General features: G+C 40.2%; 1 protein-coding gene, 2 non-coding genes and 1 pseudogene across 3 annotated transcripts; 1 reads left to right on the forward strand and 3 right to left on the reverse strand.

Annotated features, from left to right (window-relative positions):
* The first annotated feature begins 8,235 nt into the window (after window positions 1-8,235).
* Window positions 8,236-103,123, forward strand: FREM3 (FRAS1 related extracellular matrix 3). Its single transcript, XM_058721278.1, has 8 exons — window positions 8,236-14,117; window positions 16,427-16,516; window positions 68,552-68,698; window positions 72,121-72,351; window positions 75,318-75,443; window positions 86,869-87,120; window positions 98,594-98,743; window positions 102,393-103,123. Exons 1-8 carry the CDS (start codon window positions 8,936-8,938, stop codon window positions 102,632-102,634), a joined length of 6,420 nt encoding a protein of 2,139 aa, XP_058577261.1. The 5' UTR covers window positions 8,236-8,935; the 3' UTR covers window positions 102,635-103,123.
* On the reverse strand, window positions 39,875-40,180 carry LOC131506261 (large ribosomal subunit protein eL43-like; annotated as a pseudogene).
* LOC131508260 (small nucleolar RNA SNORA15) lies at window positions 50,839-50,958 on the reverse strand. The gene has a single exon (XR_009259958.1). It is a non-coding gene; the product is annotated as a small nucleolar RNA SNORA15 (small nucleolar RNA).
* Window positions 60,303-60,408, reverse strand: LOC131508205 (U6 spliceosomal RNA). Its single transcript, XR_009259914.1, has one exon. It is a non-coding gene; the product is annotated as a U6 spliceosomal RNA (small nuclear RNA).
* Window positions 103,124-129,598: the final 26,475 nt, after the last annotated feature.

Below are 129,598 nucleotides of genomic sequence, written 5' to 3' on the forward strand. Positions count from 1 at the left end.
CCAGTGAGGACTCCGAGCACCTGCCTGGGCATTCTTTCCTAGGGACCTTCCCTAGGCAACCCCCCCACCTGGGTGCCGCTAACCTTTGGCACTCAATTTAACTCTTGCTGCAAGAAAAGGGTTTTGGGGTTTGGTTTGCACAGACAGACACAGCTCATGGTGAGTACTTCGTGGGGAATAGCACCTGAGCATATTTCTTCCTCCTCTCTGGCCGGGCTCTCCCTCTCTTAGATTTCCTCCTCCCATTCAGTTGTCTCCATATAGGCAGTGTGGGTTCTCATCACCGTCTTTTCTAGCTTAAGAAACTGATAAGGAAGCCATTTGGTTCAGTCAGTGATGCTCCGACCCTTAGGCAGGAAGTAGAAAGCCATCTGGTTCAGTTGGTGAAGCACTAACTTCTGGGGAGGAACCAACACTTGCAGAGGTACCCTAGGCTTCATTTGGTTTGTTTGCTGCTGCAGCTTTGGGTAGGTTTCCATACAACTGACCATGTTCTAATTGGAAAATGGGAAATGACAATTTGATTCCCAGATGCAGCCGTTGGGCCGTATTCTCCAAAACTGAGCAATCTTTTTTTTCTTTTAAGCATTGCTTGGCCACAATATTCAGAAAGGTGACCAAGTAATGGTTCCATGAATTATAATACTATCTTGCAATCAAACTTATTTTGTAAAAGAGAAAAACTTGTAAATTGGGCCTCTAAAATTTTGTTTGCATCTTTGCATTTGTATGTTTTCATGTATGTGGTATGTTGTGAGATAATTTTTCTACCTTCAAAGGTGTTGCTAAAATAAATTTGTAAAAGAGCCCTATTTAGTTGGTTTAAAGGCAAGTGCTTATAAGAATTTGGACATTCTAAAACTCAGAAAGATAGAAACTAACTCAAATGTATTTCAAATTCATGCAATCTTGGAAAATACTCAGTAGTAAAACTAAGGGTTGTTGGTTTAATTAAAATGGACATGTTTTTAGAATTATCAGCATTAGGGGCGCCTGGGTGGCGCAGTCGGTTAAGCGTCTGACTTCAGCCAGGTCACGATCTCGCGGTCCGTGAGTTCGAGCCCCGCGTCAGGCTCTGGGCTGATGGCTCGGAGCCTGGAGCCTGTTTCCGATTCTGTGTCTCCCTCTCTCTCTGCCCCTCCCCCCGTTCATACTCTGCCTCTCTCTGTCCCAAAAAAAAAAAAAAAAAAAAGAATTATCAGCATTAAATGTAAAACTCTTATTTCACTCATGTTTATTGAAAGTCAAATAAGTCAAATAAGTTCATAAGTTTCCATTCCATTTGTCAGGAAAAAAAAAAAAAGACCTGAGAACTTTGTCAAATGCCTTAGAAAGTTTTATGGGCAATATAAGAACAAACAGATGTAAACAATTTTAATAAATGTAATTAAGACTACTTAAAATAAGGGAAACAACTCTGTATGCAAGGAAAGCAAGACTGGTTATTTAAAGAGGGAAAACTTAGGACAAAATCTGAATGAATGTAAAAGGAACATTGCAGAAGGTTTGTGAGAAGGGAATCTTTGGAAAGGAATTTTGTGCACGGTCAGGACAAGGATTATGGAGATTAGTGTGTAAACAAGTGTGTTAGGGAGTGATCAGCACCTGGCAAGGAGAAGGGGAGGGTAAGAGCAAGGTTAGGCAGGAGTTGAGTGGTAGCACATCAACAGAAACCTTAGCTAACTCTCTGAGGAGTTCCAAATGTTGGATTGCCCTTCAGAATCCTCCTAAATTGGGACAAAAGGGTCGGACTTTTATACCCTCCTGTTGAACAGTCATTGGATGTGAGCACCTGGGGAGAAGGCATGCCCTTGGCAAGGCAGCTGTCTTCAGTCAGGGCAACCCCCCAGTGGCATCAGAGAGTTGGGGACCATCGGTGGTGTCCCTACAGCCCAGAATCCGACATTTCTGATGGGGATTCTGGTCAGCACATCCCAGCACCCACCACAGGAACTCAGATCCACACGGTTCCCTGGACTTCCTGGTCTCAACATCAACATGGGAAATAACAGGTAAGAAAAAAGGGAGAGGGGTGCCTGGGAGGCTCAGTCGGTTAAGCGTCCGACTTCGGCTTAGGTCATGATCTCGCGGTCTGTGAGTTCGAGCCCGGCGTCGGGCTCTGTGCTAACAGCTCAGAGCCTGGAGCCTGTTTCAGAGTCTGTGTCTCCCACTCTCTGACCCTCCCCCATTCATGCTCTATCTCTCTCTGTCTCAAAAATAAATAAACATTAAAAAAAAAATTAAAAAAAAAAAGGGAGAGATTGAATCATTTTTTAAAATTCATCTTCCTGGAAAGAATGAGTCTTAATATTATAAGTATACCAGTAAAAGATTAGAATTTGGTGTGTCTCTGTTAAAATGAGATTTTTCTTAGATTATTGGTCTAAATTATAAATAAAAGTTTTTTATCTTTAAACTGTCTAGAAAAATGAAGCTTCTATGTTTTGTCTTTACTAGGTATTTGATTACTTAATGCTGCATCTTCTCAATATTAAAAGTTACAACTATGTAACCCTCTGCATTTACCTTAGAATCTTATTGCCACCTTCGCTGTATAATTTTACAATGATCTCTAATTTTATTTAGGCATGTGCTTTAAAACCTTGATATTTCAGAAACACTTCCCAAAATTAAGCTTCTAAATTAAATCTTTTTGACTAATTAGGCTTGTTTGTTATGTCAAATCACATGGGAAGCATTATCAAATAAGTGATGATAAATCTCCTTAGGTTATGTTACATGGTTGAATGCTAGAACTGTTCAGAATTTGTATAAAATTCCTAAGGTGTTGATATGTCCTGGTGTAATGCCATCACTTGCAATTCTAATTATTAAAGTGTTGTGTGTCACAGAATTTTCTTGTCAATTGCATTGTAATAACAAATACAGGTCTCTGATATCTTTAAGGTCCTAAAACTAAATCTGGAACTAATGGGAAAACTACAGACAGACTCTTGTTAAAAACATTGCTGGTTCTCTAAAGTTTGCTATTCCAGATTTAAGGCTACCTATGATTTGTAGAAATTTTGTAAGATATTCCTTTGTAAACAAATATTTACATTTATCTTTGTCTCCCTACCTGATCCCTCCAGAATTCAGACACTTCTATTTTCATGGCAATGTATTTATTTGCATAAGTTTAATAAGAATCTGTTCTCCTGATGTCAGAACACAATGGAAAAAACATTGGTTATATTGCCAAGGCTTTGACTGGAATGTCCTAATTTAGGGAGATATGCATAGACTCAGCTATGACCAGACTGCTTTAAGGAATTAAGGTTGACTTCATGGAGCCAATGTAGTCTCTGAAAAATCAGCCTGATACCTTGCTTACAGGGTTCCAGCAGGCTTCCCAGGTGAGTAAAGAAGGTCACTTCCTGGCAGGTGCAAGAACCTCAGGACACTTGGGGGAACTTGAGAAGAGAGGAATTCAGCCAAACCTGTAGGAATTGCAGGTAAAATCTGATGGCAAGTATTTGGCTTGGCTTCTTAGCCTTGAGAGGCAATCAAAAGTTCAATCTGAAAATCAGATATGAAATTCAATATGAAAGTTTCCAGGAAAGCAGATGTAAAAAACAAGCAAACAAACAAAAACCTATATGGCAAATCACTGTTTTGCTGCACTTAGGGTAAATAATTAGGCCAAGTTTGTCATAACTGGACTTATTTTAGAAACAAATTAGTCCTAATTTAATTATCTTTGGAAATGGGGGTGATTTTAGAGAAATTCTATTTCAGTAACACACCTTTGTTACTAGTTAGATTCTAGTTCTGATTAACTGTCTTTTGAGTGTTTGTTGTTTTGCCTATAACTGAGCTGGGTTCTGAATTCTGGTTTCCTCAAATGTCTGGCTATGACTCTCCAAACTAATATTTCCTATTTTCTCCCATTCTATTGACACGCAATCACTGAGAAATAAAACTGTTCTTTTTACGGAAGCAAACTGAAGCTAGACAACTTGAGGTAAACTTCGAGAAAAACTGCCGTGATGCCCCATGTTTAGACTGTCTTTATGCCTGTTGCTTCATAAACCACTCAAAGATCACCAGAGACATACAGATAATTGAGCAAGTTTATTCCAGACATCCTGATCTGATGGATTTGCTATTGGAAAATCCAGAGTTTGAGATGTTTATGGACAAGAACAGTTGTATGGACCCAAAACCATTAAGAGCTGATTGCAATGGTGACCCATCAGCTATTGTCCACTGCTGAGGACACCAGAAATTAGACTGATTGCCCAAGGGAACAACTGGGCAGATCAAGCTACCAGGCTGGCGGCCTATACTAAGGTCCAAAACTCTCTATAATTATAGACTTTAGTGCTAGACATAGATTTAACTAAAGTATCAGCCCCAATATTCCTTGGAGGACAAAAAAAAAAAAAAAAGCTAAGGAATGGGGATTTAAACACCATGCTGACATTAAAGCCAGCTGGAAATATAATGAATCCTTATTTCAGAACGTCTTATGGGAGAAATAATTAACTATATTCACCCAAGCACCTATTATGGGTGAGATGCTACTCTTCAGTGGATCCAGAAGTATATTGCAGATCCCAATATTTAGAGAACTATTAAAAATGTGACAGCTGGACTAAAAAACAATCTTAAGACTGGGCCCGTCCCAGTGTTAAAAGGTATGCAATTTAGAGACACCAAACTTGGAGAAGATTGGCAGGTAGATTTCACCATGATACCAAAACAACAGGTAATTTTTTATATTTTCTATTTGTAGACAACTTTACAGACTGGGTTGAAGCTTTTCCATGCTGTTCAGAGAAGTCCTCAGAAATTGTCAAAACACTTGTAAGCAAAATCATTCCTAGGTTTGAATTGCTGCTAATAACTCAGAGCGACCGTAGAGCTGCATTTGTGGCAAACGTCATACAAGCAGTGTCCAAAGCCTTGGGAATTAACAGAAATTAAACTCCTTCCCGGAGACCCAAATAAACTGGAAAAACAGAATAAATGAACTTTAGCTAGGATATGCCAAGAAACCAACTTGGGAAAAAGCCTTGACAGGTGCCTTGCTTTGGGTTAGAGCAGCTCCTTAGAAGTAGGCTTGGTTTAAGCCCCTGAGAAATGTCATATGGAGGAGTCTACACTTTTTTCATGACTTAAGAGTTCCTGGGGCACCAGGGGTGCCTTGGTGGCTCAGTTGGTTGAGCGTCCAACTTTGGCTTAGGTCATGATCTCACGGTCGGTGGGTTTGAGCCCCACATCAGGCTCTATGCTGACAGCTCAGAGCCTGGAGCCTGCTTCGGATTCTGTGTCTCCCTCCCTCTCTACCCCTCCTCTGCTCTCTCTTTCTCTCTCTCTTTATCTCTCAAAAATAAACATTATTTTTTTTTTTTTTTAAAGTTCCTGGGGCACCTGGATGGCTTAGTCGGTTAAGCATCTGGCTCTTGACTTTGGCTCAGGTCACGATCTCATGGTTCATGAGATTGAGCCCTGTGGCCAGGGCAGAGCCTGATTGGGATTCTCTCTATCTCTTTCCCTCCCCTGCTCATGCTTTCTTTCTCAAAATAAATAAATAAACATTAAAAAAAAAAAAAAGTATGAGTCCTGTCCTGTCAGGAACTCTATCAGGTACGTTCAGTACATACATTTGCTTCCAGCAGGTTGAAGCACTCCACAGATGTGCCCTTACAGCACCCGAATCCTGGACTTAGTGTTACTGAAGCTGGAAGACCAAACACCCAGAGCACCAACTCCAACTTCCTTGTACAAAACCTTGCAAGGTGCTGTTGACCACCCATCCCTCAGTGAAACTAAAGGGAATTAAGCCATGGATTCATGACACTCAAATTAGAAGAATCCATAGGTTCCTTATATCCTGTCAGCAAGGAGAACATCAAAAAGAACCTCGGTTGGACCAGGAAGCCTCTGAAGGACTTGTAACTATTTAGGAAAGCTAGTTCAAAGAAATATATGGATAAGTACAACAAGCTACTTGGTTAAAACAAATCTCCCTGAAGGCTCTAGATAAACTATAGTACAAGAACTACTATAAAAATATAAAAATCCAGGTAATGTAAAATGTTGAGTTTCAGCATAGAGCTAAAGATTACTAAAAGAGCGCAGAAAGCTCCCATTCCTCTCATCCTGATCTTTGCCCCATTTTAGCAGGAAGTGGCTAGAATAGTCATTGTCCCAATTTCCTCAAGAATGAGAAAGGATCAAAAGACTGGTAACCTAAGGGTTAACAGGACTAATAAGCACAGCTGCAGCTTTTACCCAGACCCTTTTCATTTGCCTTTAAATCTCACAACCCTCCTCCTTCAGGGAGGTGGATTGGAGGCTTGCCCTCCTGTCTGTTCATCTCCTCCTTTGGCAGCCTCCTGAATAAAGCCTTTCCTTGCTGCATGCTCCATGTTCTAGTAATTGTCTTTGCATGTTCTAGTAATTGTCTTTGCTGTGCATCGGGCAGATGGACTTGGGTGCAGTTACAAAAAAGTTATCCTATCCTTGCACTATTTTTGTTTGTTTGCTTTGCCTGATACCTGGACTTCATAGTACATCGATTACTACTTCTTAATCTTTTATTCATTCAATCAACAAATAGCTATTATGTACCTGCTGTGTGCCAGTCCTTGGCATAAGCACTGGCTATCAGGGTCAACATTGCATCCTCCCTACTCTCACGTTGCTTCATCAAGTTATCCACAAATGCATAATTACAAACTGATTTAAAGTGGCTTGGGGAGCATAGGAAAAAGTGTTCCTGAAGAAGATGGACATGAACTGAGAGGAAGGAGGAAAGCCAGAAGGATGTGGCTAATGGACAATATGAAAAATAGCCATGAGATTTGGCCACATGGAGTTTGCCAATGACCTCAGGTAGAATTTTGTTGATGTTTCTAACATGGAAGCCAGACAGTAGTGTTCTAAGAGGGAGGGAGTGGGAGGATAAGTAATTTAGACAGCAGGAAAAACAAAAACCCAAACCCCACTTTCAAGAGCTTTGGTAAGAAAAAAAACAGAACAGAGAGAATGTTAGCTGGAGGGTTCGAGGACAAAAATAAAAACTTGGTAGTTTAGCCTTCTGTCATCTCAGCTGCCTACACCCATCTCTGCCTATGATGAAAATAGCACGTGGACCAGATAGTTGCCCAGAGTGAGTGGTGCTTGGACAGGAACCAAAATTACACTCACACAGGAACATTCATTTGGTAAAGTTTAATATATGCAAAAAAAGTTCAATGATAGAAAAACCATCCTTTGTACAAGGCAGTAGCTGTATGAACTATAATTCCTCTTGCATTTACAATGGAATTTTACCTGTTTCAATTCAAATTTTTTTTTTTTTTTAAATTTCTGGGCACACTAGACTAGCATAATTAGGCTAAACATTTTGTTTTAAATTTACTATCTCTTAATATTCTGTTATGTGAACAAATCTATACTAATGGGGTATACTAGCATTCTACCTTAGTGGATTATGTAGACCCCTGGCATTTCACTGGCTGATTAAAATATTTAGAAAATTAACTCTTTCAAGGCAACAGCAGATTATTTCTACTCTGGGAGTCAGTGCTGCTGCTGCTGCTGAAATGAATCCAACCGACATCTGCAACACAGTAAAACAAAATCTGAGGATAACATTCTACATGTTTAAATTCCCCTTGAAGTCATTTTTACCACTACAGTTTTGGATGCCTCTATTTTCATGGACATCAACAAGTCTCACATTTACATTAATTGCATAAGAAAGCGCATTGCCATTTTATTTACGGGAAAAGATCAGTCTTCCCTGTGCTAAAAGGACACCTCTAATATTTTTTTAAAAACAAGGATGGGAAGCTAAGTAACTAACACTACACCCACGGAAGGCAGGCATCCTTAACTAAAAGCCAGGAAGAAAGAGCCTGATGGCATTCCAAGTGTTAAATAGATTAATTCACAGAAATCGATCCAAGGGCCTGGGGTATTCTGCTGTTTCTCTTGACATTCTCACCTCTGGCTACTATATATTTTTCTACAAAGAAAGTACTTAGGAAACAGCATGTCTAATAAACTCAGAGGGAGTCACTGTTGATCAGATTCGGAAACCACATTCTAAAAAAAAAAAGGAAGGCAGCCAACCTGCGCCCCCCGTTGTGGTATGTGAGACCCACTGACTAGAAACCAATTTTAAAAGCTATTCGAGTTCGCCTGCCTGGATGCGCATCTTTTTCCTCAAGAAGTGAGCAGAAGAAAAATGCCAGGGTTATTTTGGAAGCACCGAATTACAAGATCTGGAATAAGCAGCTTCATCAGACAGGCAGCTAGAAAATCCTGTTTGCAAAACAGCTCCCACTAGCTTCTTTAATGTCCGAAGTGAGACTCAATTTCGGCTAGAAAATGCACGCCTGTCAGCGGTAAGGAAGAGGTATGGTGGCGCTCCCCGCCCCCCCCCCCATCAGAAACACGGTTGCCTGGGTGAACGGACCGCGGGAGCGCTGTGTGTTCCACGCGCAGAACTGACCCGGTACAGTCGCTGTTACTCTCCCAGTCCTAAAGGACAATCTCTTTGAGGCGTCCGGGGAGAACATCCCGACCAGCTGGTTTGAAGCAGGCAGCCGGGGCTGCGCGGTGGCCGACTACCCCTCCGGGCACGAAGGTCAGTAAGGTAGCCAGGTTAAAGGCACAAAGGAGAGGAGGGGCGAACTCCGGCACCCTCGCCTTAGGTGTCGGGGCGTTGGGACAAATCCAGCGGTCCCGGGAACTAGCCGAGGAGAGACTTGGGACTCAAGCAGGGCAGAAGGTGGGCAGAGCCCCTTCTCCCCGCAGCTTTTACCTGCCACATCCGAAGCACGGCCACCGGCTCTTGCTGAGTCCGCGCCTCGGCTCCCGACTGGACAGCAGCCACTCCTTCCCCAGCCTGCACCTGCAGCTGAGCCGGCCCTCTTCGGACTGGGCAGTCTCCGAGACATTCCAGCGCCCAGGTCCCATGGCTGGGACTTCTCGGCGCCCCGCTGGGACGCCCCGGCAGCTTGTCGCGGCGCTCGCCTACGTGCTCCTGAGCTGCCCCGTGCTACATGGACAGGTGCCCTCGCCTGGGACTGAAGCCCACCCTGCGCTTTACTGGCCCACCTGGGGCGCACCGGGCCTCAGTAGCCCCGACGGCCCTAGCGTCCTGATCGCCAACCCCGGACTCCGGGTTCCTGTGGGCCGCTCGCTTTGGCTCGACCCGCTCCGGGACCTGGTGATTCGAGTGCAGCCGGGGGACTGGTGCGAGGTGACGGTGCTGGAAGCCCTGCCGCTGAGCCACGGCGCGCTCTCCCCCGGCCGCTTCCCCTGCGCCTTCGGACCCCGCCAGGTGCAGTACACCCACTTCGGCTCCCGAAGCCCCGGGCGCGCTCGGGTGCGGCTGCAGCTGCGCTACGACGCCCCGACTTATACGCTAGCACTGCCCTTCACGCTGGCTGTGGACGTGGTGTTTCCCCAGCCGGAGCTAGTGATGCGCAACAGGCCTTTGGCGGTGGAGAAGCTGCGGGGCTGGAGCCACGCCATCGACAAGAGAGTACTGGACTTTGCGTCCCTGGTGTCCGCAGGCTCTGCCCCCAGCAGGTGCCGGCTCACCCTTCTTCCTCCCCAGGGCGGCCCACTGCCCAAGTATGGGCGTTTGGTGGACGCCATGGGGGCCCCTCTCCCCAGGGGCAAGGGCGTAGACTGTGAGGCTTTTGTCAGAGCTGGGGTGCGCTACCAGCATACCGCCACCACCCTGTCGCCCAGTCGGGACTATGTGCCCTTTATGGCGGAGCTGCTAAGGCCAGAAGACAGAGGCGCGGGGTCAGCCGAGGTGCTGCTCCGTGAGCATTTCCAGCTGCTGGTGAACATCCGCGACGGAGTAGAGAACACCGCACCTCGGCCCAGTTTTGTGGCCCTGATGATGATGGAGGTCAATCAATTCTTGCTGACAGCCCTGACCCCTGACGCACTGGCTGCGGAAGACACGGAGTCTGACCCTGATGACCTGGTTTTCAACATTCTCAATGCCCCCACAACCACACGAGGGCACGAGGGGTACGTGGTCAGCACTGACGACCCCCTGGGCCTTCCAGTCTCCTTCTTCACCCAGCGGGAGCTTCGGGAACTGAAAATTGCCTATCAGCCCCCTACAAAGAAATTGGATTCAGAGCAGCTCTTCCAGTTGGAGCTGGAGGTGGTGGACGGAGATGGTGCCACCTCAGACCCCTTTGCCTTCATGGTGATAATGAAGCCCGCGAACACTCTGGCCCCAGTGGCTAGCTATAACCGGGGACTGCTGCTATTTGAAGGTCAGTCCAAGCCCCTGTCCAGCACCCACAGCCTTCAGATCAGTGATAACGATAACCTGGAAGAAGTGACAGTAACTGCAGTTAGGGGCTTAAGACATGGGCAGCTGATGGTTCTTGGGGCACCCGCTGGGTGCAAGCATTTCACACCGGTGGACCTGGCAGCAGGGCGAGTGGTTTACCAGCATGATGGCAGCAACACCTACAGTGACAACATCATCTTCCGGATGGAGGATGGACACCACCAGGTGGAATTCCTCTTCCCCGTCACCATCATACCTGTCGATGATGAACCACCAAAGGTCAAGGCCAACACCGGGCTCTCTGTTACAGAAGGACATGTGGTCCAGATTTCCCCCTTTGTCCTGAGTGCTACTGATATTGACTCTGAGGACTCAACCATCCACTTTGTGCTGGAGGACCAGCCTCTGGAATGGAAAAAGGAAGAGGGAGGGCGGTATCTAGCCCCTGGTTCCTCCTACTCCAGTCAGTACCAGGGGGAGATGCTGCTGCGGCAGACTGAACCACCTCTGTCCCCTGAAGATGAGGACTGGTCTTATGTGGAAAGAGAAGGACTTTATGAGAAGGTGGTGACTGAATGGCTTCAGCAAGACATAATGGGAGGGAAACTCTTCTACCGCTATCTCGGACCCCATAGCCCTCAACCTGTAGTGGCCCGGCTGACTTTCCGTGTACAGGATGACCATGAGCCACCCAATCTATCCAACCAACACTTCTTCACTGTCAGGGTCCAACCAGTGGATCTAAAGAGTCCGGAACTATTTCCAGGAACTACTCTAGAAATGACTGTGCAACAATACCAACTCACTCACTTCCAGAAGAAATTCCTCCAATATACTGATGAGGACTCAGATGACCAGAACCTGTGGTACACCCTGCTGACACCCCCAACTGACACAGATGACAACCACCAAGTCCTGGCTGGAGAAATTGTCCTCACTGATTCGCCAGACATGCCCATCATGCGCTTCACCCAGGCCCAGGTAAATCTGCACCAAGTTGCCTATCAGCCCCCACAGAAGATGCTGGGTGTCACACGACGGGTTGTGCAGTTCACCTACCGAGTGGAGGATGCTGCAGGCAATAGTGTGCCTGGCACATTCACGTTACTCCTAAAGCCTGTGGACAATCAGCCTCCCAAAGTCACCAACAGAGGCTTTACTGTCTTAGAGGGAGAAAGTTTTATCCTCAGCAGGAATGAACTGGGTGTCATAGATCGTGACACAGATGTTGACCAGATTGTCTTCATATTAGTCTGGGGTCCCCAACATGGACACTTGTACTACTTAAACAAACATATGACCCCAGGAGAGCTTTTCACGCAAGCTGATGTAATTAATGGGAGTGTCTCTTACCAGCACAGCAGAGACCAGACTACCAATGACACCTTCCATCTGGAGGTAAGTGACGGGGTTCACCACATACCCATCACCATCCAGATTTCTGTGCATCCCACTACAGCTGACAAAACTCCCAGGATCTCTATTACAGGTGGTCCGTTATTAGATGTTTCCATTGATGTACTAGAGAACAGAGCCGCTGAGATCACCATGGGCATCATACATGGCAAAAAGAAGGGCACAGATGACTTGATGTTGTCTTTCATTTTGGAAGATAGCCCAAAATTGGGTACTATTCTCGTGCATGGTTTACCTGCAGAACGATTCACCCAAGAGGACCTCATCAGTGGGGCAGTAGTCTATGTCCACACTGGGGGTGAAGTTGGTTTCCAGAAACAACATGATGCCTTCAGCCTCACCCTCTCCAAGGGTTCTTATCAGTGGTTGGTGGGGAACAGCATAGTGGAAAGAGTGCAGGTGCAAGTGGTTGTGCTGCCTGTGGACAATGTGGCACCCAAAGTCTCAGTGGCAGAGTCTTATATTGTTGATGAAGGTGGGAAGAGTCCCTTGACCTTACAACATCTCAGTATTGAAGACGTGGACACACCCCAAGATGAAATCCTATGCACAGTGACTAGTCAGCCAGCCTCTGGCTACCTGGAAAACATTGCACCAGCTCCTGGCTCAAAAGAATCACGGGCTGGTAGCCCCATCAGTGCTTTCTCCATCAGTGATGTCCAAGTGAGGCATATCAATTATGTACAGAGTATTCACAAGGGGGTAGAGCCACAAAAAGATCAATTCACCTTTTATTGTTCTGATGGCATCAACTTCTCCCCAAATGTTGTCTTCCCCATAATCATTTTACCCGCCAATGACGAGCAGCCTGAACTTTTTGCTGGTGAGTTTGTGGTATTAGAGGGGATGAGCCTGGTCATAGACACCCCACTGCTCAATGGAGCAGATGCTGACTTGCCACAGAATGAGCTTCGCTTTCAGCTCACAGCCCTCCCTCGGCATGGACGAATCGTACAGCAGCTGGCCACAGGCAGCCAGCCCATCCACAGTTTTACCTTACAGGAGATCCAGGAGGCCTCCACCATTGTGTATGAGCATGATGACTCCGAGACCACAGAGGACAGTTTTGAGGTCTGGCTGAGTGACGGCAAGCACGTTACCCACAGGAAGGTACCCATTGTGGTGATCCTAGTGGATGATGAAACCCCTCAGCTGACCATTAATGATGGGCTGGAAGTAGAGACCAGACACACTAAGGTCATTACAAATTGGGTCCTCAAAGCCACAGATCTTGACTCCGATGAGAAGAGCCTCAGTTTTGTCCTCCGTTCAGGGCCTCAACAAGGGCTTCTACAGCGACTGAGAAAACCCAGAGGGGAGGTGAGGAACAACCTCACCCTTGGGATGAACTTTACCCAGGATGAGATTAACAGAGGCCTCATCTGTTACACTCACACAGGCCAAGAAGGAGTTCTTGACATTGTCAAATTTGATGTGACTGATGGGATTAACCCTTTGATAGACCGCTCCTTCTATGTCACTGTTGGCAGTTTAGACAGAGTCTCACCTGAGGTGGTTAGCAAAGGGATTACCCTGACAGAAGGTGGCAGAGTGACCCTTACCACCAATCTGCTTACCACCAGCGACATCAACAGCCCTAATGAACAGCTTCACTTCAGAGTCACACGGGCTCCTAGCCTGGGGCACTTGGAGAGCTCTGACCACTCTGGGAAGCCCATTGCCTCTTTCACTCAGCTACAGTTGGCTAGCAACAAAATATGCTATGTCCACACTTCAAATGATGAGATAAAGATGGACAGCTTTGAGTTTCAAGTGACTGATGGACACAACCCTGTGTTCCGAACCTTCAGGATCTACATCATAGATGTGGATGATAAGAAACCTATCTTGACCATCCACAAACTAATGCTGCAAGAAGGGGAAAACAAACAGATCACTCCCTTTGAGTTAACAGCGGAAGATAAGGATACTCCAGATGATCTTCTCCTCTTTACTATCACCCAGCTCCCCATCCATGGCAGGATTTTGTATAATGCCCACCATCCTGTGACCACCTTCACCAAGCGAGACCTGAATGACAACCTGATTAGCTACTGGCATGACGGCAGTGAGGCGACTGAAGACTGTTTCTCTTTGACTGTGACAGATGGCACTCATGCTGACTTCTATGTCTTCCCAGACACTGTCCTAGAGACACACAAACCTCAGGTAATGAGGATCCACATAAGTTCCCTAGATAACAGACTCCCCCAGATTGCCATTAACAGAGGTGCATCGGCCTTGAAGCGCCTTCACACTGGACACATGAGCTTCTTGATTACCAGCAGGTCTCTGAGGACAGAGGATCAGAACAGTGTCCATGGGCTCCTGAAGTATAAAGTGACCAGAGGACCAGAGCATGGCTTCATTATCAACACTGGCCTTGGGAACAAGAGTACACGAGTGTTTACACAAGGTTAGTAAACAATGTCCCCGATGCCTCTGTCCCTCTCCTTGAGCAGATTAGATCTCCCAGTTCTGTTTAAAATTGTCCCAAGCTCTGCATTTGCAGAAAAATTCTGATTCTGATGAAATACAATGGAATGCAAGATTATTCAGATAACAAAAAAAGGCAAGTAGTCTTTCTTCAGCTATTTCCTCAGGATGCCCATTTAACAGGAACCCTTAGACAGCTAGTAAGGCTTTTAGTTATGCCTTAAAATTACAGAATGCAGGTGGACAGCCTCTGAAAAATATCATCATAAGATATGATTACATTAATTTTGAAAATATCCATTGAATTTCAAATTTTAAGTAAAGAAGCATACTTAGGAATTGTTTTCATAGTTCATTAGTAAGTTTAGTTTTCTGAAGATTTTATTTTATATTTAGATTTTAGAGACAAATATTACACTGCACATTTTATTGTGTTCAAATAATTTTCAAGTAATTTCTGCATCTAAAAAAAAAAAAGGCATAGAACTAAATTTTCCTAAATGCGGAAGGATATGTTTGAAGGATTTTTTCTTTCTAAATATATTTGTTGTTACTACTAATGGTGAACTTGAGGCAGGTTCCTCTGTTTTCCCAGGCAATGTGACACCTGGTCGCTTTGGTAGCCCTTTACATTGTCTTAACACTTTATCGTGCAGCTCTGTGTGCATGAGATGTGAAGAGATTAAAGGAATTTTCTACATACGATACATTTAAACCTAAATGCAGTCTTAGAGTAAAACTTAGGAAGGCTGTTTAAAAAATAATTTAATTATCAGAGTACCTGGGTGGCTCAGCCAAGCATCTGATTCTTGATATGGGCTCAGGTTGTGATCTCACAGCCGTGGGATTGAGCCCTGTGTTGGGCTCGTGCTGAGGGTGAAGCCTGCTTGGGATTTTTCCTCTCTGTCCCTTAACTGCTCATTTTCTCCCTCTCTCTCTTTCTCTCCCTCTCCCTCTGTCCTTCCCTTCCTCTCAAATAAATAAAACTTTAAAATGAAAATAAAAAATAGTTTAGTTACATTTTCAGAATTGTCTCTAATGCCAATGAAATCATATATGGTTTTACAAGAGAGAGAAGAGACATAGAGAATCCCAAGCAGGCTCTGCACTACCAAAACGGAGCCTGATTAGGGGGCTCGAACTCAGGAACTGTGAGATCATGACCTGAGCCAAAACCAAGAGTCAGTCGCTTAACCGAGTGAGCCGCCCAGGCACCCCATAAGAATTATCTTTATAGGGGCGCCTGGGTGGCTCAGTCGGTTAAGCGGCCGACTTCGGCTCAGGTCATGATCTCGCGGTCCGTGAGTTCAAGCCCGGCGTCGGGCTCTGTGCTGACAGCTCAGAGCCTGGAGCCTGTTTCAGATTCTGTGTCTCCCTCTCTCTGACCCTCCCCCGTTCATGCTTTGTCTCTCTCTGTCTCAAAAATAAAAACGTTAAAAAAAAAAAAATTAAAAAAAAAAAAAAAGAATTATCTTTATAAATAAATACCCCCAAAATGCAAATTGTCTTTAAAATACTAATAATTACCAATACAAAACACAATAATAGACCCAAGGGACAAATTCTTAAAAATCCAAGAGAATAGGTAATAATAAAAAGTCATGATTTGATTCTCATTTTCTTTTTCCTTAGAATGCAGCCATTGTTCTTGTTTAAATTCATTTTGACAAATAGTTAATGAATAACTGCCATCAGACCAAGCTCCATGCTTTTGCAGAAGACCTAAAACCACATGGACTCACCTCTCCATAGAGGGCCCAGATGTTGTGAAACATGCACATCTAGAATGTCCTTTTTGGGGGGTATTATCCTAAAGTTCATACACATAGCCCAGTAACAAAATTTTAAACTAAGTTCTATTTTTGCTGGTATAACATTAAGAACAATTTAGATTCATGTTCACTTAATCGTTTTTAAAAAGTTAGATTTGTGTTCATTTCATCATTTTAAAATTTCTTCATTGTAGTATTTTCACGCCTTAAAATATTGACTTTTTTTTAAGTTTACTTATTCATTTTTGAGAGAGGGAGACAGACAGACAGACAGAGAGAAAGCAAGCAGGGGAGGAACAGAGTGAGAGAGAGAGAATCCCAGGCAGACGGTGCTCTGCCAGTGCAGAGCCCATCACAGGGCTGGATCTCACAAACCGTGAAGTCATGACCTGAGCCCGAAATCAAGACTTGTTCACTTAACCAACTGAGCCACTCAGGCGCCCCAAAATGTTGACGTTCTTAACATCCTCATTTTCTGTTGTGCCATTACGATGAGTGAAACTTGCTCTTTCATCAGCTGACGTTGATGAGAGCAGGATCTGCTACGTGTTGAATGAAGGCAGCAACGCCACAAAGGACCTCTTCTACTTCTCTGTTGAAGACAATGGTAAGTCAGTATTGAAACCTCAAAAGGGAGTCTTGGTTATTGAAAAGCAATGTGAAATTGAAAAAAACTAAATCATTTGCATAGTAATCACAATCAGTATATGTCCTAATACAAACAAATGAATTCTTTTTGCTTTTTTTGTGATCCCATGTCAAATGGTTCTTGACAAATGTTTTTTGGAAGGCAAAGCAATGAGGAATTTCAATAATGAGATATGAAGTATTTTACCTGACCTAGATTACGTGTGACATCCCATAAGCAGGTAAACCTTTTCTTCAGGAGATTCTGAGAATCTGACTGGTGACTTCTGTCATTCTGGAACACATTAGAAAATCCACCCTGGGGCGCCTGGGTGGCGCAGTCGGTTAAGCGTCCGACTTCAGCCAGGTCACGATCTCGCGGTCCAGTGAGTTCGAGCCCCGCGTCAGGCTCTGGGCTGATGGCTCGGAGCCTGGAGCCTGTTTCCGATTCTGTGTCTTCCTCTCTCTCTCTGCCCCTCCCCCGTTCATGCTCTGTCTCTCTCTGTCCCAAAAATAAAAAACGTTGAAAAAAAAAAAAAAAAAGAAAATCCACCCTTAGATTTTGTTAGGATTTTCAGCTCCAGAACTGAATCTTAGTGGCTCCTTCTCAGAATTGTAATCTTCCTGGATGCAGTGAAAAATATATTGACTGGCACAGAGGAAAACTTGCTTAAAAAATCGCCTGTGTGCTGCACCTATATTGGTTTACTCTGTCTTCAAAGTAGCGCAATGGGAAGCAACTAGCTAACAACAGGCACTCTCTTTACACAGCTAGGAATATGCTGACTATGTTGTCAGTGAAAAATTATTTTGCAGTATAACAAGATAATTGCAAAAATTATGTCCGTGTGCTGCTTGCCACTCAATAACTTCTCTCAGTATAAATCATTACTCATTCCCAGTAAGTAACATGCATTTTCTTCCTCAGTCTTGTGTAACCATTCAAGACTGTTTGGAAAGCAGACCTACATGAAGGCCATGTGGTATACTGAGCTTGAATCCCAACGGACCCCATGTGACCTTGAAGAAGTTACCTTGTCCTCTCTGTGGTTCATTTCACTCATCTGTAAAATGGCAGTCTTCATACAACTTCCAGAGGGCTGCCAAGAGGATTAAGTGAGATAATATGTGTAAGCCTTTGGCACAAAGTAGATGCTCATTAATAATGAGTTACCTTCTCCACTTCTAATGAGACGAACTATAGTGGAAACCACTAGCCCCTCCTCTCAATCTTCTCACTTAAAGTTTAAATGTTTATTTAATTTGGAGGGAGAGAGACAGAGCATGTGTATGAACAAATGGGGGGAGGCCAGAGAGGAGGAGGACAGAGGATCCAAAGCAGGCTCTGCCCTGACAGCAGGAAGCCCGATATGGGGCTGGAACTCACAAACTGTGAGATCATAACCTGAGCAGAAGACAGATGCTCAATCAACTGAGCCACCGAGGAACCCTTCGCATGAAGTTTAAAAACAGAGCTTTCCTTCATTCCCCAGGTTCCCAAGGATGAAAGTCCCTAAAAAGATGAAGATGAATTTAAGTCTTCTAAACTGATGCGCTAATGTAAAGCGCATTTGAGACCCAAATGATTTATAGTGACTATTCTTCTGATTTTGAGTGGGATGATATTCTAAAAAGATATATATCTGACTTGGACACTATGCTTTCTGGGCAACATCAGAAACAGAGTCAGTCTGTGTTGATAAATGTGAATTTTATATTGCAACCATTTTTAATATGTACTTTCTATGGGCCAGACAATGCTTATATACATTATGACTTTGGGTTTTTACTATAAAATAAGAGGTAAATGTTACGATGCCCATTTGAAAATGAAGGCACCAAGGTTGACTAACTGGACTCATGCCATACAGGTAATAAGAAGGTGAACTAGAATCAAACTCCGGTGTTGCAGGTTTCAAAGCCAAGGTTCTTAACCACTATTGCTATACCACCTCTGTTCAGGAAGATAAAATCATGAACAGAAGTCAGAGAATAAGGCAAAGATAGCACTTCTTCACCTAACAAAGGAGCCCCTAGCAAATTAAAGTGATAAGAATAATCAAGACTCTAAAACATTTGCAGATACATTTACTCATAGTTGGATCTTAAAACACATATGTATGTCCATATGCTGATTAAATATTTATGCATTTATTTGGGGCACCTGGGTGGTTCAGTCGAATAAGTGTCCAACTCCTGATTTCAGTGCAGGTCACGATCTCACAGTTCATGAGATTGAGCCCCGCATAGGGCTCTGTGTGCTGAGAACGACACAGAGCCTGCTTGAGATTCTTTCTCTCTTCTTTCTGCCCCTCCTCCTCCCCTACTCCTTACCTCTTTTGCACATGCTTTCTTTCTCTCTCCCTCTCAAAATGAATAAGTGACCTTTTAAAAAATATTTATGCATTTATTTGTTCCCTGGATTTTTTTTTATTGTGTTCTGAGTGCCATACACAGAGCTGAGATCCATGTTGCCATTTTTAGAATTCTTGGAATCGTTTACAATCGCTAAAGGACCCACTTAAACATTTTTGTACCAGGTATTTTTAAATTGTATAAATTTATTTCTCTACACTAGCCAGCTTCATCTTTTCTTTAAAAATATCCCAATTTTTAAACTATTTCCCAAATAGAATGGGATAGCATATAGCTTGACAGTGTATAGCACTTCCAGTTATTTAAGCTTTTGGAATTGGACACACTTCTAGGGATACATTTTCTTACCAATGGGCTGAAATAGAATTTGTTGTTGTTGTTGGTGGTGGTGGTGGTACCGACTTTGGAGGCATTAAAAGAAGACTGTGCCCTACCTCTAGGACCGTGCATTAGGCAAATCCTCAGGTGAGCTCAGGATCTTAAAGGTGAAAGCATTGTCAGTATGACTCTAGAGCTGCAATTTATTAAAACCCCAAAGCTTGACAGCAGGAAGGCTTTCAGTTCATAGGCTCTGAAACCAGGCTTCCTGCACTCAAACCCCAGTCCCACCGTTTAGTGGTTGTGTATCTTTGAGGAACTGTGCTTTCATTTGCTCATCTGTGAATTGGAGACAATCATAGTGTGTATCTCATAGGATTATTATGAGGATTTTATTGGTTTCCTATTGCTGCTATAGTGAATTACCACAAATTTAGTGGCTTAGAACAACACAGACTTGCAAGTCTGTCCGTCAGAAGTCCAAAATGGCTCTTACTGTGCTAAAATCAAGGTTTAGACAAGACTGCCTTTCTTTATGAACACCCTAGGGGAGAACCCATGTCCTTGCCTTTCCAGCTTTAGAAAATGTCCCATTCCATATTAAAAGCCATAAGTGTCCAAGTCCTTCTCATGTTGCTTTACTAAGGCACCAACTCTCCTCCCTCCCTCTTTCACTACAAGAACGCTTGTGACTACATGGGGCTTACCTGGATAATCCAGGATACTCTCCCCATCGCAGAATCTTTAATCACATCTGCAGAGTCCCTCTTGCCCTGTAATAAAACATACGTATGAGTTCTGGGAATTAAGAAGCGGACGTCTTTACAGGGTCATCATTCTAAGTACTACAAGTACTAAAGAAACAACCCACACAAGGCATTGAAGAGTGCCTGGCACAAAGCAAACACACAGTAGATGTTATTACCTTTAGAACTTTTAGCCGAGATACCAAATTTTTATTTCCCTTCTTTTAGATAAAAAGAAGTTTAACAATTTATTCCTGAAACTCTATGGGTAAATCAGTTAATTACTTAAAAAGGTCAACTTTAAACTATTATGGTGAGTTATCTTATTGGGGTATTGCCTGGAACTCTTGGTTTCTCATCCTTTTCTCTGCCCACTCATAAACTGATTCCGTATTTGTTAGAAGTCTGCTAAGGAGACAAAGGAAGAAGAGGAAGTAACTCAAATCCACTGTACAGGTTTTGCCCATGCTTGCTCAGCCTCTGCACAAAGGAATAGCTTGCCTATCCGCATCCTGTTTCCTGTATCAATTGTGCCTTTTTCTTTTTGTTCTGCTGTAGTTAAATGAAGTCGCACATGCCACAAACGTAATAGGATACGTTTCTTCTTTCCTCTCAAATAGTTATGAGCATACCTATACTTGTATACAGAGCTGAACTGGGAATTCACATGGAAATTTTTGTCAATGTACCTGGTTTGTATGTTGCATCAGTTGCTGCCTCATCAATTTTCAGTAACCAAGACTAAGGCCATTGCTGTTTAAGATCTCAGTCTTTTTTATAACATTGGTGGTAAACTTCATTATGTTCAAGGTTCTCATGAAACTCACTGGTGAAATAGAGAATACATTTTAGATTTATAAAGCTCTGAACTGTACCAGTTAAGCATACTGTCAAGTGCATTTGTATTCCTCCTTAAGTCATTATACTTATAGATTTGTCTTGAAATGTTGCACATCTCTACTATACGTAACACTGAACAGATCTGTTCCACTTACCATATAATAATATTAACTTAATATATATAGCACTTAACATTTCTCCAAAGTGTTTTACAGATGTTATTTCAATTGATCCTTACTATAACCTGTAAGATATAAGTTATCATCTCAAATTTTACAATGAAGAATGGATTTGAAGGATTAAAATGATGCAACCAAAGGAACCATCAGAAACATCAAGTCCATTCTTTCTAATTAGCCACACTGAATGATTATATGGGTGTGAGACAATTTTTAGTTTGGCGATGTACTGTAGATATGTCCTTAAGACCAGAAACAAATTGCTTTATTTTCTCTTAAATTATTCAGCGTCTAAAACCAGTTTGATTAACACTATGCATTTTGATATTTGCATTTGACCTGACACTTGCCTCATGGTCTGTATGAATACCAGTTTTCTGTTTAGGTGAACTGTCTTCTTCAAGTTATGAAAATAAAGTAGTGAACAATGATTTTTTTAGGACCAGTGATAGAACTAACCATAAGTCCAGTGAGTCTGCCCCTGTTTTTAAGGTAATATCATGCTTGTTTATTTAGAACTTTAAACTCCCTAGAACACATCTGTGAATTCAAGAGCAAGACAGAAAATGTCTCTGAGTAGTCCAATCAAAATCCATGGCCCAGTATTTTCACACTTGACTCAAAGAAGCCCTTTCCTGGAGTCTAATTACTCTTATTTCCCAAACAATTCTAATTTCATTTTAAATAAAAACAGTAATAAGAAGAGAGTGGAGGGTAAAAAGCAAAGAGTTACAGAATGCAGAAGGGATAGATAAGAATGAGCAGCTACAGAATTCAAATTCAGGAGAAACGAAGAGACAATATAGAGAAGAGACAAAATGTTCCATGTATTTCTATGACTATAATATGGCAGAAGCATAACTGCAGTAAAACTATAAAATATTTTGCCAGCCTTCAGGATGATGTCATAATAAACCTGTATTTAATATGGAAAGAGGTTCATAATGTACTCTTAAATAAAGAAAATCAAGTAGAAAACAGTATGTAAAGTTGTAAAGGATGATTACATTTTCACGTATACATCCGTATGTATATGCATAACAAAAAGTCTAAAGTATATGGAGCAAGATGTTAAAAATGGCTTGTAATGGCAGTGATGGATTTTAAGTTGTTTTTATTTCTTTTGACTTTTCTTTACATTTTCTTGTGTAAATGCCTTACAGTGGCCACTATTGTCAGGGGGGAAAAAAAGCAATTTCCATTTAAGAAAAAAGAACACTTGATACATCACAACCAACTTCGTTCAATAATATTGATTTAAATGGCTAACCGTGTTACTCTGGCTTATAAATAATTCAAAAATGTCTCCCTTAATAATGTAATGGATTCAAAAATCCAAACAAAGGAGAATCAGGGTGGATTCTTTTCAGGCGGGAAGGAATCAACAGTTTACACTTGTCACTGACTCTTTCCTTCATGAATCCTACCTGCTTATATCTTTTATTCCTTCCTACCGTGACCAGAAATGAACTGTTAGCTCTTGGACAAGCCATAATAAGCAAGGCAGGTCCAAAGGCCATAGAGCAGACGGCTAGAGGGACAGGAAAGGCTCACCACCAGTGTCCCATGTTTAGTACCAATCTGTGGAAGAATTAGTTCAGAGCCACAAAGTGTAGGAAATAGCTAGAGGGTTGGATGTGATGATACTGTGCTAAGCAAAACTTTGTCATCCCCTTTCCTTTGTGAAATATGCTAGGTAACCTTCCCTTTGTGTCACTTGTGATTTGATTTGATTTTTTCACTTTTATACCGAAGCCATTGATTCTTTATAGAAAGAGAGAAGAGGTACTTCTGTTTAGATCACCTTACACGCTGTCTAGACAGTCAACTCAGCCATATTTCCTCTCAGTTTGGAGGCCACACCCGTAGCTTAACTGTCCTGCAGTGATATTTTGCTACAAATTAATTCTTTTAGAAATGGCAACATCTTTCCACAACACTCAGTATGGAGTCATTTTTAGGAAGAGCATTCAGTGAATGGGAGAATGGTAAGGAACAATATTGAAAACTAGCTTAATGGCACCCTATTCAAGCCTTGTTTTTAGCATTGCTAATTATACTTCCTGCTGACAGCTTTAAGTCTTCAATTCTGCGTAAAAATACCTGACTGTATGGGTATTTTTAACATAGTCTAAAATGTTTAAACGGCCAATAATTCCTCCACCAGATAACTTGCTGTAAACATTTTTTTAAAAAATAAATGCATGTACATGGTTAAAGAATAATAAACTGTACCTTGATACCTGATCCCTTTCCCCAAAGGAGGAATTGTTCTTTCTGTTTTCTTACAAAAAGAAAATTAATCACATAGCAGAAAATATATGTATATCCTTTTTAATTTACACAAAGGAGATTATTTATTTTTTATGCTTGGCTCTGAGCCTTGCCTTTCTGTGTTTAATGTATGTCTATATTATATCCAGACATATATTGAACTAGTAAAAACAGATCAACCTTATCTGCTTTATTTGTTTTAGACAGCTATGTAATATTTTACTTTTGACTGTATTGTAGCCTAATTAACTGGTTATGTAACCCAAAGTATTTTTTGCTCTCTCATTTTCAGTGCTACTATGAACTTACTCTTGACCTACATTTGTGAATGCATACGTTTTCTTAGCAATGAAAGATGCTGATTTATTTAACCTGGATATTTGCATGTCTAAAACATGTCTAAAACATTCTAGCTTTTCCCTAAATTCATAGTTGCTTCAGACATGCAAAACTTTTCCTCACAACAGTACCAAGACAGACATGTAGTTCAGACAGAAAATGTGAAAGCAGTTTATTCCAAAATTAACTATTAATCCTTAGAAGTTAAAAAGTGTCAGCAGGGGCGCCTGGGTGGCTCAGTCGGTTGAGCGTCCAACTTCAGGTCAGGTCTTGATCTTGCGGTCTGTGAGTTTGAGCCCCACGTCGGGCTCTGGGCTGACAGCTCAGAGCCTGGAGCCTGTTTCCGATTCTGTGTCTCTCTCTGCCCCTTCCCCGCACATGCTCTGTCTCTCTCTCTGTCAAAAATAAATAAACATTAAAAAAATAATTTTTTTTAATTGTCAGCAAAGAAAAAAAAAAAGGAAAGCCTTTGCTTCTGGGAAGTGCTCCCAGAAATCCCTGAAGTTTTATACCCAGTCAGTTATTGCTTCCCTGGCTCTGCTAGGGCTGACTTTGGAGGAGTATCTACTTTTGGTATTTTTAAGGTCTGTCATGGCTGAACTTGCAAAGATTGAGTCTCCAATTTGGAATGAAGTCTGAAGTCTGCAGGTGCAGTGAACTGCCCAGGATGGACCGCTCTTCTGAGTAGAGGTCAAAACAAATTTTGCTAATCTCTAGCTCACTGGTCAGTGGGGTCATGAGGACCACTAAGCAGTGACAACGAGAGAGACAGGGCAACCTCATCCATTTACATGTCACACGCAGAGTGGAGTCTAAGTCACAGCATTTTATAAAATATTGTGTGTCAGTGCCGGGTGCTGGGCTACTACACCTTATTCATAGTGTGGGAATACTTTTAAACCTCATAATTCTAGATAATTCCCACATCCTATTTTGTGTGACACCAACTAGCCCATGCTTGATAAACATAGCAACTTTTTTAAATATACTTAATAATAACAAATAGAATTCTTTACTTGGTTTCCACATAGAAAATTAAGTGGGGATTTGAGATAAAAGTTCTTCAGATGTTGAGGTGAAAGTGAGATGATTTTCAGATGATTTTCTCAGTTCTCCATTTTATTCTGCTAGTGCTAATGTTTTCAGCCATATTGTTTTAAACTAAAAATAATATGTGTACAAACAAAATATATTCAAATAGTCCAAAAGAGCACACACACATACCTCTTGCTGTAATTATGTCTTCCATTAATTTTGAAGTCCTAGAGGTCTGGGAGATAGCAGATAACTTAAATTTTACTTACTTATTGTCTGCTTTTTAATCTTTATGTAAAAAGGGAGTTGTTTAGGATTGTAGTTTGGGCTGTGTGTACCAAGTAAAGAAGAAGAGGAGATAGCCTGGCTGATTAAATTGATGTGTTCAATCGAATCATATAATCCTGACCATAATCTGTGTTAGAATTGAAATGACTTCCTGACAATACCCAGCATATGATAGGTGCTCCAATCATATTGGTTGAGCAAAAATATAAATAAAAACTCATGAAAAAGCTACCAAATCTCAAATTCATTTTATGATTTGTAGAGACTGTATGCTTAGTCATAGTTGTGATTTAAAAAATAATATCGATCATAATTATGGATAATTTGGAAAGAGATTTTTGAAATTAAAAAATAAATGTATTTTAGAGTTTATGATCGACAGCAAATAATCTCAAAGAAAAATTGCTTTGGTCACTTTATCTTTGAGCATGAAAGCATTTTGTTCATCGTTTTCTCCCCATAAAATAAAACACAGGCTTATTTTTTTACCGTAATCTACTTTTTTAAGCCATGCAATTCCATGTATAAAAGTTGAAAGCCAGGCTGAGCATGCAGTAACCTAGGAAAACTCTGGTATGGGAAAATAATCACTCTTCACAAGGATGATTAATGAAAGGAGAAAACATTTTTGAAAGCTAAGAAATCTTATGAATGATGCTCTTTTAGCATTCTCTACTAGTAAGTCAATACCTACTATATTCAGGGAGTGTCTCCTTTAGATCACATTATTATGCATCGCTTGCTTTTCATTTTCCAGTTGCTAAATATCCTCATTACCACATACATCAATTTAAGAAACATTTTATTGCTTGAAAAGAGAGTTTATTGCTTAAAAAAAGGCAAAGCTGTTTTTGTCTTGTGTTATGTAAACAGGCTCTTAAATAATCACTTCAGGGATGAATTTAAAATAAAACTTGACAGGGGTGCCTGGGTGGCTCAGTTGGTTAAGTGTCCAGCTCTTGATTTCAGCTCAGGTCTTGATCTCCAGGGTCATGAGTTCAAGCCCTACATTAGGCTCTGTGCTGACAGCAAGGAGCCTCCTTGGGCTTCTCTCTCCCTCTCTCTCCGCCCCTGCCCCACTCATGTACATGAGCTCTCTCTCTCTCTGTCTCTCTTTCTCTCTCAAAATGAATAAATAAACATTAAAAAGTAAAATAAAATAAAACTTGACAACTTCAGCATTAAATTCCATGGACATAACACATGTGCCTACTAAATAGATAATTATAAATAAACAAATACACATATGTGTATATACACATATGTATATTAGTTTATGAGGTATATATGGACACATAGAGCTCTCTAAACTGAGAAAAACATTTGACTTACTTGGAATGGCTAGTTAACATGTATCCATCTAAGTGGTTTGGTTTCAAATTCAGGTTCAACATTTATTGAACTTCTATCTTGTCCCGGGTATTGTGCTCGACATTTAAATACCTCTCATTTAATATCCACAGTATCATCATGAGATAGGTATTATCCCCCCATTTTATAGGAAAAAAGCTAACTCTTGGTGACACTGGGTAAAATGACTATTAGTATTAATGTTATTAGCACTTGAACATGTGGAAGGATAAGACAATCACAAAATCCTAGTTCTTATGAAATTAAGTCAGTATTAATATTATCCTTAAATGTATCAATCTGCTCTTTGTTCAGAAATTACATGTTGCTCTGGAATGCAGAAGACATTTAATTTAAAGCAGAAATTGTAGGCAAATACTTGGAAGCTGATGTTTATATACTGCACATGCATAAAGGCAAGTCCTTCAGAGAGAGGAAGACGAGAAGCACAAATGAGCCAATGATGCCATTGCCACTTTTACAAATCAGAAGTCACTGTTTCAGCTTAGGTCAGATGACTCATCTGCAGTTTTGAATGACTGGAGTCACTGAAGACAATATTTTTAATAGAAAAATTATCTACAGATTGCATTCTGACTGAGCTTCAAATAAGTTGGGCTGCTGGGCATTTTGCTCATCGTTCGCTATCAGGCCACAGACACACTGGCTTGGCTCCATGTACGATAATGATTCAGACTTTTCTAAAGTAATTTGCAAAAAGTGGGAATGAATATGCATATATCCATCTGTGCCCTTTCAGCCTAAATATATGAGAAGCTGTCAGAGAAACAAAACCTATGTAAGAGGCGCAGAATGAATATCAAACCCTGGCCTCATTAGCAGGAGACCATGTAGTTAAGTATGCTAAACATCCCTCGTGTTAACCTGGTCAGGTTTCCAGAGGCTGTGTCCTAGCGGTAGCACAAAGCCAGGAAGTCAGTAGCAATGTGATGTCAGCCTCTTGAAATCTCAAGCTAACGTTAGGGTATGGGGTTAACTGATAAAATGATCAAGGATCACAGTGTTTTGTTCATTAGGTGTGTTATTAGAAATAGAGCCTGGGGGCACCTGGGTGGCTCAGTCTATTGGGCTTCCGACTTCGGCTCAGGTCATGATCTTGCGGTTTGTGGGTTCGAGCCCTGCGTTGGGCTCTGTGCCGACAGCTCAGAGCCTGGAGCCTGCCTTGCTTTAGATTCTGTGTCTCCCTCTCTCTCTGCCCCTCCCCTGCTTATGCTCTCTCTCTCTCTCTCAAAGGTAAATAAACATTAAAAAAAAAGAAAATAGAAATAGAGTGTGGAAGTAGAATGTTTGGCGTTTGCTACTCTTTTGTGACAAGAGTTTAAGAAATTGAACGTGGAAATGTACCCTTCTGCAGATATAAGCAGAGAGAGCCTTGGAGCTTCCAAATCATCGTTAAGTGACGCCTTCAGTATTCCGCTTTTTGGCTTTTACTTTCTTCTTCTTTCTACCTCTCCTTTCACCTTCTGTCCTCACTTTCCTTCTCGTTAGCTTTTAATTGCTTCTGCACAACTCAGAGAATTAGTTCTGGAGGCTCGTCATATTCCTCTTCTTCTCTGGTTCTTGGTTTTTTTCCAGCCCTGCAATATACCTCACCTATGACTTTATTCACATTTCTTAATCCTACTTATGCATTCTTTTCCATTCTCTAAGATAGTGTTCAGAAAACAGAACATACTTTGGTGTATGTATTAAAACGTGTTTGACAAAGTGTTTGACAAAAATAAAATACTATCATTAAAGCAATCCCTCCATCTTATAATAGGCAACTTTCTTAATACCTGACCTTAGTTACATCGAACAAATGTGCTGAGGAAGGTATGCAAGTTGTTATTTTGGAAGTAAAAATTCTCTGAAACAGAATGAGGTGTGATGATGTTCATGCAAAAAGAGCGAAGAACATTAGAAACATCCACTAGAAAATAAAATCCTGCTGAAGGGAGAGAAATGGAATCCCTTTGAGCTCAGCCATGTAAAAGGTTTCCGTCACACGAAGAGCTTCAAGAGGCTAGACATCCCGTCTTTAATCATCAAGGCGGGCACTAAGCCATGCTCAGAACAGGCCCTTTGGTAAAGTTGGCCGTGTTACAGCTGGAAGCATCTTCGCTCTGGAGAGCCAACTGAGTTTCTCAGCTGAAATGATTCTGATAGCCTGAAAATGGCTGTGGTCTCTGCTTCCTGTGATGAAAGAAAAATGGAATATGCATCAATTGGCACAGCATTGGGAGAAAAGAAAATGGGTTTCTTGAGACAGTGACTTTCTGGTTTTTTTGTTTTGTTTTGTTTTTTGTTTTTTAACGTTTATTTATTTTTGAGACAGAGAGAGACAGAGCATGAACGGGGGAGGGGCAGAGAGAGAGGGAGACACAGAATCGGAAACAGGCTCCAGGCTCTGAGCCATCAGCCCAGAGCCTGACGCGGGGCTCGAACTCACGGACCGCGAGATCGTGACCTGGCTGAAGTCGGACGCTCAACCGACTGAGCCACCCAGGCGCCCCAACTTTCTGGTCTTTTTAAGTGACTACACAGAGCTGCTGGAGTTAAATGATTATTTGGGGGAAGACCTGTAATGGATTTCCCATTTCCTTGTTTAAAAAGGCAGTTTGATCTTACATGCTCTGTTAAATTAATAAATGCTGCCTAGCTTCAGAGTCTCAGTGGCCAAAATTGTGTGCGTAGATGAATTAAAGACATTAAAGGCAAATCCAGTTTTTCTCCTGCGTAGTTTATTTTCAGTAAAATAAATCTGTAGATCTTAACCCAAGAGATCTGTAGATACAATTCAGACGGTCAAGGAACTTGAATGAAAAAAAGTGAAAAGAGTATCTTTATAGTTACTAACCTCCACCTAAAATACAGCTTTCCCCCCAATTATACAGGTAGGTAACAAATGATAATACCACCAGCAAAACTTATGGCTTTGTAACCAACCAATAGGAATAACAGATATTTTAATATCAAATTATGGGAATTGTAGAGATGTCAAAGTATCCTTTATATTCATCACTACTTTGAAATTTTGGTGATAATTACTATTGGAAATTTTTTTAATCGTCTTATGAGATAATTCACGTACCATAATAATTCATATTCATCCATTTAAAGTGTACAGTTCAGTGGGTTTGGGTATACTACATTATTAATTTTTTTTTAATTGTAGTCATATGTGTAGCATAAAATTTGCTGTTTTAGCCAGTTTACACATATAATTCAGTGGCACTAATTGCATTCACAGTGTCATACAACCATCACCACTATTTTCAAAATTTTGTATATACCCCGAACAGAAATGCTCCAAGCATTACACAGTAATTCCCCAACCCCCCTCCCCCAACCCTTGTAATTTCTAATCCACTTTCTGTCTCTATAAATTAGTCTTTCTGTATATTTCACATAAGTGGAATCATACAATATTTGTCCTTTTGTGTCTAGCTTATTTCACTGAACATGATGTCTTAAAGGTTCATTCATGTATCAGTATCAGATGTACCAGTACTTCATTTTTTTAAAAAAATGTTTATCTGAGAGAGAGAGAGAGAGAGAGGCGGGGAGGGGCAAAAAGAGAGAGAGAAACAGAGGATCTGAAGTGGGCTCTGTGCTGATAGCAGACAGCCCGATGCAGGGCTTGAACTCACAAACCGTGAGATGGTGACCTGAACTGAAATCAAGAGTCAGATGCCTAACCAACTGAGCCACCCAAGCGTCCCTCAGTACTTCATTTTTATCGCTGAATAATATTCCATTGTGTGCATATACTACATTTTGCTTATCCATTCACCTGTTGACAGATACTTGGGTCATATCCACCTTTTGGCTGTTGTGAATAATGCCATAATGGACACTAGCATAGGAGGGTCTATTCTAGTCCCTGCTTTTCATTCTTTTGGGTATATATATATATATCTAAGAATGGAATTGATAGGTCTCATGGGCTAATTCTATGCTTAGCTTTTTTGGTAACCACCCAACTGTTTTCCATAGCAGCTTCAGAACAAATGTTTACTATTCTGATAACTGTGTTTTAATATAATTGAGTTTTACATAATTATAACCATTTTCTTGTGTACATTCAGAAACATTGTCTGAGGAACGGTCCCCAGGCTGTCAAAGGGCTTCCATAACACGCACACAATATGTCAGGAACCTCTGCACACTGGCTTCTCTTTTGTTAAGCAAACTGATTTAAATCTGTGAAATCCTGGCAAGTGTTTGATGTCTAGAACTAAAATTGTCCATCATTATAAAAATAGTGATTTTGCATTACCTTGGAAATTCAGTTCAGCTGAGCTAGACTAAAGACTGAACTTTAAAAATGCTTTCAGAATCAAATTTTCTTGGTTGATAACATAATAGGCATCTTTACTAACAAACATGTTAAGAAAACATAATATGCACTTCAATGGGTAAGTACAAGTTTTGGCTTTCAGTATTCTAGAGCATAAGGGCTGGTTGGATGAATATACTTTGAAAAGCCAGATCGTTCCTGAAATGTGGCTGATTTATCAATCAGTTACAGTGGAGTTCCAAAAAGAGAGAATAAAAAATATGAATGCTTCAACAATTTGCATCCCTCCCATAGAACTATAGTCGATTTCAAACATCATGAAATGCATTCATTCACAGTCTTGTGCAACCATCATCGCTATATATTTTCAAAACTCTTGTCACTTCAAACAGAAGCCACATAACCACTAAACAGTATCTGTTATCATCAATGTGTCATTTATGTAGAGGTTCACTTAACCTCTGTGTTTTTCAATGAGAAATATACTGTAGCCACTTACTCAGTCCAAGTGTTTAAGATTTGGAATATGATTGTCATCAACTATGAAAAGAAATACATAGGAAGAACTTGCCTCAAATTTCAGAAATGGCATAGTTCTGTTCTGACTTAAGTATCTCTTATTTAATTAACAAATATTTATTGGGTACCTGCTATATGCCAGGCTCATGATATATAACAGGAAAAAAGGCATAGTTCCAGCTGTGAAGCAACTTACAGTCTCATGGGGGATAAGTTAAAAGTCAGGGTAAATGCTATATTGAGAGTCAGTTTAGATTGTTATGAGAGCAAATGTGAAAGGCATCTTATCCAGAACTGAAACGAGGCTTCCCAAGAGGTAGCCAGGTGAGGGAAAAGGGAAAAGAAGAGTGGAAAGGCAAAACAGAAGAAAGAGCAGAGGAAATTTGGGGACTGCCGTGAGCTCACTCTAACTGCATGGGTCAGAGAACAGAGGCTGTGGCAAGAGCTGAAGCAGTGAGCAGGCTCCAGACCAGGAAAGATGTTCTCAATGTGTCAGTGGACTTTATCCTGAAAGTGAAGAAGAAACAGTAAAGTTCAGATAGAACGGTGATGTGATTACCGGGAGCTATGTGCACATAACTTTGCATTATAGAGACTAGATCACAGGCAGAGGCAAAAGTAGAAAGGGGGAGATTGCAGTAAGATAAGTGAGAAATAATGTTGATATAAGCTTAAGTGGTAGCAATGAGTGTGGAGAGAAGTGGATAGATTTTTTTTTTAATTTGTAGGAGCTAGAATTGACAGTTCTTGAATTTGAGGGAGCAGAGAGAGGAACTCAAGAGTGATGCCTAGTGTCTTCTTTCTAACATTATTATTGTCTCCCTAATATACTGTGTTCTCCCAAAGTTTTAAATGCAAGTGAACAGCCATTTGCCAGTGACTGATGGTCTGTGTCCTACTGGAACAACAGAAGAGAACAGAAAAATATAACCAGCTCGAAAAATACAAGCCTGATATTGCCTTTTGTACAAGGCATAGAGACTTGAAGTGGCATTGGTAACTGAGACTCATGCTAAGACTGATGTTTTGATCAAACCTCTTGACTGGGCAAGAGGATAATCAAAAAGGGGGACTGTTGAAATAAATTCCTAGGCCCAAGATGGAACTGTTTCTGCCTAGGGTGTCACATCAGGGAACTAAACTTAGATAACTTTCGTGTCCCTGTAAAAGCTCCACTTGACCAGAACTGCAGTATACCCAGTCATCCAATCTCCAAATGCCAAGCCAACTCTGGGCCTTCTCACCCCAATCAAGGGTGACTGGGTGACCCCAGCCAATCAGATTTCTCTATTTGTTTCTTCCTTGGTCTTTATTCTTTATCCTATAAAATCTTCTTGCCTTCCACCCATTTTGCAGTTCTCCAAAAGGAAACTGTTCACTTCATAAAGTGTTAAATGAAATTTGTTTATGTCACCTAAAACAAAACAAAACAAAACAAAACAAAACAAAACAAAGTGACGCCCAGGTTTTTAACGTGGGAACCTGGGGGACATGTTGGCAAGGAATAAGGAGTTCTGCTTGGAAAATGTTGAGTGTCAAGTTCTCATTCCAGAGCCAGTACTTACCAGCCCTATGGCTTTGGGCAAATCTTAGGACTTTTTGAACCTCTGTCTAAAATGGAGATGCTGATTTCTCTCCGGTTCACAGGATGTGATGAGGCTCTAATAACTTATGCTTGTGAAAGCCCTTTAGAAACTATATAACTGAAGAGTACTGTGATTGAGATGTGAGTACTTCAGTAACTGACTAAAACCTTATTCAGTGTCATCATTGCTATCCTGAATTACAATTTAGAGATAGGCTTAGTGGGAAAATATAAGCCAGGGAATCAGGAGACCTGAATGTCTGCTAGCTCCACAATGGAGGACTGGTCCTCCTCTGAAACATAAAGTTGCCGAACTCATCATCTCCAAGGGCCCTTCTGGCCCTAAAATTATAAGAATGTTGTTAACTGTTGTTTTGAAATCTATTGGATATCCAGCATGATCTTAGTAGGTCTAAGGGGATTATTCTTGTGGACAGCAGTTCAAGAATTTTCAGTCACCATTAGCCTACTTTATGGAGGAAAGAAGGCTCAGGCTTTCTGAGAAACTATTATTACATAAATAAGTACATATGTGATTAATGTTACTTGATCAATGTGAATGTGTTGCAGAAACAGTATAATTGAATATGACTAAGGGATGGTAAAATGTGATTCATTTGGTGCAATGAAGAGTCAAGAAGGGTATGAAGTAATTCTAGTATCTCCTATTGGATTTCATTTTATGGATTGAATATATGAAGTTTGATTTTCCCTTGTGCCTTTAATTGCAAACAGCAGAAAATCTGTAAAGTCCTAAACAATTCCCTGCTAGATTATTTTATGCTCTGCATTGCTGAACATAAGCAACCACTCCTGGGGCTTCCCCTGCCCCTTAGTTTTGTTTTGTTTTGTTGCAAAATCTATTTATTTACATGAAATTTAAGTACATAAAAATACATGAAATGTAAATATAATATCTTAATACCTTTATTGAGATATAATTCGTGTATCATACAATTCACCCATTTAAAGTACACAGTTTAATGGTGGGGCAGCTGGATGGCTCATTCGTTAAGCGTCTGACTCTTGATTTCAGCTCAGGTCATGATCCTGTGGTTGGTTTGTGGGTTTGAGCCCCAGGTCGGGCTCTGTGCTGACAGTGCAGAGCCTGCTAGGGATTTTCTGTCTCCCACTCTCTCTGCCCTCCCCCATTCTCTCTCTCTCTCTCTCTCACTCTCAAAATAAATAAAATGAACTTAAAAAAATAAAGTACACAATTCAAAGGTATTAATACATTCCCAGGATTGTGCAACCATCACCACAATCTAGTTTGCTAACATTTCGTTCCCCCAGAAAGAAACCTGTACCTGTTGGCAGTCACTCTAGTCATTTTCCCCTAGCCTGTCATTTTCCCCTAGCCTGCCCTAGGCCTTGCCAACCCCTAACTTCCTGTCTCTATAGATTTGCCTACCGTGCACTTTTCATATAAATGGAATCATGGAATGTGTGGCCTGTTGTCTGGTTTCTCTCACTTAGCATAGTGTTTTCAAAGTTCATTCACAGTGTAGCATATAGAAATACATCATTCCTTTTATGGATGAATAATATTCTATTGTGTGGATATACCATTTTTTATTTATCTTTCGTCAGCTGATGGGCATCCGGCTTGTTTCCACTTTTTGGATATTATAAATAATGTTGCTAGGAGCAGCCACAAGTCAGTGTTTGTGGGGATGTATGTTTTCATTTCTCTTGGGTGTATACCTAGGATTGGAAGCCTTCCCCTAAGTTTTAATAACCCAGAGCTTAATATATGTTCTCACTGATGCCATGGGGAACCCTTTATTACAGTTGGAAGACTAATAATGAATGTCAACTAATAGAAAATCGATTGAATTTCTTTTGAAAACACATTTTAGGGCTAGGCATTTTTTAAGTGTGCACAAGTCAGTTGTTTGCAAGTTTATCATCACAACGGGGTGAGAAATCTGTAGTGCAGTAAGTACGTTTCAGAGAGGCTCAGTAACCTAAGATTGTAGTCTGTTTTCTTTAGAGACTTCATGACTTCAATAATGCTTACTGCAAGTAATACCAGTCATTAATACAGGGTTTGTGTCCATGGGGGGAGGAGGGCAGTGAGAAGACTCAGTAAATTTGGCACAAATCCCTTGAGCAGAGTTTTACTTTCCTATTAACACAAGCTTTTCTATTATGAAGCTTCACGGGGAATTTTTAAGACATCTCTAAGACTTCACGGCTGATAGCCTATAGCTATATGCCCCAGGTCCCTGGTTCTTGCCCCTCCTCAGGACAAATTCACTTTTATATGTCCTTAGGATTATTTTGGTGTGAGGTTTAAGAAGCACTGATGGATGGAATTTTTTTTTTTTTCACATGGCTGTGATATGACTTGAAAATAATTTAACTGGTATTTCCTGAGTGGAGTGCCATGGAACTAGTTGTTAAAAGATGTTGCATTAAAAGAAAAAATAAAATCCTGTGTTTAAGTAAGTTTGAGAAGTAATGAGAGTAACAAATTTATAGTTCCTTTAATTTAAAACTTCTCAGGGGCGCCTGGGTGGCGCAGTCGGTTAAGCGTCCGACTTCAGCCAGGTCACGATCTCGCGGTCCGTGAGTTCGAGCCCCGCGTCAGGCTCTGGGCTGATGGCTCGGAGCCTGGAGCCTGTTTCCGATTCTGTGGCTCCCTCTCTCTCTGCCCCTCCCCCGTTCATGCTCTGTCTCTCTCTGTCCCAAAAATAAATAAATAAAAAAAAATAAATAAAAAAAAAAAAAATAAAACTTCTCAGAGGCCAGAGAGTTCTCTTATCTCTGCTCAAAATGAAAGATCTAGAACTACCTGCCACAACCTTCAAAATTATACCTGTAAAGCATTTCACAGAAGTTAAACCTTTGCCTTTTATTTTAAAAGTTGAGTTGACCAAAACAATTACAGTAATTAGAAATCATCCCAAATGTTAATTTTAGAGCACTGAGGAGATATTCATGAAAAAGTACTCTCTAGATGTAAAACACTCCAATTTTATGAACCACTGAATACAGTTTTGTCTGCCTGCAATGCTTCTCTTCTCTTGTTTTCTCATGTGTGACAGTGTTGGGATTGGTAATGCCATTTCCTTAACTGTTTCACCTGGCCTGTTTTCTGATAAAATGGCTTCATGCTGGCAGACACATTTTCCATGATTAATTAAGCATGAAAGGGTGATTTTTTTCTACACAATTTCACCTTTCAAGCTTTAAATTGATTTTCCTTTGCAGCTCCAATTTTTCTCTCCTGTGAACTCACTTGTTAGGAAAAAGAGCCCTAAATAGGAACCTGCTGGTGTATGGTGTAACGGATATTTGGAAGGGGTCTCTGACAGAGGTTTCTGCAGAGTCTTTTGGTCCTAGTGTCGCAGGATTTTTTTACCACAACACCCGGAAATCGTTGTCTTACCTCTTTGAAGAATGAAGAGGTGGACACAAAATGAGCAGCAGGCAAAAGTCTATTAGAGTAGAAGATCAGAGAGGAAGAATAGTATGAAAGCGCTCTTTACAGAGAGGGAACATTCAAAAGTGAATGCCTCAGGACTATAGGCAAGCGTCCTTGTTTTATAAGGTTCTGGTCAGCCGTCCCTCCCCCTCATTCCTTCTCAGGTTCTACCCTCATTGGCTTGATAGCTCTAGGTGCTGCGTTGTTCATTCCTGCTTGGCTCATTTCTATGGTATGAGGGATGGTCTATGGCCTTACGTTCCTTGTGGGTGACACGTTTTTATGGTCTACTACTTATTTTTGGTTAGGTCTTTTGTCAAATTCCTGAGGGAAATTTGCGGGGGAGTAGGTGGTGTCTATCACATTCTTAAGAGAAATCTTACGCATGAGACGGTTTGCTGTTGTCAGACACTCCCAGCATTGTTCCAAAAGATGTGTTTTTCCCACCCAGGGACCTCAGGTCCTATGCTTTCCCTGTCTGCCTATTTTATCCTATCTTTTCCTATCGTACTAGCTACAGCCTGTGCCATCAGAACTCAGTTCCCTGCTTGGACCACCTGACATAGAAATAATAGGAACAGCTCTCCTATGTCTATTCGTACCAGCCATTTCCTCTGCGCTTCTCCAATTCTTTCACTTACGTATCTCTTTAACTCTGACCTGTGTCATTACTAAGCCGAGCATACTCTGCACAGCTCACTGCAAAGTAGTATAGCATAATGCAGTTTGGAAATCCTGTTTCAAGAGTTGTTGTATGACAAGTTCAGGAAAGTTGAGTCTTCTCTTCCTTCAGGCAGTTGTTCCAAATGCCAAGGAAAACGGGGTCACTCCAGATTAGTGGATGTCATTGCTTTACTCATAGTTGCTCTGGAAGAAGCTGGTTATAAATCATATGGCAAAACATATAAGCTGCATTTAATGGAAAACAAGTACAGCTAGAAGATTGGAAATAATTGCATTCACTCCAATTTATCTCTTCTTTTTATTCTTACCAACAATCATGTTATTGCTTATTCATTTCACTCAAAGTTACTAATGTTAATTTGTAAACAAAAGATTCTTTAATGTGTTGTTCTAAGTCTGAATTTAAATCAGTATCTGTCTTGCTAGCACATACTAGAAAGATTCTCTGCCGGCCTTGAAGAAGAAAACAGCCATGTTGCAAACTACATGTTGAAAGATCCACATGGCAGTCATGGGGTATTGGAGTGTTGGTGGGGTTCATGGGGTTAAGAGCTGACAACCAAGAAAGAATTCTTGAAGATGTCTTTGGTGCAAAAAGGTGATTTTATTAAAGCATGGAGACAGGACCAGTGGGCAGAAAGAGCTGCACTGGGGTTGTGAAGAGTGGCTCCTTGTATACTATGGGACTGTGGGAGGTAAAGTCAAAAGGGAAGTTTCCAAAGTGATTTTCATGTGCTAAAGATTCACAGATTACTGGAGGCCTAGCTATTGTCAAGCTAAGGTTGTTTTTCCTCTAGCAAAGCATTAACACTAGGACGTTAGGGAATTCCTGGACTTTAGACTATTGATGGGATGTCTTTTTTCTTGTAAACTGGTGGTGACTCTTATTAATTTAACCTTTTTTTTGTCTCTTCCTGTTTTGGGGTAGCCAGGAGTATCCAAGGAACATCATACATATACCACCTGGGGGAGGGGTGGTGGTGTGCTAATTTGTACTTTGCCCTCAGCCTGCCTTATGGTCCCTCATCAGCAGGAAACTTCAAGGGACCTCTAGAAGCTGAGGGCAGCATCCAGCCAATAGCCAGTGAGAAACTGGGACTGTTAGTCACACAACAGGAAAATGAATTCTGTCAATAATCTGAATGAGCTTGGAAGCAGATCCTTCCTACTCAAGGCTTTGGATAAGGATGCAGTCCAGCTAACACTGTGGTTGCTGTCTTATGACCCTGAGCCAGGGACTCAGCTAAGCCATGTCTGTATTCCTGGTCCATTGAAGCTGTAGGATGATGTGTGTATGCTTTATTCAGCTTCTAAGTTTGTGGCAATTTTTACATGACAGTAAAAATTACTAATACTAATTAGTATACTAATTAGCATACTAATACAGGAACCACTCTCTAATAATTATGTCAGAGCCACTTGTGTTTCAGTTTTACTATGTCTTATAATGTATGCCCAGAATATAAAAGAATAGAGGTAACCTTCAGATTTGCTGGATGCTAGGATCAATTATGCAGCTTTTTTCTCCAAGCTCTTCATGTCATTAAGAACAAGCAGGCAGGTATGATATTGTGATTTGTACTAAGAATACATAGGAGTGAGGCACCTGGGTGGCTCAGTCAGTTAAGTGTCCAACCTCTGCTCAGGTCATGATCTGATGGTTCATGGGTTCGAGCCCTGTGTTGGGCTCTGTGCTAGAGCCTGGAGTCTGCTTCATATTCTTTGTCTCCTTCCCTCTCTCTCTGCCCCTCCCCCACTTGTGTGCATGTGCTCTCTCTCTCAAAAATAAATAAATAAACTTAAAAAAAAAAGGAATACATGGGACGACTGGGTGACTCAGTCAGTAAAGTGTCTGACTCTTGAATTTGGCTCAGGTCTAATCTCATGGTTCATGAGATGAAGCCCCATGCTGGGCTTTGTGCTGACAGCACAGAGCCTGCTCAGGAGTCTCTCTTTCCTCTCTCTCTCTGCCTCTCTTTCTCTCTCTTTCAAAATAAATAAACATTACACTAAGGAATCTACTTCTGAAATCATTGTTGTACTATATGCTAACTAATTTGGATGTAAATTTTAAAAAATAAAAAAGGAAATAAGATAAATAAATAAATAAATAAATAAATAAATAAACGTTTAAGAAAAAAAGGTATATATTTGATCTTCTCCCCATTTTGGAACCAAGCTTCTAACCCCCCTTGAATTCCTGTAAAGAGAATAGTCAAGGCATCATTTGTTATGTTAATGAGGCGACTCTAGAAAGCACCTAAGGATAGGGGCTGATTAACTGAGGAGCCAACCTTGTGTTTAGAGGGTTAGAAATTTCAGTTCCACCCTTTCAACCCCCCACAACCTGTAGGGAGGGAAAAGGGGCTGAATCAATCATCAGTGACCAAAAACCGAATCAATCATGTCTATGTGATAAAGCCTCCATAAAAACCCAAAGGGCCTATTAATTAGGGGAGCTTCCAGGCTGGTGAACATGTAGAGGTACTGGGAGAGTGGCACCCTCAGAGAAGGCAAGGAAGCTCTGCATCCCCTACCCTGGCTGTTTCTGAGTCATACCCTTTTATAATAAGCCGGCAATCTAGTAAGTAAAATGTTTCTCTGAGTTCTGTGAGCCACTCTAGCAAATTAGTTGAACCCAAGAGGGAGTCATTGGAACCTCCCATCTATAGCCAGTTGGTCAGAAGCACAGATGACAATCTAGACTTGCAATTGTCATCTAAAGTGAGGGCAGTCTTGTGAGACAGGGCCCTTACCCTGTGGGATCTGATGCTCTCTTGGGGTAGATAGTGTCAGAAATGACTTGAATTGTAGGATACCCAGCTGGTGTCAGAGAATTGCCTGGTAGTATTGGAAAAATTACACATTGGAATTGGTGTCAGCATCATAGCAAACATGCATGGTCTTTACCTCAATCCATCCAACTCACAACACCCAAAGGGACTGAATGTGATGTCTTTCTTTTTTCTTTCCTTTCTTTTCCTTTTCTTTCTTTTCTTCCTTCTTACTTTCTTTCCTTCTTTTTTTTTCTTTTTTTTTGTCTGTTACATAAACTAACTCATTTATTATAGACTAGCAATGTTTCAAATGGTGGAGCTCCTCCTGGCCTTTCAAGTCCTTCAGTCTTCTGATGGCAGATGTTACTGTGATGGCAGAAGTAGTGATGTAGGTCTGGGTACTACCTGCTGCTGTTTTCATGCAGGAATCACAGTGCCAGATCCCCACAGCTTGTCTTTTCATCTTGGTTTAGTCTAAGAAGGAGCAAGTGTACTTGGCTTGCTGACTAATTTCAATTTTCTTCACCATTTTCCTGAGGGAGGCACCATAATGAGTTCCATGTTTACTGATGATTCCAACCTTCTTGGTGCATTTAGCCATGTCATCACAAACTAGGTCTGAGTCCAGAAACTGAACGGGATTTATTTCTACATTCCATTACTTTTGCCAGCTCTGTTTTCTATTGTTTGTTATGGCTTTTAAAACTCTTTATGTATTATTCTTCTTCTAAAGGCAGGAAAAAGTCCATTTGAATGAATAGTTTAGTTCTTTTTAAAATCACGTCTTTAGAGCACACCAGGAAAACCAAATAAACAAGGAGGAAACTGGCACTTTGCACTGGTTTAATATGAAGCACAAAATGGTGAGATGCTATACGCAGTTGGGGACTAATGCAAAAATACAAAAGATAGAAAAAATTTTAAACTGTTAGTCATTCAGAGACTAAAATAAATGTAGTGCTAACAACTGGTCCATTGAAATGAAAATATAATAATATTGACTTAAAATCCACAATTCCATTAAGTGCTTAACTGATTCTCTTGCCCTGTAGGTCTGTCCCTTCCTCTACTCCTTTATCTTCTTAGAGGTATAGAAAGAAATAGACTTGATTTTAGAGTGTTCTTTCTTTCTTTCTCACAGGTCAAATGACTTTCTGATGTCTTTATTGGGTTCTCACAATTCTAATTAATATAGAACCCGGGTCTTTCTAAGGTCCAATGAAGTCGTTAATAAAATAAATAGATATATAACATTTAGTTGGCCACTTTACTAATCGGTACCCACTGAAATGAAAGCAGTTACTCTTTGTTACTAAATGAATTCTAGGGCTCTCCAGATCCCAGCATCCTGTGCTGTGCCTCTGAATGTGCACATCCCTATTATGGGCACCAGGGTGCTTACCAAGAGCAACTCTGAGCCATCTTATCTGAAGTATTTGGTTTTTGAGAATTGGGATGTTGATCTTTTGTAATGTGTTTTCACCCATCCTATGAGCTCCTATTGAATTCACAGGAAATCAAAAGATTCTATCTCACTTGGTTTATGTACAGCAAGCCAAATGCTTGAAGAAATTTAGTGGATGATAGAAAAACTGTCTAATGATGAACATTAACTCTTTGTTTCCAGAGTCTGTAACAATTAGAGGAAAACTAGCAACATTTTAAACAGGGGGGTGGGAGTGGGACATGTTTTAAAAACCATTTAAGAATTCTGTTGTTTTTTGTTTAACACTGTGGAGTTATATTGCTATCTGTGCTTCTGGAAACACACACACACACACACACACACACACACACACACACAAACTAGATAGGGTTATCTCCTATTTAAATAGTGAGTAATATAGAGAATATGAATGTTTTTAAAAGAAATACCGAGACCACTGCAGTGGTCAAATAAGGGAGCACTGAGTTTACTGACTTGCCAGGCAAGGAAATACACATCAGTGAGGAAATTCAGGGTGGTTCACTAAAGAGGAGAAGTCAGGAACCCATGTATCCCAGAAAGGGGAAGTTCACTGTGTTTGTGGTAATTAAGGACCAAAGCTTACATACAAGAGAGGGTGAAATGACTCCGTAGTACTGATATAACTGCTTAAAACAAGTCACATTTTTCATTGGTCACAGAAGACTCTTCATTTGGGTCTGGTGAGGATCTAACATACCAATCATTGTTTATCTTTAGCTGGTGGGTGCTTTAAATTCATAGCAGTTTCAGCTAAGGCTGTTTAGAACCAACTGTGGGAGATACAACATCCATTTTTGATATCTCCTAGGCAAGAGCTGACGCAGGTACAAAGTTCATTTATAGTCCCTCCTATTGATTTTCATCTATCTAGACAAAACACAGTGATTACAGAAGGATAGGCAAATTATCAGATTTTCAGGTCTACACCACAATTTTGATGAGGGGGGCTAATTTTATAAAATATCACTGTCTTTATCAGAGTCCCTTCAGACTCCTTTTGTTACAGAATCATCAGATGGTTGGAATAGTGATGGTGCAATGTTTATGATTTTGTTAACAATTGACATGACAAGAGCAATACTTAGGAACAAGGAGAGAAAGAGCATGACTAATGTATATAGAATACCCCCCAACTAGCTTCCTGTTTTACCAAGCCCAAGCCATGAAAGTAGATGTCATAGATTGGTTTGTTCAATTTCAACAACCGGCTTTCTTCTCAGTTTTATGCAAGTCCCATGAACTGGTCCTAGAACTTACACCAAGAAGCAACAAAAGATGCTAACCAGTGTGAAAACAGAATCTTGATTTGCCATTAAACAAACTGGGGCAATTCTGTTATCTATACTATCAAAGCAGGTACATGGAGGCTCATGTATTAACAATCATGTATTAACAATGTATTACCTATATAGTTTCATATGCAATGACAAATAGGTGAGAGAAAGATTTGTATACAGCTTTCAATTTTTATTTTTATTTTGAGAGAGAGAATGAGCATGTATGAGCAAGAGAGGGACAAGGGGGGGCGGAGAGAGAGAGAGAGAGAGAGAGAGAGAGAGAGAATCTTAACTAGGTTCAAAACCCAACATGGAGCCCATTGTGGAGCTCAATCTCAACACCATGAGACCCATTACTGAACCCATACCTTAAACCACTTATAAAAGTTAACTCAAAATGGATCACAGGGGTTTAGTCAGTTAAGCAGTCAAGTGTGCATCTCTTGATTTGGGCTCTGGTCATGATCTCACAGTCGTGAAATGGAACCCCATGACTGGCTCCACACTGACAGTGCAGAGCCTGCTTGGGATTCTCTCTCTCCCTCCCTCTGCCCCTTCCCTGCTTTTGTGCATACATGTGTGTGCACTCTCTCTTTCTCTCTCAAGATAAATAAATAAAGTTAAAAAAAATGGATTATAGACTTAAATGTAATCCCTGAAACCATGAAACTCTGGAAGAAAACATAGGGACAAAGTTCTTAACATGAGTACTGGTAATGATTTTTCAGATATGACATCTAAAGCGCAAGCCACAAAATCAAAAGAAACTACCAAGAAAGTGAAAAAGATAACCTATGAAATGGGGGGTGGGGATTTGCAAACCATAGATTTGGTAAGGAGTTAATATCCAAAATATATAAAGAACTCATACAACTCAATAGCAAGCAAGGAAGAAGGAAAGAAAGATAGAAAGAAAGAGTGGGCAAAGGATCTGTATGGACATTTTTCCAAAGAAGATATATGAAAGGTCAGCAGGCACATGAAAAGATGCTCAACATCACTAGTCATTAGGGAAATGCAAATCAAAACCACAGTGACATTACCTCATGCCCGTTAGAATGTCCATCATCAAAAACACCAGAGATAACAAATGCTGGCGTGGATGTGGCCAAAGGGAACTCTTGTGCACTACTGGTGGGATGTCAGTCACTAAGGAAAACAGTATGGAGGTTCCTCAAAACTCCTAAAAATAACATATGATACAGCAATTCCACTTCTGGAAATATTCAAAGGAAACAAAAACATTAACAAAAAGATCTGTGCATCCCCACATTGACAGCACCATTATTTACAATAGCCAAGACATGGAGACAACCTTAGTGTCCATCAATGGACAAGTGAATACAGAAGTTGTGGTATATATACACAATGTAATATTATTTAGCCATAAAACAGGGAAATCCTACCATTTGCAAGAACATGGATGGACCTTGAAGGCATTTTGCTAACTGAAATAAGCCAGACAGAGGAAGACAAATACTGTACAATCTCACTTAAATGTGGAATCTAAAAAAAGAAAAAAAGAGATTAGACTTACCAGAGGTGGATTGTTGGGAAAGGGAGAATTGGAAGAAGGTGGTCAAAAAGTACTAGCTTCTAGTTACAAGATAAATAAGCACTAGGGATGTAATGTACATGATGACCACAGTTAACACTGTTGTACAATATACAGGAAAGTTCCCATGAGAATAGATCGATCCTAACAGTTCTCATCACAAGAATTTTTTTTCCTTTTTTCTTTTCTTCTTTATTTACTTTTTATTGTACCTATATAAGAAAGTAGACATTAGCTGAACCTATTGTAATCATTTCATAATCTATATAAATCAAACCATCATGGTGCATACCTTAAACTTTTCTCAAACTGGGCAGGAAGGGGGAAGTATGGGAAGTATGGATAAAGAATAGAAAAAAAGTATGTTCAGTGGGTATTTATTGATGCCTCAAGGTAACAAGAATTTAAATCTTGTGAAGGGTCTTGTTAACACTCCCAGTCAACATTTCTCTTTCCCTGGGTTGGCATTAATTTAACTTCCACAAAGGAAAAATAAACCAAGAGTCTGTATACCCATGTGTGGTATCAGGAGGAATCCAGAGATTTTCCAAAGGCTACAGTGCGATCAGAGGTTGCCTGATGAACAGGATGAGCAGAGGAAGAGCATCACATCCAGCAGGGGATATGGAACATGAGTATAACTAAAGAAAACTTAGTTACAATGAGGAGTTGCTCTGAAGCTCAGATATAGCTAATATTTTCACACTGGTGAGGCAGAATCTACAACTGCAATCAAATGCATTTAGAACGTTCAGGGAAATGTAACAGTCATAGAAACTTGTTCTGATACATTTTTTTTCCATCAATGGCATTCTCTTGTTTTACTATCCTAATTAAAATGTGAAATTAACTCTATTTTGTAAAACTAAGATTTGTAAGCCACAGAATTTAGGTTTTAAAAAAAAAATCATAATCCTTAGCTCCAGAAAATATATCAGGATATATCCTAACACTTTTTTTTTTAATATATGAAATTTACTGTCAAATTGGTTTCCATACAACACCCAGTGCTCATCCCAAAAGGTGCCCTCCTCAATACCCATCACCCACCCTGCCCTCCCTCCCACCCCCCATCAACCCTCAGTTTGTTCTCAGTTTTTAACAGTCTCTTATGCTTTGGCTCTCTCCCACTCTAACCTCTTTTTTTTTTTTTTCCTTCCCCTCCCCCATGGGTTTCTGTTACGTTTCTCAGGATCCACATAAGAGTGAAACCATATGGTATCTGTCTTTCTCTGTATGGCTTATTTCACTTAGCATCACACTCTCCAGTTCCATCCACGTTGCTACAAAAGGCCATATTTCATTTTTTCTCATTGCCACGTAGTATTCCATTGTGTATATAAACCACAATTTCTTTATCCATTCATCAGTTGATGGACATTTAGGCTCTTTCCATAATTTGGCTATTGTTGAGAGTGCTGCTATAAACATTGGGGTACAAGTGCCCTTATGCATCAGTACTCTTGTATCCCTTGGGTAAATTCCTAGCAGTGCTATTGCTGGGTCATAGGGTAGGTCTATTTTTAATTTTCTGAGGAACCTCCACACTGCTTTCCAGAGCGGTTGCACCAATTTGCATTGCCACCAACAGTGCAAGAGGGTTCCCGTTTCTCCACATCCTCTCCAGCATCTATAGTCTCCTGATTTCTTCATTTTGGCCACTCTGACTGGCGTGAGGTGGTATCTGAGTGTGGTTTTGATTTGTATTTCCCTGATAAGGAGCGACGTTGAACATCTTTTCATGTGCCTGTTGGCCATCCGGATGTCTTCTTTAGAGAAGTGTCTATTCATGTTTTCTGCCCATTTCTTCACTGGGTTATTTGTTTTTCGGGTGTGGAGTTTGATGAGCTCTTTATAGATTTTGGATACTAGCCCTTTGTCCGATGTGTCATTTGCAAATATCTTTTCCCATTCCGTTGGTTGCCTTTTAGTTTTGTTGGTTGTTTCCTTTGCTGTGCAGAAGCTTTTTATCTTCATAAGGTCCCAGTAATATCCTAACACTTTAAGTAATGAGTGCAAATGCATCCCTTCTACAACTCAAGTTTTTCCCCAGAGGATTTTTGAATGGATATTAGGTATATTTTATATGAAAACACTTTTAAACCTTTGTGTTATATCTCTAAACTTCCTAGCATTTCCAAGCAGATGTACAGGTTTGGTCAGTTTTATAAACATAGATTTTTCTTTTCCATCTAATATTGTCTTTTTTGAAGGATCTGAGTTTAAAGCTTCATAAAAGCTCTTTGGGCAAATTAGGTAGATCAAAATCGTTCGTCTCTGTCACTGGGGAAAGGGAAAAATTATTCCCAGAGAATTCATGTTGCAATAGCTGTGTGCTAAATGCATCTGACTGAATTAAAACAAGTAAACAAAACAGGAAGACAGGGTCCAAACATCTAAATATGATTAAAAGGACATGTTGGGAGATGCTTGCATCTAGAGTGGTTTCAGAAAAGCTTAATGTATCAGAGGAAAAAAGGGGAAGGGGGCAGGTATTATGGTGACTGTATTAGTCACTGTTCTCCAGAAACACAGAACAGTAGGAGTAGAAGAGGTATAGGAAGTGTGTGTATGAGAGAGACAGACAGAAACAGAGTATTGGTTCACACAGTTGTAGAGCTGGCAAATTTGAAATCTGCAGGGTAGGCCAGCAAGTGGGCAACTGAGGCAGGTTTTTATGTTGCAGTCTGAGTTAGAATTGCTTCTTCTTGGGGAAACCTGTCATTGCTCTTAAGACCTTCAGCTGATTGGATGAAAGCCACACCCACATTCCGTTTTACTTAAATTCAACTGATTGTAAACATTGATCACAGCGAAAGAATACCTTCACAGCAATGTCTAGACTAGTGTTTGTCAAAAATACTGGGCATCATCTTTTTTGTTGACACGTAAAATTAACTTACATCACAGTAACAGTTTTGCCAAAAACTTTATTTATTGATTGATTGATTTACTTACTTACTTACTTACTTATTTATTTCAATAAGTATTCAATGGGGCACCTGGGTGGCTCAGTGAATTAAGAGTCTGACTTCGGCTCAGGTCATGATCTCACAGTTGGTGAGTTTAAGCCCACATCGGGCTCTGTGCTGACAGCCCAAAGCCTGGAGCTTGCTTCAGATTCTGTCTCCTTCTCTCTCTGTCCCTCCCCTGCTTGTGTTCTCTCTCTCTCAAAAATAAATAAATAAACATTTTAAAAATAAACAAATAAATTCAAGTTAATTAGCTTACTATTGGCTTCAGTATACTATTGGCTTCAGGAGTAGAACCTACTGAATCATCACTTATATATGACACCCAGTACTCATCCCAACAAATGCCCTCCTCAATCCTCATCACCCATTAGCCCATCCCCCCACCTAACCCCCCCATCCCCCCCATCTTTTTAGATGCTGCTTATGGAACCTCCAGCAACCTCAGTTTATTTTCTATCTTTAAGAGTCTTTTATGGTTTGCCTCCCTCTCTGTTTTTATCTTATTTTTCCTTCCCTTCCCCTATGTTCATCTGTTTTCTTTCTTAAATTCCAGGTATGAGTGAAATCATATGACATTTGTCTTTCTCTGACTGCCATATTTCATTTAGCATAATACACTCTAGTTGCATCCACATTGTTGCAAATATCAAGATTTCATTCTTTTTGATGGCTGAATAATATTCCATTGTGTGTGTGTGTGTGTGTATAAAACCATAGATAGATATAGATATAGATAGATATAGATATAGATATAGATATAGATATAGATATAGATATAGACAGATATACCACATCTTCTTTATCCATTCATCAGTCAATGGACATTTGGGCTCTTTCCATACTTTGGCTATTGTTGATAGTGCTGCTATAAACAGTAAGGTACATGTTGGGTTGCTCTCCTCTTGAAGCAGACTACAGATCCGCCTTCAGCACCACTGGAATCTCGTGCACGTGCTGCATGAGAAAAGCAGCCACATGTGTCTTAAGAAGTGTTTCTCCTCTGTTCCCTAGTGATACTTATTCCCAGTCTGTTGTGTCAGCCAGTATTAATATATAGAAAGAAATCCAGAATCTGGAAAATTATGGAAATAATTTTGGAAAGGATAATCTTGATAGAAATAGCATATTTTGATCCTTGATTCATGACTTCTGCCTGGGCCTGCCTAGGAAAACCAAAAGTCCATGTAGTCTAATATAACTGTGGAAAATCATGCTGGGCAAAGGACCTTGGCTTAAGGGGCCATCATATTTTTGTTCTATAGTTGGTGCCATAAAATTCATATGCTCTGAGTTGGAAAATATTTCCTTTCCTTATAAACCCCAAGGAACACTTTTTAAAAGAAATTATATGCCTTAAAGATTGAGTTTTCATCTTATTATTTTAAAAAGAGTGAAATTGTAAAAACTATTATCAGTATCATTATTATGCCCACTTAGAATCATAGACCTGAAGACCGAAAATGACCTCAGAGGTTGTACCCATTTTTATGTTTCAGCATGTTCGGTGAAAGACATGGGGGTAAAGCATTACCTTGAAATTGTTTTGTAAACTTCAAGGGAGCTACTAGATTGGATTCCCTTTGGTATAGTCCAGGCAAAGAATAAACTGAGAAGCCTCTTTTTAGATGCTGCTTATGGAATCACCATTCCTTACGTTTTAAATTTTTTAAATATAGTGTATACAAATACTAACTAGTCTTCTAGAAGCTGGAAAGAGTTCATGTAAACACAAAGATGAAGTGGAAATCCAGGAGAGGCAGATATACAGGAAAGGCAGGATGAAGGAAACAGAGAAAGGCTTTGACAAAGCAAACACACACACACATCTGCGTGTGTTAAACCTCACCCACATTTCTTTTCACAGTTGAGTATCTCCTGACCATTATATATAATAGGAGCCAATGTCAAATTATGCAACAGCATAATTCAGAAAGCATATAATCCAAAGTCTTCAAAACAAATTTTGTCTTCATAAAGTATATCTCAAGTGATTGTTACACTGAATTTCCCTTACCATTACTACAGCAATGGGTTTAGTCTGTCACTGACCTATTAGCTATGACCTATTCTGCCATTTTTTATTCTGTGAATCTATAGCCTCATTCAACATGATGTGTAACAGAGCCACTTCCATTTTCCATAAGGGTCTATAAGATTTATGTATTTGGCATTTGATTGCTTTAGTGGAACCTACTGGGACCATTTATAGCTTGTGCTATAAAAAAAAAAAGGCACTTTTATTTCTAGAAAATAAATACTTTACCCAAGAGTTTGTAAGTTGAGTGGAAGCTTTTCATTTATCTAGCAATTGTTGATTTGTGGTCTGGCAGAGAGGAATTGCTGACAAATTGAATGCTTCCCCTGGGAAAAAAAAAAGCTCAGCGTATATTCTTTGCCTGATAAGTACTTGCCAAGAATTAGGCTAATGACATCTGTTGGCTCTCTGGCTTGCCCATTTTTGTAAGGCCTGGACTAACAATGGAGATGACACAGAGCTAGGCTGCGGTTTACTTTACCTTCCAACCTTTCCTCCCTAATTATTGTCTTGTCAGACCTTAAGAAGAACTCTACCAGATGTCATTCCCCATTCATTTAGAGCTTAGTTAGATGGTTCCAAGGTTTGGCCAAACCCACTTACAAGGATATATGAATATACTTGGCTCTACATTCTGGGCTGTGATGAATAGAACGTTATTTTTATGTCTCTGCAGAGCTTCCTTTTGACCCTTTTTTCACTGACTCCTCCTTTCCCAACACTTCCAAATCAAATTGCTCTTGAAACACTCCTCTATCTCCTTTGGGCTGACTGCAGGCATAAGCCGAGATGGGGATGTGACATTTGTCTCTTTCTTTGTAGGAGAATAAGTGATTCTGGTTTTCAAACCCACTATTTCAGAGCTGCTTTTAGCTGACACTAGAGTAGCCACCCTGGGGGATGTGTCCTGTGTTGAACACCTATAAAAAACTGTAGGGACTTGGTTTGGTTAGAATCACATCTTCCTAAGGTATAGAGTGTATTATGGCTTTTCAGGAAATATTACTTTCATTACATATACATAACAATTTTTATTATACTATCTCATTTCTTTTTTTTTTTCTGTTGGGTTGTGGGGAAGGAGAGAAATGCTAAGCTACAAAGCAAATAAAACTGTGGAATCATTCTTAAGAAAATGAAAACACGTATATAAAAGCCATCCATTTCTTGAGAATTCAGTATAACCACCACAATGTTAGTATTGCACTTGAAAGCAATGTAAGCAACATGTCAAAGAGCAAAGTGGCCCAATTTAACTAGTACTTGGAAGTCCTTGCAAGCTCCTAGCATTAGTTCATTTATTTCTGTCCACTTTTTAAAAAAAGTGCTATTAAAAAAAAGCTTAGCATACCATCACAGCTATTTTATTTATTTTTTATGTTTATTTATTTATTTATTTATGTTTATGTTTTCATTAATTCATAAAACATTTATTTATTTAAATATAATTTATTGTCAAGTTAGCTAACATACAGTGTATACAGTGTGCTCTTGGCTTCAGGAGTAGATTCCCATGATACATCACTTACATGCAACACCCAGTGCTCATCCCAACAATTGTTCTTCTCAATGTCCATTACCCATTTTCCCCTCCTCCCCACCTTCCCCCCCATCAGCCCTCAGTTTGTTCTCTGTATTTAAGAGTCTCTTATGGTTTACTTCCCTCTCTGTTTGAAACTATTTTTTTTATCCTTCCCTTCCCCCATGGTCTTCTGTTAAGTTTCTCAGATTCCACATATGAGTGAAAACATGGTATCTGTCTTTCTCTGACTTCACTCAGCATAATACCCTCCAGTTCCATCCATGTTATTACAAATGGCAAGATTTCATTCTTTCCCATTGCCCAGTAGTATTCCATTGTGTGTGTGTGTGTGTGTGTGTGTGTATATGTATATGTATATGTATATGTATATGTATATGTATATGTATATATGTATATGTATAGGTATATATCGCATCTTCTTTATCCATTATCAGTTATTACAGACATTTCAAAGAGAAGACGTTACTTTTGCATGGTGTCTGGCTGCATCAATTACTGAGATAAAAAACAAAGTATTCAGCCATGCCTTATACTATCTCATTTCTAATGCCAATCAAGCACAAACCTATATGTCCAGTGTTATGTGATCAATTTCTAGAACATGAGCAGAACACTGGACTATGGCGGGGGTGGGGGGAGTTAAATAATATATACTATGGAAATGTAAAAGAATATTTTTTTAATTTTTTAATGTTTTATTATTTATTTTTGAGAGTAAGTGAAACAGAACACGAGCAGGGTGGGGCAGAAAGAGAGAGAAACACAGAATCTAAAGCAGGATCCAGGCTCTAAGCTGTCAGCACAGAGCCCGTTGAAGGGCTCAAACTCACAGACCACAAGATCATGACCTGAGCCAAAATCGGATGCTCAACCGATAAGCCACCCAAGTGCCTCTGTGAAAGAGTATTTTTTTTTTTAAAGATGTCTCTAGAACTAGAGACCCTAGAACCCTCAAGTTTAAAGATCAGTTCACAGCCTGTGCACACAGTATTTTGCAGAAGTAGTTCTAAGCTAAGAAGATAACAACCTGGATTGCAGGTTCTGACTCTCTTTCTAACTAGAATAAAACCACGGGTCCATGCTATGATATCACTACATTTTTTAAAAACCATTATCTACATTTTTATGAAGCAAGGTAATATATTTACAAACTGCACCTAGGTCAAATTATTGGCAGTGCTCATTCTATTCTTTAAATCTATGTTTAGGTCAGTTTTTCTCCAGGAGGCAGTCAGTCATTCAACAAGTATTTATTGAGCCCTGTAATTTCTAGGATCTTTGCCAAGGGCTAGGAACTCCATAATGAAAATAAGCTACTGATATGGAAAGAGAACCAGACGTAGAGACAATTCACTCAAGTACTAGCAAGGAGATATGTTCATGAGTGACAGAGATGAGCCATCACCCAGGGAAGTTTTTCCAAGGAGCAATGTTCAAACTGGGCCTTGAAGGATGACTAAGAATTTTTAGCTTCACTGTTAGCTTCACAAACTGCACATAACTTAGAATAAGCCAACTCATAGGCTCCAAAGGCAGCAAGAGAGGTAGGAGATGACGGGACGTGGGGAGCCATGGTAGAAAGAATCCAGACCATGGAGGGCTTTGCATACTTTTAGATTTATTGACTAGCTATGTGACCTTGAGTGAGGCACAATTACTGAACTATATATAGGCACTTCACTTATCAAATGTCATGTATGCCCGTCCCTGTATTCAAGGTGGTGGTAAGCATTGGATTTTCACATGAGATCTCAGATATGAAAGGACTCAGTTGTAATATACCAGTGGGGTTAAGATCACACCTCTGGATGTGCCAATGCACCTCTGTACCCAGATAGTTGGTGTGCCTTCCCAAGAACTCATCCTCCTCACATGTGGATAAACCTCCTGAGAGCTTAAAGTTTGCATTTGATTTATCAAGTTGCACCAACTTATGCTGAGTAATACTATTTTTCCAAACTGGGACATAATAAGTTAATATGTTTTCTTTATTGCTGTGACCATGCCACCTACCAAGGGGGACAGAAAGAATTAGGGAATGATAAACCTGGAAGGAACTCAGAAAGGTTTTATTTTTTTTTCAATATATGAAATTTATTGCCAAATTGGTTTCCATACAACACCCAGTGCTCATCCCAAAAGGTGCCCTCCTCAATACCCATCACCCACCCTCCCCTCCCTCCCACCCCCCATCAACCCTCAGTTTATTCTCAGTTTTTAAGAGTCTCTTATGCTTTGGCTCTCTCCCACTCTAACCTCTTTTTTTTTTTTTTTCCTTCCCCTCCTCCATGGGTTTCTGTTAAGTTTCTCAGGATCCACATAAGAGTGAAAACATATGGTATCTGTCTTTCTCTGTATGGCTTATTTCACTTAGCATAACACTCTCCAGTTCCATCCACGTTGCTACAAAGGGCCATATTTCGTTCTTTCTCATTGCCATGTAGTACTCCATTGTGTATATAAACCACAATTTCTTTATCCATTCATCAGTTGATGGACATTTAGGCTCTTTCCATAATTTGGCTATTGTTGAGAGTGCTGCTATAAACATTGGGGTACAAGTGCCCCTATGCATCAGTACTCCCGTATCCCTTGGGTAAATTCCTAGCAGTGCTATTGCTGGGTCATAGGGTAGGTCTATTTTTAATTTTCTGAGGAACCTCCACACTGCTTTCCAGAGCGGCTGCACCAATTTGCATTGCCACCAACAGTGCAAGAGGGTTCCCGTTTCTCCACATCCTCTCCAGCATCTATAGTCTCCTGATTTGTTCATTTTGGCCACTCTGACTGGCGTGAGGTGATATCTAAGTGTGGTTTTGATTTGTATTTCCCTGATAAGGAGCAACGTTGAGCATCTTTTCATGTGCCTGTTGGCCATCCGGATGTCTTCTTTAGAGAAGTGTCTATTCATGTTTTCTGCCCATTTCTTCACTGGGTTATTTGTTTTTCGGGTGTGGAGTTTGATGAGCTCTTTATAGATTTTGGATACTAGCCCTTTGTCCGATATGTCATTTGCAAATATCTTTTCCCATTCCGTTGGTTGCCTTTTAGTTTTGTTGGTTGTTTCCTTTGCTGTGCAGAAGCTTTTTATCTTCATAAAGTCCCAGTAATTCATTTTTGCTTTTAATTCCCTTGCCTTTGGGGATGTGTTGAGTAAGGGATTGCTATGGCTGAGGTCAGAGAGGTCTTTTCCTGCTTTCTCCTCTAGGGTTTTTGATGGTTTCCTGTCTCACATTCAGGTCCTTTATCCATTTTGAGTTTATTTTTGTGAATGGTGTGAGAAAGTGGTCTAGTTTCAACCTTCTGCATGTTGCTGTCCAGTTCTCCCAGCACCATTTGTTAAAGAGACTGTCTTTTTTCCATTGGATGTTCTTTCCTGCTTTGTCAAAGATGAGTTGGCCATATGCTTGTGGGTCTAGTTCTGGAGTTTCTAGTCTATTCCATTGGTCTATGTGTCTGTTTTTGTGCCAATACCTTGCTGTCTTGATGATTACAGCTTTGTCGTAGAGGCTAAAGTCTGGGATTGTGATACCTCCTGCTTTGGTCTTCTTCTTCTTCAAAATTACTTTGGTTATTCGGGGCCTTTTGTGGTTCCATATGAATTTTAGGATTGCTTGTTCTAGCTTCGAGAAGAATGCTGGTGCAATTTTGATTGGGATTGCATTGAATGTGTAGATAGCTTTGGGTAGTATTGACATTTTGACAATATTTATTCTTCCAATCCATGAGCAGGGAATGTCTTTCCATTTCTTTATATCTTCTTCAATTACCTTCATAAGCTTTCTGTAGTTTTCAGCATACAGATCTTTTACATCTTTGGTTAGATTTATTCCTAGGTATTTTATGCTTCTTGGTGCAATTGTGAATGGGATCAGTTTCTTTATTTGTCTTTCTGTTGCTTCATTGTTAGTGTATAAGAATGCAACTGATTTCTGTACATTGATTTTGTATCCTGCAACTTTGCTGAATTCATGGATCAGTTCTAGCAGACTTTTGGTGGAGTCTATCAGATTTTCCATGTATAGTATCATGTCATCTGCAAAAAGTGAAAGCTTGACTTCATCTTTGCCAATTTTGATGCCTTTGATTTCCTTTTGTTGTCTGATTGCCGATGCTAGAACTTCCAACACTATGTTAAACAACAGCGGTGAGAGTGGGCATCCCTGTCATGTTCCTGATCTCAGGGAAAAAGCTCTCAGTTTTTCCCCATTGAGGATGATGTTAGCTGTGGGCTTTTCATAAATGGCTTTTATGATGTTTAAGTATGTTCCTTCTATCCTGACTTTCTCCAGGGTTTTTATTAAGAAAGGTGCTGAATTTTGTCAAAAGCCTTTTCTGCATCGATTGACAGGATCATATGGTTCTTATCTTTTCTTTTATTAATGTGATGTATCACGTTAATTGATTTGTGAATGTTGAACCAACCCTGCATCCCAGGAATGAATCCCACTTGATCATAGTGAATAATTCTTTTTATATGCTGTTGAATTCGATTTGCTAGTATCTTATTGAGAATTTTTGCATCCATATTCATCAGGAATATTGGCCTGTAGTTCTCTTTTTTTACTGGGTCTCTGTCTGCTTTAGGAATCAAAGTAATACTGGCTTCATAGAATGAGTCTGGAAGTTTTCCTTCCCTTTCTATTTTTTGGAATAGCTTCAGAAGAATAGGTATTATCTCTGCTTTAAACGTCTGGTAGAACTCCCCTGGGAAGCCATCTGGTCCTGGACTCTTATTTGTTGGGAGATTTTTGATAACCGATTCAATTTCTTCGCTGGTTATGGGTCTATTCAAGCCTTCTATTTCCTCCTGATTGATTGAGTTTTGGAAGAGTGTGGGTGTTTAGGAATTTGTCCATTTCTTCCAGGTTGTCCAATTTGTTGGCATATAATTTTTCATAGTATTCCCTGATAATTGTTTGTATCTCTGAGGGATTGGTTGTAATAATTCCATTTTCATTCATGATTTTATCTATTTGGGTCATCTCCCTTTTCTTTTTGAGAAGCCTGGCTAGAGGTTTGTCAATTTTGTTTATTTTTCAAAAAACCAACTCTTGGTTTCGTTAATCTGCTCCACAGTTTTTTTAGATTCTATATTGTTTATTTCTGCTCTGATCTTTATGATTTCTCTTCTTCTGCTGGGTTTAGGCTGCCTTTGCTGTTCTACTTCTATTTCCTTTAGGTGTGCTGTTAGATTTTGTATTTGGGATTTTTCTTGTTTCTTGAGATAGGCCTGGATTGCAATGTATTTTCCTCTCAGGACTGCCTTCTCTGCATCCCAAAGCGTTTGGATGGTTGTATTTTCATTTTCATTTGTTTCCATGTATTTTTTAATTTCTTCTCTAATTGCCTGGTTGACCCACTCATTCTTTAGTAGGGTGTTCTTTAACCTCCATGCTTTTGGAGGTTTTCCAGACTTTTTCCTGTGGTTGATTTCAAGCTTCATGGCATTGTGGTCTGAAAGTATGCATGGTATGATTTCAATTCTTGTATACTGATGAAGGGCTGTTTTATGACCCAGTATATGATCTATCTTGGAGAATGTTCCATGTGCACTCGAGAAGAAAGTATATTGTGTTGCTTTGGGATGCAGAGTTCTAAATATATCTGTCAAGTCCATCTGATCCAATGTATCATTCAGGGCCCTTGTTTCTTTATTGACTGTGTGTCTAGATGATCTATCCATTTCTGTAAGTGGAGTGTTAAAGTCCCCTGCAATGACCACATTCTTATCAATAAGGTTGCTTATGTTTATGAGTAATTGTTTTACATATTTGGGGGCTCCGGTATTCGGCGCATAGACATTTATAACTGTTAGCTCTTCCTGATGGATAGACCCTGTAATTATTATATAATGCCCTTCTTCATCTCTTGTTACAGCCTTTAATTTAAAGTCTAGTTTGTCTGATATGAGTATGGCTACTCCAGCTTTCTTTTGGCTTCCAGTAGCATGATAAATAGTTCTCCATCCCCTCACTCTCAATCTAAAGGTGTCCTCAGGTCTAAAATGAGTCTCTTGTAGACAGCAAATAGATGGGTCTTGTTTTTTTATCCATTCTGATACCCTATGTCTTTTTGTTGGCGCATTTAGTCCATTTACATTCAGTGTTATTATAGAAAGATACGGGTTTAGAGTCATTGTGATGTCTGTATGTTTTATGCTTGTAGCAATGTCTCTGGTACTTTGTCTCACAGGATCCCCCTTAGGATCTCTTGTAGGGCTGGTTTAGTGGTGACGAATTCTTTCAGTTTTTGTTTGGGAAGACCTTTATCTCTCCTTCTATTCTAAATGACAGACTTGCTGGATAAAGGATTCTCGGCTGCATATTTTTTCTGTTTAGCACACTGAAGATCTCCTGCCATTCCTTTCTGGCCTGCCAAGTTTCAAAAGAGAGATCAGTCACGAGTCTTATAGGTCTCCCTTTATAAGTTAGGGCACATTTATCCCTTGCTGCTTTCAGAATTTTCTCTTTATCCTTGTATTTTGTCAGTTTCACTATGATATGTCGTGCAGAAGATCGATTCAAGTTACGTCTGAAGGGAGATCTCTGTGCCTCTTGGATTTCAATGCCTTTTTCCTTCCCCAGTTCAGGGAAGTTCTCAGCTATAATTTCTTCAAGTACCCCTTCAGCACCTTTCCCCCTCTCTTCCTCCTCTGGGATACCAATTATGCGTATATTATTTCTTTTTAGTGTATCACTTAGTTCTCTAATTTTCCCCTCATACTCCTGGATTTTTTTATCTCTCTTTTTCTCAGCTTCCTCTTTTTCCATAATTTTATCTTCTAGTTCACCTATTCTCTCTTCTGCCTCTTCAATCCGAGCCGTGGACGTTTCTGTTTTATTTTGCATCTCGTTTAAAGCGGTTTTCAGCTCCTCCTGACTGTTCCTTAGTCCCTTGATCTCTGTAGCAAGAGATTCTCTGCTGTCCTCTATACTGTTTTCAAGCCCAGTGATTAATTTTATGACTATTATTCTAAATTCACTTTCTGTTATATCATTTAAATCCTTTTTGATCAGTTCATTAGCTGTTGTTATTTCCTGGAGATTCTTCTGAGGGGAATTCTTCCGTTTGGTCATTTTGGATAGTCCCTGGAGTGGTGCGGACCTGCAGGGCACTTCCCCTGTGCTGTGGTGTATAACTGGAGTTGGTGGGCGGGGCCGCAGTCAGACCTGATGTCTGCCCCCAGCCCACCGCTGGGGCTACAGTCAGACTGGTGTGTGCCTTCTCTTCCCCTCTCCTAGGGGCGGGATTCACTGTGGAGTGGCGTGGCCCGTCTGGGCTACTGCACACTGCCAGGCTTGTGGTGCTGGGGATCTGGCGTATTCGCTGGGGCGGGTAGGCAAGGTGCACGGGGGCAGGAGGGGCAGGCTTAGCTCGCTTCTCCTTAGATGATCCACTTCAGGAGGGGCCCTGTGGCAGTGGAAGGGAGTCAGACCCACTGCCGGAGGTTTGGCTCTGCAGAAGCACAGCGTTGGTTGTTTGGGCAGAGCAAGCAAGTTCCCTGGCAGGAACCGGTTTCCTTTGGGATTTTGGCTGGGGGATGGGTGAGGGAGATGGCGCTGGCGAGTGCCTTTGTTCCCCGCCAAACTGAGCTCTGTCGTCCCGTCCCGGGGCTCAGCAACTCTCCCTCCTGTTGTCCTCCAGCCTTCCCGCTCTTCGAGCAGAGCTGTTAACTTATAACCTCCCAGATGCTAAGTCCCGCTTGCTGTCAGAACACACTCTGTCTGGCCCCTCAGCTTTTGCAAGCCAGACTCAGGTGCTCTGCTTGGCCGGCAGGCCGCCCCTCCGCCCCGGCTCCCTCCCGCCAGTCCGTGCAGCGCGCACCGCCTCGCCGTCCTTCCTACCCTCTTCCGTGGGCCTCTCGTCTGCGCTTGGCTCTGGAGACTCCGTTCTGGTAATCCTCTGGCGGTTTTCTGGGTTATTTAGGCAGGTGTAGGTGAAATCTAAGTGATCAGCAGGACGCGCGGTGAGCCCAGTGTCCTCCTACGCCGCCATCTTCCTACTGATCAGAAAGGTTTTAATTCCATCCCTCTTTGGAGAGAAAGAACAATGAGGTTCTGAGAAAGACCCTCTTGCTTTCTCTGGCTCTATCTAGATGGTATCCAAAAATGAGAATGATTGTTCTGATCTCCAAAGAGGAATTTGCTGTATGTATTGCATTGGTCTGCATTGCATTGCATAATATTACATTATATTACATTACATTACATTACATTACATTACATTACATTACATTTACATTCTCTGGAAGGAAGAGTTTGCTTCAACATCCTCCTTGAATCCTGTAGAGTCTTGAGAAGGAAGAAGGCACAATGTTATCTCCCTTTCAGTTATGCCATGTGGAGCCCCAACTCCCAAAGAGAAATGGCCATTGCATGTGATCATGCAATTGGTGTATTTTTTCTTTCCTTCTAGTTGGAAACTTCTGCTAATACAGTCTCATCCTTTTTTTAATATTCTAAAGTCTTGCTTTGAGAGTACTTCGGGTAGTTTTGTTTTGTGTCAAGGGCAGGATGTGGTGCCCCTATTGAGGCATGCAAAACAATCGAAGAAAAGCTTCTGGTCTTTACTTTTTCCCCCTGCTTCCACTGCAGTAATATTGAAGAACTCTATTTTAAGAAGGCGAGAAAAGGCACAGATAACTTGTATTGTCATACATAGCAATAACATGTTGGGTTTTTATTCTTCAAAATGGAGAGCCAAATATATCATCAAGACAGTTTGGGGACATCTCCAAAAAGAATACCAAACACCTCTGTCACACTGCATTACACCTGCCGCCCCTGTAGCCCCTCCCACCTGGCGGTGAACACAAAGATCTCTTCCTCCATCACCTGCCCACACATTTCCAAAGACTGCATAAGTGAATATAGAAACACGGTCTGGGAAGTAACATTGCTGTAGCTTAGAAGAACACAATGAGAGAAATGACTGTAGATAGCTCATCTGTTTGCTTTTTAGTTTTCCCTCCTTTTCTGAAAAACCTGATTTGCACAAAACAACCTGTTGTTCCTCAAGAAGAGAATGGACATGCACCTGTGTGTTGGGGACTCCAAGAGGAGGGCCACCTCTCCTCCCCTGCTTTGGGTCATGGGTGGTCACACCCTGAATCATTGAAGGAAGAATCAGGCAGGCCCATGGAATTACTGAATAGAAGTGAATTATGCAAAAGAAAAGAGGGTGGAATAATATCCTTGTGCAGGAAGGGGATGTGGCATATCTCACCCAACAAAGAACATGGTTTTAAATTGCTACTCACAACTCCAGGAACACTGGAGACAGCTAGGGAAAGAAAATGGAAGTTGGTCTGACATGCAATTTGACTTTTTCTCTTACCTAATTTTGTTAATTCTTCCATCTCAAGTTACTTTCTTTTCCCTGAAATTATACCTCTACTGGGGAAGAATACATTATATTTATTATAGTTCTATTCTGTAGACATGCAACTTAGCTATACGCATCAAGCCTCAAACACATTTCATCACAATGAGGCACTGTGAAGCATTTTCCAAAGAAAAATGGTATTAACTGACACTACGTGAAAATTGATAGTGATAGGTATTATAATGAGGTGGTGCTTATGGAAGTCAGATACATTTTAAAGTTGGTGGCTGTAGAAGTTAAATGCTTATGACAATGAAGCTATTTGAAAATGTCATAGAGTATTAAAAAACATGAGTATGATATTAGATTTTCATTGGGTAATTATTAAACATTTGAGATCAAATATCCTATTCAATTAAATCTTTTTTCAGGCTCAAGGCCATAAGCCATTAACATTTGACAATGACTGCTACCTTATCATTTAGTACTTGATTTGACTCATTTGAGAGTCAGCATCTATTTGTTTTTTGTTTTTATTTTTTTCTCAACATGGAATGCTTCATGAATTTCTATGTCATCCTCACACAGGGCCATGCTAATGTTCTCTGTATTGTTCCAATTTTAGTATATTTAGTATATGTGCTGCCAAAGCAAGCATGAGAGTCAGCATTTAGTTTAGATGTATTTTCAAAATTGTCTTTAGCAATACATAATCTATTTTTCATTTTAAGGTGTTTTCCAATCATTTCATTTGAAAAAAAGAGATTATATCAGAAACCAAAATTGGTACCTATGTTACATCAAAATTAGATCTTCCTGAATATAGTATTTGGGTAAAACACTTAGGATATATTTCCTTTTAAAAAAAAACTCAATGGGAGATAATTATGAAAATGTAAATGCATTATGCCCTTCAATTCAAGAAGCTTGAAATTCTGCAGTTTTTTTCTCCATTATTACTTCCACTTGCTTTCTAAGCCATTGCCATTCCAAAATTCACTTTTCTACTTCTCTTCACCTCACTGTGCACTCAAATCTTTTCCTCGTCCAGACTGGTCCTGTCAGTTCCTATTCCCTGACTCCTATCTCTTCCATCTTGTTTGTCTCTTATTTTTCTTCTTTCACATTGGCAGATTGCACACTTCCTAGCCCAGAGCTCCACATGTATCAGGCACTTGGGAAATGTTGGTTCTGTTTACCTTCATCCTACATCCCCCATTATGAGCTTATATGTTCTGTTTAGAACATTAGAGCATTAATTTTGTTCTACATAGTTCTTTTCTTAATAATTCATTCTCCTGACTCATGAAGGGGAAAAAAGGAACTTAATAATAATAGCTCAAACCATAAAAATGACGTGCCCACACTTCCCCACCTACATGGTCTCTCCCATCCAGTGCCTCCTGTGCCCCTGTCTACCACAGTCTTACAGATGGGGGAGCAGGGATGGAGGCACCTACCTATGGCACAGAGATCACGTGTGGGAGGGCTGCCTCTGGTCTTCCCACCTAAACTTAATGACCTGATGCTTCCATTTCAATAGCTGCCCAGGAAAAAAGTGTGATGGTTAATCAGATTCCATGAATATCGCTCTTGTCCCCAACTTTAAACTGTGATTTGTCCACAGGAAAAATAGTTTTAATGTCCTTGATATTGTATCCTTCTGATTTTCCTCAGATTAACTTAGATTCAGGCTACCTTCTGAAGTCAACAGGGAATGTTTGATTATCAATGTCAAATTCAAATCCAAAATGTTTCATTTGTCATTCTCCCAAAATAGGAGTATGAAATACAGGAACATTTAAAAAAAATTTTTTAACATTTATTTATTTTTGAGAGACAGAGAGAAGCAGAGCGTGAGCAGGGGAGGGGGAGAGAGAGAGAGATACAGAATCTGAAGCAGGCTCCAGGCTCTGAGCTGTTTGTTATCACAGAGCCTGATGCAGGGCTCGAACTCAAGAACTGCAAGATCATGACCTGAGCTGAAGTTGGACACTCAACTGACTGAGCCACCCAGGTGCCCCAATAGGAACATTTTTTATCAGAGATGCAGTAAAATCCTTTAATTTCATCTGCACCAGTGGTTCTCAATGAAAGATTATTTTTCTCCCTAGGGGACATTTGGCAATGTCTAGAGACTTTTTTTTTTTTTTATTGTTACAATTGGAGGATAGGGGTAGGTGAGAGACTGCTGTCAGTTTCTAGTAGGAAGAGGTCAAGGATACTGCTAAACATCCTACAATCCGAAGGACAGCCCCTCACAACAAAGAATTATCCAGCCTAAATGTCAATAGTATTGAGGTTGAAAAATGCTGCCCTAGGATATAACTAGATATGTAGCTGTTATCATTTGATATAGCAAATAACAAAGTATCATCCTTTGATAAGAAGATTATGGTTATGCTTGAAACTCTCCTTTTTTTTTTACTTCTGGATGGTAGTTTTATATCAGACTTACACAGTGGGATGAAACTAACTCAAAGGCTTCTTATTTTCCATTTTGTTACTTATTTTCCTTCACTGGCTCCTAAAGGCAACTGTCCCCAACGTTTAGTTCTTGATCTTCTTCTTTTTTTTTTTTTTTTACAATTACTTCCTTATTGAAATACATAACATCGTCTATGCAAAGTCTTTCATAAATTGGACTTTCATGCAATCCAATGTCTGCATTCTTATTCATTATACATTAAACCACCTCTCATTATTTGGGATGTAATTGTTAATGCATCAGCTGGCTGCCTGCCTGCTTCTGGGTCCAGGGGAAGAAGCTGCACCTGTGAAGAGTGCTACCAACTGAAGCCTGGGAGGGCACAGCTAAGGCCTAGGCAACCATCCTCTCTGGCCCCCACTGGAAAGGATCATAGTCACATCCCACACCTCCTCTCCTCCTCAGAATGCCCTGACTTCCAAAGCTAAGGGCCCTGTAACTGACCCTCACAGGTGGGACCTCCATCTTAGCAGGGGCTCCCTGGCCATTCCAACCACTTCCTCTTTCTTATATTCCAATCTCTTCTACCCCCCACTCCCAACCCTTTCCCCAGCAAGTGATGGTGCATAGCCAACCAATAGGAGAGACTAAGTCAGAGCCACACATGCAAGTCAAGGTGACTGGTAGAGACCAAGTCCTTTCCTCCACATTGCTCCTGGCTTGGCTCCTGTTTCAAAGTCCAGGGACCAACCGGTCTGAGTAGAAAAGGGCAATGCCTGAATCAGCTTCTTCAGGGCCCAGGATGTCTGATGTCAGGTGCTCAGCCAGGATCATACTACTCTAAAGACAGTGTCTAAGAGGCAGTGTCTGACAAAGTACAAAAATTGTATAATATACGAGCATCTGGGTGGCTCAGTCAGTTAAGCATCTGACTCTTGATTTCGGCTTAGGTTATGATCTCACAGTTTCATGAGTTCTAGCTCCACATCGGGCTCCACCCTGACTCTTCAGAGCTTGCTTGGGATTCTCTCTCTCCTCTCTCTGTCCCTCCCCATCTTGGGCTCTCTCTGTCTCTCTCAAATAAATAAACTTTAAAAAATTACAAAAATTGGGGTGCCTGGGGGGAGCCTGGGTGGCTCAGTCAGTTAAGCATCCGACTTCAGCTCAAGCTATGATCTCTCAGTCCTTGGGTTCCAGCCTCGCGTCAGGCTATGTGCTGACAGCTCGGAGCCTGGAGCCTGCTTTGGATTCTGTGTCTGTCTGTCTCTCCCCGCTCGTACTCTACACATCTCTCTCTCTCTCTCTCTCTCAAAATCTCAAAAATAAATAAACATTAAAAATTGTTTTTAAAAATTGGGGCACCTGGGTGGCTCAGTCGGTTGACTTCGGCTCAGGTCACGATCTCACAGTTTGTGAGTTCGAGCCCTGCATCGGGCTCTGTGCTGACAGCTCGATCCTGGAGCCTGCTTTGGATTCTGCGTCTCGTCTCTCTGCCCCTCCCCAACTTGTGTTCTGTCTCTGTCTCTGTCTCTCAAAAATGTAAAAATAAATGTAAAAAAATTTTTTTTAATTATAAAAATTTTATAATATATATTTAGCTCTTTATTGTTATTTTGAAAAACTGGACTTTAAAACTCCCTCTCAGAGACTCCCTGTATTACAGTACACCCAAATATACATTTCTTGCCTTTGTCCGTTCCTGAAACTTTTTCCAAATCTCCAAGTATCCAAAATAACTGATGAACTTTTCCTTTGGACTTCTTATCATCCCTTCAAAGCCAAATATGAAATTAAACTCCCAAGTTGTCTTCCCCTCCTAAGTTCTCTATATCTGCTCACATTACACAATTCCTCCAGCTGCCCGATTTAAGCTCAGAGTCCCTCTCTGACAGCCTTCCTCACATGTTCTGGCTTCTCATCCCCCAAACCTGTCAATTCTCCTTTATTCTCTCTAAACTGTCCATTTCTTCTCCACTATCACCGCTCAATGCTTAAGCCCTTACTGTCTCATGAAATCTGTCCACATCCTCTCTGAAGAAATTATACCTTGTGTAAAGTGACAAAAATAATACAATTGAGCAACCAGTTTGATATCCTTTATTCAAGAGAAGGCCATTCATGGACTGGGGGAGGCAGTGCCTCACAAGCAATGGAACACTTCCCACAGGATTTGGGCACGAGGGCAAGTCTCATAGAGCATTAGAAGAGGCAACCCGGAAACAGTGCATGGTTGGCTGGGAGGCTGGGGATTTCCTTATAAGGCTCGCATTTCCCTTTTGAAATATTTGAGTAGCCAAAGTTGAGTTGGAGGCTTGTATGTTGAGTTTCCTTGACAGGAGTTTCCAGTAAGCACAGGCTGACTTAGGTTTAGATTTTGTGACATGGACTGGGCCACTGGTCCATTTTGTGGGTCCTGATATACAAATTAACTTTATCACTTGCATGTCTTTTGATCCACAACACTTAGCACAAATCTTAGCACTGTGTTTGCTGATTGGTTAGAATTTAAAGTAATTATTTATAGGATGTGTAAATGAGCAAACAAATGGTCTTCTGTACCTAACTGATTTACACATTTAAAAGTACTGATTTGTACTTATTTTCTTCTGCTTCTCCATTAAATTATGTGCATCGAAGTCAGTATAACCTTAATGTAACCACTTTCTTTGAGTGCCTACTGTGTGCCAGGCATCATGTTCGTCATTTTTACTATTCCGGGTAATCCTTACAGCTCTGAGGAAGATATTATTCCTGTCATTGTTATTGTTATCATGCTCATTTAACAGTCAAGGAATCTGCAATTCAATGGTACTTGGTAACTTTTCTGAGTCCATATAGCTAATTAGTAGCAGAGTGGTCACTTGACACGATATCCAAAATCCCTGCTGTTTCTGTGCCACGTGGCTGCTTCTTGGGATTATCTGTACATTTTATTTTAAGAATCTGAGTACAGAAAAACTATTGGTGACAAGAATGTAAAAGGGCCCTCTACTATTTTCACCTAGTTTTTGCATCCTGATGTTAGGACACAAATACCATTTAGATATCTAAATCTTCGAGCGCTTTTCACTAAGAACTGCCTTCCTCCTCAACCTCACACTGCAGCCAGGCCACACCAAATAACACCACAGCTACCCACACCCAAGCTTGACCATTGAAATGCCATGAGGCTAATCTATCTCTGCTGGTCATGTGAAACAAAGATAAGCAAATCAGGATACATGGGGGACATGCAGGATACATGCATGGACAAGTGGAGAAAGCTAGCTGGTATTCAGAGAATACAGAATGAAGCAAACACCCAGAGAGAAGTCTTAACAAGAAGCCATGTGGATCTAGGGGGCAGAAACTTAGGGTAGCTGCTAGGGTCTAAAGATTTTCAGACCCCGTTTTTTGAGAAATCCATATCATATACATTTGGGATGTGAAAATATTTTTGTCTCTACTTGTTGATCCTTTTTCATCATGGATATTTTGATTCGGAGAATCTTGTTTGCAATAGATTTTGCCCATTTCCATTTTTTAAAAAATGTTTGTTTATTATTTTTGATAGAGAGCAAGTGGGGAAAGGGCAGAGAGAGAGAGGGAGACAGAGGATCTGAAGTGGGCTCTGTGCTAACAGCAGAGAGCCCAACATGGGGCTCAAACTCACCAACTGTGAGATTATGACCTGAGCTGAAGTTGGACGCTCAACTGACTGAGCCACCCAGGTGCTCCTTGCCCATTTCCCTTTTGAAGCATTTGAGTTGCATTGATCCAGGAGCATTAATCATAGGAGTGGCACTCAGAGTCAAAACCAGAGCACGGGAATAGAAGTCTGCAGTCCAGACAAGACCTTGCCACTACCCTGCACAGACCTGGCCCAGTTACTTTATTGTCCTGAGACTACTTGCCTAGATATACAATGAGACTAATATTTGTCCTACTCTGTAGTATGGTTATCAGAACAAACTAAAGCTTATATGACAGAACTTCAAAAAAGAGTAAACTTAAAGTATTATTTTGACTCATGATTTCAAAATCAAAACAAAACAAAACTATATACTTGATGAATTTAAGTGGTTACAAACTAGAAACAAGACCAGTATCATATCTTTAAATAACATAAAAGGATTTCTGGTATATTTGTCTTACACTTTTCTGTACTTATCAAAATATCCACAGTAATATCAATAATGTTCTTTAAAGAGAAGATAGATGGATCATAAACATGAAATTCAGCAGGTGCATTTACCTTGCATTTATATATCAGTGCATTCCTGGTGCACCAAATGAGCACAACTTGTGATGTAATCAAATTATGATTTTAGCTGTATGTTCTTTTAACATTTTTTTCAGTGGTGGTGCTGGGAGGAAAGGTTCTTCCCTTCCTCCTACAATGGATACTTGGCAGTCACACAACTTTTCTAATCACTCTCAGATAAAAACATCTTACAGCCATATTAAATCAAAAACACAGTGTCAATCTGGTCATTAGAATTCACAGCCCAAAGCAATAATTAAATCTCAGAACTTGTTCTGTGTTATGCCTTCTCTGCAGCTATTAGACAGAGCTGGGACAAGGGGGGAGGGCAGAGGCCATCTTCTGCTCTTCCCATGTTCATGGTTCTCCTAGCTTCCTAGCAAAGCTTTGATCCTTCGGCTAGCCCCAGAGAGAGGGGAGATGGGGGACAGAGCATAGTCTGGTGTGGCAAGTATTGTTGCATCCGATGTTAGGGCCCCTGGATGGCAACTATTTAACGACGACTCTTTCTTCAGTTGGTGTTTTCATGAGTTCCTTAAAGAGTCCTGACTATGGAACGTGCAGTTCCTCATCTTTCACCATTTCTGCAGTTGACAGGCATCTGGTGGTCAGCTTCCAGCTTCCCACTGGGATCGCATTGCCTCCTCGACAGGTTCTGTTGGGCAGATGACCCACCTCTGGCCCACACACATGCTCTCCTTGTCCCAGTCTTCATGGTACTTAATTACCTCCCAAAAGCAGGCCTCTCCACTCTCCCTACCCTGCCAAAGCCACATGAACTTTTTTGGTAATGCATCAGTCACATGAAGGACATGTCAGCTCTCTAACAGGTTCATTGAAGCCCACTCTCCCTGGGCTGGAGGTGAAGAATGTAGCTCTACTCCTTGCCCACACCCTACTTGGGTGGTGGTAGAGATGCCCATCAGCTTTTTCTAAAGTACTCTCTTTACAAATCCTCCATTCTTGTTCTACATGTTGCCTTTTTATGATATGCTCGATCTGATTTAGGGGTTTAGTAGTTGTGGAACTGGTTAGTAAAGCTTTCTGTTGTAAACTTTGTAGGTGGTAGTCTGCCTATACTCACTTTGTTAGCTCATATCTATTATATTGGTGCCTCAGTTTCAACTGAGGCCTAGAGAGTCCTATTTCAACATCCTTTTACAAGTGATTATTTGTAACAATGGCTCCCGAGTGGAGGGAAACCTGCTCTTTCTTCCAATCCACACACATTGCACAGGCTCAATATGGAGCCAGGTTAACCATCATCAAAGAAGCCTGTGACCCAGTATGGACAAGAGGAAATAAGATAGACCCCCTATATCCTTGTCTCTTACAGTCCACTTGGACAGTTTTTAAACAGTAAGAATCTGAGTTCAGGTGCCTGGGTGGCTCATTCTGTTAAGCATCTGACGTCAGCTCAGGTCATGGTCTCGCAGTTTGTGAGTTTGAGCCCCTCATTGGGCTCTGTGTTGACAGCTCAGAGCCTGGAACCTACTTCAGATTCTGTGTCTCCCTCTCTCTCTGCCCCTCCCCTGCTCATGGTCTGTCTCTCTCAGTCTCTCTCTCTCTTTCTCTCAAAAATAAATAAACGTCAAAAAAAAAAAAATAAGAAGAAAAAAAGAATCTGAGTTCAAGACATCATACCAGATCCTCACAGTAATAAAATAAGGAAATATAATGTGGGCACTGTGTTCGGGGAAATTGTAGCCTATTGTGAGAGCAAATGGATATATAAACAATACAAAAGAGTATATCAGAAGGCAGAGAAAGAAAATGAGGGGAGAAAGGAAGCAAACAAAGGAAACAGTGAGCAAAAGATGGGAGTGTTGAATATGAGTGAAATTTAAAACTACCAAGCTTTGGTTCTTTGGAACCCTAATGTGTAAGACCTTTTAGGAATAGACTCAGGTTAATAATCCTGCATTAAGCAGGGGGAACAGGGCCTCACATAGCGCTCATGACATTCTCTAGAAAAGCAAAGCACTTCTTTCTCTATAAAAAAGGAGCATGTATTTTGAAACCCTTGGCTTTAGAAGCAAAATGCAAACCCTGCATTAGATGATTTTTCTATCTAATTCTCTCACTGTCATCCAACTTCTCCTTTACCCTTATCAATTGCAGGAGGAAATAAGCTAACACATCAACCTTTCCATCTGAACTGGGCTTGGATTTCTCTGGAGAAAGAATACTACATTGTGGATGAAGACTCCACGTTCCTAGAAGTGACCCTCACGCGCAGAGGGTATCTTGAAGAAACATCCTTTATCAGTGAGTAAATTTGGATTGGTTGATGGTAATAGGTAACAGAAACATGACATCTAAGCTTGGAAACAATTATGAGAGAACAGATTGGAAGAGAATCAGCAACCGGTTTGGGGAAACTTCTAAAGAAAATGTATGGAATAGTGCCATAGTTTTTACTCAATGTGAGTTATGGGCTTAAATATACACTCCAACTTTTCATCCTCCTCCTCCTGTTGGGACTTTCCTGGAAGGTTACATTATTTCTCTTTCCAACCCAGAAGATGCCAGGAAAATTTCATAGCCACATATCACAATCCCCAAGTCACTCAGTTTCTTTTCAAGTTGTTTTTAAGCATATAATACATGATTATGCTTAGTTCCAGCTATTTCTTTTGAAAAATTATTTGTGAGTACATGGTAATTATTATGTTTTGTTGTATTCTTTTGATTATATATAATTGTTTTCACCCTGCTATTAGATTATAAATTCCTCCAAAACATGTACAGCATCAAATTTTTCTATGTTCTACAACTTGGGGTAAACAGATATATAATGACTACATAATACATGTCATTATCATCATTAATTATTAACAATAATTTTTGTAATAATGCATTAGATTTTTATAATATCTGTAGCTGCCAAAACTTTCAGAGATCATTTTGTCTTTATTTTTCGCTAACTATTGACAAGACAGATAGGAGTGTGTTATCTTCATTTTACAAATGAGCTTCCTGAGTTTCCCAGACATTCGGAATCAAGAGACCTGCCAACATATCAAAACTATTTGGAGAGAAGCCAGGAAGGAGACGGCTGAGAACAGGCAATTAAGAAAAGACAAGCTTTTCCCTAGTCTCCTCTCCAGGCCTGAGGCTCTGGGATCAGACTGTTCCCCTAGGAAAAGAGGTCAGCATAAGAACACTCTGATTTCTGGGTGGTCCTCAGCCTTAGTCTATGCTGCGGGTTACTTTCTCAACACACAGTAGAACTTACTGCAGGAACTTCAGGTGAAATATACCTCCTTTTTCTTTTAGGGTTCTGTCTTTATAATTCTTTATCCCGGGGATTTCTCATAGGCACAAGATTGGGGTTAGTATGTCAAGAAGTATTTTCATATTCTGCCTAAGGAAAAAACTCATCTATCTGCCCAGAACCATTTGGATGGTTATAGAGTAAACTCTTCAGAGAGATGTCCCCAGCCTCCCTATCTGAACCAGCCCCTACACAGGTGCTATCCCCATGTCCTGCTTTATTCTACATGGACCATCCCTGGCATGCCTCATATGTCCATCTGTCCACTGTCTGTCTTCCTTAGTAGATGTCCAGCTCCACTAGGGCAGGTACTACATCCTGGGTAATGCCCAATTCTGAAAACAGCATGGGGCATATGGTAGTCACCATGTATTGTTAAGTAAACTACATACAGTCAACTCTTCTGTCCTACAAAACACTACTTAAAACCACATCAACACCAAAGTAGGGAACCTTAGTGCTGCAAGAAGTCCATCTAATCCCTTCACCCCACTCCATGCTGGGGCTGGCAGTCAAAGTGAAGGAGCTAGAAGAAAACAAGACAAAGCAAAACAAAACAAACCAACTGTGGGGTTTGAATTCCTGCTCTGATACATATTGTTTTTTATGATGCTTTAATGACCTTCAATGTCTTTATCTGTAAAATATCCATCTCAAGATTTGTAGATTAAATATGATGTGTGTAATTCAATCTAACATAGTCCCTGGCACACATTAAATACTTAATAAATGTTAAATATCATTATTATATCATGGCACTCAAAATCAAACAGAATTGAAATCACTTGTTTATCTTCCCTTGTAAACCTCTTTTTTTTTATATAATTTATTTATTTTTGAGAGGAGGGGAAGGTCAGAGAAAGGGAGAGAGAGAAAGAATCCCAAGCAGGCCCTGCACTGTCAATGCAGATCCCGATGTGGGGCTCAAACTCACAAACTGTGAGATCATGACCTGAGCCAAAATCAAGAGCAGATGCTCAACCGACTGAGCCACCCAGGCCACCCCGTCTTCTAAACCTCTTAAAGGGTAGTGGTGGCTGTACCTCAGCATTGCATTCTTAGCACGTCACACAGAGTGCTCACCAAATATTAAGTAGTCATGTGCCTATTCAATTTATACAGCAGTACCCCCTACCTCTGCTTAAGCTGTGGCTAAGGACAACAGACACTCCCTCTTCCTTATTTCCTCCAATTCCAACATGTGGCCAGAGGAGGCTCTTCCTAAATATTGAGCATTCATTCTTGGTTACCAAACTAGTATTGATGCAAGCTTTCTTCAACAGTTTTTAAAAGTCAACACAAGCTCTCTTACCTTGGAAATTATTTTCACACTCTATAGATGTGGGTGTCTTTGAAAAGATATCAGATTCTCTGAGAATGAGTCAGAGGAAAGGGCAAAAGGAGCTATTCAGCTCATTTTATGTAAAGCTTTCCACAATAGCTGGTGTCAAGTCATAATATTCAATTTCATACACTGGAACAACTACAGAGTCTTCACCTTATAATGAGAACTAAAGTGATGAGGTGTAGGTATTCTTGCTGCATTAGGCTTTCTTTGGGATGTTGGAATCAAACCAAACAATCTAGAATACTGCTTAAACATTTTGTGGTGTGGGGAGGCTCTATTCAGCCTGGATAGAGTAGCACCTTTTACCCTCGTACCTCACATTGAGTACTTTAACACTGTGTTGCTGGTGTTCAGTTTCTTCAGTGAGTCGCTGATTTCCTATTTCCTCACAGACCTAGGATCTATCCCCATCTCTCCATTTTCACCAACAGCACCCTATGTGTCTGGAAAATTACTCACAATTCTCTTACCATCATAAATCGCTAGATACATAAGGAATCAAGCCACGAGGAGTAAAGATCTGCATGAGAAAAAAAATTAATTTAATTAATGAAAATTATTAAAATTATTAGATACAAAATATTCATTCAATAAATATTCATGGAATACTTATTACATGCCAGGCACTGTTGTAATCACCAGCAGTGCATCAGTGAACAAAACGGCCGAAGATCTCCACCTCCATATGGTGCACACACATTCTAGTGGCTTGTTTTTTAGACTCTGAGCTCTCTGGAAGCTAAGACAGTTTTGTACTCATCTCTGATAAGCACCTGGTAGAGTTTGGCACATCAGATGCCCTCAATAAATATTTGTAAAATAAATAAGTTGAAGACTGTTCTCTCTTTTTGTCACTCCTCCTTCCCTGCTTTCCTCTCACTTCCCTGTACTTCTACTTACAAATACTCTTAGCCAATAAGTATAGTTTATAAATGTCTCTTGGGAACATTAAAAGAAGTAATTTCCATGTTATCTGTTTTTCAACAACAAAAGAATCTTCTTTGAAAGAAGAATATTTCTTCAGTCACTTGGCTTTACATTCATGGTCTCCCAATTCCTATTTAGGCATTATAACCAAAGATGAAACTGCAAAGAAAGATAAAGATTTTAAAGGAAAGTCCCAGAAACATGTCCAATTCAGTCCTGGACAGACTACAGCCAAGTGGAGAGTGAGAATTATGTCTGACAATAAATATGAGGCTTCGGAGACCTTCCAGATCATTCTGTTGAACCCTGTCATGGCTGCACTGGAGTTTCCAGAAATGGCAACTGTTGAAATTGTAGACCCTGGAGATGGTACGTGGTTTCTCTTGATATGATTTATCAACCAGTACATGTTCCTGTGTCCATTGCAGGCATTATACCTCCTCCCTCGGACTCCATAAGCCACTGAATGTGTTCATACCATTTAGGATTTAAAGCTAAGTAGATCACTTAAAGGCAGTAATTTTTCCTTTGCCTCTTAAGGTATTTTTAAAGAAATAGAAACAGAAATTATTGAAATAGACATGACTTTACCAGCATCCCTTTAGAATATGCACAATACCTTGTAGTTAACTTTCTACACACTCAGTAGGGCATAGCCTTGCCCCCAGATGGCTAATTCTCAGGGGTCATTCCAGGCCCACTATCTTCTCACAATTTTCTGGGAGCTCCCCACCAGATCAGAGGGGCACTTTAGATATCCCTTGTCCTAGATGCGGCTTCTGGGAGCAGTCAACTTGGTTTTAGTCTGTGTTCCAAAAAGTTCTGTTGTAGTTGTGTATCATATTCTTGAATTCACAGATTCATTTTATTCATTTATTTGTTCATTCATACAACAAATATCTCCCAAGAGAAAGGGGAAGAAAAGTTTTAACTAATAATTGTGCTACTTCCTGCCCCTTTTTGTAAAAGAAGAATACTCCTTAAAGGGAGGTTTTAAAATTCATCTTTGAATTTTAATTAGACACATTGATTATCACAGTAGTTGAAAGAATTCAGGTGTCACCTAGAATTGCATGACTTACTACCAGGGCATAAGTCTGAGTTAAATTCACAAGAATGCATGGAGAGTCCTCTGTATTAGTACGTCCTAAAATACATAACAGAGAACAGTAGTATAATAGAATTTCTACAACAGGGTCAGAAAGATTTCCATGGACCAAAGAAATCTAGAAATTAATTATTTCAAATATCGTCCTTCCTTTGAAGCATCATAATTCATGCTAGCATATTAATGTTTCTAAAACACTCGCCTGTAAAGAAACCTGTTTAACTTTGTTTAACCGGTTTTCCCAAACTAGACCATGGACTTTTTTTTAAATTTATTGTCCTTACAGAAAATCCTTTAAAATCTCTTGGTTATAGTTTTCTTGAAATACAATTTGGGAAATATTATTCTATACGCTTTGCATTTTGGCAGACAAAAGTAGAAAACATTGCCCTATCACCCAGTGAACAAATAGAAAACATTGCCCCAATACCCAATCTTATCAGTTTTATTGATAACAACACTTAGACACATGAATCAACTATGAAAGCCAAATGTTAAGATACATGGCTAAAGCAGTAAGAGTTCTGAGGTGAGAAAGTAGAGAGAATATCATAGTCCTAAGCTGTTAAACCTCCTGGAGGAGGGAGGGTTTGAGCTGAGTCTTGAAGAATAAATGAGATTTGGCATGGATGGAAAGGAGTAGCCTTTTCAAAGTGTGAAAATAGAGAACATATCTGAATAACCCAACATTAATGTATTTTTCCAAGTTTTTTCACATGACATCAATAACTTTAGCTTACTTTTAGCTTCTTCCATTATGCCAGGTTTTTGAATCAAGGTATGTGAAGACAGTAGACTACCACTGGAGGGTAAAATGGAAGAAAGAAAATTATCACTTTTCTTCTTCCTCTGTAACTCAGGACCAATATTTACTTGGAGGTAGTAACTGTTGAAACTAATTTAGGCAGCAAAATAAAGAAGAAAAAAATTAACCCATAATTAACTACACAATTCAACACTGAATTCTGGGTTTTCACTTAGTAATAGTTCCAAAAGAAGAAAGTATAGTATACAATATTTTCCCTTCTTGCTTTCAAGAGGAAGATTCTATGCGTATATATGTTATGAAGGAAAGAACTGAAGAAGTTAAATATGGTTTGATCCAGATAGTTACTTCAGTTGTCCACTTGACGCTGTGAGTAGGAACAACCCACTTTAAATTTTTATATTTTTAAAACAAACACACATAAAGCGGTGCCTGGGTGGCTCAGTCGGTTGGACAGCCAACTTTGGCTCAGGTCATGATCTCACAGCTCGTGAGTTCAAGCCCCACGTTGGGCTCTGTGCTGACAGTTCAGAGCCTGGACTCTGCTTTAGATTCTGTGTCCCCTGTCTCTCTGCCCCTCACCCACTCACACTCTGTCTTTCTCTGTCTCTCAAAAATAAATAAGTATTTTTAAAAATTTTAAACAGACACACATATTTAATTTTACAGTGTGCATGCTTAATGAAAAGCCCTGGAAAACATTGAAAAGCCCAAAGAAAAATAGTACACACAATTCCATCAACAAGAGATGACCAATATTCATATTTCAGTGAATATTCTGGTAAGGTGTATACATGCATAAATACACACACATGTGCCTGCATGCAGGTGCACACACTGGACACAGCTCAGTAAATTTAAGTGAGAATATTATTTTTAAAAATAAGGATATGAGCATATTAACTATAATTAAAATAAAAAGCCTGATTAAAAAAAAATAAGGGTAGGACCAGCAACTTATTTTTCTCAAAATATTAACTGGCCAGGTTCTTCCACACAATATCTGTCCAATAAGTGTTGAATAAAATTTTTGTTGAATAAAGCAGGGAAAAAATTTTTCTGCATTAATGAATTAGATTACCTGACCATTAAAAGCTTTAAAAAAAAATAAGCAATAAAAATAAAGTAAGGGCAGAAATGTGTGATCTCTATATAAAAGACCTAAAATTTGACCTCAAAAAAAAAAAAAACCAAGACACAATTTCTGCAAGATTTTCCTTTCCATTTTAGTGCTAGCTTTCCTTTTTTAACCTTTCAAAAGCCTCCTAAACCCAATTGCGCTGCCTCTCCAGCTCCACTTAATAATAAACATTTCCTATTCCCACTCTATTTCATGTAGTCATTTGTGTTGGAGAAATATAGGGGGCAAAGACTATGTATATTTCTACTCAGGTTACAATATCACCAGTATCACCAATCCAACTGCAGTCTTGCTAAAGAGTCTTCTACCATCTTTTCTAGAATCAACAGTTTATATTCCAGAGGCAGAATACAAAATAGAGGAGCATGTTGGAGAACTTTTGATTCCTGTAAGGCGGTCTGGAGATTCTAGCCAAGAACTGATGGTCATTTGCTCTACACATGAAGGTATGAGGCTTTGTGGGGTACAGATACCCAGGAATAAGATTCTTAGGATTGTGGGGATGTGGGGAGTAGCTGAGTGGTAAGTCAAGTGCTTCGGGAGGACTGGGAAGCCTGGACCAGCCCCTGCTCTGTGCCCTGCTGCTTGACAACTTTGTAACCACATGCAGGTGCCCTAACTCCTCTGGAGCTGGTCTCATCAAACAAGGATAAAATTTTACTCAAAATTGGGATGAAAGCGAATGTTGTGACTACCTCATGAAGTTTTTTGAGGGTCAAATGAGATATTTTATGCAGGAATAGTTTAAATATGCTGGTGGAAAATATAAATAAGGGATTCTTAATTTTAATAGCTAGCATTGCATTGAAGAAACAACGCAAAGTAGTCCATATGTCTATTCAATCTCTTCTCTCTCCTCACCCCCAACAATTAAAAATACTCCCTAATAATGGGCCCGGGTGTCCTCACACCTCAAAATAACATTCCATTCTTTCTGACCTCTCCACTTCTATACAGTCAAAATTGAATTGTCCTCTGTCCAATCCCTCAAAGTCATATTTTCTCACTCATTAGAACTATGTAATAAGCAAAAAGGATGGACCTATAAGAAGACCATGCAGATGAGAAGAATAAGCTGTAAAAATAAACTACATTTTTCTATGTTCACACTAGTAGTTCACCTCTGACACCAAATGTGTGCGGGTTTTTCCCACACCAAACAATTCTCCAGTTTCTATGCACACCAGCTGAGTACCCTAAAATTCAATTCTGATGCCATCTACCTGGAGATAACACAGACCCCAAAGGGTAAGAGCTCCATCCCGGAAGACTGCCTCCACTTCAGACACCTATGTCAAGTTTAGGCTGTTAAGGTTGTTACCTGTGTTTCTCAATTACTGGGTATCAATTAGAAGTTCCCACCACCCCTGTTTGTGTTTCTAGAATTTTCTAGAACAGCTCACAGAACTCAAGAAACCATTTACTTATTAGATTACATGTTGTAAAGGACACAACTCAGCAACAGCAGATGGAAGAAATGCACAGGCAAAGTATGTGGGAAGGCAGAGCTTCCTTGTCCTCTCTGGGTGGGTCACCTTCCCAGCACCTAGACATGTTCGGCAACCCAGAAGCTCTCTAACTCCTTTGTTTAGGGTTTTTGTGGAGGCTTCATTACATAGCCATGATTGATTAAATCATTGGGCATTGGTGATTAAATTTTCTTCCAACTCCTCTCCCCTCCCTGGAGGTTAGGGAGTAAGGCTGAAAATCCCAACCCTCTAATCACTGGTTGGTTTCCCTGTCAACCAGTCTCCATCCCAAGGCTATCTAGGAGCCCTCACCTCTAGTCATCTCTTTAGCATGCAAAAAGACACATCACTTCAAAGATTCTAAAGGTTTAAGGAGCTTGCGTACCAGGAAACAAGGACAGAAACCAAATATATATTACTTATTATGTCACAGGCTAATTTATTCAGAGCTCACCATAGCAAGGGGATCAGCCACCATCACTTGCATTTGGCAGAGACTCAAAGGCAGGCAGAGGATTGAAATGCTTTATTGTGGAAAAAAAGGAAGCTATTCCTTGATTAGAGGCTGTTGGCATAAGGAGGCTGGGGGTCTGCATATTAGATTAAGGAAGTATATTTGGCTTTCTCTGGTTGGTCCTAAATCGGAAGCCCGGGCAAAAATTAGAGAAGCTGGCAGTTACTAACTCCTGACCATTTGAAGCCAATTGTTACAGTGGTAGTGGTTTCACTTCATCGACTGGTTGCTGCAGAGAGATGGTGGGTCAGATTCCTATTTTTATATATGGTCTGACCACTCTCTGTTCATATATCCAATCTGTCCACATCTGTGCTCACACTTGCTAAACATCCAACAATGCACAGCACAGCCCCCACAATTAAGAATTATATACCCAAAATATTAGTAGTGCCAAGGTTGAGGAGAGGAATGAGAATAAGTTCTCCTCTGCCCCGAGGACAAGGAATTTGGCAGTAAGCAGATAATTCATTTTGAGATTTTCAAAGCCAACTACAAGGACAAGCCCCTGTAGTACATCTTCACGATCTTCATGTTTGTGTTCAGCTGTATGTCTAGAGATGAACTGCCCTGTCGTCTATTCTGTAACTAAGACTGCCCTCTTGAAGGGATCAGCTGCACTGCCAGCTACATGTAACTTCAGAATCTCTTACGTTTTAACCTGCTGTTCCCCCATGTGGGAAGTGAAAAGCAACGAGAAGAAATAATAAGGTGAGACAGCCTTTGAGGTCCTTGCCAGGTGATCCCTGGAAGGCTATGCTTCTCTTTCTCTCCCAAGTCCACACAGGGCTCTGGTTGAAGTCTTACAATGAATGAGGACCTGGGCGTACAGGGGAGTGGCTGTAGGTGGGCCAAGAAGCTGATGGAGAAAGTACACTCATTCTCTGCTCCACGCTTCCAGATTGGCTTCTGATACCAGTGGCATATTCTCTGTCCACACCCATACTGTCTGGAAGACAATGATTCTAGAGTTTCCCAGATGTAAATAAGAGGAATGAGGTGGTAAAAAGCCCAACTTGGAAGATCAGTTGCAATTGCTAAGTTGGAAGAGACTGCCAATGTCTGCCTATCCCTCTACTTCTGGAACGAGCTACATTGTAGAAAGACAAGCAGAGCAAACTAAGAAGTTCAGAAGATTTGGCAGTGAGCCAACTAAAATAAGGGGATGCCTCCCCCCAACATGGGAGAAGCTACACCCAGATCTAGGTTCCCATAGAACTCTTCAATGGGACCCAACTTCCAATAAGGTCTCTAGGTTCAAGACTGGGAGTCCCAGAAAACTTTCTACCTAGCTGGCACACAACTCAGACTGCTCTGCACCTGAATCTTGACCCACACAAAAGACAATTCTCATTCTTTCAGAAAAAAAAAATATTTTCTTCCATTTTGAGTTTATTTTTGTGAATGGTGTAAGAAAATGGTCTAGTTTCATTCTTCTGCATGTTGTTGTCCAGTTCTCCCAGCACCATTTGTTAAAGAGACTGTCTTTTTTCCATTGGATGTTCTTTCCTGCTTTGTCAAAGATTAGTTGGCCATACTTTTGTGGGTCCAATTCTCTATTATATAGAATAGAGTCTCTATTCTATTCAATTGGTCTATGTGTCTGTTTTTGTGCCAATGCCATGCTGTCTTGATGATTACAGCTTTGTAGTAGAGGCTAAAGTCTGTGATTATGATGCCTCCCACTTTGGTCTTCTTCTTCGATATTACTTTGGCTATTCAGGGTCTTTTGTGGCTCCATACAAATTTTAGGATTGCTTGTTCTAGCTTCAAGAAGAATGCTGGTGCAATTTTGATTGGGATTGCATTGAATGTGCAGATTGCTTTGTGTAGTATTGACATTTTAACAATATTTATTCTTCCAATCCATGAGCACAGAATGTTTTTCCATTTTTTTGTATCATCTTCAATTTCCTTCATAAGCTTTCTATAGTTTTCAGCATACAGATCTTTTACATCTTTGGTTAGGTTTATTCCTAGGTATTTCATGATTCTTGGTACAATTGTGAAACTCCACACCCGAAAAACAAATAATCCAGTGAAGAAATGGGCAGAAGACATGAATAGACACTTCTCTAAAGAAGACATCCAGATGGCCAACAGGCACTTGAAAAGATGCTTGTCACTCCTCATCAGGGAAGTGCAAATCAAAACCACACTGAGATATCACCTCACGCCAGTCAGAGTGGCTAAAATGAATAAATCAGGAGACTATAGATGCTGGAGAGGACGTGGAGAAACGGGAACCTTCTTGCACTGTTAGTGGGAATGCAAACTGGTGCAACCACTCTGGAAAACAGTGTGGAAGTTCCTCGAAAAATTAAAAATAGATCCTATGACCCAGCAATAGCACTGCTAGGAATTTATCCAAGGGATACAGGAGTGCTGATGCATATGGGCACTTGTACCCCAATGTTTATAGCAGCACTCTCAACAATAGCCAAATTATGAAAGAGCCTAAATGTCTATCAACTGATGAATGGATAAAGAAATTGTGGTTTATATACACAATGGAATACTACGTGGCAATGAGAAAGAATGAAATATGGCCTTTTGTAGCAACGTGGATGGAACTTGACAGTGTTATGCTAAGTGAAATAAGTCATACAGAGAAAGACAGATACCATATGTCTTCACTTTTATGTGGATCCTGAGAAACTTAACAGAAGACCGTGGGGGAGGGGAAGGGGGAAAAAAAGTTACAGAGAGGGAGAGGCAAACCATAAGAGACTCTTAAAAACTGAGAATAAACTGAGGGTTGATGGGGGGTGGGAGGGAGGGGAAAGTGGGTGATGGGCATTGAGGAGGGCACCTGTTGAGATGAGCACTGGGTGTTGTATGGAAACCAATATGACAATAAATTTCATATTAAAATTTTTTTTTAAAGAATAAAAAGGCCAGGGTTTTCCCCTTGGAGAACAAAGCCCCGGTGTTCATGATCACATCCTGACTCTTGCACATCCTTGTGGAACAAGAACTTATAAATCTGTATGTGCATTTGAGTGGCATTGTGGTATTTATCTTCATCTAATCCCCACAGATACTTAAAAGTCTCAGGGGATGAAAGTTTAGTTTGGTCTTTTAAACCTTATAGAAGTCTCATTAAAATAAATCCTTACCCATTCTTATTTTCATGAATAAAATACACATAAGCTCTATAAACAGTGGAATGGAAAGCAAACTCATGCTTTGTACATTAGTAGGAATTCACAAATATTAGAACTGTATTACACTTACAGATGTAGATGAAATGAGTAGATGAAATGAGTGGCTAGTTTTATGTTGTACTTTGATGGGGATGTCAAGTTCCCACCATTAAAGTTTCAGTCTGCCATGGCATTGCCTGAACTTGCTACCTGCCCGATTTGTGCATCATCAGTATTCTCACACAATGATACGGGGGCATCGTACTTTAAAGAAATTCTTGGGGTGCCTGGGTGGCTCAGTCGGTTGAGCATCCTACTCTTGATTTTAGCTTAGGTCATGATCCCAGGGTTGTGGGATCAAGCCCCACATGAGACTCCAACCTGAGCATGAAGCCTGCTTAGTATTCTCTCTCCCTGTCCCTCTGCCCCTCTCCCCTGCTTGCACTAAATAAGTAAATATTTTAAAATTTTATTTGGGAGAAGAAGAAGAGCTGAAGGAATAAACTCTCTCGATGAGTGAGAACTATTACTCCCTAGAGAAATGTCTTAAGCTCAAAGATACCTTGGGAAAGGATGTGTGCAAATTAGTTCTTGGCCCTGTTTTATTGTCAAGATAGATGATATCCATCTTTTTCTTCTCATTAGTTACATCCTTGTTAGGAAACTGCTCTTACTGGGAGAAAAAAAAAAGGCAAATGAAGAGCAAACCACAGAACCTAAAACCAACATCCCAGGACTGGTACTGAAACATCCTGTGGTTTTGGTCAGCCCCAAGTCAAATATGTTGAGGTTTTTAAATGATCAACTTTCTCCAGTTGTAAGGGACTATGTGGTAAGCCACAAGCCATGGCCCAGCCCCACTTCTCTGATTGGTTTGTTTCTCTGGGTCATGTTAAAGAGGAGGCAGAAAGCAAATTATTCTGAGCAGGTTCCAAGTACATCCGAACAAAAGACCTTCTCTTTTTTTTCTTTAAAAAAATATTCTGGGGACACCTGGGTGGCTCAGTCGGGTAAGCATCCGACTTTGGTTCAGGTCATGATCTCACAGTTCGTGAGTTCAAGCCCCTCATCGGGCTCTGTGCTGACAGCTCAGAGCCTGGAACCTGCTTCAGATTCTGTGTCTCCCTTTCTCTCTGCCCCTGCCCTGCTCACACCCTGTCTCTGTCTCTCAAAAAGTGAATAAACATTAAAAAAAAATTTTTTTTTTACTTCTGTTTCTTTGAGTATAAGTATGTTTGTAGTTTATAGAAGTTATACCTTGCATTTTGGGGGGGGGGGGGTCCTTTGGATCATTCAGAAGTTCCTTAACTGTAGGCTTGCTGGGGGTAAACTCCTTCAGTTTTTCGTTTATCAGAACATGTTTTTATTTCAACTTCCATCTTGCAATTCTAGGTTGACGGTTATTTTCTTCCGGCATTTTGACACTTCACCATCTTCCAGCTCCTTGTGCTGTTGTTGAAAAGCTTGCCCATGGTCTAAAGTCATCTTTGCAGTGATCTGTCTTTTCTATGCGTTCAAGATCTCACATTTGTTTGGCTGAATCTGTGAAAGATCTGAGGGCTTTACTTGAGGATGCTTTCCTCCAAGGAGGATTTGTGTTGCTTCTTCCAGGATGTAAGAGCAGCGCTGACCCAGAAACACTCCTGCTCCCCTGCATCCCCAGACTTAATTGTACAGTTTCAGATTCTGCTCTCTGATGGAGCCTCGGCCCGGGGCCCAGTGTCCCCTGAAGTGTGAGGCTGCACTCGCTGTCAGGATGACACCAGCTTCCGAGTGGGATTCCCTTCTCTAGCTTTATGGCATTTGGGGTTTGGGGGCTGTAAGATCTTGCTTTTGTTTTATTCTGGCCCTGGTGATTTTCTTTATTCCTATGAGCATAGAAAAGTTAGAATACTATTTCCTCTAGATGATTTGTAGTGGGAGAGCACCCCGGTACACCCCAGTAGTCAGCCAAACTACTGGTAACTCTTCTAGACTCTTCTAGACAGAGCTTCTGGTGCTGCTCCAGCCCAGCCTTTCCCAGCCTTCCTTTCATTCCACTTGCTCCTGCACCTCCCCCAATCATGGACCCTCCTGGGCATGAAATGAACTGTGCCTGGGGCTTCTGACAATAACCTGCTTCAACCAGGAGTTAAATGCTGCTTTTCTAAAGAAGAGTGACTTTCTGTCTTGCTGCCCTATTAAAAAAATCTATGTTAAATGAAATTTGTATGTTTAAAAGAATTTACAATTAAATACTGTAATAACTAAAGATAATGTGGGGAAGTAAAAGATGCCCCATCAGGAGATGAATATTTTTACTTATGGAGAGTCAATCAGGGAGTTCTCTACCTCAATTTTCTCATTGATAAAGTGCCCTAGCCACCTCAGAAAGTTATCAAATACTGTAATATAGTGATTCAATTAACCTGTAGTGTAGTTTCTTCATAGAACTTTCTCTGACTTTAAGTACCATCTATGATTTTTATAAAGCAAATGTACTATGTAGCTGCAGAAACTAAGCCATATAGTCTCTGTAAAGAAACATTTTTTTTTTAAATAACTTCATAGATTCTCCCACTCCTAGTGATGTCTGAACAACAGACATATTATAGGAGAGCCTTCTCTAATGTTCCTTGCAAGAATGCTATAGAACAACCACTGGTCAAGTGGCCTAACAAGAGTTGAGGCTCGGTTGCTAAAGCATCTTTTTGAAAACAACCTGGAACCACATTCATGCTCCTTGGACATGCTTTATTATTAAAAAAGAGATATGTACAGACTATTGCCAAGGAACCTGATCTTATAACTCAGGTTATATTTGATGTTCTCAGAACAGAATTTTCTCTCTTAATTCCTGGGGATCTTAACTTACTATCAATAAAACAGAGCTTTAATTTTTTTTAACTAAAATAAATACCAGTATTCTCTCTCCTTGCCTGTTACACATAACTGATCATTGGTTTTCCAAAGTTAAATTTCCAGAATCCTAGGAAGAATGGACCACTTAAATAAACTGAATTTTTTTTATTAAATGAGATATAAATTAGACTACCTTTCTCTATCAATGCTTGTTGTTTTAAAATTTAAAAAAAACGGGGCGCCTGGGTGGCTCAGTCGGTTAAGCATCTGACTTCAGCTCAGGTCACGATCTCACGGTCCGTTAGTTCGAGCCCCGCGTCGGGCTCTGGGCTGATGGCTCAGAGCCTGGAGCCTGCTTCCCATTCTGTGTCTCCCTCTCTCTCTGCCCCTCCCCCGTTCATGCTCTGTCTCTCTCTGTCTCAAAAATAAATAAACGTGAAAATTTTTTTTTTTAATTTTAAAAAAACATGCTAAAATATATTGTTTTACTTTTGGTTTGAGTCGAGTTTCACAGCCAAATGATTTTCAATAGCAATTATATTTTAATCTTTCATTGAACCCAGAAAGCTACCTAATTACACGAATGTCTATTTCACCAAGTGGATCAGCCAGCTGAAAAAATTGAACAGAAAGGGGAAAAATCCCAATCACTTTTGTTTTATGAACTATGATAAATCCTTATTTGACTATTCACTAGACAAAATATATTGAGAAAGAGATTTCATAAAGACAGCTGCTATTTAATAAAGATAGCATTAGATACTTACTATGCAAGTCCAGTGTATATCTGCTTTTGGTATTTATCCTGAGGAGCTAAATGTGCAGTTTCTGATAAGGATGTTTTCTCACTTTAGCTGTCATATCAACAGTCTGCATGCCAGACAACTGGGGAAAATTTTTAAAAAGTGTATTCTCCAATGTACAATCCCTTTTAAACTTTGGGCTCTTAAAAAAGCATCTCAAAGGTTGTTTTTTAATCTGATTATTGAAAGAGTTTATTGCTTTTCCCCATTTTTTGTGTATATCCTGAAGGCTAAAAAGTCTCCCTAATCAACAGAGTGTCTCATTGTGTTCCTGTGAACTTTCTGTGTTGTAGGCACTTACCTCTCTATTTAGTTGGGGAGGGCCTCTCTCTAACACTTCTTGATAGCCCTGTCTCTGACACTCTAGGAACCAGCCTCTCCTTCCTGACTTGGCTCACAGAGCTCTTCCAAGCATGGAGTTCACAGGACTGAAGTGGGAGGGAACATCATGAAGGAATAAATTTCAAACCACAGGCTGGAACTGGAGCTTGGCTGGCTTCCCCAGGAAATGACAATCCCCCAGGATAGCTATCCACACCTAGAAGTTACTGCCCTCTGCCTTTGTAAACATGTTTTATTTCCATCAATCCCTCCAGCTCTAACCTTTATTTTTAGGTTCCCAGAATTAAAAAAAAACAGTAAATTTGCTACTACCTGATAATTCTAAAACTTATGCTATTGAAAAATCATCCTGAAACATTTTGTGAGTTAGTGCCCTTCCGAGCAAAACCTATGAAGTCAATTTAGGAATCTTCTTCACTTTCTGACAAGCTGTGTGTATACATGAAACACACATTCATCGATATCAACTTATATTTATATCAATGCACATTGGCAAGAAGGCAGTGGACATTGGTGTTAGCCTGTATATATGCATATACCATAGCCACAAATAAGAAAGACACCTGCAAAACTAGAATGTCCAGTTCAGAAGCTCACTGTCATATCCCCATTGCTTCTTATTAAGGAGAAGTGTGGTGAGAAATATTTATTCTTTTCAAAAAGTGCTTATTTAATATATTGAGTAATGTTACAGTCTTTATTCTACCTAAATCTGGTCTGCCTAAGTCATTTAAATTACTGTAACTACTTTTTACTCTTTTAGCTCTAAACCTGTTGTGTTGATATTTTTTTTAATACTGCAGAAAAATATACTGACTTGAACTCTTGGTGGGGATTATAAAATGGTACAACGGCTATGGAGGTAGAGAGGTTCCTCAAAGAATTAGAAATAGAACTGCTATATGGTCCAGCAATTCCATTTCTGGGGATATATCCAAAGAAGTTGGAAGGAACTGAAAAGATATTTGCACACCCTTGTTCATAGCAACATTATTCACAGTAGCCAAGGTGAAGCAATCCAAGTATTCATGGACAAATGGATGGATAAACAAAATGTGATTTATATGTACAATAGAGTATTACCCAGCCTTAAAAAAGAAGAAAATTGGGGCACCTGGGTGGCTCAGTCAGTTAAGCATCCGACTTCGGCTCAGGTCATGATCTTGCAATTCGTGGGTTCGAGCCCCGTGTTGGGCTCTGTGCTGACAGCTCAGAGCCTGGAGCATGCTTCGGATCCCGTGTCTCCCCTCTCTCTGCTCCTTCCCCACTTGCACTGTGTGTGTGTCTCTCTCTCAAAAATAAATAAATATTAAAAAGAAGAAGAAGAAAATCCTATCACATGCTACACCATGGATAAAACCTTGAAGACATTGTGCTAGAGGAAATAAGACAGTCACAAAAAGGAGATAAATACTGTGTAATTCCACTTACATGAAGTACTTAGAGTTGAAAATTCATGGTGGTTGCTGGAGACTGAGAGGGGAGGGGAAAGTGGGGAGTTGCTATTTAATGGGTATAGAGTGTCAGTTTTGTAAGATGAAAAAATTCTAAATATTTCACAATAATGTGAATAAACAACACTATTGATATGTACACTTAAAAATGGTTAAGATGGTAAATTTTAGGTTATTTTTATTTTACCACAATAAAAAATTGCACTAATTCCCAGAAATCCTACTCCTAAGTATGTCCTCAAGAGAAATAAAATTATGTACCCATTCAAAGACCTGTACTAGAATATTTATAGCAACATTATTCAGAAGAGCTAAAACTGGAAAACAACCCAAATTATCAAGTGATGAGTAGAAAAATAAATTGTGGCATAGTCATACTGAATAGAATACTATTCAGTAATAGAAAGGAAAAACAAAAACCTGATGAATCTCAAAAACATTGCGCTAAATGAGAGAAATCAGACACAAAAGAGTAAGAACTGTATATTTCATTTATATGAAATTCTCATAAAGGCAAGTAAATCTGTAGTGACAGAAAACAGATTAGTGGTTTCTAGGGCTGGGAGACAGGGAAGGAGAAGGATTGCCACAGGTATATGTCATCTTTTATGGGTGGATAAAAATGTTCTGTATTATGCTTGTGGTAATGGCTACATGACTGTATACATTTGTCAAAACTCATCAAATGGTACGTTTAAATTTGGGGATGTTAATATATGTAAATCATTACAATAAAATTTAAAACACAGTGCATCTAAACTGAAATCTTCCAATCAATCCTGTACTTCCTCTAAAATAACTAGTAATTTTGTGGCTGCATTTTGGTGCCATGCAAGGAACTCTAGTCAAGGCGTGAAGAGTCAGATTACGTAGACAGTACTCTGTAGCTCTGTGGCTATGGGAAGGGGAGAGACAGGAAGACATCTGTACCACGACCATGGCATGGACTCTCTGATCCTAATTTCTCTGCATTTCAGTGTTCCCATCTGTAACATGAACGAATTAAGCTAAACCAAACCTAGTATTTTGTGATCCTTCAGTTTATTTAGCCCCTAATTTAACAGAACTTATTCAGTATGTACCCTATTTAAAGACCACTAACTGTGAAATAACTGTTCTGAAAGCCTTCTAAGTACAATGTTAATAACTATGATTGTCAGAGGTAAGTATGATTTATAATTCAGATAGCATTGTGCTCCATGCCGTTACCTAAAAATAGTTTGAAGAACCAGTGGGGAACAGGTTTCCTACTTGGAATTCCATTTCTTCTCACCTTCTCTGTTCCATCTCATATTCCTACAGGTTCTGCCTCAGGCTCCATTCCTTCAACTGCATTATCTTTCTCTGACTACGTCTCCCGTCCAGAAGATGGCGCCAGCATCCTCCACTTTGACAAGGATGAGGCTGAGAAAAGCTGCCGGGTCTTGATCATCGATGACTCCCTCTATGAAGAGGAGGAATCCTTCAGTGTTTCACTGAGCCTGCCAGTGGGAGGGCGACTGGGAGCCCAGTTCCCCATGACAAAGGTGGTTATCCTGGCTGATCCTAATGATGGTAAGTCCATTTCCTGCTTTCAACTCTTTTTTTTCCCTAGGTAACCTGCATGATTCCTTTTTTTTTTTTTTTCAACTTTAGCTAATTAACATATAGTGCAGTATTGGGTTCGAGAGTAGAATTCAGTGGTTCATCATGTCACATACCCAATGCTCATCACAATAGTGCCCTTTTTAATACCCATCACCCAGCTAGCCCATCTTCCACCCACCCCTCTCTGTCAACCCTGTTTGTTCTCTATCATTGAGTCTCTTGTGGTTTGTTTCCCTCTCTTCTCTCCACCCCCTTTCCCATATGTTCATTTGTTTTGTCTCTTAAGTTCCACATGAGTGAAATATTTCGTGTTCGTCTTTCTCTGACTGACTTATTTCACTTAGCATAAATAGATCTATGTCATGGCAAATGGCAAGATTTCATTCTTTTTGATGGCTTAGTAATATTCCATTGTGCGTGTGTGTGTGTGTGTGTGTGTGTGTGTGTGTGTACCACATCTTCTTTATCCATTCATCAGTTGATGAACATTTGGGCTCTCTCCATAGTTTGGCTATTGTTGATAGTGCTGCTATGAACATTGGGATGTATGTACCCCTTCAAATCTGTACTTTTGTATCCTTTGGATGAATACCCAAAGATGCAATTGCTGGATCATAGAGTATTTATATTTTTAGTTTTTTGAGGAACCTCCATACTGTTCTCCAGAGTGGCTGCTCCAGTTTGCATTCCCACCAACAATGCAAGAGGGTTCCCCTTTCTTCTCATCCTTGCCCATACCTGTTTTTTCTTGTGTTGTTAATTTTAGCCATTCTGACAGATGTGAGGTGATAGCTCATCATAGTTTTGATTTGTATTTCCCTGATGATGAGTGATGTTGAGTGTCTTTACATGTGTCTGTTAGCCATCTAGATGTCTTCTTTGGAAAATGTCTATTCATGTTTTCTGCCTATTTCTTAATTGGGTGTTTGTTTTTCAGGTATTGAGTTTGATAAGTTCTTTACAGATTTTGGATACTAATCTTTTATCAGCTATGTTGTTTGCAAATATCTTCTCCCATCTTGTAGGCTCCCTTTTACTTTTATTAACTCTTGGCAATAACTGCCTTATTATTACATTGTCCTTCAACAGTTGAGAGATAAATCTATTTGATGTTCCTTTCTCCAAAGACTGTGAGAGGCTTGTCAAATACATAGATATCACCAACCCCAAGAACAAAAAAATAATTCAGGAAGATAAAATATTTGTGTATGAATTTATTAAAAAAAACAGCCTAAGGATGTGACCCAAGACTTAGAAAGAAGCCAAGAAGAGGACCAAAGTTAAGTATCTGATTCTCCAACCTGGACTGCCCACAGTGACCCTCATCTTAGCAGCATAAGGGGGCTTGCTCATAACAATAAGTACATGATTCTTCAAATGGTACAAGGGTACCATGGAGCTCCCATGTCTAGGCATCCAGACTTTTCTTCCTACCCTATGTGACAAAAAATTTGGCTCTAGTTCCAGGGTATCCCAGCTGAAATTTGGCCAGAGAAGAAGGGGTCTCCTTACTCCTCAACACCAACCCCATGCCCCAGATGTGACACAAAGTATCAAGCCCAATATTATTTTCCTAGGTTTCAATTGCCCTTTCTACAAGAGGCACTTTCAAGAGAAAATGTTGATAAAGCCAGGAGCAGGATCAGACTATCTAATTACCAGTCTCAGACTGCTTCATCTCTCAAATATGCTTCTGTCAGGATTTGAGCGGCCGTGAGTTGCTGTGTTCAGATCTAGGCAAGATTAGATGGCATTCTGAGGCTGGGCATTACCACCTCTCCAGGTGACGTTGGTCAGGTCAAGCTATCTGGAGCTCAGTTTCCCAATCCATAAAGTAAGGAGGTTTAAATGTGTTATCTCTAGGGACCCTTCCAACTCTAGAATTTGATGTTTCTTTTTTTTTCCCAAAGTATGTATGTATGTATGTATGTATGTATGTATTGAGAAAGAGAGTATGAGTGCATATGAACAGGGGAGGGGCAGAGAGAGAGGGGGAAAGAAAATCTCAAGCAGGCTCCATGCTATCAACACAGAGTCCGATGCAGGGCTTAATATCATGAACCTGTGAGAGCATGACCTGAGCCAAAATCAAGAGTTGGATGCTTAACCAACTGAGCCACCCAGGCGCCCCTAGAATTTGACGGTTCTTGAAGTCCTTCTTAAGGTTTTAGTTAATCATTACTCATACCTATAAAATGAAATACCCTATAGAATATTTGAGTATTTTTTAACTGTTGTCATGAACTTAAAAATTTGTGTTAAAATATTGCTCCTAAAAAATCAGGTAAAATGGCTAATCACTGAATTTGAATGGCCTTCTGATTCAGGCTACCCATTTTGTTTTCTGTTTCTCCAAGGCTTCCTCCAGATAAATAAATTTCCTATTGTTTGACTCATGCTATTTTTTCTACCTGGGTTCTAGGAGATCCCCCAAAATAATATCTGTACACTATATAGTTTTTCATGCTGTAACATTTTCTAAGCATATAATGAGTTACACTTTGATAAGGAAGTACATTGCAATTTTACCCACACATTTAGGAAGAAATTTTTCTTAAAAATCATCCTGAAAAACTAAAGCAAAAGTAAAGAATAAGATTGTCCCGGGGCGCCTGGGTGGCGCAGTCGGTTAAGCGTCCGACTTCAGCCAGGTCACGATCTCGCGGTCCGTGAGTTCGAGCCCCGCGTCAGGCTCTGGGCTGATGGCCCAGAGCCTGGAGCCTGTTTCCGATTCTGTGTCTCCCTCTCTCTCTGCCCCTCCCCCGTTCATGCTATGTCTCTCTCTGTCCCAAAAATAAATAAAAAACGTTGAAAAAAAAAAAAAAAAAAAAAAAGAATAAGATTGTCCAACCTTCAATGATTCTCTTTTTTTTTTCCCAGTGAGAAGTATATTTCTTACAACCTCTTTCCCTAACACTTTTTAAGAGTTTATCAAAACACCAGAGTGTCTTGCAAAACTACAAATACCAGAGATGAGCATAAATGATCCAACAGACATCAGAGCTAAGCAAGAAATTTCACAGGGGTCAGAACGGACTATGACTTTGTTGGTGTGCTCAAAAGTGAGTTTACTCTTGGACCCAACTTATGGAAGAGCTTGGACCGAGCTTCTTAACCCAAATCTCAGTGTTTGTGTGTACAGTAAGAAATGAATAACTGTCAAAGGGGTGGACATTCAAGTCTATTGATCAATATGGTAGGCTGAATAATGGCCCTCAAATAAGTCCATGTCCTAATCCCTCAAAGAGAAATACTTTCTCTTTGAGTCCTGACATATCCCCACTTACTTTTTACTTTAAAACCTTAGTAGTTTCAAAATGTTTTTTTTTAATTTTTGAGAGAGCACAAGTGGAGGGGGAGCAGATAGACGGGGTGACAGAAGATCTAAAGTGGTCTCTGTGCTGACAACAGTGAGTCCGATGTGGGGCTTGAACTCACAACTCATGAACTGCTAGATCATGACCTGAGCTGAAGTCAGACACTCAACTGACTGAGCCATCCAGGTACCCCTAAAAACCTTAGTAGTTTTAAATCTTACCATGTTTAGAATGGAGAAATGGTGTCACTCTCCAATGCTAAATATAAAAAGAAAGGGAAAAAAATAGAACAAAAAGGAAGAAAATTAACACAAAATCCAGTATATGATACAGTTGTTAACTTACAGTATTGTTTGTAATGATTTTAGTAGATTCTTAAGTAATTAAGTCATTCAAGAAACATTTATAGTGACCTACTGTGCACTTAGCACAGGACCACAAAGTCAAATAAGGTCTTTCTCTTGCCTTCCTGTCACATCTGACTTGATCTCTACTTAGACTTCTCAAAATCATGACATCTTTTGAATGGGGAAACAGTCATGTACAGAAATAATGGAAGATTTTTAGTTCGGTATAAACAATCTTAATCGCTACATACTTTTCTGAGCAAGTCACTGTTAGTAATGGTTGAATCCAGGAAACTTGCATTCAGATCCTTTAACATTTATTGATGACGGAGCACTTTGCTAAGCTTAGAAAACCCCAGTACCCACTCATTAAAGGAGACTACATGGGCAACGACCTTATAAGCAGGAAATTGTTTGATGTGCATCTTAGCAATGCCATCAAGCCACAGAACCACCTCTATCTAGCCTGGGCAAAGACTGTCGGGAGTTCTGGACTCTCAAGGTCCATGGTCAGAATACTCTTCCTTTTAACATGGCTAGAAATGGGCAGCCCATTCTTTCTTCTGGCTGCTTTCTCTTTTCTAGGTCCCACACAGAGTAAACTTCATAAAGCAATTTTGCTACAGATGTGACCATACTAATCTAGCCCCACTCTGCTGAGGCTGCACAGTCACGTTCCCTGTAGCCCCAGATGGACTGTACTGAGTAAGTGCCCTAAAACATCCCAATTCCACAGTCAGAATTAATGATATTTCAGCAAAGGTATTCTGTAAAATTCTAAGGTGTGACTTCCTCCCCTTTCAGGTCCCGGCGGTGGCGCTCAGGTAACAACTGCCCCTGAATGACTGCTATGGGTGCTTCTTCCACTTTAGTCACTAGACTAAAGGTATTCAGAGATTTTGCCATTCATGATGCTACTGGTTCCTTTGAATGGTACCATTTTACCTTCTCCTTGAGAAGTAGCCACGTGTGCCTACCACGTGATTATAATCTTTTGGAATACTGATGTTAAATGACAATTCCTCTAATTCAGTTTTTAAGCACTAAACTTTTATCAAACTCTAATGTGTAGTCTATCTCAGGCAGTAATATAGTTGTCGTTTCAGTCAGGAATAACAAGTGTCTTACAAAATTGACGATTTGGGAAAATATTGAGCAAAGTGCACACTCATTTTCCAGGGTTAGGATTTTGTGTGTAATTTGCCATAGTCTGGGCACTTGTTAAGAACCAATAATGCTTTCTTTGTTCAGACATGTCGAGTCCATCATCTTGTAGCAGAAATAGGTTTTCATTTAGGCCAACTATCCAGCAATCTAAAGATGTGGCCAAGCCAGTTGAAGGAAAACTTTTTTTTTTTCTAATTAGAATTGGAATGCAATGGGTTTTTTTGTTTGGTTGGTTTGGGTTGTTTTAGATAATTTTTTTAATTGACGTATAGTTGGCGCATAATGTTACATTAGTTTCAAGGGTAAAACATAGTGATGGTCAAGTCTATATGTTATGATGTGCCCACCACAAGGGTAGCCACCATCTGTTACCATACAACGCTATTACAATACCAATGACTGTATTCCCTGTGCTGTACCTTTTAAGGGATGAAATGTTGTTATTCTATTTAGCTAGATTCTGAGAAGTGTTTTGCTTCCTTAAACAGAGATCAAATATCCCCTTGTCAGATGGGTCACCTACAGGAATACCTTTGTAAAGGCAACTACCATGGAGTAACGCTAAGAAAAGAAATCATTCAGGAGCAGAGGCAACTGAACCATCCAAGATCCTGGCCCTGCACTACCACAGAATCCCTTATAAAAAACAGCAACTGATGAGGGCAGATACCACAGAGTATGGCCAATAAGTATTAGCTAAATGAATGCGTGATAGGCTTCAGACCCTAACTTCCACTGGCCCTGTACCAGGGGCAGGAGGAAACTGAGGACACTTTTTTTTTTTAATGTTTATCTATTTTGAGGGAAAGAGAGACAGAGTGTGAGTGGGGGAGGGGCAGATAGAGAGGGAGACAGAATCCGAAGCAAGTTCTAGGCTCCAAGCTGTCAGCACAGAGCCGGATGTGGGGCTTGAACCCACGAACTGTGAGATCATGACCTGAGCAGAAGTCAGACGCTTAACTGACTGAGCCACCCAGGAGCCCCCTGAGAACACTTTTAATTAGCAAATTGTGTCTGTTTTATATTTAAACACTTATAGCAGGTTCCTGTTTTCTACTGAGGATGTTTCTTTCAGTTTTTATGATGTGATTTGAAAACTTGTAATCTGCTACAAAGAAAGAATTGATGTCCAGTTTCATAGAGGGCTGTTAGTTTTGTCCTGAGGCAATAAGATTTGTATAACATGCATAAAATTTGCCTATAAAGATTGCCACATAGATTAGTATCTTTATCATTGAATGGGTATTGAACAGAATGATGACAGATTTAAGAAAACATTGTAAAGAAAAATTGTGTAAAGAAATTGCATATAAACAAGGTGTCATTTTGGTGAAATCAGCACATCCAACTTTTTTTTTTATGTGGTTAATACTGTTGCAAGACCAAGATAAAGTTCAACACATAAATGGTTTTAAAACCTGAAAGACCTTTTTCTGTGCTGTAAAACTAGGAAACCATTCAGAAGAAAGAGTATCACTGTGCTGTATAGGCTTGTTCATATTACAATACAGTTGCCACAGGCTTCATAAATAGAAAAAATTATTTCAGTTCTTTTTTTTAAGTTTTTTAATTTATTTTGAGAGAGAAAGAGAGAGAGTGAGAGAGAGAATCCCAAGCAGACTCCCCACCATCAGCACAGAGCCCAATGTGGAGCTTGAACCCACAAACCATGAGGTCATGACCTGAGCTGAAATCAAGAGTCAGATGCTCAACCAACTGAGCCACCCAAACACCCCACTGTTTTTGTTCTTAAACTTGGGTGCCATAGTTCACTTTTTGCAGCTTAAAGTCTCGTAAGATGTATTTTTTTGTTTTGCACTGATTGCCACTGTTGTCTTGCACATATCTTTCTGGAAATGCTTACTACATTTGACGTTGTGACCACTCATTTTTCTCAAAACTCTCTGCTCTTGATACTCCTGGTTCCCCCTTTCTTGCCACCAATCCGTTTTTTCATTCATCTGTCTGTCTGTCCTTCCTTTTTCTTTCTTTCTTTTCTTTCTTTTTTTTTTTTCTCTTTTGCACTTTTTCCCCTCTGCCAGTTTCCCTAAAGGTTGATTCCGCCACTACAATTCTCTTTATTCATCCATATTGGATGATTATATCATCTATACAGGATGGACTCCAACTTGTGTGCCTAACACCCTCAAATCTTATCTCGAGCCCTGATTCTTGAACTCCAGATTCACACATTAAACCTTTCTAGACCTGTCTACTTGGATATCCCATCAGATGTCATCATCTTGCCCTCTCTTACTCCTGGTCTAGACTATTTCCCCCCCTATATTCCCAACTAAGTTATCGACAGTTCCACTCCCACACCCCCAGGGCATCCTAGAAGCTGCCTACATCCAACCACTGGGTGCTGCTCAGGACACTTACCCCATTCATCTCCCCCTTCAACCTTCATACTAGTATGTACTTCAAACCATGCTCATGTGTCACCTGGTAATTGCAGTAGCTTCCTACTTGGTAACGTTAACTCTTCCTTCAATCTGTAGCTCACACTGAAGTTAGACAGATGTACAGAAAACAACAGCAAAAGCCAACCACCTTTCCACTGCTTAAAATCGGTTCCCACGTTCTATAGAGTCTAAAAAGTAAAGACTCATTTACTTCAAATTGATCCAAGTCCCTGCAGTATCTGGCTTCTACCTTCCTCTCTAATGCATTCCCAACATCCCTTTACTCTCATCTCATATATCACTAGGAAACAAAGGCTTGTATTTCTCCCCAGACACTAGGCTTCTTCAGGCTTATATGCCTTTTTCCGTATTAGCCACTCTGTTTGGAACATTCCTCGCAGCTTCCCCATTGGTCCATTCTCCTTCATCCTCAGATCCAGCACAGCTTTATTCCTCCCAGGACTCCTCCTTTGAGCCTTGAGGTTGTGCCTTCTCTTGTCCAAGCACGCAGGGGTCAGCTGATTGAAACTGGTGTGGCTGCCCTCTTATACCAAAAATACCTTGAGGGCAAAAAATACCTACTCCTCTATATCCCCATTAGCTACCACAGTGCTTAGAGCACAGAGGGGATGTTCAGTAGGTGTTTAACTGAACAAAACAAAATTGAATTTGACTTTGTGAGGCCTGATATTAAAGAACTCATATTGACTCATAGGCATCACCTCTTTCTTTCCTAAGAATTCAGAAATCATTTTAAATAAACTGTTCGAGAATTCTTCTAGAGAGTAAGCTTACCAGTTTGCTTCTGGATTTTATTTTCTCTGCTGAGGCAACTGAAAAGACATTTTCCTACCTTCCATCTTTTGACATCTATCCTGTTCTGAGGGGTTTCTCAATGTTTACCAATAGTGCTCTGCCACTTCCTCTGAAAGTCCTTTCTGGATCTTGTCATGAAATTTCCCTGAATCTGGACATTGAATTCCACTGAATTACATGCCAGTCATATCTCTTATAAGCGCTTCACTTCCCAACTTGTCATACTCCTTTTCCCTATTTCTGTTTAAAGGACATTCTCTTTGAAAGGAGATAAAAACACATCTATGGCTGTGGAATCAATTTAACGTAAGTGTGCTGGGGTCACAACCATCATTTTCTTTGAAAGGAGATAAAAACGCATCTACGGCTGTGGAATCAATTTAACGTTAAGTGTGATGGGGTCATGCTCTCATAATTGCCTACCCTTAAGGATTACTGCCATCACCTCAGTTCTTTAGACAGACCTAGGACAAAGATAACTGGAGACACTGCTAGGCAACGCAGAGGCGGTCTTTTCTCCATTTCAACAAATCTCCTGATGCGCCATACACAGAGCATCTCAGGAGGGTTTCATTATTTTTCTTCCAAGTGGCACTATCCTCCTCTTACATCTTACATCTGACTATATTCCTAGAGGCTTGGCACATTTTTTTTTCTGCATAGCGACATATGTGACCCAAGTATGTTTTTTCTTTCTTACCTCTTGCCCTTCCCTGTACATAATACAGAATAAGTTCTGTGCTAAAATATCAGATCACTTTGTCCCAACCTAAAAAAAAACAAAAACAAAAAACAAAAAAAAAAAACCCTTTGTAATAAGTTCAAAATGTAACAGAAGTGAGTTAAAATGATTTTTTTGACAAATTCTTCAGTACTTGTAATACACCAGCCTCCGTGTCACTGAGGGTACGCTTGTACTATAGTCCCTGACCCTGAGAAGTGTGTAAGGTTGTCATAAAAACACAGAATAGCGTGTTAGCTTGGTAGCTTTAACATTTTAACTTTTTACAGAGGTCATAAATCAAGAGAAGGAGTTCTTTTTTTAATTTTTTTAACATTTATTTCTTTTTGAGAGACAGAGAGAGAGCGCAAGCAGGGGAGGGGCATAGAGAGAAACACCGAATCTGAAGCAGGCTCCAGGCTCTGAGCTGTCAGTACAGAGCCCGATGCAGGGCTCAAATTCACGAACTGTGAGATCATGACCTGAGCCAAAGTTGGATGTTTAACTGATTGAGCCACCCAGGCATCTTAAGAAAAAGAGTTCTAAGGAGACCGTTTGGGAAGTAATGCGTGTCCTGTACAATATAGAGGACACAGTGAATTGACGTTTGGCTCTACCTGGAAAATCACAACGGAGGAGTCAAGCTGGTTGGGTGCTCTGATGGATGAGCAAAAAAGAGGGGCTGCTTCAGGATTAGACAGTATTCCTAGAGTTTGTCAAGGCAACAGTTGCAGAAAGGTTGCCATGGACCAAATGTGAGCCAGGCACACAGAGGAGAGAGCCAGAATGAACTCGTCTTAGGTCTTGTCTGCAGGCGCCATCTAGAGGGGTGAACGAGCCTAAGCAGAAGCACTGCCAATGCTAATGGACTGAGGAATGATTAAGTGACCCACAAGAATAGAGATGCAACATCCTCATCAAGGGAACAGCAAATGAGAAATACACAACTACGGGAGTGAGGGCTCTCTAGAGAACACACAAAAGTGCCCGTGAGAAAGAGAATCAGTTTTCTTCCGTCGTCTAAGACCAGAGCATGTGATCACCATGATGATAGCCACTAAGAAAGAACTTCCCTGCTCCTTTTGCCTTTCCTCCCTCTGTCCTGTCCCAAGCTTGGAAGTATCTGAAATATTCATCGGCAGCAATGGGGAGATGGCTTGAAAAGTCTAGGCAGGAAGAAAAGACAGAATGCACCCCCCCTCTTCTGTGAGCGCAGTCCTCCCATCTACGGTGAGCCCATAGCAAGGGTGCCCCACCCCTCAGGCACAGAGCTACTCAGAACGTTAGGAAGCATGGGGTAAAGAATGCCGAATTTCTTGAGTAAGTTAAATATGGGTTCCCAGAGCAGGTAACTCTTAATCACATTCTTAAAGAATGAGTAGAAATGTGTGAAATCAGATATTTGGGAAGAGAGTTCCAGCTCAGGAAAAATCACCAGCAACAGTGAAGGCCCAGAAACACACAGTGTGTTGGGTATGCAGTGAGCTGTTTAGTGCAACAAGGCACAGGGCCAGTTGTGGTGCCCAGTGATTCCAGAAAAATGGACTCCAGTCAGATAAGGAGAGGTCTTGTATGCCATGTTAAAACTTTGAGTAAAACTTTCCTCAGCATTAAGAAATCTACTAAAATACATCCTGAGTAAATAATGCTTATTAAATTTGATTTCCACCTTCCAAAATTTTAAATTTAATCCAGATATGCTCCCGTGTTGCATTATGCTTGCAAAGATGTCACCTCTATAATGTTAACTTTCCATTTACTCTCTCGGGGGTCATTCCTCCATGGTGAAGCTGTTTCTTGGTGTTTACATTTTTTTCTTGCCTCCAGATTTCACAGTCTACACAAACATTCATTTTAAAACCTTTCCATGACAGCTAGTATAGCTGTCTGGTATAACAGCTAGCTAAACCTGTGTAAGCTTTAAATAGTCAGCTAAGTTCATGGGCTACTTTTTAAAACACCGAGAACAAGATATAAATAGGTATACCCATAAAAGTCCTAACTTTCTCATTGTCAAACTTTTCCTCCCTTCAGGAGATATAGGCTACCCTTCTACCTGCCCCCCAAAGTCTGATTTCCACTTTGGATTCCTCAACCTACTCTATCTAGGGACCCCCTTCTCTGCCTCCAGTGGAGCATTTCTGGCATCTCAGCTCATGGGATCCTGCCACCCCCTAGGATTTCTGTCTATCCCTGTGATCAACAAGTGTTATGAAAAAAAGAACAGCAGCAGTCCTCAAATTCAGAACCCTGGCTAGACTGTCCCTCAACATAAAGAGCACTTTCTCCTGAGAAAAAGCCTTGCAAATTCCCCACCATCCTTTCCCAAACAATAACTGACTTGCCTGAGTTACAGCTAGTTGGCCAATTTTCCCCAACAGAGAAATTTCTTTGTATGACAGAAATCTCTTGAAACAGAAAAGTGAGTAGAATTCTAGCTGATCTTATCTCACTGCACCTCCTGGAGTCAAATTTGTGGCATGTGATTCGGACATGGGTGTGTGTGTGTGTGTGTGTGTGTGTGTGTTGTTGTTGTTTTTTCCTTCTCCAGTCTGTGGGATCTGTCAAGTCTGATGATTGTGACAAACATCCAGGGTCACAGGGCTAATGAGATAGTTGGCCTGGTGGGCTGAAGTATTCTTAATTTGTCCTTTGGTGCCTCCCTAGAGCCTACCCTGCACTTTGGGAATGCTGAGTATCATGTCGATGAAAGTGCTGGCTCCTTAGAGATCTGTGTCTGGAGGACAGGCCCTGACCTTTCACAAGCATCATCTGTCACTGTGCGCTCCAGGAAGACAGAGCCAGCATCAGCAGAAGGTGAGAGGGCCATTTTTTAAAAAAAAAATGTGTCATGGGGTACCTGGGTAGTTCATTTGGTTGAGCGTCTGACTCTTGATTTCGGTGCAGGTCATATCTCATGGTTCATGAGTTCTAGCCTCGCATCAGGCTCTGTGCTATCAGCTTGGGATTCTCTGTCTCCCTCTCTCTCTGTCCCCTCCCTCTCATGCTCTCTCTCTCTTTCAAAAATAAACATTTTTTTAAATAAAAAATATATCATTATCAAGATATATGTATAGGGTGGAGACTAGTCTGTTAAGTGTAGTATGCCTGGTCTTTGTTAATGGACCCTGATTTTAAGTTTCTCCTACCTGAGCACATAGATGGTCTGTGTATGTAATGACTTTTGCTGTTTATAAAATAGACTTTATGATCCATTCATTACCCATTGGATTGTCATGGACCCAAATTAATTTTCTGAAGTTCAGAATATTTGTAGATACTATAAGCTGTTCGTAACAGTGTTTCAGACCAAAATACCTCTTTAATGGCTGAATCAGGCCCATCTCCTGAGGAAACCCAGGTACTGTTAGACCCTAGAAGGATAGGAGGTTTGCACTCTGACTCAGGCATTTTCCTTGGCTTAAGCATCGTGTCTTCATGGCCCACTCACCTTTGCCCCTCTTGATATGGACAATTAAGGCCTGGCTGACAGTGGAGCTAGACAGTTCTGGATACTACCTGCTCTGGCAAGCCTGTCAGCTGTTTTACCAAAAAATAAAACAAACAAACAAAAACCCAAAACACAGAATAATTCAACAGGAAAAGAAAGGGAAATTTCCATCTACAATGATATCCACATTTTCTCATTTGTCATCTGGGACCTTTTAGTCTCCTGGGTCATGGACAATCAGTTAGTTCAGGATATCCAAGGCACATGAGAATATTTTAAGATAAAAGCACAAATCTTGCAAATAAAACCCAGCAATATTAAAGTCTACACTAACTAATGAGACATCAAGAGAATAAAATCTATATTGACCTCTCAAATTGTAAACCCAGTTTCAGCATGTACCCATAAACAGGAATATAAAGAAGGAAAATAAAGACAGATTTAGAACACGGTGCTTGCTCTTGGAAGAATTCACATGTTATAACTCTCCAGTGATTATATCATAGCACATGGTACATGAAACCAGTAATGATCCTTACAAGGTTTTTTAGTAGGTTTTTGGTTTTTTCTTCTTGCTTTTTTTTCTTTTCTCTTCTTTCTTTTTCTTAATTTACAGAGGTCATTTTTCACTATGTGTTTGTGGAAACAAAAATAAATAGACTAATTGGCTTTTTGGGCTATTTTACTTATGGTTGGGAAAATAAAATTCGAATTCATTTAGATAATCCCTTTGCATACAAGTAATGACCCTTCTGCTAGCTCTCAGGTGGGGATGGACTAATAGAAATAATGCATCTGTGGAGCACCTGGGTGGCTAAGCCAGTTGAACGTCCAACTTCGCTTCCGGTCATGATCTCACAGTTCATGGGTTTGAGCCCCAGGTCGGGCTCTGTGCTGACAGCTCAGAGCCAGGAGCCTGCTTCGGATTCTGTGTCTCCCTTTCTCTCTGCTCCTCCCCTGCTTGTGCTCTATCTCTGTCTCTCAAAAATAAGTAAATGTTAAAAAAAAAATTTTTTTAAGTAATGCTTCTGCTCAGCTTGGTTAATTAACAATAATAATTATGCATACATAGTTATACTATATCATTATAACTTGTTACATAAATAATAATTATAATTTCTTTGTACTAGGTGCCTACTATTTGCCAGACTCCGTGCTAGAATCTTTGCTGTATTATCTCTAATCTTCACAACAACCTTGTAAAATAGCAATAATTACCCCATTTTGCAATTAAAGAAACTGAGACTCAGAGAGTTTCAGTAGTTGGTACAAGTAAGCAATAGACTCAAGACCTGAACCAAAGTGTAAAAGATCCAAAAGTCTCTTTTCCTTACTCTCCTGCCCTGGTATTTTTCAGCATAATCTTGCTTTGTCTTTCTTAAATGTAATTATTTAATGGCTTTTTAAAAAAAATATCTTTGCAACAATCTCAAACTCACAGAAAAGTGACAAGTACAGGAAAAGCAGGGTTTTTTTTTTTTTTTTCCTGAACCATCGAGAGTAGGTTGTCAATAAATTTGGAACCATCTCTCTGAAAACTTAGAATGCCATTCCTACAAAGATATTTTCCTCTATGACCACAATGCAAGCATAAAATCAGGAAATTAACTTGATAAAATTATTGCAATTTAATCCAAACACCTCATTCAAGATCCACCAGGTCTGATGTTTCCTTATACTTAGATTCAGGCTCTGCATCTTTGGCAGGAAAGTTGCAGAGATGACACTGTGTTGTCACTGGAGCCAATCAAATGGCACACCATTTCCATTTATCCTATTAATGGTGGTGTTAACTTTGATCACTTGGTTAAGTAGTATCTTCCAGGTCTCCCCACTGTGAAGTTATTTTTCTTCCTTTGCAATTAATAATTATTTTATGGGGGCGCCTGGGTGGCACAGTCGGTTAAGCGTCCGACTTCAGCCAGGTCACGATCTCGTGGTCCGTGAGTTCGAGCCCCGCGTCAGGCTCTGGGCTGATGGCTCGGAGCCTGGAGCCTGTTTCCGATTCTGTGTCTCCCTCTCTCTCTGTCCCTCCCCCATTCATGCTCTGTCTCTCTCTGTCCCAAAAATAAATAAATAAATGTTGAAAAAAATAATAATAATAATTATTTTATGGAGAGATACCTTGAGACAATATAAATATTCTGTTCCTCGATTTATTAATATATTTATATTACCTAGGGTCTTCTATTGTATTCTACTGGTTATAATTTACCACTGTCTTTACATTTGATGACTTTTTTTTTTTTTTTAATTTTTTTTTTCAACGTTTTTTATTTATTTTTGGGACAGAGAGAGACAGAGCATGAACGGGGGAGGGGCAGAGAGAGAGGGAGACACAGAATCGGAAACAGGCTCCAGGCTCTGAGCCATCAGCCCAGAGCCTGATGCGGGGCTCAAACTCACAGACCGCGAGATCGTGACCTGGCTGAAGTCGGACGCTTAACCGACTGCGCCACCCAGGCGCCCCTTGATGACTTTTTTAAATAAGTAGCAAAGAAATTATATGATTAGGTGAACTAACTTACAAAATAATTAATAACGCAGAAAGTGGCACCAACTCCATGACTTAGTAAAATTGAGCAGAATGTGGTAAGGTTAACCAAATATCTAGCAAAGGTGAATGAGTGAAACCTAATGAAAATTAAATTCCTGATAGTTATCTTAACAATAAAAATTAAAAAAATAAATTCTTCACTACAAATTGAAGTTGCCTTCAGAGAACCTTCAGTCTATCAGTGGGATTTTTGTGGAAGTACTTAAAAAGTAATGTGCCTGGTCTCAACATGGGGAACACTGATGAGGATGGCCCATGTTCATGGATGAGAGACTATCGTGGCATTCAGTAGAATATGGAAACTTTCTCTTTCTGGGGGTTGAGCCCACAAAATATGATTCTGAAGTTGCTGTGTATATAGGAGAATGTGATTATTCCCTGAAGAAAATTTTTCTTTGAAGGAAAACTTGTGAAAGTGAATCCTACAGTCTCACTCTTGACCTTTCCTTTCCCACTAGCCGGAATAGATTATGTTGGCGTCAGCCGAATTCTGGGCTTTGCACCAGGAGTGCATATGCAGATATTCCAAGTGACAATCCTTGATGACCTGGGACAACCTATCTTGGAGGGTCCAGAGAGGTTTGAATTAGTTCTCCAGATGCCAGTGGGTGCAGTGCTTGGAGAACCAAATAAAACCACCATTTTCATCAATGACACCATCACTGACTGTAAGCAGAGTACTTGTAGTTCCTTTGATTGAAAGACTTTAAGGACTTAACAGCCAAAATATGTCTCCTAACAACAGAATGAAACTGTACTGTATTAACAGCTTAGCAACTCTGGAATATCAATGATATTGTACTGTTATTGATGTTATATGTATGCTGGTGATATACACAAATATAGCTTATGTGACTGTATGGGTACAGAGATATGCACATAGAGAGAGAGAGGACTGAGCCCACAAAAGATTAGACTGTGTTCTTGTTTTCCTTTTCCTATTTTCTTTTACTTTGCTTCTAAAGCTTGTGAAAAACATTGTCATCAATTAAATCAAGAGTTAAGAACAAAAGGGTCGGCTTCTCTTTGCCAATTGATGCTCAACGTAAAGCACCTTTCACCCACATACATACTGTCACCCTCTTTCAGTTTTTCAGGTTATTGTGATAAGAGTGCCCTAACTGAAATTTGCCCATACGCTGAAATCTCCTTTTTGCGAATTGCTCAATTTTCCTCCACAAGTCCTTTTATCAGAGCCACTTAGGTAGGAAAATCCTTTCATCACCTCTCCCTTCTTTTGCAAATGCCTTTATAAAAGATGATTTTTAAAAAGCAATAAAATGATTTTTTTAATGTATCAAAAAAGAGAAGAAAGAAAAGTTGAAGAGTTGCATAATCCCTAAACTGCCCAATTAGTTCTTAAAGAAGTTTAAATTTGGCAATATAAATTACCGACAGCATGCCTTAGCTAATACCCCATAAATCCGAGTTTCCCAACTATTTTGAAAAACACATCTTCGTTCCCGTCATATCTTTTAGGTATTTCTTTGACAAACGCTTTTTAAATCTGTTTCAGACATGACTTAACCTATTTGCAAGCCAACATTGCACATAAGAACCGTTCCAAAAAACAAAACAAAACAAAACAAAACATTTCAAGAAGCCTTCCCCACAGATAGTGAAGGGGACGAGAAGGCCCTTGGCTGCCACGTGATCTATGTATTTAGGTAGAGAAGTCCCTGTCATCAACCTGGGTTTTGCTGCCTTACTAGACAACATCAGCTTCTCCAACCAGAGAGGAGATTTTTCCAAGCTACCTTGTAACTCTTGACCTCACTTCTCCTTAAAATGAGAAATTTGGACTTGATTTCCAGTTCTAATTCCTGTCTGAGTACTTATCTATCAACAGAAAATCACTCTCCCTCATCTTATAATTTGCCCAGTTACCAGGATCAAAAATCTTTTAAATTCAGTTCAATTCAACAGATATTTATTGGGCTTCTCCAATGTGTCAAAAAGGTATGAACCCTTCATAAATGTTTTTTTTTTTTTTTAAGTAATGAAAAAACTATGTATTGGCCAGGGTAACTCTTAGGTACACCCAACAGTCCCCAAGTGAAGCAACCATCCTAAACTTCCCATTGAGCACCTCTGTGCCCATGATAAGTCCACATTGTCAGCCTTATACAGAAAGCCACAGAGGATTCTAGTTTGAACCTGAAATTAATCCCGGTCTTCCAGTGTTTTTCAGCCATTCTCTCTCCCTCTTCCCCCCACCCTTCTGTCTCTCATTCTGTCCTTGGTGAAGGAACTCCATCGAGAAGAATGCAGTGTTTATGCATGCAACATTTTTGTTGGGTAACATTACCAACAGTGCTTTCTGTGAGGTCAGTCTGTTCGATTCCTAATTTCCTCCCAGGAAGACATGCCTGGAAGCAAAATGACTTTTTTTAGGCTTCTAGAATTTAACCTGGTGTATTCTCTATAACTTTAGTTGTACTAAATGAATGTATATGCTGAATGAAGGTGATCTAACAGTCTAAAAGAGTGAAAAATGCCCAATTTCCTACCAAGAATGGACTGACACACTATGGAAAATTGGACTCATTTTCATTCCTCACATATTCTTCCCTCATGCTAACATTTTTAGGGAATAAAAAGTATGTACATATTTTTCTCATTAATACTTAATGGAGATATACCAGACGCATCCAGGATGTTGCTGCTACTGCATAAACTATACGTGGAAAAGTGTTGTATATTTTATTCTAGTATCCAGAGTCCAGTTTAAGGAACCCAATTTACAGGAGCCCTGCCTGAAAAAGACAAGCAGCCAAGCGCAGTCATTTTACTGGAGCAGAGGAGAGGAGACACCAGCTGTCAGTCCATACACTGCTGTACCCACCAGGTTTCAGCCCAGTTGATGATGGACCATGAGGAGCAGCCCAACACTGATGACTCCACAATCCATTTTCTACCAGGTAAACATTCTGCAAATATTTTGCCATGAGGCACCACAATGTTGTACCTCCTAACCTTATTATAATAATGAATAATTATAAACAACCTAAATGTTCCCTGCTAGGGAAATTGTTAAATGAATTGTGGGATATCTACTTGATTGAATAATATGAATTCTAGATTACCAGTGATCACGTTGCTATTGTAATCTTTAAACATATGAAAGAGAGTAAAAAGGACATGTCTGGAAAAGATAATAACTTTGTTTTAGGGTAATGAGATTATCAGCCTTTTTTTCCCCCAAACCTACTGAATAGTTACATTGGTAAATATATGTGTTCAAGAGCACATTGTTGCTACTTATGACATTAAGAAAATTAAGCATGTTATAATGACCTCACTCTGTTACATTATCACAATTTATGACAGAAGCAAATGGGGTCCCTTGGGAATATTAGCCCTGACTTTAGAAAAATGAGCTGGATACAAAGAGGTATCCCCAGAACTAAATATGATAGAAGTGAAAATAAAAGAAAAAGGTAAACAGAGTTGCAAAACTGGGTTTCACCAAAGGTGTCTCTAAATATGATGAGACGGAGACAAGGAAACAAAACAGAATCTTACAGATGTAATAGGCTGAAAATGCCCTCCAAGGAATTCAGGTCCTTCCTCCCTGGAGTGCATGAATTTTGCCTTACATGGAAAAAGGATCCCTGCACATGAAATTAAATTAAGGGTCTTGAGATGGGAAGACTCCTGGATGGGCCCAAACTGTGACCACAAATGCCCTTATAAGAGAGAGATGCTGGAGATCACACATAGAAGAGAAGAGATTGGGTGATGGGGCCACAAGCCAAGGGAGGCCGGCAGCCACCAAAGCTGGGAGAGACAAGAAGTGGCTTCTCCTCTAGAGCTTCTGGGAGCAGAGCCACCTGCCCTCGCCTAGATTTTGTCCCAGTGATACTGATTTCAGACTTTTATATTTGTATACCTCTGTAAGTCAAATTTATAATGCTCAGATGAAGGGCAAGTAATGATGTGATCTTTCATATCCTTTAAAGAATATTTTCAGAGCAGGGGGCATATATGCAGCAGTCTTCCTTTTTCTTTACTCATTTACCAGCCTCTCTTGACCTGAGGTTCATGTTATCGTTTGAAGGACCAGTGCCTCAGACTCCTCCATTCTTAGTATTGAGGCGAATCTTGACACTATGATATGTCAACTGAATTCAGGTGAGAGCAAACACAAATATGTTGGACTTTTTATGAAGCCTTGTTCTTTTGACTCTACAGTGGAACATCAATTTTAAAAACATGATAGGCAGTCAGGAATCATCCCAAATGCTTGCCCTTTCCACCCACCCCCCACATTTATAATGTTAAACGAGGAATTTGGATTCAAAATTATAATCAAGACAAAAGTATACCATAATTTTATGTTAAGAATATTATATTATAATTCTTTAAAAATTGATGATTCATGCAGTGATCTCTACTAACCAAGAATTTAATTAACCAGAACCACTCAATCCATCTTTCTAGAAATTCAGCAGTGTACTTATTGTTCTTAATATGATCTATTTGGTAAATATTAAAATGCATGAAAAAAAAACCAGTTTACTGCTGTAAAAGATGTGGATGTGATAGTGTTCTATAAGGAAACAAGATTGGGATATTCTACATTAGGCCTTATAACGTGACTAGCACAAAGCACCCACATAAATGACTGAATGCAGATCATGCATTTGAAATTCCTAAAACATCTTCAGTAAAAGAAAGTTTGAGTCTGTCATGTTACTCTTTTTTTTGTCTAGCACCTAACACCACACTTGGCACATAGGATTATTTTCAAGAGCAAATAAATTGATGACTCTAAATACATGATTAAAGTACTATTCTTCTGGGATGCCTGGGTGGCTGTCGGTTAAGTGTCCAATTTTGGCTTAGGTCATGATCTCACAGTTTGTGAGTTCAAGCGCCGTGTCGGGCTCTGCACTGACAGCTCAGAGCCTGAAGCCTGCTTTGGATTCTGTGTCTCCCTCTTGCGCTCTGCCCCTCCCCTGCTTGTGCTCTCTCTCTCTCTCTCACTCTCTCTCTCTCAAAAGTCAATAAATAAACATTTAAAAAATAATAATAAAGTGCTATTCTTCCTAAAGGAATTTTTATTGGGTCAAGGTCCCAACAGGAAATCATGGCACACTCAAAAGCATTTAACTGGAGAGTGTTCAATGAGGGGAATATTGCAGAGGTGTGGGCGGGATTACGGCAACCAAAAAGGGGGCAGAAAAGCACTGAGGGAGCAGCGACCATTGTCACCATCATGAGTCCTGAAGAGGCAAGGACAGAGCAGTGTGCCAGAACCTGGAGAGAACAATAGCTGGAACCCTACAGAGGGAAGAACCACCCAGTAGGAGCCATATGTGCAGGGAGAGCCAGGAAATCAATATCCTAAGCTCTCTCTGCTTCCACACCCTGCTCTCCTGAGGGCACTTCCCATCAGGCAGATCCAACAGGAAGCCAGAGGGAAAGGGAGCTCATGGTCCACTGGTGTCATCTTCCAGGGTACCAGAGAACTGGGACAGTGGGTCTGGAAGAAATGGACAGAGATTATTACCGTCTCACAAGTAAACTATACAGACAACCTCTATGGGAATTATGGGCATCTGACTCATAAGAAAGCTCCGCTCATCATTACCAGGTGTGTGTTCTACATCTGAATCTGAAGGACAAAGGGACAAATTAATGCAATAAAATAAGGACTACAGTTTCTTCGGTATGGTCACTTTAGTATTGTCAGTAAACATCCCACAGCGGAATACTGAGATAATCTAATGAAAAATAAGGCAATGCCCTGGGACCACATATTACCATACAAAATACATTTGTGTATTTCTATTTCAGATGGCCAAACCTATTGTGTGCATTGAAGACACGCATAGTGTTGCAGTCATCACCTTTCCAGCTGTTGCCCAAGTGATGTCTCTTCTCATTGACGATGACGTGTCGACCACTGAAAACAAGGAAAGACCTCTGCTGGTTTCCCACTTGCATATGTGACCATAGGACACATTTTCAGTGCTCTGCTCAGCCCAGTACACATTAGCCCCCAAAATAGTCACTTGCGCTCGTAGCTAACAAACGCCACGGCTATGCCATAAACAAAACTCTGCGAGCTTCCTATTCTAGCTTACTCTTATTTCTCTGTAATCTGAAATCCTGTAGGCCCAAATTACGTTAACACATTGATGTTGGTGTTTTTTGGTGTTTTAGTCTGTAGGTAATGATTCTTCTCCAATTGGGAGTATGGGTACTTGCCAACAGGTCTCTGACTGGATGTCAGGTTATACCAGACCAGATCATAATGGGAAATTTGATGCCTCTCCCTCAAACATTAGTGATATGTATTCGAACTATTTTAATGAAAACAAATATGGTATGGACTAAAATAGAAAACTGTCCTTACTAAGACAAGCCACACATTTTAAAAGTGTTTTCTCATTTCTGCTTCTTGCTCAGCTCCCCAGGGTGACATGTAAATACATGGCCAAATGGCCTTTTTGCAGTCAGAGCTACTCAGTAGAAATGTTTGATCCACACAGACATATCCTAAAAGAATGCGTCTTTTTCTCCCAATTTTTGTCTCATCTTAGGCCTGTAATCCCCAAATCTTCCAATTACAAGATTTGTTGTTGACTGAAAACATTAATGACACCTTAACCCCATATGGCTGGCTGGACGGGGCCTCCAGCAGCAGTGATGGGGACTGCAGGAAGCCGACTGCAACACTTTCTTCACTGACACAAAATCCATCACACTTGACCCCATCTCTGTCCAAGCCGGCTCAAGAGGAGAGTGGGCAGCTTGAACTGTCAGTACCAGTGGTGATGTGGGGCTTGCACTTCTGAGTCCAGTTGTCATTGTAAACAAAGAGGATGGGGAGTGGTAGTACCCCAAAAGTAAATTCCTTGGCACAAAGGCTGCATAACGAAGAGAAAATTATAATTGCTTGAAACCTACAGAAGTTGGTCCATGTCGTATTCATTCTTCACCATTGAAATAACGTGACTTCTGGCATACGTAAAATATCTCAGAGCACATTAAGCCAGATTTGGGGGTAGGCGTTTTTTTACATCTATTTTGCATCTTTTTCTGTACTATAATGAGATGAATGGAAGATAAATGGATTTTTTTTAACTTTCCAAAAAAGAAAGCCCAAACACTTTTTAGTTTGAATATAAGTTGGTGCAGCCACTGTGGAAAATAGCATGGAAGTTCCTCAACAAATTAAACATAGAAACACCATACAATCCAGTAGTAATCCCACTACTGAGTATTTACCCAAAGGAAATAAAAACACTGATTCAAAGATATATGTGTCCCTATATTCATTGCAGCATTATTTATAATAGCCAAGATATGGAAGCAACCCAAGTGTCCACCCATGGATGAAAGAAGATTCCATACATGTGGAATATTGCTCAGCCATAAAAAAAGAATGAGATATTGCCATTTGCAACAACATGGATGGACCTACCAGGCATTATGCTAAGTGAAATAATTCAGACAGAGAATGACAAATACCATATTTGTCATATGATTTCACTTATATGTGGAATCTAAAAAACAAAACAAGGGGCACCTGGGTGGCTCAGTCAGTTGGGCGTCCAACTTCGGCTCAGGTCATGATCTCACAGCTTGTGGGTTCAAGCCCCACATTAGGCTCTGTGCTGATGGCTCAGAGCCTGGAGCCTGCTTTGGATTCTATGTCTCCCTCCCTATCTGCCCTTCCCCCACTCATGCTCTGTCTCTCTCTGTCTCAAAAATAAATTTAAAAAACATTAAAAAATTTTTAATAAATAAATAAAAATTAAATTAAATAAAAAAATAAAAAACAAAACAAGCAACATAAATAGAATCATAAATACAGAGAACAAACTGGTGGTTGTCAGAGGGGTGAGCTTTTATACCCATAAAATGAATGTTAAATCAAAGGGATAGCCATTTTCAGGTCACAGAATGCATGCCCAGTCTCAGCGTGTGAAATGGATAGCAACTTTGTCTAAGATAGAGCACCCCATTCATGAGATAGTGTGTGTAAGTGGTCCACAACAGGGCTAGTGGGTGGGACTCCCCATGAGGAGGAAGCCTCTACAAACAACCTGGACCTCATATCAATGCAAACTCCATGCAACAATTTTTAAACCTAATGTGTTTTTAAATTAGGGTCCAGACTCCCCTGCTCCTCAACCCCCTAAGACACTCCCAGCCATCTAGCCATTGTAGGCAATAAGTATACTTTTTTTTTTTTTTAATTTTTTTTTTCAACGTTTTTTTATTTATTTTTGGGACAGAGAGAGACAGAGCATGAACGGGGGAGGGGCAGAGAGACAGGGAGACACAGAATCGGAAACAGGCTCCAGGCTCCGAGCCATCAGCCCAGAACCCGACGCGGGGCTCGAACCCACGGACCGCGAGATCGTGACCTGGCCGAAGTCGGACGCTCAACCGACTGCGCCACCCAGGCGCCCCGCAATAAGTATACTTGAGTTTCTTCCTCCTCTTTCTTTTCTCAAGTCATTCTGAATCTGATCTGTTGTGTGTTTTACATAAAAATCAACTAATAAAAAATAATTTCACTAAGCAGGTGTTTGTGTTCATGTGTACTTATAATTTTTTATGTCTACAGTCCTATCTTTCAAGGACTAGAAGAAATCCATCAGAGGGTCAGCTGAAAACCTCCACAGAGGGAAGTGTTCCATACATTTTCATCTTGTTGAAACAAGAAATCAAACCTCTTTGGACAGGAATTGTTTGGGAAAAAAATACATTAAAAGAGGGGTGTCTGGCTGGCTCAGAAAAGCACACAATTCTTGATTGCACGGTCATGAGTTTGAGCTCCACATTGAGTTTAGAGACTACTTAAAAATAAATAAACTTTTTAAAAAATACATTAATGGGTGCCTGGGTGGTTTAGTCGGTTAAGCATTCAACTTTGGCTCAGGTCATGGTTTCGCGGTCCATGAGTTGGAGCCCCACATCAGGCTCTGTGCTAACAACTCAGAGCCTGCAGCCTGCTTCAGATTTTGTGTCTCGCTCTCTCTCTACCTCTCTCTCTCTCTCAAAATAATAAACATTAAAAAAATTAAATACATTAGAAGATTATTATTAATCAATTTATTCCAAGATTGTCTCCCTTGTAATACAGAAGTCAATATTTTCCAAAGACAATTGTCAGTGACTCCATTTCCTCATCTGCAAAATGAGAGTATCTTCTTTATAGGATTGTTGGGAATAAATGTGATGACGTATGTACATTAGTAATTATTAGGCACTCGACAAATTGTAACTACTATTTCTTTCCTTATTAACCCTGGACTAGCCAGTCGCTTATGTTTTCATTAGAATCTGTTTCTCCAGGTCGCTGTCAGCCTCATCTGCTGGCACAGAAGAAGCTGAAACTTCCTCAGCCAAGATTTAATATATGGGCCTGATGGCGACTGATTATCCCAATCTGATCAAAATAATTATGATGATGTTTAAGGCAAATGGTAAGCATTACTGTAAAACCAAAGCTATAATTATTGCTTTCACTGAGAGAGAAGGGGGACCCTCCGGGCCATGCCACAGGCCACTGGAAAAACTAGAGCTAGAGATGGGACCCAGGTGCCCGTCCTTGAGTCCTTACCTATGCAGGGTACCTCTCTGTGAATGCTGCCTGTTATCTCCACATGGGTTTAGGCCAATTTCAAGCTCATTCTCAGTCCTAATGGCACCTGTGTGGGCAGTCACAAGTGCTCCAATTTTCTAGACAACAGTAAGCTTCACCAAGAATGCTTCACCACAACACCTGCCAGGCATGGACAGAGCAGCCCTTATGAGTACTGTACCTCCCTGAGAACTGTCTGCACCCTCCACTTTTACCAGAAATCAGTAGTTACTATGACACGTCTTAACTGCTGGCTGAGCGTGGTGATGACCAGGTGGTCTTCTGAGAGTCTCTGCTGAGAAGGGACAAAGCAGCATTCCAGTCCCTGTGACCGAGGACAGACAAGCCATGCAAGACTTGGAGAAAGCCTAAGTGTGGGGGATCCCGGGTTCATTAGTGAGGCTACTCCAAGACTAAAATTTCAAATGAGCTTTAGATGCCATTGTAATCCATTATCACTAGCTACTTATTTGAAGTTGACAGAAAAGTTTTTTTAAATCATTTTCTCATGTAATCCTTAGTCACATGCAAAATATTTAAAAACACCCCATAATAAAAATTTTTTAAAACCCTGAGTTACTCAGGGTAACAGGGGCGGAATTAAGGCATGAACCCACATCATTTCCCAATTGTACGCCTCCCCATATGCCATATGAAGTAGAGAATGCATTCGAATGCCCGCAAGGAGCGATGAGCACGTACACGTAGCCGGTAGGGATGGAATTGAACAAGAAATCCTGGAAGCCACGGACAATGAGGCTTGCACTGATTCAACTGAAATGTGTGGGCAAAAGTGCTTTAATACAGTGAGCTTAAAGCTGGTAACCAAAGGGTTAATGTGCCTACTAAGCCCAGCTGCAGCTTTTTACTCAGCCCTTTTTCCATCTGCCTTTAAATTTCCCTGACTCTCCTCCTTCCAGGAGGTGGGTTGGAGGCTCCCTCTCCAGTCTCCTAGTTTGACTACCTCTCCAATAAGATTTTTTGCTGTACTCTCTATGTCTCCATGGTTGGCTCTGCTGTACACCAGGCAGGAGAACTTGAATTTGGTAACAAAGCTGAGTTGCTGCCTGGGAGTTTTTGCCAGTGTGTTGTCATCCCCCAGCTGGTCACGGGAGTCCAGTGACGAGTCCAAGCAACCTCTAGGCTCTGTTTCTTAGGGGCTGCCTGGGGCACAGACCCCAACTGGGAGCCATAGACCTTTGGTGTTAACTCCTGCAGCAAGCAAACAGTTTGGGGCTTGGGTTTCGACAGACCTCTCTCTCTTGGTGAGTATTTCATGTGCAACAGCACCCAAGTTTCTTCTTCTTCCTGTTTGGTTTGGATTTCTTAGCCTCCTTTTCCTTGCATGATTCAGAAAGGGGTGACAGGAAGTTGTGTGGTTCCATTGGTGAAGCCCTGACTTTGGGAGAAGAACCAATGCTCACAGAGGTACCCTGGGCTTCATTTGGTTTGTTTGCTGCTGCGGCTGTGAGTAGGTTTTGATAAAACCAGCTGTGTTCTAATTAGAAAATAGGAAATGACAATTTGATTCCCAAATGCAGCCCTTTGGGCTGTACCCTCCAAAACTGGGGAGCATTGAGTTATAAACCCATGAAAAGAAATAAGATGGTTTTTGTTGTTGTTACACTGCTTGGCAACATTTATTAGACTCTGAAGAAAAATGACTAACCTATCCATAAATCCCAATACTATCTTGTAATTAGATTTGTAAAGGGGAGATTTGAAAATTGGGCTCTTAACGTGTTCTCCATAAATATTAGTAAAACAAAGGCTGTAAGATTTTGTTTGCATCCTGTTTGCGTAGTTGTACATGTGTCCACGTATGTTGTAAATGGGGGATAATTTGTCTACCTCCAGGTGGTATTGCTGAAGTTAATTTGTAAAAGTGCTCTGCTTAGTTGGTTTAAAGGCAAGCCCTTGTGAGAATTGGGCATTCTAAACCTCAGAAAAATGGAAACTAGCCCAAATGTTTAAGGCTTTGTGATCTGGGAAAACATCTGATATAAAGGATAATTTAAGGTTGTTTAATTAAAATGAATAGGGGGCGCCTGGGTGGCTCAGTCGGTTAAGCGGCCGACTTTGGCTCAGGTCATGATCTCACGGTCAGTGAGTTCGAGCCCCGCGTCGGGCTCTGTGCTGACAGCTCAGAGCCTGGAGCCTGTTTCAGATTCTGTGTCTCCCTCTCTCTCTGACCCTCCCCCGTTCATGCTCTGTCTCTCTCTGTCTCAAAAATAAATAAATGTTAAAAAAATTAAAAAAATAAAATAAAATGAATAGGCCTTTACAGGTGTTAGCATTAGATGTAGAACTTCCACCTGTGTTTACTGAAAGTCAGGTAGTTCCATACTAAGTTCTAAAGATGACTAGAAATAATAAGGGAAGCAACTCTGTATGCAAGGAAAGCAAGACTGGTTATTTAAAGAGGGAAAACTTGGGACAAAATCTGAATGAATGTAAAAGGAACGTTGGAGAAGGTTTGTGAGAAGGGAATCTTTGGAAAGAATTTTGTGCACGGTCAGGATGAAGACTATGGAGATTAGTGTGTAAACAAGTGTGTTAGGGAGTGATCAGCACCTGGCAAGGAGAAGGGGAGGGTAAGAGCAAGGTTAGGCAGGAGTTGAGTGGTAGCACATCAACAGAAACCTTAGCTAACTCTCTGAGGAGTTCCAAATGTTGGATTGCCCTTCAGAATCCTCCTAAATTAGGACAAAAGGGTCGGAATTTTATACCCTCCTATTGAACAGTCATTGGATGTGAGCACCTGGGGAGAGGGCATGCCCTTGGCAAGGCAGCTGTCTTCAGTCAGGGCAACCCCCCAACGGCATCAGAGAATTGGGGACCATCGGTGGTGTCCCTACAGCCCAGAGTCCGACATTTCTGATGGGGATTCTGGTCAGCACATCCCAGCACCCGCCACAGGAACTCGGATCCACACGGTTCCCTGGACGTCCTGGTCTCAACATCAACATGGGAAATAACAGGTAAGAAAAAAGGGAGAGATTGAATCATTTTTTAAAATTCATCTTCCCGGAAAGAATGAGTCTTAATATCATAAGTACCCCAGTATAAGATTGGAATTTGGGTTTTCTGTTAAAATGACAGTTTTCTTAGATTAGTCTAAATTATAAACAGGTTTTTTTTTTTTTTAACCTAATCTGCCTAGAAAAAAGTTTGTTTTGTCTTTACGGGTCTTTGACTAAAAGCTGAAACAACTGTAATCTTCTGCATTTGCCTTTAGAATCTGATTGCCACCTTGCCTAAATACATAAGTATTAGATTTTTGCAATGATCTGTAAACCTATTTAGACATGTTGTTTAAAACCTTCTGATCTCTGACAGACTTCCTAAAATTCAACTCCTAAAATAAGTCTCTTTTACTAATTAGGCCTGTTTACTTAGTATGTCAAATTACATGGGAGGCATAGAACTATTCCAGAAAGTATATAAAATTCCTAAGATTTTGATATATCCTGGTGTGTCATGACTTGTAATTCTGACTATTGAAGTATGTGTCACAGAATTTCCTGGTCAGTTGCACTGTAATGACAAATACAGGTCTCTGATACCTTAAAGATCATAAAAATAGAGTAAGAATTTCTGGAACTAATGGGAAAACTACATTCCAATAGAACAAGAATTAATAACATGGGACTGAATGAATTGAGGCAGATAATTCTATGGCTTTTGTTTGAAGCTTTGTTGGTTTTCTAATGTTTACTTTTCCAGGTTTAAGGAAACCTTCCTTAAACTCTTAAGCTCTAAAAATAGCTCTTAAGCTATTTATGACTTACTGAAATTTGATAAAATAATACTTTTGTAAACAAACATGAAACATTTATCTTCCTTTCCCGGCCTGATCCCTCCAGAATTCAGAAACTCCAAGTGAATGTTCTTCTGTTTTCACGGCTACGTATTTATTTGCAAAAGTTACATAAGAATCTGTTCTTTATGTCACAATTATAAACGTTGGTTATATTACCAAGGCTTTGACCAGAATGTCCTATTTGAGGGAGATCTGCAGAGACTTAACTATGACCAAACAACTGGTGTGGTTCCAACTTTAAGGAAATAATGTTGACTTTATAGAGCCAATGAATCCCCTTGGAAAAATTGACCTGGTACCTTGCTTACTGAGTTCCAGCAGGCTTACCAGGTGGATAAGAACCTGCCACTTCCTGGCAGGCCCAAGAACCTCAGGATATTTGGGAGACCTTGAGAAGAGAGGAATTCACCAAAACCTATAGGTATTGCTGGGGGAGTCTGATGGCAAGTATTTGGCTTGGCTTCTTAGCCTTGAGAGGCTGTTAAAGTTCAATCTGAAATTCCTTATGAAAAGTTCTAGTAAAGCAGATTAAAAAAAAAAAAAACTATATGGTCAATCACGATTGCTGTGCTTCTATAAATAATTAGGCCAAGTTTACTACAACTGAGCAGAATAATCTTAATTTGGCTAGCCTTCATGGAAATGAAGGTGATTTTAGAAAGATTATTTCAGTAACACCTTTTTGTGGAAGTTAGATTTCAGTTCTAATTAACTGTCTTTGAGTGTTTTATTTGCCTGTAAAACTGGGCTAGATGCTGAATTCTGGTTTTCTTGAATATCTGGCTATGACTTGGAATAGCTGAGAGCTAAAACTGCCCTCTTCCTGAAGTCCTGCAAACTGAAGCTAGACAACTTAACAGAAAATTGCCACAATGGCCCATATTAAGACAGTCTTCATGCCTGTTACTATATGAGCCTCTCAGAACAAGTTTATTCCAGCCATAGGGATCTGCCACTGGAAAAATCCAGATCTTCTGATGGTCACAGATGCGAGTAGTTTTCTAGACTAAGAACAACAAAGAGCTAGGTACACTGGTGACCCATCAGCTATTGTCCATTGCCAAAAACACTAGAATCAGACAGTTGGATTGTTCCTTAGTGCAGTCAGGCAAATCAAGCTGCCAAGTTGGCAGCCTGTGCAAAGACCCTGTGTGATGTTTAGTACCAGACCTAGACTTAACTAAATATCCATTCCAATATTCTCAAGACCTAAGAAGAGTTGCAGAATGGTGATTTGAACACAATGCTGCCATTAAAGCCAGCTGGAAATATAATTAACCAGGGATAATTCTTATCCCAGAACATCTTCTGGAAAAAACAATTAGTCATATTTCCCAAAACACCCATCATGAGCGAGTTGCTGCTCTTCAGTGGATCCAGAAATATATGGTGGGTCCCAATCTTCAGAGAACTGTTCAAAAGATGGTCTAAAAATGTGACATTTATGCTAAAAACACTCCCAAGACAGGATCTCCACCAGTTCTAAAAGGCGTACAAATTTGGGGCTCTGAACCCGTGAAGACCAGCAGGTAGACTTGACTAAAAAAACAAAAGAAAGAGAATTTTCAATATTTTGCTAGTATTTGCAGACCCCTCTACAGGTTGGGCAGAAGCTTCTCCACACCCTTCAGAGAAAGCCTCAGAAGTTGTCAGAACACTTTCAAACAAAATTATTTCTAGGTTTGAATTGCCACTAATAATTCAGAGCAGCATTTATGGCAAAAAGTCATGGGAACGGTGTCCAATGCCTTGGGCATTAATGAAAAGCTTCCCAGCAACCCCAATAAGCTAGAAAAACAAATAAACAAAAAAACAATGGGGGTGGAGGAAGAATCTTTGGCAAAAACTTGTCAAGAAAGCAACTTTGGAAAAAGCCTTGCCAGTTGCTCTACTTCAGGTAAGAGTGGCCCCTAAACTGTAGTGATCATCAAAGTTGAGGTACTGAAACCAGTAACCAAAGCCTTACTGATAACAATTGATTAACACATATTTTGTATATTATATATATAATACAGTATCCTCATAATAAAGTAAGATAGAGGGAAAAATTAAAATCCTAGAGAAAATACATTTATAGTACTGCACTAGGTTGGGGGAAAAAAATCCACATTTAACTGGACCCATGCTATTCAAACCTATGTTATTCAAGGCTCATCTATACGGTGTTCTGATGGGCTCAAGTGTAAAAGCCAAACAGATAGCCTCACCAGATCCAAAATCTTCACTGCTGAGATGTACCTCTGTGCATTATCATGAACCCAGAACTTCCCTATATTCCCCCCTTGGGGCAAATAAGCAGCGGGTCAGACCAATCTAGAGAGAACTAACATCCAGACACAAAAAGCCTTGAAAATTACCATATACAGCTTATTTATAATAATATAACCGAGAAATACTTTCTTAACCCCTCTCGTTGTTGGTTGCCTGGCATCTAAAATGGCAAGAAGGTGCTTCTCTTTGGGGAGCATCTGTTCCTGTCAGGACATATCCAGAACTGAGATCTGCAATGAGGCTGAAAACAGAATCAACCACTCAAGAGAAAAACATGTTTGTAAGTGCTGTCGTTGGTGCCTACATCAACCCATCATGTGAAACTTAAGCAGTGGAGAGAGCAAAAGAAATAAAGCATCAAGAGATTTGAACTGAGGGAGATTTAGTAACCAAAGGGATGGTTTATCTCCCTGTCTCTTAAAAGTCTTGGTGCTAGGGGTGCCTGAGTGGCTCGGTCAGTTAAGTGTCCGACTTCCACTCAGGTCATGATGTCACAGTTAATGAGTTCAAGCCCTAAGTCAGACTCTGTGCTGATAGCTTGGAACCTGGAGCCTGCTTCGGGTTCTGTGTCTCCCTCTCTCTCTGCCCCTCCCCGCTTGTCCGTTGTCTGACTCTCAAAAATAAACTTAAAAAAAAAAAAAAGTCTCAGTGCTAGAAAACCCAAAATGTTCCTGATGTATATTTATGAGGGTTTGACTTTCTATCCTCACCATTTCAGGTGTGAAATCTGCTCCAGGCTTACGTGACTGTGTGCACCCCTCTTGTCTCCTGCATCGTTCACACCCCAGCCTGCATTGGTGGCTGGCAATCAGGTGCAGCACCCTTTCGTCTGTGACCCGGCCATCCTGTGGAGAACAGGGGTCTGCAGAGCCCCAGAGTCTGAGCTTCCAGGTGAGCCTTGAGAAGACCTCAACTGATATTTGCAATTTCACTTTAACTGCTAGGACTGTTTCGTCTGTCAAGCACTGGGTCTCAGGTACAATGCAGATGCAAATGAGGGCTTGCATTTATTTGTTTAAGGTTTATCCCTGCTATGGAGAGACTATGCTCAGTCCAGTTTTGAAGAAATTCCCTCTCACTTGTTTTATGACTATTAAGGGTGAGAAGGAAAACTGCTGTGTCTGCAACACTTAAAAACAGTTGGGCAGAAGTATCATGCAGGGCATGTACCATTCATTTCCTTAAACTGGCTCCAGGAGAAGAGGCAAGAAATGGGAGGGGGAGGGGCACATGGGTGACTCAGTCAGTTGAGTGTCCAACTCTAGATTTCGGCTCAGATCATGATCCCAGCATCGTGGAATCATGTCCTGCATCAGGCTCTGCACTGAGCGTGGAGCCTGCTTGGGATATTCTCCATCTCTCCTACTCCTACTCCGACTCACTCACACACACAACCAGAAAACCTACTAAAAAGCAATTGGTGTGCTAGGATTAAAGGGAATCTAAAATGAAAAGGAGAGTTAAATTACACCTTACAAATCCAGGGTGAACAAATGACCCCCGGCCAACTCCTAGAAAAGAGTCAGAATGTCTGCTGACCTCCAACCTGCTCTTGAGGAAAGGTGGTAAGCACTCTTCCTCCAAACAGTAAACCAATGTCAACAATATTCCTCTTTTCCCCTCTGCTTGGGTACCATATTCCCAACCAGCATGAGCATCAACAAGAAAAAGACTGGTGGTAAACCTAAGGGCAGAGTTTTGCTTCCAAGGACAGCTAGAATGTCTAATCAGGGTAAGTCTTGCTTCAAGAAAACAGCACCACCTCACCCAAAGAAGTTGCCAATCTGCATGAGAAGCTTTGACAAAAGTTCAAATATTCACCATAGAGAAATACCAGTGGTTGGTAGAAACAATGCTTATTCTTTGCTGGATTTCTCTAGCCTCTTTGAAACAAGAGTATGTCTGATGAGTAAGAGCGATGCTCACTGTAACCCAGCATTGGAAAGTTGCTACTATTGTCTATGATCTATCCCTTCCCTGACCGCTTGGCACCTCTCTGTCCTCTCAGGTGGTATCTGCACACCATCCGGATGTCCCCTTCACTCTGTTCCTCTTAAGGAGTAGATCCACCTTCCACCTTCCATAGGCCAGCACATCACTGGAGTTTCATCTCTGATTTCCCAGTGAATTCAATTTTCAGGACAGGATTTGGTCTAGGAAGAGAACAAAGTTTCTGTCATCCAGTATGGCATTCAAATCCTGGGTTCTTCAGTGATAAAAACTAATAAAGAAAAACTTGTAAAATATAACCTCAAAAAAGCTAATGTGCTTTAGCAAGAAAAATATATGCATAATTCATCGGACTTTGCAAGCATTAATTAAAGTCCTTTTTTGTCAATGTAAAGCCACCAGCTTTAATTAAATTCCAAGAGCTTTTTTCTACTAGAGATCCAGGCTATGCTATATGAAACGGTGATGTCCTAGAGATAAGACCCATCCATAGAGGGTGCCATAGAATTAGAGGTGACCACGTAGAACCTTGGTTCTCATAGCCTCATTACTCCAAGATGAGGTCTCATCAGAGCTGGGGGACCTCTCCAGACACAGGGGATACCCATGTTGCCAGTCTTGGGCAGAGAAGGTGAGGTGCCAGTCCACTCCTGAAATGATGCTCTTCTGTACTTTTATGTGTACCAATAAATTACCCCACTTCCTTATTTTCCCACTGAGAATCACATCATTTGTCTTTTTCTCACTACAATATTGGTTCTAACAGCATAACCTCTGATCATCATGGTTAAGTTAATGCTGCAAGAGCCTGTGTACTAAAACCTTAACAGATCCAAGACTATTCTGGGATGTATACAGTGAAAATTACATGTATTGCTGTTCCACACCAAGAACATTTTACCTATTATCTGTTACCTAAAGGATCCCATCAGCTTTGAACTTGACATCAGGTTCCAACAGGTAAGGATATTTTAGTAACAGCTTCTTATCTGTATGTTTCAAGGCTTCTACTAGGTTAATACATGCCTTCTAGCATATCCTTAGTTTGGATTTTACCAGTTCATACTGGGCTGTCAATTCACTTGTTTAGATCTCCTCCGTTAATCCTTATATTTTTAGGAGTGTCTGGCCACACGCATGTTCCACCCTAAACCAATTGATTTGACATATAGCCTATCATCTCAAAGGGATTTTTAAGGCTAAAAAGGGTAGAAAGATTAACTTTTTTTTTTTACTCAATTTTTCTAGAAAACCAAAGTGGTATTTTGTTTTTAAAATTGGATCCTCAATTTATCCAAAGGATACAGGAATGCTGATTCATAAAGGCACATGTACCCCAATGTTTATAGCTGTTCTTCCAATAATAACCAAATTATGGAAAGAGCCCAAATGTCCATTAACCGATGAATGGATAAAGAAGATGTGATTTATATATACAATGGAATACTGCTTGGCAATGAGAAAGAAAGAAATCCTGCCATTTGCAACAATATGGATGGAATTGGAGGGTATTATGTTAAGTGAAATAAGTCAGAGAAAGACTGATATGTTTTCAGTCATATGTGGATCTTCAGAAACTTTACAGAAGACCATGGGGGAAAGGAAGGAGGAAAAACAGTTTCAAACAGAGAGGTAGGCAAACCATAAGAGACCCTTAAATACAGAGAACAAACTGAGGGTTGATGGTTGAGGAGTGGGGATGGGGGGAGGGGGAAAATGGGTGATGGTCATCGAGGAGGGCACTTGTTGGGATGAGCACTGGGTGTTGTATGTAAGCGATGAATCACAAGAATCTACCCCCAAAACCAAGAGCACACTGTATACACTGTATGTTGGCCAACTTGACAATAAATTATATTTAAAAAAACAAAAACAAAAACTGAGGCCCAGAAACATACCTAAGCAAAAGATAGCTTGTATAACCAAATAGAGATGAGTTCATGTAACCAGCCTATATTAACATTCAAGTACTCTCTGCTTCAAAGTCTCATCTCTCAGCTTTATGAAGGACTGACCGATAGAGTGCTGCTTTTTAGTGGGTTTTACTTAATTTTTTAAATTTTTTTTTATTTGTTTAATTTACATCCAAGTTAGTATATGGTACCACAGTGATTTCAGGAGTAGATTCCTTAATGCCCCTTACCTATTTAGCCCATCCCCCACTCCCACAACCTCTCTAGTAACCCTCTGTTCTCCATGTTTAGGAGTCTCTTATGTTTTGTCCTCTTCCCTGGTTTTATATTATTTTTGCTTCCCTTCCCTTCTGTTCATCTGTTTTGTATCTTGAAGTCCTCATATGAGTGAAGTCATATGATATTTGTCTTTCTCTGACTAATTTTGCTTAGCATAATCCCTCTAGTTCCATCCACGTAGTTGCAAATGGAAAGATTTCATTCTTTTTGATTGCCGAGTAGTACTCCATTGTATATATATATACCACATCTTGTTTATCCATTCATCCATTGATGGATATTTGGGTTCTTTCCATACTTTGGCTGTTGTTGATAGTGCTGCTATAAACATGGGGGTGCATGTGTCCCTTCGAAACAGCATACCTGTATCCCATGGATAAATACCTAGTAGTGCAATTGCTGGGTAGGGTAGTTCTATTTTTAACTTTTGAGGAAAGAGCATACTGTTTTCCAGAGTGGTGGCACCAATTTGCATTCCCACCAGCAGTACAAAAGGGATCCTCTTTCTCCACATTCTCACCAAAATCTGTTGTTGCCTGAGTTGTTAATGTTAGCCATTCTGACAGGTGTGAGGTGATTATCTCATTGTGGTTTTGATTTGTATTTCCCTGATGCTGAGTGATGTTGAGCATTTTTTCATGTTTCAGTTGGCCATATGGATGTCTTCCTTGGCATACATGTCTTTTCATGTCTATTCATGTCTTTTGCCCATTTCTTCACTGGATTATTTGTGTTTTGGGTGTTGAGTTTGATAAGTTCTTTATAGATTCTGGATATTAACCCTTTATCTGATATGTCATTTGCAAATATCTTCTCCCATTCTCCCTTTTAGTTTTGCTGATTGTTTCCTTCACTGTGCAGAAGCTCTTTATTTTCATGAGGTCCCAATAGTTCATTTTTGCTTTTGTTTCCCTTGCCTCTGGAGATGTGTTGAGTAAGAAGTTGCTGTGGCCAAGGTCAAAGAGGTTTTTGCCTGCTTTTTCCTTGAGGATTTTGATGGTTTCCTGTCTTACATTGAGGTCTCTTATCCATTTTGAGTTTATTTTTGTGTATGGTGTGAGGCCAACGTGATAACCACTACACTACGGAAACCCACAATCCTGTTTCTGCCTGGTTCCGAAATATTTTTGTGTATGGTGTAAGAAAGTGGTCCAGATTCATTTTTCTGCATGTCGCTGTCCAGTTTTCCCAGCACCACTTGCTAAAGAGACTGTCTTTGTTCCATTGGATATTCTTTCCTGCTTTGTCAAAGATTAGTTGGCCATACGTTTGTGGGTCCATTTCTGGGTTCTCCATTCTGTTCCATTGATCTGAGTGTCTGTTTTTGTGCCAGTACTATACTGTCTTGATGATTACAGCTTTGTAATACAGCTTGAAGTCCAGGTTTGTGATGTCTCCTGCTTTGGTTTTCTTCAAGATTCCTTTGGCTATTCAGGGTCTCTGTGGTTACATACAAATTTTAGGGTTGTTTGTTCTAGCTCTGTGAAAAATGCTGGTGCTATTTTGATAGGGATTGCATTGAATATGTAGATTGCTTGGGTAGTATCAACATTTTAACAATATTTGTTCTTCCTATCCAGGAGCGTGGAATATTTTTGGGGGGTGTGTGTGTGTGTGTCTTCTTCAATTTCTTTCATAAGTTTTCTATAGTTTTCAGTGTATAGATCTTTCACCTCTTTGGTAAGATTTATTACTAGGTATTTTATGGGTTTTGGTACAATTGTAAACAGGATCGAGTCCTTGATTTCTGTTGCTTCATTGTTGGTGTATAGGAATGCAACCAATTTCTGTGTGTTGATTTTATATCCTGCAACTTTGCTGAATTCATGAATCAATTCTAGCAGTTTTTTGGTGGAATCTTTTGGGTTTTCCATATAGAATATCATGTCATCTGCGAAGAGTGAAAGTTTGGCCTCCTCCTGGCCGATTTGGATGCCTTTTATTTCTTTGTGTTGTCTGATTGCAGAGGCTAAGCCTTCCAATACTGTGTTGAATAACAGTGGCGAGAGTGGACATGTCTGTCTTGTTCCTGACCTTAGGGGGAAAGCTCTGTTTTTCCCCATTGAAGATGATATTAGTGTTGGGTCGTTCATATATAGCTTTTATGATCTCCAGTTATGCTCCTTCTATCCTTACTTTCTTGAGGGTTTTTATCAAGAAACGATGCTGTATTTTGTCAAATGCTTTCTCTGCATCTATTGAGAGGATCGTATGGTTCTTGTCCTTTCTTTTATTGGTGTGATGAATCACATTGATTTGTGGATGTTGAACCAGCCCTGCATCTCAGGTATAAATCTCAATTGATCGTGGTGAATAATTTTCTTAATGTATTGTTGGATCCCATTGGCTAATATCTTGTTGAGGATTTTTGCATCCATGTTCATCAGGGAAATTAGTCTATATTTCTCCTTTTTTAGTGGGTTCTTTGTCTGGTTTTGGAATCAAGGTAATGCTGGCTTCATAGAAAGAGTTTGGAACTTTTCCTTCCATTTCTATTTTTGGAACAGCTTCAAGAGAATAGGTGTTAACCCTTCCTTAAATGTTTGGTAGAATTCTCCTGGAAAGCCATCTGGCCCTGGACTCTTGTTTTTTGGCAGATTTTTGGTTACTAATTTGATTTCTTTACCATTATGGGTCTGTTCAAATTCTTTTTTCTGGTTTCAGTTTTGGTAGTATATATGCTTCTAGGAATTTGCCCATTTCTTCTAGACTGCCCATTTTATTGGTGTATAATGGCTCATAATATTCATTATTTTTATTTCTGCTGTGTTGGTTGTGATCTTTCCTCTTTCATTCTTGATTTTATTTATTTGGGTCCTTTCCTTTTTCTTTTTGATCAAACTGGCTAGGGGTTTATCAATTTTCTTTAATTATTTCAAAGAACCAGCTTCTGGTTTCATTGATCTACCATTTTTTTTGGTTTCAATAGCAGTGATTTATGCTTTAATCTTTATTATTTCCTGTCTTCTGCTGGTTTGGGGTTTTATTTGCTGTCCTTTTTCCAGCTCCTTAAGGTATAAGGTTAGGTTGTATATCAGAGACCTTTTTTTACTTCTCAAGGAAGTCCTCAGTTACTATATACTTCCCTCTTATGACTGCCTTTGCTGCATCCCAGAGGTTTTAGGTTGTGGTGCTATCATTTTCATTGACTTCCATGTACTTCTTAACTTCCTCTTTAACTTCTTGGTTAGCCCATTCATTCTTTAGTAGGACAGTCTTTAGTCTCCAAGTATTTATCTTTCCACATTTTTTCTTGTGGTTGATCTCGAGTTTCATAGCGTTGTGGTCTGAAAATATCCACAGTATGATCTTGATCTTTTTGTACTTGTTGAGGGCTGATTCGTGTCCCAGTATGTGGTCTATTCTGGAGAACGTTTCATGTGCACTGGAGAAGAATGTATATTCTGCTTTAAGATGAAATGTTCTGAATATATCTGTTAAGTCCATCTGGTCCAATGTCATTCAAAGCCATTGTTTCCTTGTTGATTTTTTGATTAGATGATCTGTCCATTGTTGTGAGTGGGGTGTTGAAGTTTCCTACTATTATCGTATTCCTATTGATGAGTTTCTTTATGTTTGTGATTGATTTATATATTTGGGTGCTATCACATTTGGCACATAAATGTTTACAATTGTTAGGTCTTCTTGGTCTATAGACCCCTTGATTATGATATAATGCCCTTCTGCATCTCTTGATACAGTCTTTATTTTAAAGTCTAGATTGTCTGATATAAGTGTAGCTACTCCGGCTTTCTTTTGTTGACCATTAGCATGATAGATGGTTCTCCATCCCCTTATTTTCAATCTGAAGGTGTCTTTAGGTCTAAAGTGGGTCTCTTGTAAACAGCATGTAGATGGATCTTGTTTTCTTATCCATTCTGTTACCCTGTGTATTTTGATTGGAACATTGAGTCCATTGATGTTTAGAGTGAGTACTGAAAGGTATGAATTTATTGCCATTATGATGCTTGTAGAGTTGGAGTTTCTGGTGGTATTCTCTGGTCCTTTCTAATCTTTGTTGCTTTTGGTATTTATTTATTTCTATATATTTTTTTTTTCATCTTTTCTCCCCTCAGAGAGTCACCCTTAAAATTTCTTGCAGGGCTGGTTTAGTGGTCACAAACTCCTTCAATTTTTGTTTGGGAAACTTTTTAATCTCTCCTTCTTCTATTTTGAATGACAGCTTTGCTGGATAAAGAATTCTTGGCTGCATATTTTTCTGATTCAGCACACTGAATATATCCTGCCACTCTTTTCTGGCCTGTCAAGTTTCTGTGGATAGACATGCTGCAAACCTGATCTGTCTTCCCTTGTAGGTTAGGGACTTTTTTCCCTTGCTGCTCTCATGATTCTCTCCTTGCCTGAGTATTTTGTGAATTTGACTATGATATACCTTGTTGATGGTCGGTTTTTTGTTGAATCTAATGGGGTCCTCTGTGCTTCGTGGATTTTGATGTCTGTGTCGGCAGGTTAGGAAAGTTTTCCGCTATGATTTGCTCACATAACGCTTCTACCCCTATTTCTCTCTCTTCCTCTTCTGGGACCCCTATGGTTCTGATGTTGTTCATTTTTAAGGAGTCACTGACTTCTCTAATTCTTAAATCGTGCTCTTTTGCCTTAATCTCCTTTATTATTCTCTGTAAGTTTGTCCTCTATATCACTGATTCTCTGCTCTGCCTCATCCATCCTTGCTGTTGTGGCATCCATTTGAAGATTGCAGCTCAGTTATAACATTTTTTATTTCATCCTGACTAGCTTTTACTTCTTTTATCTCTGCATAAAGGGATTCTAACCTATTTTCAACTCCAGCCTAGTATTTTTATTATTGTAACTTTAAATTCTGGTTGAGACATCTTGCTTGTAGCTGTGTTGTTTAAGTCCCTGGCTGTTGTTTCTTCCTGTGCTTTCTTTTGGGGTGAATTTCTTTGTTTCTTCATTTTGAAGGAAAAAAAGGAATTAGGTAAAAAGAAAAATTAAATTAAAACACACACACACACACACACACACACACACACACAAAATCAAATAAATGATGCTAGATCCTAGGTGTGTTTTGGTCTGGGTGTTGAAAGGGGCTTGATAGATTAGAGAAAAAAAGGGAAAGAAAAAAAATCATTTGGAAATTTTAAAAATGAATACACTGAAATCGAATAAAATGAAATGATGAAAGTAAAATAGAATTTGAAAAAATTTTGAAAATTTGAAAGAATTTTGAAAAAGTAAAAAATATAGTAGAAAAAATTAAATTTTCATAAAAATTAAAAATATTTTCTTTCTGTATTCAAGAAAAAGAAAAATGAAAAAAATTGAATAGATGGACCAGCAAACAGACTGAAATACGATTTGAAATTACTTTGTTTTCCCCTAGAAATCAAACTATGAAGTGCTTTACAGTCTGTAAACTAAGCAGGCGAAGAGATTTGTGTTCCTGAAGAGCAAGGTTGGCCCATTTGGGCATGGCTCTGTTTATCCTCTAGATGGAGCTGCTTAGCTTACTGGGGTGGATTGTTGTGGTGCTTGTAGGTGTGTATGCACATGCACGGGAGCGGTGAAAATGGTGTCACCCAGCTATCCAATCTCTAGTGTTGGAACTCTGTTCTCCCCTATCGGCAATCACACACCTGTTCTTTGTCTTCAGCTTGCCTCCACTCCCTGCCTTTACCCTGTCCATGACCAAGCCTTAAGCAACACCTCCCTCCTGAGTTTTATCTCAGGTGTGGCTGTGTTTTCTGACCCCTTATTTCTGAGGGACTGCGGTTTTAACCCATTCTGCCCCTCTGCAGGAGGGTCTCACTGACAGTGGCTGGGTGCCGGCCGCACCCAGGAATGTTTGCAAGACTGTACTGCTGCCAATGCCCAGAGACTGTGGCTGGATGCCAGCCCACCCCAGAAAAAGCACACAATCGTGTAGCAGCAGTGTTTCAGGAATTATGGAAAACCACAACACACATCTAGCACCAGGCTTCACCCCCAATGACCTTGTTCCAGCACCAGCAAATGTGGTTGTTTTTCCGGGTCCACTGGGGCCTGTGCCTATGGGGAAGACACAGCCTCTACCAGATGTCCTCCCAGCAAGGGAACTGCCTCTCCCCATGTTGCCTGAAGACCCCCAGACTTCACTCTTCTCCAGGATTCGCCCTTCTCACCAGGGCACCTCCAGATCGAGCTGTGGAGTTTCAGACTGTGCTCCCCCTGTTTATAGTGTCTTAATGGAATTTAAATCCTCTCCTTTCTCCCTTTTTAGTTCAGTCCCTGTAGCTGTTTCCATTTTTCCACTTTATCTCCAGCTGCTTTTTTTTGGGGGGGGGGTGTTTTTCCTATATTCTCTGCCCCCCCTGCCCCCCCCACCACCATCTCCATCCTCTCTCTGCATACAAAAATAGCTCCCTGCCCTCTGCGGCTTCTCTCTCCTCCAGTTCACTTCTCCACGCTACATATCTGCTGAGTTCTATGGTTCTGGTTGTGCAGATTGTTGTGTTAACCCTCAAATCAGTTTTCTAGGTGTGCAGGATGGTTTAGTGTTGATCTGGCTGTATTTCAGGGACGTGAGACCCCAAAAAAACTTCCATGCTCTTCTGCCATCTTGGCTCTTCCTGTTTTACTTTTAAAAGTGTATAACCAAGAATACATTCAGTTTAAATATGTCAAAGGGTTTCCAAGACCATATTTTATAATTTATAGTAGCTACCAGCACTTACATAAATTGAATGTATTATGGGTTATATACTTATGTCAAAAAGTTTCCAAGATAATATCTTATAATTTATAGTAGCTACCAACACTTTATTTTGCTAGATATACCATTAAACAATAAATAAGGTTTCCTTAATCACCATTTTAATATTTAAGGCTTTGCAGTAATCTTAGCAATTTGAGAATGTGTAAATGTTTTTTGAGAAAATACAAATTATACTCTTCTCTACTTATTTTAGAATAACTTAGTCTTCAAAATTACCCAAAATTACCTAAAAAAAAAAAAAAAAAAAAAAAAAAAAATTTTGGTTTGAGAACCACAGATAATTCATACTGGTCTTCTACTCAAACTTCTCCCATTGTTTTTCATATCACTCAGAATAAAAACATAATCTTCCACCATATCCTACAAGACTCTATACTATCTAGTCCCCAAACCTGCAGCCTAAACTCTGCCCTCACCCTGGCTTATTTCTTTTTAGCCATAAAGGTCTAGCTTGCTGTTTCTCTTGCTGACCTCAGTCTTTACACTTGCTGTTTTGTCTGCAGATTTTATCTGGTTATTTGCACAAAGCTCCCTCCCTCCCTTCATGTCTCTGCTTAAATGGAGCCTCCTCAGAAAACATCCTGTCTAGAAGAGCGCTTGTCAATCCTCTGTTCTTCCCTAGTCTTTTAAATCCTGCTTTATTTTTCTTCACGGCATTTACCACTTCATGAAAGTGTTTATATATCAGTGGTTCTCAATCAGGAATGATTTTACTTGCCAGAGGACATTTGGCAATATCTGGAGACATTTTGGTTATCACAACAGGGAGAACATTACTGGCATCTAGGGGGTGGAGGCCAGAGATGCTTCTAAACATCCTACAGTGCACAGGACAGTCTCTGCAATAAACTTATCTGACCCAAAATGTCAATAGAATTGAGATTGAGAAACTTCTTTCATTTTTTTTTTTTTTTTTTTTTTTCTTTGAGAGACAGAACATGAACAGGGAAGGGGCAGCGCGAGCAGGAAACACAGAATCCAAAGCAGGCTCCAGGTTCTGAGCTGTCAGCACAGAGCCCAACGCAGGGCTCAAACTTGCAAACTGCGAGGTCATGACCTGAGGTGAGTCAGATGCTTAACCT

This window comes from Neofelis nebulosa, chromosome 3 (genome assembly GCF_028018385.1).
Source record: "Neofelis nebulosa isolate mNeoNeb1 chromosome 3, mNeoNeb1.pri, whole genome shotgun sequence".
NCBI classification, from domain to species: Eukaryota; Metazoa; Chordata; class Mammalia; order Carnivora; family Felidae; genus Neofelis; species Neofelis nebulosa.

Excerpts from the sequence above, each read along its gene's own strand:
- FREM3 (XM_058721278.1), top strand. The coding sequence starts at position 8,936 with ATGGCTGGGACTTCTCGGCGCCCCGCTGGGACGCCCCGGCAGCTTGTC. Across the intron at positions 14,118-16,426 it reads TACACGAGTGTTTACACAAG|CTGACGTTGATGAGAGCAGG; the intron begins GTTAGTAAACAA and ends CTCTTTCATCAG. Across the intron at positions 75,444-86,868 it reads CATTTGCTCTACACATGAAG|GTTCTGCCTCAGGCTCCATT; the intron begins GTATGAGGCTTT and ends ATATTCCTACAG.